The sequence below is a fragment of the Cetorhinus maximus genome, chromosome 3, assembly GCF_964194155.1.
Source record: "Cetorhinus maximus chromosome 3, sCetMax3.hap1.1, whole genome shotgun sequence".
NCBI lineage: Eukaryota > Metazoa > Chordata > Chondrichthyes > Lamniformes > Cetorhinidae > Cetorhinus > Cetorhinus maximus.
Window position 1 is genome coordinate 74,661,596 of NC_135881.1, and position 122,016 is coordinate 74,783,611.

At 42.6% G+C, this 122,016-nt stretch overlaps 1 protein-coding gene across 1 annotated transcript; it reads left to right on the top strand.

Moving 5' to 3' along the window:
* The first annotated feature begins 461 nt into the window (after positions 1-461).
* Positions 462-91,566, top strand: vopp1b (VOPP1 WW domain binding protein b). The gene is made up of 5 exons (XM_078538570.1): positions 462-620; positions 61,354-61,412; positions 71,792-71,869; positions 72,745-72,896; positions 90,980-91,566. The coding sequence occupies exons 1-5, from the start codon at positions 561-563 to the stop codon at positions 91,171-91,173; spliced, it is 543 nt and encodes a 180-aa protein (XP_078394696.1). The 5' UTR covers positions 462-560; the 3' UTR covers positions 91,174-91,566.
* Positions 91,567-122,016: the final 30,450 nt, after the last annotated feature.

Sequence of the window (122,016 nt, forward strand, 5' to 3'; positions counted from 1 at the left end):
ATTGGAAGTTTGCAAGTTCCCTTCCAAGTTACTCACCATCCTGACTTGGAACTATATTGCCCTTCCCTCACTGTCGCTGGGTCAAAAGCCTGGAACACCCTAACAGCTCTATGGATGTACCTGCACCACATGGACCGCACCGGTTCAAGGTGGCTCACCACCACCTTCTAATGGGCGATAAAACGCTGGCTTTGGCAGCAACACTTTCACATCCCATGAAATAATTTTTAAAAATGTAATTTGGTATCCATTTGTTCCCTCTCATTGCCCCTTTCCCTTTAGAGTAAAATGCTGCCAACCCAGTTCAGAATGGCTGGGATCAGCCTGTGCTGAGCTGGCGTCGATAACACCACTCATGGAGACCGTTGGTCGGACGCGCGCAGTCGGGCACGGAACAGGGAACGCGGCCCCAAGTGGGCGGCGCGCGCTCCCGCGCCTGCGGTCTCTGATTGGACGATAACAACAGGCTCGCCGCCGCCGCTCGCTCCCGCAGCACCCCGGGGCCCCGCTCACCGGCAATGGCAGCCCAGTGAGCCGCTACCGTCTCGAAGCCAGCCGCCATGGTCCGGAGCCCCAGGCCCAGCTCGGCGGTCAGCTGTCTGATCCTGCTGCTGTTCGAGGTGAGGCATAGCGCCGAGGCCTGCCCGGGATGGGGGGGGAGGTGCGGGGGAGGTAAACACCGGCCGGGGCTCGAGCATCCCGAAAGGGGAACTTTGAAATGGAGCGGCCGTTAGCTCAGGGAAGCCGAGCAGGGCGGACAGGCTCGATGCCCGGAAGCTCCGGGAGGTCGGGGTCGGGCTCGATGCCCGGAGGCTCCGGGAGGTCGGGCTCGATGCCCGGGGCCTCCGGGAGGTTGGGCTCGGTGCCCGGGGCTCCGGGAGGTTGGGCTCGGTGCCCTGGGGCTTCGGGAGGTCGGGCTCGTTGCCCGGGTCTCCGGGAAGTCGGGGTCGGGCTCGGTGCCCGGGGGCTCCGGGAGGTCGGGGTCGGGCTCGGTGCCCGGGGGCTCCGGGAGGTCGGGCTCGGTGCCCGGGGGCTCCGGGAAGTCGGGGTCGGGCTCGGTGCCCGGGGGCTCCGGGAGGTCGGGCTCGGTGCCCGGGGGCTCCGGGAGGTCGGGCTCGGTGCCCGGGGGCTCCGGGAGGTCGGGCTCGGTGCCTAGGCTGTTCTGGGCGGATTGAGCCGTTTAAAATTGTTTCTGAGCACTGGCGGAACGGACGGAGCATTCCCCACTTGTATTTGAACCAAAACGCCCAGGGCTGTGCAGACCCTTGTACCAGATGAGAAACTCCGCTAGGTACCTTTTCTCAGCACCCAACTCCTTCACCTTTATTTCCCACTGTAAAAAGATTGTTTATGTGAAGTCAGGAGGTTTGGAGAGACGGTTATAGACAGTGATAAAATGACCGAGTGATGAGAAACTGCCTATTGAGAGTCAAAATTACTCCTTTTTGAAATGTACAAGTTGCAACACTTCTGCCTGTTCTGATCAATATGTACATGTAGAGCGGAGTTTGTGGTACAGGTGGTTCCAGAAATGCAGTCTATCTGGAAACTCTCCAATACAGCCATGAACCACAGAACCCACTTGAGTTTCCTTTCCTATGGGATCGTCTTAGCAGTTTAGTTATTTAGTTAAACAGCTGCTTTGTTATGTAAACTATAAATTATGCAAACTGATTATAGGGCAACTAATTACATTGGGCTTATCCTGGAATTTACTGTTCAAACCCATAACTCTACATCCTCTTAAAAAAATCACAGCAAAAAAAAATGTATTAATACACCTAACTGCGGTTGGCCTGAGGTTGTAGACAAACTTTTGGATTTTATTCGTTACTTGTAAATGCTAGCCTCTTTTCTATATCACGGGAGATATGTTTCTGTAGGGGTCCCTGGGGCACGAATGCTTGGGAAGTTTTAAATTATTTTGTTTCAAACAAATTATATTTTAATCACTCCATGATTGGTGGCCATGCCATCAGATACATAGCCCAACTGCTGAATACCCTCCCTAAATCTCTGCTTTCTACCTAATTTTTCTTCTTTAAGACACTCCTTAAAACCTACCTTTTTTGATCAAGTTTTTGGTCACCTGACTTAGTATCACCCTAGGCTGTACGCTGTCATAATTTGTTTTATAATGATCCTGTGAAATGCCTTTGTAAATTACATTAGGTTAAAGTTTGATTCTCTTTTTATCACCACTGCACTTATTAGAGCATAGACTGTGAATTGATTCTGAGGTTTTCCTAGTTGGTATGTGTCAGATACTTGCTTTAATCATTTGAACCATTAGGCAGCATTAAAACTATATTTTCATAAATGGATAGCTATTTTAAAGTTTAAAAAAATCTTCATCTTGAGAATATCTCGTAAGAGGAAATATGCTGATAGTTTGCTGCAGAGTTCCATGGTTAACAAAGGGAAAATCAGCATGGTTCTTGCTTCTCTCACTGTTCCGTAACACCTGCTGAAAGTGTGTAGGATCAGACTGCCAGCAATGGACATCGTGGTTGGCTTCTGGGAATCGCACCTTTATAATGGCTACTTCATCGAGATACCAGATGGTGACTCATGTCCATAGAATAATAACTTAGAAAGGGTGTTAATATCTCTGGCAATGGAAGAAAGTAGAAGTTTAGAGAGAGAGGAAAAATTCTCTTAAAACTGATAGTGATCTTTTGACATAAAGGCCAACAATAACAAGCTGTAGACTGAAATCTTGTTTTAGGTCAATGGTTAATTTTTTAAAGAAAAACTATTAGTTTTTATAATGTTGATTCTGGCAAGGCTGCACTTATTGTTCTCTATAGCTGCATTGGTAAAGTGATGGTGGAACACTGCCTTGAGTTGATATGGTCCTTGTAGCAACAGTGTTTCCACAATGGTGTTACCCAGGAAATTATAGAAGTTTGATGAAAGAACTGAGATATATAAATGACTGTCAGGATTGTGTGAGAGAGGGAGGTGATAGAGTTTTTACAACATTGCTGCTCTTCACCTTTTCTATGGTAGAGGATGAAACTGTTACCATGGCGAGCTTCGAGAGAGCATCCTGTAGACAATAAAAAATTAGCAGTACACCAGTGATTGAGGAGGAGAGACATTGAGTAGATTGCAAGACCTATGATTTAATGAACTACATTGTCTTGAATGGTATTGAGTTTGAGTTTACTGCAAATGCACCTATCCAAATTTGTGGTAATTCTGATGTCAGCCTTGTGAATGGTAGTTAAAGCTTTTAGAAGTCAAGTGTTGAGCCGCTTGACACACAGTATTTGGCCTTAACTACCTGCCCTTCATGCTGCAGTGCTGCTACAGCTTATGGTCAAAACTTAGTTCCTGGGAGGTGGGTGGGAGAGACAGTGGCATAGATGTCCAGTATAATTCCACCACAGTACCTGGTGGAATCTTAAAAATTCTGGAATTGAAAATTAGTCTGTGGTGGTGACCATGACAACTATCATTGATTGTCATAAAAACCGTTTTGGTTTGCTAAAGTCCTTTCAAGAAGGAAACCTGCCATCCGTGCCTGGCCTGGCCTACATGTAACTCCAGACCCATAGTGATGTGGTTGACTCTTAACTGCCCTCAGAAATGGCCAAGCAAGCCACTCAGTTTAAATGCAGTTGGGGATAGGCAACAAATGCTGGCCTTGCCGGCAACACCGAAACCCCATGAAAGAATAAATTAAAAAAATGTTGATTGAAATTTGCAATATTGGTGCCATTTGCAATATTGGGCAAATGAATGGGTTTTCTCCTGTTCGAGATGGTTATTACTTGGCATTTGTGTGGTGTGACTTATACTTATCATTTTGTCAGCCCAAGCTAGAGGTTGTCCCAGAATGATACCGGGGCTTAGAGGATTAAATTATGAAGACACATTTCATAACTCTGGCTGTGCTCCTGGGAGTATGGAAGATTGAGAGATGATCTGATTGAGGTGTTTAAATGTTAAGATTTGACAAGATAGATACAGAGAAACTATTTGCTCTGTGGAGAGAAGGGGAAATCAAGGTCAAGGGGACATAATCTTAAAATTAGAGCTTCAGTTAAGGGCCATTCAGGAATGAAGTCAGGAAGCATTTTTCACACAGCATTGTAGAAATCTGCAACTCTCCCCAAAAAGGCTGATGATACCAGGGCAATGGCACTGTCATGATTGAGAAATTTTTGAGAGGCAAGGGTCTGGAGGGATATAGAGCAAAGGCAGGAAAATAGAATTGAGATGCAAATCAGCCATGATTTGAATGGCAGAACATGTACGAGGAGCTGAATGTTTACTCTTGTGCCGTATGTTCCCAGTACTACTATATGCTGGTGTGGGCTGGTTCATTATAGGAACAGTTGCATATGGAGTTGAACATGAATCATCAGTCCCAATTCCAGTCTTGTGATGGAGGGAAGGCCGTTGAAGCACGTGAAGGTAGTGGGCCAGAAAGAAACTCCTGAACAATGGTCAGGCTGCAATTATTGACCGACAATAATCTTAATCTTTCTTTATGTGGGTTATAATTCCAACTGTTAAATTTCACTATTGATTTCCAGTGATTGCTATTTTCCTGGGGTTCCTTGCTGCCTTACTTGGTCAAATGTTGTCTTGATAACACATTTCCTCTGGTATTTGACTCTTGTATTCATATCTAAATCAATGCTGTGATGAGATCTGTAGCTAAGTGCTTCTAGTGCTGGAGAGCTAGTTTTCCATAAGTAGGTGTTGCTAAAGACACTGTTGATGAATCCTTTGATCATTTTGCGGATTGGGAAGAGGGGATGTTTGATCTTGTTGGGTTTGTCCTTTTTTTGTGTGGATATGACAGCAGTCTTCCACATTTAGTTAGATCTCATTGCCATAGCAGTATTATAACAGCTTCGTGGCTAGGTCTTCAACACTGTAGCCTGGAGGTTGTCAGAGCTCATACTCTTTACTGTGCACTGCAATCAGTCAATTAATGGCACAAAGTGTACCCAGTTAGCTTACTGCTGGTATCTATGATGGAAATCTTGGAAAATACTATGTTGGATCGTCTTTTGATGGTGCTTTCGGCTGAAGATGATTGAACAGATGAACTAAGAGCAGAGGTAGGTCACTTGGCCACATAAGCCTGCTCCGCCATTCAATAAGATCATGGCTGACCTGATTGTAACCTCAACCCCACATTCCTGCCTATCCCCCTGTTAACCTTTCACCTCCTTATTTATCAAGAATCTATCTAGCTCTGCCTTAAAAATATTCAAAGACTCTGCTTCCACTGCCTTTTGAGGAAGAGAGTTCCAAAGACTCACGACCCCCTGAGATAAAAAAAATTCTCCTCATCTCTGCCTTAAATGAGCAAGCCCTTATTTTTAAACTCTCCACATCCACTCTGTCAGGACCCCTTGGGATCCTAAAGGTTTCAATCAAGTCATCTTTTACTCTTCAGTGGACTCAAACTCCATTGGATACAAGCGTAACCTGTCCATCCTTTCCTCATAAGATAGCCCGCTCATTCTTTGTATTAGTCTAGTAAACCTTCTCTGAATTGCTTGCAACGCGTTTACATCCTTTCTTAAATAAGACCAATACTGTATACAGTATCCAGATGTGGTCTCACCAGTGCCCTGTACAACTGAAGCATAACCTCCCTAATTTCGTATTCAATTCCCCTCGTAGTAAACAGTATTCTATTAGCTTTCCTAATTACTTGCTGCACCTACATATTAGCCTTTTGTGATGCATGCACTAGGACACCCAGATCCCTTTGAATCTCAGAGCTCTGCAACCTCTCACCATTTAGACAATATGCTTTTTGTATTCTTCCTGCCAAAATGGACACTTTCACATTTGCCCACATTATACTCCATTTGCCAGATCTTTTCCCACTCACTTAACCTTTCTATGTCACTTTGTAGCCCTCTTATATCCTTTCACAACTTGCTTTCCTACCATGACGGGAGGCAGTGGCGTAGTGGTATTGTGGTAGTATGGTATAACTAGTGGACTAGTAACCCCAGAGACCCAGGGTAATGCTCTGGGGACCCGGGTTCAAATTTGAATTCGATAAAAATCTGGAATTAAAAGCCTAATGATGACCGTGAAATTATTTTCGATTGTCTTTTAGGGAAGGGCCTACATGTGACTCTTAAATGCCCTCTGAAATGGCCTAGCAAGCCACAAACCACTACAAAGCCTCAAAAAAGAAATGAAATCGGACGGACCACCCGGCATCAACTTAGGCACCAGAAATGACAACGGCAATCTCAGCCCTGTCGACACTGCAAAGTCCTCCTTACTAACATTGGCGGGAGGGGGAGGGGGGTGGGTGGGGCGGTGGGTGGGTGGGGTGCTGCTGCTGCCACCAAAATTGGGAGAGCTGTCTCACAGACTGATCAAGCAACAGCCTGACATAGTCATCCTCACGGAGTCATATCTTACAGATAATGTCCCAGACACCACCATCACCATCCCAGAGGTGGTGGCACAGTGCTATACAGCCTGGAGGGAGTTGCCCTGAGAGGCCTCAACATCAACTCCGAATCCCACGAAGGTCAAACGCGGGCAAGGAAACCTGCTGATTATCACGTACTGCCCTCTCTCAGCTGATGAATCAGTGCTCCTGCTTGTTGAACACCACTTGGAGGAAGCACTGAGGGTGGCAAGGACGCAGGATGTACTCTGGGTGGGGGAACTTAAATGTCCATCACCAAGAGTGGCTTGGTAGCACCACTACTAATCGAGCTGGCTGAGTCTTAAATGACTGGGTCAGCGGCAGGTGGTGAAGGAACCAACAAGAGGGAAAACCATACTTGATCTCATCCTCACCAGTCTGCCTGCTGCAAATACATCTGTCCATGACAGTATTGGTAGGAGTGAGCAATGCACAGACATTGTGGAGACTAAGTCCCGCCTTCACATTGAGGATACCCTCCATTGCATTGTGTGGCACTACCATTTCAAACAGATCTAGCAGTTCAAGACTGGGCATCCATGAGGCGCTGTGGGCCATCAGCAGCAGCAGAATTGTACTTGAACACGATCTGAAACCTCATGGCCTGGCATATCCTCCACTCTACCATTACTATCAAGCCAGGGGTTCAACCCTGGTTCAATAAAGAATGCAGGAGGGCATGCCAGGAGCAGCACCAAGGACACCTAAAAATGAGTTGTCAACCTGATGAAGCTGTAACACAGGACTACTTGCGCGCCAAACAGCATAAGCAGCAAGTGATAGACAGAGCTAAGCGATCCCACAACCACGGATCAGATCTAAGCTCTGCAGTCCTGCTAGATCCAGTAGTGAATGGTGGTGGACAATTAGACAACCCACTGGAGGAGGAGGTTCCACAAATATCCCCATCCTCAATTATGGAGGAGCTCAGCACATCAGTGCAAAAGATAAGGCTGAAGCATTCACGACAACCTTCATCCAGAAGTGCCAAGTGGAGGTCCCCAGCATCACAGATGCCAGTCTTCAGCAAATTCAAATCGCTCCACGTGATGTCAAGAAATGGCTGAAGGCATTGGATAGTGCAAAGGCTATGGGCACTGACAATGTTCCGGCAATAATACTGAAGACTTGTGCTCCAGAACTTGCCGCACCCCCTAGCCAAGCTGTTCCAGTACAGCTACAGCACTGGCATCTACCTGGCTATGCGGAAAATTGCCCAGGAATGTCCTGTACACACAAAGCAGGACATATCTAACCCGGCCAATTACTGTCCCATCAGTCTACTCTCGATCATCGGTAAGTAATGGAAGAGGTCATCAACAGTGCTATCAAGCGGCACTTGCTTAGCAGTAACCTCCTCACTGACGCCTAATTTGTGTTCTGCCAGGGTCACTCAGCTCCTGGCCTCATTACAGCCTTGGTTCAAACATGGACAAAAGAGCTGAACTCTCGAGGTGAGGTGAGAGTGACTGCCCTTGACATCAAGGCAGTATTTGACAGAATGTGGCATCAAGGAGCCCTAGCAAAACTGGAGTCAGTGAGAACCGGGGAAAATTCCCCACTGGTTGGAGTCATATCTAGCACAAAGGAAGATGATTGTGGTTGTTGGAGGTTAGTCATCTCATTTCTAGGACATTAATGCAGGAGTTCCTCAGGGTAGTGCCCTCAGTCCAACCATCTTCAGCTGTTGCATCAATGACCTTCCATCATAAGGTCAGAAATGGGGATGTTTACTGATGATTGCACAATGTTCAGCACCATTCGCAACTTCTCAGATACTGAAGCAGTCCATGTCCAAATGCAGCAAGACCTGGACAATATCCAGGCTTGGGCTGACAAGTGGCAAGTAACATTCCCCCCCACACAGACAATGACCGTCTCCAACAAGAGAGGGTCCAACAATCGGTCCTTGATGTTCAATGGCATTATCGTCACTGAACGCCCTACTATCAACATCTTAGGGGTTATCATTTATCAGAAACTGAACTGGACTAGCCATAGTGGCTACAAGAGCAGGTCAGAGGCTAGGAATCGTGCGTTGAGTAACTTACCTCCTTACTCCCCAAAGCCTGTCCACCATCTACACGACACAAGCCAGGAATGTGATGAAATACTCCCCACTTGCCTGGATGAGTGCAGCTCCCACAACACACTAGAAACTTGACACCGTCCAGGACAAAGCAGCCTGCTTGATTGGCACCACATCCACAAACATTTACTCCCTCCATTTCCGATGCACTGTAGCAGCAGGATGTACCATCTAAAAGATGCACTGCAGGAATTTACCAAGGTTCCTTTGACAGCACCTTCCAAACCTTTGACCATTACCATCTAGAAGGTCAAGGGCAACAGATAGATGGGAACACCACCACTGGATGTACCCCTCCAAGTCACTCACCATCCTGATTTGGAATCCTGGAACTCCCTTCCTAACAGCACTGTGGGTGTACCTAGACATCATAGCCTGCAGCGGTTCAAGAAGGCACTCACCGCCACTTTCTCAAGGACAACTAGGAATGGGCAATAAATGCTGGCCTAGCCAGTGAAACCCACATCCTGTGAATGAATAAAAAAAAACATACCGTTAGTTCCTTCATCCAAGTCATTTATATAAATTGTAAAAGTTGAGGCTCCTGTACTGATCCCTGTGGCATACCACTTGTTACATCCCGCCAACCAGAAAAAGACCCATTTACGGCTACCCTCTACTTCCTATTAGTTAGCTAATCTACTATCTATGCCAATATATTGCCCCCTACATTGAGCTTTTATTTTCCGCAATAACCTTTGATGTGGCACCATATCAAATGCTTTCTGGAAATCTAAGTACAGTACATCTACTGGTTCCCTTTTATCCACAGCACAAGTAACATTTTCAAAGAACTCCAAAACACCTTCCTTTCACGAAACCATGTTGACTCTGCCTGATTACCTTGAATTTTTCCAAGTGTCTTGCTATAACATCTTTAATAATATCTTGTAACATTTTCCCTGTGACATCTATCAAGCTAACTGGGTGGTAGTTTCCTGCTTTCTTTCTGCCCCCCCCCCCCCCTCCTATTTTTTTTTAATACATTTATTATTTTCCAATCTAATGGAATCTTCCCTGAATCTAGGGAGTTTTGGAATATTGAAACCATAGTATCAACTATCTTACTAGCCACTTCTTTTAAGACCCTAGAATGAAGTCCATTAGGACCTGGGAATTGTCAGCTGCTGCTCCAACAATTTGTTCAATATCACTTTTCTGGTGATTGTAATTTTCCTGAGTTCCTTCCTCCCATTTCCTGACTTGCAGCTATTTCTGGGATGTTACTTGTATCCTCTATAGTGAAGACCAATGCAAGATACCGGTTCAAAATGATCTGCCATCTCCTTATTTTCCATTATTAATTCCCCAGACTCACTTTCATCGGACCAATACTCACTTTTTTTTAACTGTTTTCTTATTTAAATATCTATAGAAACTCTTACTATCTGTCTTTCTATTTCTAGCTAGCTTCCGCTAGTATTCTAATTTTTTCCTCCTTATTAATCTTTTCGTCATCCTTTCCTGTTGTTTATATTCTTTCCAATCATCTGACTTGCCACCTGCCTTTGCGCAACTATGTGCTTTTTCTTTAAGTTTGATACTGTCTTTAACTTTTTAAATTAACCATGGATGGGTAGGTCCTCCCCTTGGAATTTTTCTTTCTCGTTGGAATGTATCTATTCTGTGAATTCTGAAATATCCCTTTAAAAGTCTGCCACTGCATCTCTATTGACTTATCCCTTGACCTCATTTGCCAGTTCACTTTTAACTAGCTCTGCTTTCATGCCCTCATAATTTCCCTTATTTAAGTTTATAATACTAGCCTTTACTTTACTCCCTCAAACTGAACATAAAATTCAATCATATTATGATCACTGCCACCTAGGGATGCCTTCACTAGGAGGTTATCAATTAATCCTATTTCGTTGCACCACACTGGGTCTAACAGATCCTGCTCTCTTGTTGGCTCCAGAACATGACGTTCTAAGAAACTATCCGGAAAACGTTCCATGAATTCCTCATCTACGCTACCTTTACCGATCTGATTTTTCCATTCTATATATAGATTAAAATTCCCCCATCATTATCGCCGTACCTTTCTGACCAGCCCCCATTATCTCTTCCTTTATACTCTGTCCTACCATGTACTAACAATTAGGAGGCCTGTACATCACTCCCACAAGTGACTTCTTGCCTTTATCATTTGTCATCTCAACCCAAACCACTTCTACATCCTGGTTTCCTGATTTTAGGTCATTCCTCCCTATTGTGCTAAACCATCACTAATTAACAGAGCCACCCCTCTACCTTTTCCTAATTTCCTGTCGTTCCTAAATGCCATGTTCCCTTCAACATTCAGGTCCTAATATTTGTCATCCTGTAGTCATGCCTCTTTAATGGCTATCAGATTGTATTTATTTATTTCTACTCGCTATCAGTTCATCTGTTTTGTTTTGAATGTTATGTCGGTTTAGTTAGAGAAGCTTTGGTTTTGTCCTTCTATTATTTTTGTAATGTCTAGCCTTATCTGTTAATTTACCCTTAGATTTGTATTCTCTGCCCCTTCCTGTCATGTTTTGTTTGTCATTTCCCGCATATGTACCTTTCTCTCTTGCCTTGTCTCTTGCTCTTTGATTTACCACATCTTCCCAAATTTGATCCCTTGCCCCCACTACTCAGTTTAAAGTCCTCTCTACTTGCCTAGTTTTGTGGCTTGCTAGAACACTGGTCCCAGCACAGTTCAGGTGTAGGCCGTCCCAACGGTACAGCCCCTGCTATCCCCAGTACTGATATCAGTGCCTTACATCTGGAACCCACTTCTTCCACGTCAGTCTTTGAGCCTTGCATTCATTTCTTTAATCTTATTTGCCCTATACCAATTTGCACAGATAAGAATCCGAGATTAGAAACATAGAAAATAGGAGTAGGAGTAGGTCATTCAGCGTCACTGAGCTGGAGGCTGAGCTGTGACACAACAGGGAGGGGCAAAGTTACCTGGACGCTTTGTACCAGGAGGCTGTCACACTCTTTAGGGTAGAGTCTTCTGATTTGGAAGATAGTCAGGGATAGGAGGACGTGACTGCAGATGAGGCAGGTAAGGGGACCCAGAGTACAGGAATGCATGAGTGTCAGCCTCTGCAATTGTCCAACAGGTTTGAGGTTCTTTCAGCTTGTTTCGATAGGGGTGGGGACTGCAGGGTGGCTGAGCTGACTGACCATGGCACTGTGGTACAGAAAGCCATTCAAGTGGAGTGAGCAAAAAGGAATATAATGGTTGTAGGGTACAGTATAGTAGGGGGGATTGACACTGTTCTCTGCAACAATGAGCGAGAGCCCAGAAGGCTATGTTGCCTGCCTGGTGCCATTTGCTAAGGCTTGGAGGGGAATTTACAGTGGGAGGGGAAGGATCCAGTTGTTGTGGTCCATACAGGTACCAACGACATAGGCAGAATGAGGACGAGGTTCTGCATAGTCAGTGTGTGGAGGTCGGCACTAAATTAAGAAGCAGAACCTCTGGCTGAGGCATGGTGGCCTTGCCTGAAGATCCAAGAAGTTAGCTGAACATTGATGACTCTGTGCTGCGAGCTGTTAGGGTGAAGGTTCCACTTTGGAGCAGTAGTGTTCTGCTCGGCGAGGCTAAAGTTGTGCTTGTGAGTTGGTATTTGGATGTACACTCAGGAATGCAGGCAAGCAGAATCTTGGGAGACGAGATTGAAACCCTGCGAGGTGGGCTATTGTTGAGGTTGTCTGAGTTGGAGCGACCTTTGGAGAGAATTCCAAGGTAAGATCTTCAAAAGTGAAGATTGGAATCCCTCGTGAGAGAGACAGTTTCAGTGATATTGGTTGACTCAGTGTTACTGATGTCTGGGTTGGTTGCTGAGAATCTGCCCTGGTTGCATCTGGCATTTATTGTGTAGTGTGGTGTGCTTGGTCATAGGTGACCTGTTAATTCACATGTACCTCATACTTACCTTGAATGTTAGTGTAAGACAGATATTGTAAATTGTTTTATCTTTCTGAACTTGTATTGTAAAGTTTATTTTTTTTTGTTTGTTCGAAACCCGTGGAATCTTGTGGCTTTGTTCACTTAGTGATTGCCTTGAGTATCAAACTTGGCCTACTTTAAACAAAACATTATTGGCCTCTAACTGGATCTTGCCAAAAACTTGGTTGTGACCAAGAATCATAACATAACCAACAACTATTTAAAGAGTTGCTTTTTCTCTCAATTTGCAACTTATTGGAAATGCATTAAGCAAACAACATATGAGCAGCACTGGTCCGACTACAGTGAGCTGCTCTGTTTTCTACTGCAGTTGGAAAATTTTGCCCAAGAAATAAGTTCATGGTATGTTTTCTGCTTCTATGCTTGTGGCAGAAGCTGTACCTGTTGGGAGTGTGTGGTGAAAATAATGTAGGCTCAGCTTGGATCAAAACTAATGGCTGCTATGACTTTCTACTATTCGATCCAGGTGAGCAAGGCTCTACATGCTGGCTGGCCTAGTGTTTTTGGAGCATTCATTTGGCTATGAGAAATGTTAAATTTTTGATATCCCAGTACTTTTTCTTCTTGCATTTCATACCGCCGTTATGTTGCACCCCTCTTACAGCAGTATGGTTGTTCCATTGTTCTAGTGGATTGGTGCTGTGGTGGAGATTTCCTCTGTGCATTGTTGCAGAACAGTAAACATGCTATAAGTAGACATATGATTTTATTACGTGTCGTGCAACAGAGAAATCTTCCACCGTTTAATTCAGCAATTTTTCTCATGATTTGATTTCACAAATGCAAAGCCAAAGTTTGGAATATAATAAGCAGTGCTATGATCCCAGCTGTTGTTAATACTGAACAAGCCAAATCCTAGGGAGGACCCCAGTTTGGTAGATCTTAACTTTTATTTTTTTGTTGAGATACGTGGAGAGTGGCTACTGAACAGAGTCACAGGAGTCAGCTGATAAACTTTTAACAAAAGAATAAAACATTTATTAAACAAGAAAAGATGAGTTATATTACAATACTCCTTCACCCACAACTACACCTTTACAGATACATACAAATTTGTATGGATAACACAAGTTACAAAAGCTATCTCACTCTAATGTTCACAGAACACAGACCATGTAAATCAATAGGCGACCTATAATCAGGCACACCACACTCTAAAACTAACTGACAAATGCCAGCCCAAGCAGATGCTATGGATCTCTCAACTCCCCCCAGATGCTTGTGACACCATGAGCCAGCCATTCTCTCCGAACTCAGTTTTTCACACGAGGGTTTCCAATCTCCACTCTCCAAGAACTCGCTTTGGAATCTTTTCCCAAATGATGCTTTCTTTCATATGCCTTCCGCAAAGGTCCAGCTCCAGGGTTTTGAACTCTCCTTCCGATGTTTCTCTCCTCTGGATCGCCACATGCATTCAAACTTCCATGCACTCTCTCTCACTGGCTCAGCTGTGCCAACAGAACACCATTGCTTTACCTGTCCATAGTAAAGAGTTATGGACCTTCACATGTCTCCTTGGACCTTCCGGCCTCTCCTTTTAATTCCACAGAACAGGGCCTTTTCCAGATTCCTGTCCTTTGATAAGACTGTCCTCTTGGGACCTTTCCTGTTCTAGTCCCCTGGATTTGGGGACTTTCTTCTTTAGTTTCTTTGGGGAAACCTGCTTCCTCTGCGAACTGCCAGCTTCCCCTGACACCTGGCTTCAGCTTCAGTTTGGGACTTGCTATCTGCCCCTCTGCTAGGCTGCTTTTGCTGGCACCTGCTTCCAACTGAACTCAACCTGCTTTTTGTTTTGTGTATGTATGCGCACGCGTGCAAGGGGTCCCCCTATGTGGGCACCTGTTGCTAGGCAACAGCAGAGTCTTTTCTCTATTTTGTTTGCTTTAACTCTCTCTCAAGAGTTGTAAAAATCTCATTAGAAATGCAGGTATACAAACAGAGCTTTAGACCTGCTGTCTCCACTCAAAAATGAAACTAGATCCCAGGTTTCACCTTTTAATCCAGAAATAGAAAAAATATATACCTTATTCCTAACATACCTAACACATTTAATTTAGTTAAACTATCTCTTTCCTAACAGCAGTCCAGTGAAATTTTTTTTTAAATTCTAAAGTTTGCATTTGCAATATGGTAGTTAACAAAAAAAAATTCCTGGCGGTTAAGGCAACACCACTGAGCTCTGTCCGTATGTGTAAATACATAGACACAGGGTTTCACGTTCTCCAATTTAGAAAGTGGTATTGGTGGACATATAACTGCAAATGGAGTGTGAGACAAAACAAATATGCAATACATTTGTGCTCCAATCTCTTATGCTGTCTGATATCAAAAGATAAATCCAGGTGAATTGTCCCTGCCATCTCCTGCCATTAATGTTTAGATGCGCCTGCCCTTTCCCACCTATGTTGCTTTTAGCTTCTGCTTCCTGGCTTACAAAAGGGTAGGTAGGCATCAGATTTCCTGGTAACCTACAATACTAATATTGTTTGTTGATCAGCCATCATGAGACAAGAGTGAGCACTCTTAATTTACCCGTCTCCCAATTTCAACTCCCATCTGCAGTAGTGTACTATGAACCTAATGAAAATTATATGTTGGTATCAAGTAGATTGTTGTTAGCTTCAGAGTCTGAAACTTGAACTGTGCAGATTTGAAGCCAGTAACTTTGCTGTAATACAGCTGAAGAGTTGAGCAAGGTGCTGAGTGTGCAAGAAGGTGGAAAATAACTGATATCTGGATTTGATATGCACAATTGTAATTTGAGGCATTTAGATGTTGCCTTTGTGAGATGAGATTGACCTTTTTGCCAACTTTACTCTAGTTTAAATTATAAACTATAGCATTTCAATTGAACACAGTTGACAACATTTTTTGTTATTTTTCATTTTAAGTGGCCGTCATTAAATAGGGTCCAATGGGCCTTGTTGCTTAATGACATTCAGAAAAAAACTGAATATCTCATAACATGTCTGCTGCAAGTTTATCAAGAAGTAATCAGCTTGAACCAGAAAATTCTGTTCACGTACGTTATAACCCAGCTCCATATGGCAGCTGTTAACGAACTTAGTTGAAAAGTTCTTATTAAGTCTTGTAATTTTTACTACCAATTTCAGTTGCGTTATGGCATAATGGCAGGCTTTATCCACACCGTAAGAATCTGAGTTTGTAATGTTTGTGATGGCAGTAGGGATTGTTTAAGTAATTAATATTTAGTTTACAGTTCTGCTATTTCAAAAGAACTATAAAAGACAATCACTAACTTCTGCTAGAATAACAGTGAAATGCGGCAGTTAGAGGTGGATGGTTTGTTGCAGCCAGCCTCCTTGAACATGAATATATGAAGCAGTACTGCATGCAAAGTGAAGATCATAGGCTAATGTAGCAGTACTTTAACTTCCTGCAACTATTCCCCACTAGGAAACATGTCCCATCCTCCCGGTGAGTAAAAACCTGCCAAAAGTATATGCATAGAGAAAAGAAATGGGGCCCGTTTCTGCCACTGGAGTGGATGGGGGTGTTGGGCATTTGGGGGGGTGGGGGGTGGGGTGGGGGGGGGGGGGGGTGGAGGTGAGGTGGTTGGGGGTGTTGGCAGTTGGGAAGGGGTGGTTGGCAGTTTGGGCGGTGGGTGGTTTGGGTTTAGGAGGAGTGGGGGTGAGCAGTTTAGGGGGGGCAGTGGCGGGGGTGTAGGCGGTTGGGAGGGAGGGGGTGGGAGGGGTATGGGGGTGGGTGTTTGGGAGGGGGGTGGGCCTTTGGGGGAGTGGTGGGGGGGTGGGTGTTTGTGGAGATGGGTGTGGGTGGGTGGTTGGTTGTGAGGGGGTGGGGCGGGTGGTTGGGAGGGGTGGGGTGGTGGTGGGGGGGTAGGCGGTTGGGAAGGGTGGGGTTGGGAGGGGTGGGTTTGGGTGGGGTGTGGGGGTGGGTGTTTGGGAGGGGGGTGGGCATTTGGGGGAGTGGTGGGGGGGTGTTTGTGGAGGGGTGTTTGTGGAGGGGATGGGCAGTTGGCGGGGGGGAGTGGAGCTGGTGGGGGGTGGGCTGTTGGGAGGGGGAGGGGTGGTGGTGGTGGGGTAGTGGGCGGTTGGGGGGTGGGTGGTTGGTAGGTGGGTTGGTGGGGACAGGGTTGGTGTGGGGAGTTCAAAACATTTTTCAACAATCAAAATGCAGTGAAGAATAAGATTTATATTAACTTTAATCCTGAGGGATGTTAAATGTTTTAAAATCTTTTTAACGTAAATATTACATCTTCCTCAGGAGGATAGTGTTCTTAAATATGTATATTTTTAAAAAAACTTCAATATAAAAATAATTAAGGAATATATTCCCTAATCCAACAAGCCTTGGCTAAATTAGAATGATAGATATGATAGTGAGATTATTAGGTCGGTTATGGACAGGAATATGCATTTGTAATCTATTCAGATGGAAAAATGCCCTTATTAGAACTTCAAGACTAATTCTCTCTTAGTTAATTTGTTTTGAAAAATGCATGCTTTTTATTGGACAGCCTGTTAGCGTAATATAATTGTACATTACAGTGTTTTGTGCTAGATGCAATCAGAGAAAGTGGTTAGAGAGACTTCCAGCCAACTGGTTTAGAAAGGGTGTCCCAATTTGTAGCCTGTACAGTATATTCAAGCTCTTTCAAAAGCAAAAGCATGTTCTTTATCTTTTTTCAGTACTGATAGAATTCTAACATTGGTGATTAACAATGTAAAGCTAGCACATGCAGCTCCTTTTAAACAGATTAAATTGAAAAATAAACTATGGAAAGCTTTTTTTTTGTAAAACCTGCTTTAATTCAGATCTGCCATTTTGAAATTTTCAAAACAAACTGCAATAAAAGTAATTACACAGTTAAAGTGAGTATTTACAGCTGGATATTCAAATTTAACTAAATAGGACATGTAGGAATAGAATAATTCTGCTTTTGGTGCAGATGGCATATGTGTTTGATGCTCTCACTGGACTTATCACAATTTGTTCCTAAAAGTCATTGGATGGTTTGTTAGAGCTTTTGCAGCTCTATCCAATCAGAGACATGCTAGCCAGCTGCCATTTCAGGAAAGGGTGATTTTAGAGTACTCACTTTAGAAGTTATTTTGATACCACATGATTTGTAAAACGATATTTAAGGATCCAAGAAATGACCCTGGGCTTTGGCAGACTCTTTTTCTCACTGCTGTGTCCTGTTTAGTTTAATCTAGCCTGGAGTAGTAGATCCTTAATCAAAATTAGTCCTCTTGATACTTGCTATTTTGGAATTCAGGTTTACAAAATGTCTCTGAATCAGAACTCCTACATTAAATCTGCTGCATTTTTGTTTTAAAGTACAAAAAACCATTGCATTTTAAGTATTTTGAATTATGAATTCAACAGTGTTACACTTGAGTTTCATAAGATTGTTTTAAACTGTATTTTTAAATTTTGAGTAAATGAAGGGGGTCATATGATCTGTTCTGAAGTCTACCTGATGGTAAGCCTGGATGGTTTGATTGTTAGAGAGCAAAGGAAGGCTTGGATTGTTTTACTGGGAAGAAGGTGCAAGATAATTATGTTTTGAAACAATAGCAGCAGTCTCTTGAGTTTGTCTTGCATAGTCTCTTGAGTCTCCCAAAGTCCCAGAAAGGTGCTGAAGGTATTGGGTTGTAAGGAGCTGTGCTGTAAATTGTCCACTTACTTCTGAGATGAAGACAGTTGGGGTCAAGAATAGTTAATTAACATTTCTACCAAGATGCAAGGCTAATATGTTTCACATTGTCATGGCATATAGGGCAGAGAAAGCCATTTTTGAGATCGGGTTACAGGCTTCCCTACAAATCAGTGAATGTCACAAGCAGACAGCAGTTCTATGTGGTCAGCAGAGAAAAGAGTCAGTTTGGCTTTGCGAAATACCACAGCCAGATGTGGTATGGAGCCGTTCTCTAGTCGAAGAGACACATCCTGCAACCATCTTAGGATCCTGAGAGGTTTGTCTTTGCATGGCTAGAAGGAAAATGAATCATTGGAACAGGCTTTACTGCTGGTGGTGGATTTAAGGAACTCTTCAAAAATTGAAGAAAGCGCCTAGAGGCGGTCACTTGAAGTTACTACTCGATGAAATGAGGATATGGGAACCATTGGATGCTGAAAGCAAATGTGGACTGTTTGCGAAAAGGACTATAACTCCATGGAGTGTGTGCTATATGATGAGTATAAAAGAAGAATATTCCTTTCTATGGTTGAAAGGATAAGTTGCCTGCAAAAAAGAAAATAGTGTGTAGTCAATAGTGATTTTAGTCATTTGTTACAGTAGAAGTTTTAAAACGTTAAATCTTGTTATCCTTTTCATCTATTAACTGGAAGTTTGAATTTTTTTTCAAATGTTATAAGTTTCTATGAAGATCATAACAACAGGCCTATTTAAAATATTTACCATGCCTGTGAAGTGGTAAGGGTGGGAGCTTAAATCATTTTAATTGCAGGCAAAGACAAATTTTGCACCAGTTTTTCCAAATGCTCGTTGTCTATAATACAAGACCAAATATGAGTTGACATCTTTGTAATTAACTCTGTTCATTCACCTTTTTAATTCAGGATTACTGTCTGTAACTGACATTCCCTTAGCAGAAGAAATGCTTCAGTAACAGTGTCGGTTATGATACACAGCTGTACTGATACACAGAACACATACTGTTCATTTTTCTTAAACAATTTTTTTTCTAGTGCTAAGCACATTTTGCTGAAGTGCTTTACAGCCATTGAATGTAGTAAATGTTATGTAAGCAAATGTGGCAGTCAATTTGCTTACCGTAAGGTCATGCAACAGCCATAAGGTAAATGACCAGTTAATCTGGTTTGATGTATTGGTTGAGGGATAAATGTGGCCAGGACAATGGGAAGACTCCTCTTTAAGTAGTGCCATGGAGTCTTCTATGTCCACTTGAACAGGCAAATGTCTCATCATAAAAATGGCACTTCTGACAATACAGTATTCCCTCAATACTGCACTATGATGGCAGCCTAGATTATGTGCTCAATTGTTGGTGCATACCTTAAACACATCACCTGAATCAGGTGAGAGTACAACCATTGGAACCAGCGCTGAAATATATTTCTCAGCAATGAACTGTATCAATCAACACCTTGTAGAATAATTGACTGAAGGTTTAACTAGTGTCCCTTTGATGTATTTTATATAATATATATTTAATATGAAATATGCGTACCTTAAATCATAGCTACCGGCAAGGAGGTTTAGGGTTTTAGGCTGAGAAGTGGTTCCCTCCTGTCATAAAGTAACTTTTTCACTGAGCCTCTAACTCATTCATACATACATACATCCGAACATGAATGAGGACCAAGAGTAGGCCAGTTGGCCCTTCAAGCCTACTGCACCATTCGATAAGATTATGGCTGATCTGATTGTAACCTCCTGCCTATTTCCCATAATCTTTCACCCCTTTATCAATCAAGACTCTTTCTAGCTCTGCCTTAAAAAAGCATTCAAAACTCTACTTCCACTGCCTTTTGAGGCAGAGAGTTCCAAAGACTCACGATAAACTCCAGTTGATGCAAGCCTAACCTGTCCAACCTTTCCTCATAAGACAAACCCGTCTGTTCTTGATATCAGTCTAGTAAACCTCTGAACTGCTTCCAACGTACTTATATCCTTCCTTAAATAAGAAGACCAATACTGTATACAGTACTCCAGATGTGGTCTCACCAATGCCCTATACAACTGAATCGTAACCTCCCCACTTTTATATTCAATTCCCCTCACAATAAACAATTACATTCTATTAGCTTTCCTAATTTCTTGCCGTACCTGCGTTCTAGCCGTTTGTGATTCATGCACGGGGACACCCAGATCCATTTGAGTCTTAGAGCTCTGTAATCTCTCACCATTTAGATAATATACTTCTTAATTCTTCCTGCCGAAATGGACAATTTCACATTTGCCCACATTATACTCCATTTGCCAGGTCTTTTCCCATTTACTTAACCTATCTATTTCACTTAGTAGCCTTCTTATGTCCTCTTCACAGCTTACTTTCCTATCTATCATTGTGTTGTCAGCAAATTTAACAACCATACCATCTATCCCTTCATCCAAGTCATTTATATGAATTGTAAAAAGTTGAGGCCCCAGCACACCACCCGTTGCATTCCGCCAACCAGAATAAAACCCATTTATGGCTACTCTCTGTTTCCTGTCATGCAGCAGATTACAGAAAATTGAATATTTAAATTACATTAATGGTAAACAAGATATGATTTCCTTCAACTAATTTAACAAATTTACCAAGTGATCAAAATTGCAGTTTTAATCCCTGGTCTTTGTTAAATTGTTTGACCATAGCCAGTGATAGGGATATGATATATTTGACCTCTGGCTAACTGTTACTTTCCTAATCTGGTGAACAGTGTTCCTGTTTCTGACTCTGTCCGACAATTTCTGGAGTACGTGGATGCCTGATGATTGGTAAAGGGATTAGGCTTTTCTGTGGTGCTCCGTGTAATCAAAAAAACCTACTTCACTCGCTATCAAGGTTCATAATGCGAATGGTGACAACCATTAAACCACAGTCAAGAAGGAGTCATCAACTTCAAGCAGTTACTAGAGCATTGCCTGTTAGTATCTCTGCATGGTTTCTCCCAGTCTTACTCCTTTTCTAGTAATTTCCAAAAACAATTGTTTGAAGCCACTATTGTTTTTAAATTTATCACCAACTGTAGTCTCATTATTGAGATAGAGATTTAAAAAGGGCCTGAATCTCAACCAGTTTGAGTATGACAACTTGTGAAATTCTTCATTTCAGTACAGGACCAATGGATGGAGCCTCTGACAAACATGCAACTTTTCTCTTCTAGCAAATGCAGCTTCCCCTGGTTGATTTGGGGCGGGGGAAGAAAGTGAATATCGATACTGATCATTAAGATGTTTATGACAGAAATGTTATCAACATGGTGGAGGAAGCTGTTCTGGAGCTAATCACTCAAGACATAAGAGGAAAATTTGGGATCATTTTAAGGCCTTGGGAATTAAGGCCAATGTATAAATGTAGACTTTTGATTTCTCCTGACATCGTTAAACTTTAATATACTCTCATTCCAAAGCATTTAAATACCAATATTTAATTACCACTCTCTTAATGCATTACTGATTTCTGTGAAGCATTTCACGAGGCAAATCACCCCAATAGTAATGTTGTGTGTGCCTGAGGTGATCTTTATAGTATTTCTATATCACGTGAGCGCGCAGTATTTTAACCCATCTGACTGGTTACTGAATATTGTGAGTTGTTAAAGGTATTTGATTCACTTTCATACAGTATAGCCAATGGGATGTGATAATGGCAGTGTTGGCTGTGCATTAAATTTTCTTTCCCTCCATACAAGTTGCTTTGTTCCTCTTTGTTTGGCCCAGAGAGCTTTCAATTGGATAATGGATTTCACTTTGTGAAATCGTATGTCAAATAATATGTCACCAAGGTCAACTACCTACATTGTTGCCAACCTAGATTGCCATAAGTTGTACGTGTGATTACAGCATGATTACTGCTCTGTGTGGAGATTTTGAGATACTGCATTTATATGATGGTTGTGAGGAAAATTCTGGTAGAGCCATCTTGTTCTCTGTTATGATTTGGTTAGGGACTTTTTGTATAAAGTGGACAAAGTTTGAAATCCCAGTTACCCACAAGGGGAATAAAGCCACAAGATTTCACAGTTTTAAACAAAAAAAAGCTTTAAAGCCAGAAAAGTAAAGCAATCTACAATATCTATTTTGTACTCTAACATTCAGAATTAACATGAGATAAATATGAATTAACAAGCAAACTGAACCCCGAATTGCACATCAAATAGCAGATGCGACCAGGACAGATCCCACAGATTTCTTAGCAGCCCACCCAGGCGTAAGTGACCACTGTTGAGTCACATAATCTTAAAGCTTTGTCTCCGTCATGAGGCATTTCAATGTTTAACTTTCGAAGATGTAGCTTCTGAATTCTCTCAAAAGTACTCTGACTTGGACTGCCTCAACGACTGCTCACAACCCAATGGTTCAATCTCTTCTCCTGGGACTGTATCCCATGGGATTCACAAAGCTGCACTCCGGCCTGGGTTTCTCTGAGCTCCAGTCTCCCAGCTGCACTGAGCTGTAAATGGGTTCCAGGGTTTATCTGAACTCCAGTCTCCCAGCTGCACCGAGATATAAATGGGTTCCATGGCTTCTCTGAGCCCTAACTGCCTGAAACGGAACCAGTGACCTTCCGCCACCTTCTCGGCTCCCTAGGACCTTCTCTGTGAGCTGCAAACCACACAAGGTCCAAAATGAAATCTCTCCCAGCAAACAGATTAATTGAAACCAGAGAACCTTCTTAAGCTCCAACCCCCTTCATGATGGCATAGTCTTTCAGGGTTCACTGAATGCTTTTAAACTAATTTAACTCTAACTCCCAAAAAAAAATTCCTTTGGACTACATTTCTTTGCAAGCAGTGTAGACATCACATCTCCAGTTCTCCAGCTAAGTAAGCCCACCTGCTGCTTTATGGCTCCATCTCTTCTATTCTGATTCTGTGAAACAAACATGGGTAACCTTCTGAATTGCCATTTTCTTTTAGGTGTTCTGACAATCTCTAAAGCCACGCATTTTAGTTACCTTACATTCACAACAGCAATCTTCCAAGAACTAAACATTATCTGTAAAATATTGACATGAGCCACAAACTAAATATTTGTCACGTCTTTCAGTTGAAAATTATCAAATCCATTGCACAATGTAAGTAAGTTATCAATATTACAACAGAATTGGATTATCAGGTCTCAAAAGCAAATATTTTAGACAGTCACACCTACAGTTGTCAATAATATAGCATATGAAATCTCTAATGGATTTCAAAGGTGAATGGATTCCAAATAACTATGAACATTTCCTCTGAGAATTTTAATGTTATGACGTAAACACTTGTCTGTTTCATTTACTTTTTATCTTATGCCATTAATTGCGATTCTACTAAGTTACTGTCAAAACTAACTTGAGTTAGTTCCACTGTTACTGTCATAACTAACCTAAGTGGTACGTTATCACATTAGTAGAGCTTTCAGATCAACAACAGCTTGCACAAACCTGAAGATTTGTAGTTTCTAGACATATCAGTGCAAGGGAGAATGACTTCCCTTGACATCAAGGCCACGTTGACCGAGTATGGCATCAAGGAGACCTAGCAAAACCGGAGTCAATGGAAATCGGGGGGAAAATTCTCCAAAGGTTGGAGTCATATCTAGCATGAAGGAAGATGGTTGTGGTTGTTGGAGGTCAGTCATCTCAACTCCAGGACATTACTGCAGAAATTCCTCAGGGTAGTGTCCTCGCCCAAATATCTTCAGCTGCTTCATAAATGACGACCTTTCCATCATAAGGTCAGAAGTGGGGATATTCACTAATGACTGCACAATGTTCAGCACCATTCACGACTCCTCAGATACTGAAGCATTCCATGTCCAAATGCTGCAAGTCTTGGACAATATCCAGGCTTGGGCTGACAAGTGGCAAGTAACATTTGCGCCACACAAGTGTCGGGCAATGACCATCTCCGGCAAGAGAGAATCTAAGCATCGCTCCCTTGACATTCAATATCATTACCATCACTGAACTCCCCATATCAAAATCCTGGAAATTACCATTGATCAGAAACTGAACTGGAGTAGCCATATGAATACTGTGGCTACAAGAGCAGGTCAGAGGCTAGGAATCCTGAAGCTAGTAACTCACCTCCTGACTCTTCAAAGCCTGTCCATCATCTACAAGGCACAAGTCAGGAGTTGTGATGGAATACTCTACACTAGCCTGAATGAGTGATGGAATACTCTACACTAGCCTGAATGAGTGCAGCTCCAACTCGACAAGCTTGACACAATCCAGGACAAAGCAGCCTGCATGATTTGTGGATGCCAACGCTCACTCCCTCCACCACCAATGCAGTGGCAGCAGTGTGTACCATCTACAAGATGCAAGGTTCCTTAGCAGCTTCCAAACCCACAATCATTACCATCTGGAAGGACAAGGACAGCAGATGCATAGAACACTACCTGGAAATTCCCCTCCAAGCCACACACCATCCTGACTTTGAAATGTATTGCCATTTCTTCACTGTCACTCGGTTGACATCCTGAAACTCCCTCCCAAACAGCACTATGGGTGTACCTACACCACGTGGACTGCAGCAGCTCCTTCTCAAGGGCAATTAGGAATGGGCTATAAATGCTGGCCTAGCCAGTGATGCCCACATTCCATGAATGAATTTCAAAAAAAGTGGACTTTTTGTTTTGAATTGTTAGAATTTATCTTCAAGAAAAAAATATTATTGATAAATTGGTGGCAGATCATTTTCATCTATCAGAGGTGGTGTTGTATAGTAGCAGAAATGGGAGCAAACCCTATTGGACAGCAAACTGCTATTTTGGGGTAATTCCATTCATTGGATTCTATTCAACCTGGTTTGTACTTCCTCCAAATAAAAGGTGTGGCTATGAGTACCCGCATGGGCCCTAGTTATCGTGGTCTCTTTATGGGGTATGTGGAACATTCCTTGTTCCAGTCCTACTCAGGCCTCCTCCCACAACTCTTTTCTCGGTACATTGATGACTGTTTCGGTGCCACTTCATGCTCTTGTCTGGACCTGGAAAACTTTAATCAATTTTGCTTCCAATTTCCACCCTCCGTTACTTTCACATAGTCCATCCCTGACCTTTCCCTTCCCTTCCCTTCCTTGACCTCTCTATTTCCATTTTAGTGATAGACTGTCCACCAATATTCATTACAAGCCCACTGACTCCCACAGCTACCTCGACTACAGCTCTGCATACCCTGCCTCATGTAAGGACTCCATCCCATTCCCTCAGTTCCTTCGCCTCTATCACATCTGTTCCGATTATGCCATTTTGCAAAACGGCGCTTTTGACACGTCTTCCTTCTTCCTTAACCGAGGTTTCCCACCCATGGTGGTTGACAGGGCCCTCAACCGTGTCCGACCTGCCTCCTGCACCTCTACCTCACACCTTCCTCTTCCCGCAGAACAATTTCCTCACTTTTCACCCCACCAGCCTCCGCATTCAAAGGATCATCCCCCGCCATTTCTGCCAGCTCCAGCATGATGCCATCACCAAACACATCTTCCCTTCACCCCTCCCTGTCAGCATTCTGTAGGGACCGTTCCCCCCTGGACACCCTGGTCCACTCCTCCAACACCCCCTACAGCTCGACCCTCTCCCACGGCATTTCCCATGCAATCGCAGAAGGTGCAACACCTGCCTCTTTACCAACCCCCCCCCCCCCCCCCCCCACCATCCAAGGGTCCAAACACTCCTTTCAAGTGAAGCAATGCTTCACTTGCACTTCCCTCAATTTGGTCTACTGCACTTGCTGCTCCCAATGTGGTGGTCTCTACATTGGAGAGACCAAACGCAGACTGGGTGACCGCTCTGCCGAACACCTTTGGTCTGTCTGCAAGCATGACCCAGATCTTCCGGTTGCTTGCCATTTCAACACACCATCCTGCTGTCATGTCCACATATCCATCCTTGACCTGCTGCAATGTTCCAGTGAAGCCCAACACAAACTGGAGGAACAGCACCTTGTCTTCCGATTAGGCACTTTACAGCCTTCCGGACTTAACATTGAGTTCAACAACTTCAGACCATGAACCCTTTCCTCCATCCTCACCCCTTTTTTATCCCCTTTTCTCAATACTCATTTTTATTAATTTTTTTTTTTACATTTATTTTCATTTTTACTTATTGTTTTATCCCCACCTTTTAGCCTATTTTTGATCTTTTTTTCCCACCACTGTCCCTTCCCCCCACCCCACCCCCAAAAGGTCCATCTGTCACTTGCTTATGTTGTTCTTTCCAGAGTGCTTACCCTTGTCCGGCTATTATCACATTCTGCCTTCTATCCTTAATGTCACCATTAGCGCCACATTTAGCCAGTACCACCGCCATGAACACCCCTTTGACCTTTTGTTTATGACATCTTTGGCAATCTCCCTTTGCCTCCACCTATTGCTGGCCTTCTATCCAGCTTCACCTGTTTGACCGACTTATACAGTATTAATTTCACCATATTGTTACTTCTCTTAGCTCTGAAGAAGAGTCATATGGACTCGAAATGTTAACTCTGTCTTTCTCTCCACAGATGCTGTCAGACCTGCTGAGTTTCTCCAGCATTTTTTGTTTTTGTTTCAGATTTCCAGCATCCACAGTATTTTGCCTTTATCTTGTGCTAAAGTGGGCTTGGTGACTTGGCCAGGCTCTCTCCAGAGTTAGGTTTGGGTGAATTCACTAGGTCAGGATATGTGGCTGCCCCTTGGTATCTCTCATCAATTCACAATGTTAACAGATGGCCTAGGTGAATAGTATCTGTTCTGAGGCTGTGATTCCCTTGATGATAATAATAGTTATTAATAGCCACATAACCTAAAGAAGTAAGTCCAAATCTCTGGGACTAATTTCAAAAAGAAATTCCTGATCCCCAGTCATATTCTTCAGCTTCAGATGCATAATTTAGCGAGAGATTCTGGCTGCCTGGCCACCAGGATGACATGAAAACAATGGGCAGGCTGAAGCTGTCAGAATGTGGCATGCCCTGACCCAATTGCATATAGTGAAAAGGCAGGGAGTACAGAGGAGCCAGGATGAGCTGACAGAGACTTCTTTCTTGAACACCTTTTGCTGGCATACGAACCAGGACCAGGCTGTGTCAAACCATTTAAGCACACTAATGTTACATAAATTGAAATAGCTTTGAAGAGTAAATGCCTTTCACTTGGCTGATGATGGCTGTAGATTGAACTGTTCTCAGTTATCTGAATGCACCAGAGTATGTCTGTTTTACTTTACTTTGATTACCATAATTGTAAAGAATGATCAGTTGATGTTTTAACTCTAAACATCATGCTGTAGCTTTTACTTCAATCCTGACCCATGTTCAAATTGCTTTTACTCTTAAGACCAAAACCAAGAGTTCTTGAAACATTTTAAGTAATGCTGAATTGTGATATTGCAAAATAGTTTGATAGTTACATGAGGAATTTGTTCATATTTATGAAATTTTAAAAAAATCCTTAGGAGAGCTAACTGTTACAGGACGTTGGTCTGTGTTGAAATATCTGTATCTCCACTGAATTTTCAGAATCATTCTATTTCGCCCACACTTTGTTCATATTAGGACTGTTTGATACGAGGGTGCAGGTGCTGAAAGAATCAGAACATTGTCGGAAATAGAATAGTTAGAAATTTGCAGTGCAAGAGTGATATGTGGAAGATGTGAAAAGGTCAGAAAGATCTTTATAAAATGAAGCCTAAGAATGTTATCTTTGCTGTGAATTCAGACTTTTCTTAGCAAAGTTGAATTATTTGTCAAAATGACAGGTAAGAGTAAGGTAAAATGTTAATTTTTTCTCTTCTAATTGTACCTTTATTTTTTCCCTTTTAATGTCAATAATTCAGGAGAATATGGTTGCATGACTATAACAGCCTATGGTGCTTTGCCTATTGTTCAAATGTCTTTATTTTCGGGATGTGGCTGAGGTCATCCTGTAGTAAATATCAACAGACTATTTTACGGTGTAGTTATCACAGTTGGACATGATTCTGTCTTCACCTAAATGTCCATGCAAACACAGCCATTATGTCCCTCTCTAACTTATTTTGGGCTAGCTTTGTTACATATACATGGGCCTAACCTTGGGAATTTTGTGATCTGTATGAATCACATCATTCATTGAGTTTAACCACTGAAGATTTTTTGCTCTCAAGTTGAGGGATATTGCTGGAGAATACAGCTCTTCTAATTTCATGCACACATCAAGCACTTCCAGGTCAGTTGTAACACAGCTAGGTGCAGGGTAAAGCTTTTTCAACTTTGCCCCTTGAATGCACCTTTTTAAAAAATTTGTTCATGAGATGTGGGTTTCGCTGGCTGGGCTATCATTTATTACCCATCCCTAATTTCCCTTGAGAAGGTGGTGGTGCACCACAGCCTTGAACTGCTGCAGTCAATGTGTTGTAGGAACACTCACTGTGCTGTTAGGAAGAGAGTTCCAGGATTTTGACCCAGTGACAGTGAAAGAATGGCAATATATTTCCTAGTCAGGGTGGTTTGTGACTTGGAGGAGAACTTTAAGGTGGTGGTGTCCCATGCGTCTGCTGCCCTGCGCCCCCACCTCAACAACAATCCCCACTGCATTAATGACTTATTTTTTCCATATCCCACACCAGCCAGCCCGAGGTTTCTGAGGTTGTCAATTAATGCTGACTAATGGATAGTTTTGTGATGTATGCATTGCCCCGCAAAGAACTGGATTGAGATTTCTCAATGTTATTTCCAGTAGCTCGCAGACAGAGAAGACTTTCTTTTGACCCATTTGGGGTAGTTTTAAACCCAGGTGCCAGAGATAAAAAAAAATAATGTTTGATCCATTACTTCCTCCAATGTTTTATTTTACCCAGTGTTAAGGAATTGGTTTCGCAACCTAGCTTGTTATTATTCCCCTTTGTAAGTAGACAGGGCTATAAAACTGGAGCCTGTTTATCCTTGGCATGATACCAGAAATGGTACTTGAAAATCTTTTTATTTGGCAGATTGTCAGTAGCCGAATTACAGCATTAAACACCAAGAATACAAAACTAAAGACTACATTTGCCTTGCGATTCAGGTCCAGAAAACAGAACCATACTGTATAATTAAGCTTTAACAGGCAGATCTATATACCTGCTGTAGAATTGCTGGTTCCATCAGAGCAAACTATACTTGATGCAGTAAAAGAACTATTCCAAAAGCAAGTTCCAAAAGGTAGAAGACCCTGGGATATCACTGGGAGGAAAAAATCCCGAATAATTTAAACCAGGCAACTTGACCCTGATTGGTCAGATTTTTCAAATAGTGCCTGACAGTTAACTGTTAATCACCATCACTGGTGCATTCTCCATGGCAATGCCTCTACCATTTCGCACTCTCTTCACATACAGTATAAATTGTTGTTTTCCCCTTATGTTGGTATTCTTGCGAAATGTCCTGATGAGTGCAAGACAAAAAGCTTGAACATGTCTCCTTTTTCAGCAATACTCAAGTTTTGTACTACCAAACGACTATTTGATTAAATTACTTTAATCGGAAGACTGGGAATTTTTCTGCTGGCATTTGTATACTAGGAGGTATTGACTTCCTAGATATGAGGTGATTCTTACCTGACACTCCCTGCAGTGAGGTGTTTACAAAGAGCAAGTAAGCTATGATTTTTATGTCCATTAATTCACACCAATATCTGAAATGTGCTCCCTGCAAGCTCCATTCCTGTTTGGGAGTACCAGACTGTGGAATCACTTGTATAGGTATCAATATGCCCTATGGTACTTTGTCATTGCAGTCGATGGAAATTATTGGGGGAGATGTAAAATGGGCTGCAGATTGCTATTGCCCATTTTACACTATCTTGCAAAATCAAAATTATCCCAAAGAAGTGAAAACCTGGATGGTTTTGTTTATTTCTATAACCAAGGTCACTGACAGTTTCAAACCTGGAATTGTCCTTGCCTGTATAACGATTCCACATTAGGTGCTGGTCTTACTCTTGAGGCCATCAGGACAGCCTAATAGAAATAAACAACTGAAGGATAGCATCACTTTTTTTTTAAACTGCTATTTGATTCAGTCAATGACAAGCCTAGGACCTGAAGTTTTTCCAGGAAGCAAAACACATTGAAGCGCATAAACTCTTTCATGGCACATGATTGATCACTTAATTCATATTTACTCATAAATTAAACAGGGCATATTATAAAGACATTACTAATCGCTGGAGTAATTTTTATAACCTTGGATGTATGTGATGGGTAATTTGTCAAGTGTTTGTTGCAGGTAACCTTGGCTACTCAGAAAATTAATCTTTAATGCCTTTAGCAGTGAGGTGTTACTCTGTCTTTCAGACATGTTTTGGCCACATTTGGAGTCCTGTGTACCGTTTTGAGCACACTATTATAGGAAGGTTATAAAAGCAATGGAAAAAGTTCAGTATAGATTCAGTAGGACATTACCAGGGACAAGGTGGGGGTTAGAGTTATTGCTAGGAAGGAGGGAAGAGAAGTTGTATGTTCTTGTATTAGAGTTGATAAGGTTGGCGGTTGACATAAGAGGTATTCAGAATTATAAAAGTTTGCAATATGGTAAGTTATTGAATTGGATATTAGAAAAGTACTTTATATAGGGGGTGGTGGGGATATGAAATTATCTGTCATAAACCATTGTTGAAATTAAGCTTTATATATTTTGTCAAACCAGAGGAAAATTAAAAGATGTAAAGAGTGAGCAAATAGAGAATTGGGCTTGGCTAGAGAAAAATTACAGGTGCACATTCAATTTTGTTTTCCTGCTGTAAAATTCTATGATGTCTCTTGAACAGTATAAATACTGGAGATCAGTGACCAGTATGAAATTAAATGTCTTTTTAAAACTCCTGTTTGTATTTTTAAACCCATTGAGATCATAATCTGATCAGGCTGTGATGATCTAACTCAAATAAATCTGTGTAGATCACATACTCGAGCTTGCGCTGAGTGAGTTCATGCATCAGGAGATACAAACAGTGAATTAAATCTGCTGGAGAGTGGAGAGCTGTATCAGTTGCTCATAGCAGCCTTCTTATGCCCTCTTTTTACTGTTGACTTTCGCTGTTGGAGAGCCATGGAATAGAAAGAGGTGGGAACCTTTTCTCCAGAATTCAGGCAAATGTGTTCCATCCTTAATCTGGACATCTGAAGGTAGAGGTACAGTCATCCCCAGTTATAAGTGAAAGATTTGTTTCCATCCTGCCAGGAGCAATATGAAGGTACTTGGTGTGGGAAGACAGGTGTTTAATTCAGGGATCACTAGTACTTGTCACGCTTGCACAAACATACACAAATGCCCTTCCATATATATATATATGTGTGTGTCTCCACACGTAGTTAGAAGTTAAACAGACGACCTCCTATTTTCAGGGAGAGGTGGTGGCGTAGTGATATTGTCACTGGGCTAGTAATCCAGAGACCCAGGGTAATGCTTTGGTGATCTGGATTCAAATCCCCCCTTGGCAGATGGTGAAATTTGAATTTGATAAAAATCTAAAATTAATAGTCTAATGATGACCATTGTCGATTGCCCCTTAGGAAAGGAACAATTAGGGCTTCCCTATAGGGAAGGAAATCTGCCATCCTTAGCTGGTCTGGCCTACATATCACTCCAGACAAGCAGTAGACTCTTAACTGGCCTCTGAAACGTAATCACTCAGTTGTATCAAAACTGCAACAGAAAATGAATGAAACTGGACCGACCACCCAGCATTGATCTAGGCACCTGAAACAACAATGGCAAACTCAGCCCTGTCAACCCTGTAAAGTCCTCCTTACTAACATCTGGAGGCTTGTGCCAAAAATGAGAGAGCTGTCTCAGGCTAATCAAGTAGCCGCCTGTTGAATCATACCTTACAGGTAATGCCCCAGACGCCCATCGCCCACCACCCATCCCATCACCAGTGGAGGTGGCAGCACACTGGTATACAGTGGGGAGGGAGTTGCCCTGGAAGTCCTCAACATTGACTCCGGACCCTATGAAGTCTCATGGCATTGGGTCAAATGTGGGCAAGGAAGCCTCCTGCTGATTACCATATTCTATACCCCCCCACCCCCCCCTCCCAGAATCACCCTTGGCCGAGCTGGCTGAGTTCTAAAGGGCATAGCTGCTAGGTCTGCAGCAGCTGGTGAAAGAAAAACATACTTCACCTCATCTTCACCAACTTGCCTGCCTCAGATATCTGTCCATGAGAGTATCGGTAGGAGTGACCACCGCACAGTCCTTGTGAAGATGAAGTCTTCACATTGAGGGTACTTTCCATCGTATTGTGTGGCCCTGCAACCATGCTAAATGGGATAGATTTCGAACAGATCTAGTGACTCAAGATTGGGCAACCACGAGGCGCTTTGGGCCATCACAGCAGCAGAATTGTACTCAACAACAATCTGTAACCTCATGGTCCGGCATATCCCCTACTCTACCATTACCATCAAGCCAGGGGATTAACCCGAGTTCAATGGAGAGTGCAGGAGGGCATGCCAGGAGCACCACCAGGCATACCTAAAAATGAGGTGTCAACCTGGTGAAACTACAACACAGGACTACTTGCATGCCAAGCAGCAAGTGATAGACAGAGCTAAGCAATTCCACAACCAACTGATCGGATCTAAGCTCTGTAGTCCTGCCGCATGCAGCCGTAATTGGTGGTGGGCACTTAACTCACTGGAGGAGGAGGCTCCACAAATATCCCCAAGCCTCAATGATGGGGGAGCCCAGCACATCAGTGCAAAAGATAAGGCTGAAGCATTTGCAACAATCTTCAGCCAGAAGTGCTGAGTGCATGATCCATCTTGGCCTCTGACTAAGGGCCACAGCATCACAGATGCCCGTCTTCGAGGTGTCAGCTGTGGCTCAGTTCATAGCACCCTCGCCTTTGAATCAGAGGGTTGTGGGTTCATGTCCCACTCCCGGAAACCAAGAACTGTGATTGTACTCGAAAAGAGTTGCAATCTGTGACTGTTGATAACTCGAAAGAGTTTCAGCCAATTCAATTCATTCCATGTGATATCAAGAAATGGTTGAAGGCACTGGATACTGCTACAAAGGCTATTGGCCCTTACAATGTTACAGTGATGGTACTGAAGACTGGTACTCCACAACTTGCTGCGCCCCTAGATAAGCTGCTCCGGCACAACAACATTGGCATTTACTCATTATATCCTGTACCCAAAAAACAGGACAAATCCAGCCCAGCCAATTACTGCCCCATCAAGCTACTCTTGATCATCAGTAAAATGATGGAAAGGGTCACCAACAGTGCTATCAAGCAGCACTTGCTTAGCGATAACCTGTTCACTGACGTTAAATTTGGGTTCCGCCCAGGTTACTCATTTCCTCATTACAGCCTTGGTTCAAACATGGACAAAAGAGCTGAACCCCTCTTCTGTGGTGAGAAAGACTGCCCTTGACATCAAGGCAGCATTTGACTGAGCGTGGCATCAAGGAGCCCTAGCCAAACTGGAATCAGGGAGAATACTCCCTGGTGGGAACCATACCTAGCACGAAGAAGGATGGTTGTGGTTGTTGGAGGTCAATCATCTCAGTTCCAGGACATCGCTGCAGGAGTTCTTCATGGTAGTGCCCTTGGCCCAACTATCTTCAGCTGCATCATCAATGTCCTTCCTTGCATCATAAGGCCAGAAGTGGGGATGTTCACTGATGATGTTCAGTGGTGGTGGTACTGAAACAACCCATGCCTGAATGCAGCAAGACCTGGACAATATCCAGGCCTAGGCTGATAATTGGCAAGTAACATCCGCGCCACAAATGCCAGGCAATTACCATCTCCAACAAGGGTGAATCTAACCAGCGTCCCTTTGACATTCCATGGCACTACCATCACTGAATCCACCACTGTCAACATCCTGGGGGTTACCATTGGCCAAAAATGGAACTGGACTAGCCATATAAATACTGTGGCTACAAGAGCAGGTCAAAGGCTCAGAATTCTGCAGCAGGTAACTCACCTGCCGACTGCCCAAAGCGCGATAAACTACTCATCACTTGCCTGGATCAGTGCAGTTCCAATGACACTCAAGAAGCTTGATACCATCGAGGACAAAGCAGCCCGATTGATTGGCACCCCACCCACAAACATTCACCCCCGTCTCCATTAATGCATAGTGGTAGCAGTGTGTACAATCTACCAGGTGCACTGCAGGAACTCACCAAGGCTCCTTATACAGCACCTTCCAAACCCACGACTGCTGCCATTTAGGACAAGGGCAGCAGATACATGGAAACACCACCACCTGGAAGTTCCCCTCCAAGTCACTCAACATCCTGACTTGGAAATATATCACAGTTCCTTCACTGTCGCTGGGTCAAAATCCTGGAACTCCCTCCCTAACAGCACTGTGGGTGTACTTGCACCACATGGACTGCAGCAGTTCAAGAAGGTGGCTCACCACCATCTTCTCAAGGGGCAATTAGGGTTGGCCTAGCCAATGATGACCACATCCCATGAATGACTAAAAAAAATTATAATCTCACGGCAATTATCAAAGCCAATGTTGCTCAAAGAGAAAGTGAACTGAAACCATTTTCTTTTGTCATGAAACTATAATATTTTTCATAATATTATTGTAGGTTTATGGGTGTGAGTGCAGATGGTTCTATCTGTGTGATAGATTTAATTGAATTCGAGTCAGATAGACTGCAAGGTTGAAATTATCAGAAGAAATAGGTGTAAAGCTTTTGGAATTCCAATGCAAGTGAGTGTGGGTGGTAACCTTGCTGGATTGCTTATTTAAATTTAAAATCTATTTTAGATTGTTGCCTTAAAAGGGGTGTGTGGTTGGGAGTCTGGTTAATTAAAAAGTTCGGGATTTGTTATAATATCAAGTAACTAATCTTATATATGTATTTAAATTCTTTTCTTTTGTTAATAAATATTTTAATTTAAATTTTAAAATCACTATAGGTGTTAATGAACTCACTACTTCTGAATTCAGTGCCCAAACCATCTCATAAGAAATACAAATTGCAAAACCGTTGTGATAGCGTGGCCAAGCTTCCCTTGTGGATTTGATCCGCCTGGCACATCACCTGCCACATTTTAATACTTTAGGTTTTTGCTTTTCTTTTTGGCCTTGTCTGTTTATAATGGACTAAGGATTGTGCGTTAAATGTATATCATTTTAGAGTTGGTTTCATGCTTTGCAGCTCTCCTTTGTCGTTAACAGTCATCTGCTGCAGTGACATGGGGAAATGTGCAATTTTTACAATTTTACAATTAAGCCAATAGATCTCTATTATCAAATGCATAATCCCTAATGGTACTAACTCTCAGAATTAATGTGCAATTCTGCATTTCAATTAAGATAAGTTTGTTTCTAAATGTTTAGCCTCACAAAAGTTAACCATATTTGTTTGGATTAAACAAAGCATAGAAATAACTGCTTTACGTTTGCAGTTTATTGCTTATGTACATTGGTATTTTGATATTAGCTATACTAAAAGAAGTTTCTGAAATTGTATGGTATAGGCATGGAAGTGGCAGTATTTTTTAACTTTTTATAAGATAAGTGTATCTTTGTAATACACTATAATATCAGAAACAAAGTTAAAAGACTTAAAACAAAAGCTGTCTGACTTTATCCAGTGAGTAGCTTCCTCTTATGGCTCAGTGTGCAAATGCATTGCCCAGTAGAGATAAAAACAAAAAAACTACTGCGGATGCTGGAAATCCAAAACAAAAACAGAATTACCTGGAAAAACTCAGCAGGTCTGGCAGCATCGGCGGAGAAGAAAAGAGTTGACGTTTCGAGTCCTCATGACCCTTCAGCAGAACTGAGCCCCTCCAACTTCTCTTCCCCCACCCCACCCCCCACCTTAAACCAGCTTATATTTCACCCCCCTCCTAACTTTACTCAGTTCTGCTGAAGGGTCATGAGGACTCGAAACGTCAACTCTTTTCTTCTCCGCCGATGCTGCCAGACCTGCTGAGTTTTTCCAGGTAATTCTGTTTTTACCCAGTAGAGTACTGTTTCTCCCAGACTAGAAAGGTCTGTGCCAAATGAGCTTATTCCATTTGAAGGTAGTTGAGGCATTACAGTTTGCATGGTAGTTATGGCCTATTAAAGGGGAGAATCAGCTACAATTCCAGCTAGAGATTGCAATTCTGTTTACGCCTGCTGGATAATGCTGACACGTGCAAGTTTGGAGAGGACACCTTTGGCCTTGGCTATGATGCTCAATATTGTTGAAATAGCTAACCCTCTCTCTCCGAACCCATACATGAATATTAACCACTTGGACAGGCACTGGAATGCTCCAGCACTTGTAAGATCATAAGAAAAAGTTACAGGACATGGCTATATGCTCCCTTTGTGCCTGCTGCAATTCAGAAGATAACAGCTGATCTAATTACCTTAGTTCTACCTCCCTGCATTATCTCCCTATCCCTTGATTTCCTAAGAAGATCTTTGTCTCGAATATATTCACTGTCTGCCCACCCACAGCACTCTGGGATAAAGAACTCCAAAGATCTGCAACCCTCTGAGTGAAGAAATTTCTCCCCATCTCAGTCCTAAATGGCTGACTGCTTTTTTGGAGACTCTGATCCCTAGTTCTGGACTTCTCATCCAAGGGAAACGTCCTCCTAGAATATCCCTGTCAAGCCCTCTTAAGAATTTGATATTTCAATGAGATTACCTCCCATTCTTCTAAATTCCAAGAAATACAAGCCACAGTCTATTCCATCTCTTCTCTTAGGATAATCCCTTCATCTCAGGAATCATTCTAGTAAACCTTTGTTGCACTCTCTCTAAGGTAGGTATATCCATGCATGGGTAAGGAGACCAAAATGGCATGCATTACTATAACAAAGTAAGTGTATATTTAAGAGTGTGTGTGTATATACATACGTACAGACATATATATCTTTAATGTAATATAATGTCCCAAGGCACTTCATAACTGCAATGTTATAAGCAACGTTTGGCACTGGGCTGCGTAAGGTGACTTGCAGGGTTGAGTGTTGGAGGAGATAAAAGTGATGAGGGTCAAGGAAAGAAGGGATTTGAAAATAAGGACGAGAATTTTAAAATCAAGGTGTTGCTTAACTGGGAGTCAATCTAGGTCAGTAAGCACAGGGGTGATCGGTGAATGGGGCTTGGCATGTGTAAGGATACAGCAGCAGAGCTTTGGATGCTCAAGTTTATGGAGCAAAGAATGTAGGAGGCTAGTCAGGAGTACATTTGAATAGTCAAGCCTCAAGGTTCCAAAGGCACGGATGAGGCTTACAGCAGGAGATGAGCTGAAGCAGAGGCAAGTTTGGGTGATGCTACAGAGGTGGAAATAGGCAGCTTTCGTAATGTGGTCGGAAGCTCATCTCGGGATCAGATATGACACCAAAGTTGCAAACAGTCTGGTTGAGCCTCAGACGGTTGCCAGGGAGAGGGGTGGAGTCAGTAGTTAGGGAACAGAGTTTGTAGCAGGGACTGAAGATAATGGCTTTCGTCTTCCAATATTTAATTGAAGGAAATTTCTATTCACCCAGCACTGCATGTTGAACAAACAGTCCACTATTATAGCAGTAGTGAAGGAGTTGAGAGAGGCGTTGGTGAGGTAGAGCTGGGTGCTGTCAGTATACATGTGAAAACTAATGTGTTTTCAGATAATGCATGTCGATGAAAAATAGGAAGGGAGCAAGGATAGATCCTTGGGGAATACTAGCGGTAACATTGTGGTAGTGGGAAGAAAAACTTGACAGGTTATTCTCTGGTTACGATTAGATAAAAATGGAACCAGGCAAGCCCTATCCAGCTGGATAATGGTGAAGAGATGTTGGAGCTGGATGGTGTGGCCAACTGTGTCAAAGGCTGCAGAGGGGTTGAGAAGGACAAGGAGAGATGGCTTTCCTTTGTCACAGGCACATTGGATATCATTTGTGACTTTGATAGGAGCCATCTCTACTGTAGCAGGGACGGAAACCTGTTTGGGGAGATTCAATATGGAGCTCCAGGAAAGAAGGGAATGGATTTGGGAGGTGACAACGTGTTCAAGGACTTTGGAGAGGAAAGGAAAGTAGGAGATGGTGTGGTAGCTTGCAAGGACTGTGGGTGAAGAGTTTTTTTTTTAAGGAATGGGGTGATGACAGCAGTTCTTAAGGACAGAGGAACAGTACCTGAAAAGCGAACATCGTTAATAATATCAGCGAACATGTGGACCAAGAAGGGAAGTTGAGTGGACAGCAACCTCGTGGGAATAGTGTGGAGAGAGAAGGAGATGGGTCTTATGGATGAGATGAGCTTGGGGAGGGCATGAGGTGAGATAGGAGAGAGACTAGAGAAAGGGGCAGGTTCAGGGCTGGAGCAAGGGGTAATTTTAGATGAAGTTTGACCTGCTGAGCTAGTGGCAGCAAGGTAAGTGGCAGAAGCAGCTGATGGCACATGATTTCAATCCTTGTGACATAAAGCCCATGAACTTGCACGTACTGTTGGAGGTTGGTGGAGGAGACAAGGGCTTAAGTGGAAATACAGAAGCTGGGGCTATCTTTGCATTCCAGAATGATCCTGGAGTAATGAGCAGTTTTAGCAGGCCAGAGCAGAACTCAATAGTACTTTATGTTGCCTAACCAAATCTGGTGGTAAATAGATAAACCAGTTGTCCACCATATCCGTTCAATTCTGCATCCGTTGAACATGGCACTCGCAGATGTGGTCTCACCCAAGGTCCTATATAATTGTCGCAAGACTTTACTCTTGTACTCCCATCCCTTTGTAATAAAGTCCTGAGATATCATTTGCTTTCTGAATTACTTGTTAATTTTGACCTGAGTGCATCAAACTCTTCCTGCAGAACCTCATTCCTAGCTCTACTTATTTTGTTCATTCCTGCATGGATAACAACAACTGGGTTCATCCCTCCCAATCTAAGTTCTTCTCCAGCTATGAGGAAATATTCTTAACCCTGGCACCAGGCAGGTATCACAATCTTTGGAACACCTGGTCATGGTTTCAGAGAACAGTATCTCTCCTCCAGATGATACTGCCCCCTATCACTATCACGTTTGTTTCCACCCCTCCACTTGAATAGTGTCCTCCACTATGGTGTAATGGTCACCTTGCTTGTCCACCCTTATCCACACAAGCAGCAAATGCACAAACCTGTTGGATAAGGGTAAAGATAATGGCTCCTCCAATGTTTCACCTGGGGTCCAATTACCTACCTGACTCTGTCATATACCCCCTTGTCTTTAATGATTAACTAAACCTTTACCACTACCTAACCTAGGGGTGTGATTGCCCCCTGGATCAAAGTATCCAGGTAACTCTCCCCTTCCTTGATGCCCCAGAATGTCTGTATATCGGACTCTAGCTCAGCAACTCTTAGTTGAAGTAACTTGTGATGCACGCACTTGTGGCAGATGTGGTTGCCTGGGATCATAGTGCTCACTAGAAGCTCCCTCGTGCTGCAGTTTGGAAGCATATAAGCTCAGCATGAATTGGTGTCTGTCAGGGAAGGGGAAAAATGGGAAAATATAAGAAGCAGAGTGCTCTATGATCTTGATGGTGTAGTGGTATTGTCTCTGGACTGGTAATCCAGAGACCAAGAGTAATGTTCTGGGGACCCCTGTTCCAATCCAGCCACAGCAGATGGTGGAATTCGTATTCAATAAAAATCTGGAAGACCAAGAAACCATTGTCGATTGTTGTAAAAACCCACCTGGTTCACTAATGTCCTTCAGGGCAGGCAGTCTGCCACCCTTACCTGGTCTGGCCTACATGCAACTCCAGACCCAGAAATGTGGTTGACTCGTATCTGCCCTCTGAAATGGCCTAGCAAGCCACTCAGTTGCTACAAAGTCTCAAAAAAGGAATGAAACCAGACGGTCCACACGGGATCGACCTAGACACCGAAAACGACAATAGCAAACTCAGCCCTGTTGACTCTGCAAAGTCTTCCTTATTAAAATCTGGGGGCTAGTGCCAAAATTGAAACTGCTGTCTCAAGTAAGACTATGTGGGAGACATAGCCATCTTCACGGAATGATACCTTACAGATAATGCCACAGACCCAGCAGAGGTGGCGGCACAGTGGTGTTTAGTTGGGAGGGAATTGCTCTGGGAGTTCTCAACATTGACTCCGGACCACATGAAGTCTCATGGCATCAGGTCAAACATGGGCAAGGAAACCTCCTGCTGATTACCACGTACTGCCCTTCCTCAGCTGATGAATCAGTGCTCCTCCATGTTGAACACCACTTGGAGGAAGCACTGAGGATGGCAAGGGCGCAGAATGTATCTGGGTGGGAGAACTTCAATGTCCATCACCAAGAGTGGCTAGGTAGCACCACTACTGACCGAGCTGGCCGAGTCCTAAATGACATAGCTGCTAGACTGGGTCTGTGGCAGGTGGTGAGGGAACCGAGGGAAAAACATAATTGACCTCATCCTTACCAACCTCCTGCTGCAGATGGATCTGTCCATGACAGTATTGGTAGGAGTGGCAGTTGCACAGTCATCATGGAGACAAAGTCCCATCTTCACATTGAGGATACCCTCCATTGTGTTGTGTGGCACTAGCATCATGCTAAATGGGATAGATTTTGAACAGACCTAGCAACTCAAGACTGGGCATCCATGAGGTGCTGTGGGCCACCAGCAGCAATTGAATTATACTCAAACTCGATCTGTAACTTCATCCTGGCATATCCCCTACTCTACCATTACCATCAAGCCAGGGGTTCAACCCTGGTTCAATGAAGAGTGCAGGAAGGCATGCCAGGAGCAGCACCAGGTGTACCTAAAAATGAGGTGTCAACCTGGTGAAGCTATAACACAGGACTACTTGCGTGCCAGATAGCATAAGCAGCAAGTGATAGAGCTAAGCAATCCCATAAACAATGGATCAGATCTAAGCTCTGCAGCCCTGCCATATCCAGCCGTGAATGGTGGTGGACAATCAAACACTCACTGGAGGAGGAGGCTTCACAAATATCCCCATCCTCAATGATGGGGGACCCCAGCGCATCAGTGCAAAAGATAAGGCTGAAGCATTTGCTATAATCTTTAGCCAGAAGTGCCAAGTGAATGACCCATCTTGGCCTCCGGAGGTCCTGAGCATCACAGATGCCAGTCTTCAGCCAATTCGATTCACTCCACGTGATATCAAGAAACGACTGAAGGCACTGGATATTGCAAAGGCTATGGGACCTGACAATATTCTGGCAATAGTTCTAGTTCCAGAACTTGCCGCGCCCCTAGCCAAGCTGTTCCAGTACAGCTACAGCACTGGCATCTACCCGGCTATGTGGAAAATTGCCCAGGTATGCCCTGTACACAAAAAGCAGGACAAATCCAACCCGGCCAATTACCGCCCCATCAGTCTACAAGAGATCAATAAACTAATCGAAAGGGTCATCAATAGTGCTATCAAGTGGCACTTGCTTAACAATAACCTGCTCACTGACGCCCAGTTTGGGTTCTGCCAGAGCCACTCAGCTCCTGACCTCATTACAGCCTTGGTTCAAACATGGACAAAAGAGCTGAACTCCCAAGGTGAGGTGAGAATGACTGCCCTTGGCAGCAAGGCTGCATTTGGCCGAGTGCGGCATTGAGGAGCCCTAGCAAAACTGGAGTCAATGGGAATCGGGGGAAACTCTCCACTGGTTGGAGTCGTACCTAGCACAAAGGAAAATGGTTGTGGTTGTTGGAGGTCAATCATCTCAGCCCCAGGACATTACTGCAGGAGTTCCTCAGGGTAGTGTCCTCGGCCCAACCATCTTCAGCTGCTTCATCAATGACCTTCCTTCCATTATAAGATCAGAAGTGGGGATGTTCGCTGATGATTGTGTAATGTTCAGCACCATTCGCCACTCCTCAGACACTGAACCAGCCCATGCCCGATTGCAGCAAGACCTGGGCAATATCCAGGCTTGGGCTGACAAGTGGCAAGTAACAATTGTGCCACACAAGTGTCAGGCAATGACCATTTTCAACAAGAGCGAATCTATTCATCGCCCCTTGATGTTCAATAGCATTACCATCACTGAATCCACCATGATCAACATCAACATATGGAGTAGCCATATAAATACTGTGGCTACAAAGCAGATCAGAGGCTAGGTAACTCACCACCTGACTCCCCAAAGCCTGTCCACAAGACACAAGTCAGGAGTGTGATGGAATACTCCCCACTTTCCTGGGTGAGTGCAGCTCCAACAACATTCAAGAAGCTTGACAGCATCCAGGACAAAGCAAACCTGCCTGATTGGCACCACACCACAAACATTCACTCCCTCCACCACCAACGTGCAGTAGCAGCAATGTGTACCATCTACAAGTTGTATTGCAGGAATTCACCAGCGCTCCTTAGCATCTTCCAAATCCACGACCACTGCCATCTAGAAGGACAAGGGGGGCAAATAGATGGGAACACCATCACCTGGAGGGTCCCCTCCAAGTCACTCACCATCCTGACTTGGAAATATATAGTCGTTCCTTCACTATCGCTGGGTGAAAATCCTGGGACTCCCTTCCTAACAGCAGCTCACCACCATCTTCTCAGGGGCAACTAGGGATGGGCAATAAATGCTGGCTTAGCCAGCATAGCTCACATCCCGTGAATGAATAAAACATTTTTGTCATTATGTAAAAGGTTTTGTTCATTCTCAGCCTATCAAAAGGACCTCATTCCCCTCTCCCTTTTTAAAGAAATGCCTTTTGTGAGGTGAACCATTACTACCTGGCTGTTAGCACTGTAGCTGTGTAGTCATTTGTTTCATCAACTCCGTCTTGAACCAAATCAAGCTGCCTTGTGTCAGGCATGAGCTTCTGTTGCAAGGGGGATAAAGCACAAGAAATTGCAATGCATTTTCTGAAGAATGAGTACAGTAAATGATCACACAGCAATTGCCATCTATTGTGAAACCAGATGGTGCATATGCAACAAAAGATTAGAGGAGTGTGGTTTTCTGACTACAACAAAAAAGTAGAATTAATAGCACAATGTAAGCAAATGTGCATTCGACTAGTCTGAACAGCTGTCCTTGCTCATCACAACTGATATTGATCTTATTGGTTTCACAGCCATCAGCCATTAATGTTGCTGAAGTTAGAAAAGTGGCAAAAATGATTTGATGAGTGTAGAATTGTCTATACTGTGCGTAGGAGTCAAAGTCCAAGATATAAACTGGACCTTTGGATAAATGCCAGTTATAACTTAATGTATCATCCAATATCTGCCATTTCTGATTCCAGTTCTTTGAGAACTAGAACATGCAGGAAGGCTGTATTGATTGCTTAGAATGAATGGTGGTGCATTCTGTGTTTGAAAACTTGTATTTAAAAAGTAACAAAGGAAACTTGTTTTTGTAATTGTTTTGTATAATCCTTCTAATCCCTCATGCTGTGCCACCCACCATATCCTCGCTGAGTGGTTGTTGGGCTGAAAATGTGTTCTGAATTCATTGCCAAAGGCACTCTATAATTGATTCTCCTTATGTTTTCACTTCCTCCCCAATTTAAGAGTTCTATTTACTTGGTGCCAAGACTGCCTAGATTCCAACACACCATCTAGGGGTTAACAATCATTTTGCAAACTATCTAAACCTGTAAATGGGGTGTGCATTTTAATATGTGGCAGCGATGTGCTATAATGTTACTGACAGATACAAATGTAAAGGACCTAATTCAGCTCGGGACTGATTTGTCACTTCCTTGGGGTCTCTTCCCCCCCACCCCCCTCCAACCCCTGCCAGCGACTTACGCACGCATGTTCTTGCACTCCCGTGGGCCTTTATATTCTCGCCCATGGGCTCTCACGCTCTCCAGGCTATGCTGCCAAGGTCCCAACATCTTACCTATTTGATACTGGTGAGGATGTTGGATCATAAGTTGAAAATGAAAGGAGCGGAAGTTTCACCTACACAATAAAACAGAGGACAATACTCACCTTCAGGAAGAGCATTCGGAGAAGCAGACCTGCAAGAGATACATGGTGAGGGGAGAGAATAAATTTAGCCCAGGGAGCACGGCCTACATCACTCACCTTCGGGAAGAGCAGTCGGAGAGGTTGCCCTATGGGAGATACATGGAACGAGGAGAGAATAAATACAGCCCGGGGAGCGCAGCCTACATCACTCGCATTGGGGAAGAGCAGTCGGAGAGGTGGACCTGTCAGCTGTTCGGAACTGGCCTGCGCTGAGTTCGAAAGGAGAGTGGAAAAAAAAACATTGTGACATCACAGGAAAGAAGCAGTTAGATTGGTTGGAGAAGTTAGCTAGCTGTCTGGTGAGTATTTAGTAAGTGTTTAAGGTTTATTCTATTTCTAAGGTTTAAAATAAAATAGAAACTGTGGTAAGGTCTATTAAGTAAGGCCAACTAAAATAATTTTCTACTTGGATAAAACAGCGAGATTTGGGATCAAACGGTGTGAGGTTGGAGGATCAAATGGCTGAGTGGAGAGACAGTCGGGCGATTGAAAACAGCGTGAATGTAGAAATTAAATTTCTAAACAAACACAGGGAAAGTAAGAATTTATAGACACAGGAGAGGGAACTGATTTGTGAGTAAGGTCGAAGAATTTCTCCTTCCTACTAATCTCCAGTTTATAGTTAATAGTTACAAGAGTATGGTTAAAGTAAGTAAAAGTAACTAAATTTTAAGTAAAAAAGGTGATTTAAAAGTTTGAGGTTAAGGCACGGCAGGACAGCTCAGCCTGTTCTATGGCATGTGGGGAGTCATGGACACTTCTCATGACCTAGACGAGCCCATGTGCAGGAAGTGCCACCGGCTGCACAAGTTTGAGCTCCACCTTTCGGAGATTGAGCAGTGGCTGGAGTCACTGAGGTGCATCCATGAGGCAGAGAACCACGTGGCTAGTGCGTTCAGAGAGGTGATCGCACTGCAAGTTAGGGGCGAGCAGGCAGATAGGGAATGGGTGACCGCCGGGCAATCCAAAAGAAGCAGGAAGGTCGCGCACGAGCCCCTAGAAGTCCTGCCCATTAAGCGGTTTTCCATTCTGGATATCGGTGAGAATGATGGGCCCTTGGAGGGGTGCAGCAAGAGCCAAGCCCATGGCATCACTGGTGGCCCAGCAGTACAGGAGGGGAGGAAGAAGGGCAGTACTGACAGGGGATTCTTCAGTTAGGGGAGCAGACAGGCATTTCTACGGCCGTCAACATGACTCCAGGATGGTTTGTTGCCTCCCTGGTGCTAGGGTCAAGGATATCACAGTATGGCTGCAGGGCGTTCTTCTGGGGGAGGGCAAACAGCCAGAGGTCGTGGTACACATTGGTACTAATGATATAGGTAGGATGTGGTCCTGCAATCGGAACTTGGGGAGCTTGGTAGAAAACTAGCAAGCGGGACCTCTAAAGTAGTAATAATCTCTGAATTGCTCCCAATGTCATGTGCAAGTGAATACAGAAATAGGAAGATAAGGCAGATGAATGTGTGGCTGGAAAGCTGGTGCAGGAGGGAGGGCTTTAGATTCCTGGGACACTAGGACCGGCTCTGGGGTCGATGGCACCTGTACAAGTTGGACGGGTTGCATCTGAACAGAGCCGAGACTGAGCTCCTTGCGGGTCGTTTTGCTAATGCTGTTGGGGAGGGTTTAAACTAACTCAGCAGGGTTGTGGGAACCAGGAAAGAATATTAGAAAGTAATACCAGGGTGCATGGAATGCTGGGAGAGGCAAATAGCACTAAAATAGGGAATAGTAAGTTAATAGATGGAGTTGGAGCAAGTAATGAAGTCTAAATCAGGGTTACACTGCATGTTTATGAATGCACAGAGTATAATTAATAAAATTAGTTAATAAAATTGGGGAGTTACAGGCACAGATTGCCTTGTGGGATTATGATGTTGTGGCAATAATGAATTCTTGGCTTAAAGAAGGGCAAATACTCCTGGTTACAAAGTGCTCAGAAAAGATAGGAAAGGAAAAAGAGGAGATGAGGCCTTGTTTTTGTTTCAGGAGAGTATTGCAGTACTGGAGAAAGAGGATGTGTCAGAGGATTCAAGGACAGAATCGATTTGGCTAGGGCTAAGAAATAAGAAGCGTGCAGTTACATTGCTCGGTGTAATATACAGACCACCAGCTAGTGGGAAGGATATAGAGGAAGAAATCTGCAAGGAAATTACAGAGAGGTGTAAACATTGTGGAGTAGTTATAATTGGGGACTTTAATTACTTGTATATAGACTGGGATAATTACTTGTATATAGACTGGGATGATAGTGTAAGGGACAGTGAGGGACAAGTGATCCTAGATTGTGTTCAGGAGAATTTCCTACAGCAGCATGTGTCCAGTCCAACAAGAAAGGAGGCACTGCCAGACCTGGTTCTGGGAATGAGGTGGGTCAAGTAGATAAAGTGACAATGGGGAAACATTTAGGGGACAGTGATCATTGTGTCATAAGGTTTAGGATGACAGTGGAATATGACATTGGTCAATCCAGAGTAAGAATAATCAACTGGCAGAGAGCAGACTTCAGTGGGGCAAAAATGGAGCTGGGCCAGATAGACTGGAACCAAAGTTTGGCGGGAGAAACAGTAGCTGAGCAATGAGCTATCTTCAAAGAGGAGATGGTTCGAGCACAGTCAAGGTATGTTCCCTCAAAAAGGAAGGGTAGAACAACCAAATCAGAGCTCCCTGGATTAAAAGGAGATAGTAATTAAGTTAAAGAAGAAAACGTGTATTTACGACAGGTGTCAGGTAACAAATACAATTGAGAACCAAGCTGAATACAGAAGATTCAGAAGGAATGTGAAAAAGCAAATACGAGGAGTGAAGAGGGATTATGAAAAAAGACTGGTAGCTAACATAAAAGGAAATCTCAAAGTATTCTATAAGCACATCAATAGTAAACGTGTAGTGAAAGGAGTAGGGCCGATTAGGGACCAAAAAGGGGATTTACACATAGTGGCAAGAGGCATGGCTGAGGTGTTAAATGAATACTTTGCTCATGTCTTTACCTATGAGGCAGATGCTGCCCAAGTCATGGTGACAGGAGGAAACTCAGTCACTAGGAGGGTTGAAAATTGATAAGGAGGAGGTATTGAATAAGCTGTTGGCACTTAAAGTTGATAAGGCACCGGAACCAGATGAGATGCATACAAGAATATTGAAGGAAGTGAGAGTGAAAGATTATTGCCAGTGCCTCTGCAATTTCCAGTGTTCCCTGGATTCGGGGGAGGTGCCAGAGGACTGGAGAATTGCAAACATTGTGCCCTTGTTCAAAAAAGGTTGTAATTGCAGGGCAGTTCTTTACAGACCAGTCAGTTTAACTTCGGCGGTTGGGAAACTTCTAGAAACAATTATTCTTGATAGAATTAATAGTCACATGGAAAAATGTGGATTGATTTGGAAGAGTCAGTATGGATTTGTTGAAGGAAAATCGTGTCTCACTAACTTGCTGGACTTTTTTGAAGAGGTAACAGAGATGGTTGATGAGGGCAAGGCTGTTGATATGGTGTATATGGACCTCCAAAAGGTGTTCAATAGAATGCCACACAACAGATTTTGTGAGGAAAGTTATAAGTCATGGAGTAAAAGGGACAGTAGCAATGTGGATACAAAATTGGCTGAGAGATAGGAAATGGAGAGTAATGGTTAATGGGTATTTTTTGGGCTAGAAGAAGGTTTGTAGTGGAGTTCCCCAGGGGTCGGTATAGAGGCCCTTGCTTTTCTTCATATATATATAAATGATCTAGGTCTTTGTGCAGGGGCCAATTTCAAAGTTTGTGGACGACACCGAGGAGGACATTGTAGAACTTCAAAAGGACATTGATGCATTGGTGGAGTTGGCAGATGAAGTTCAAAACGGCGAAGTGTGAGGTGATACACTTTGGTACAAAGAACATGGAGAGAAAGTATTAAATAAAGGACACTATTCTAAAGGGTGTGCAGGAGCAAAGAGACCTGAGTGTATATAAAGGTGGCAGGACAGGTAGAGAGAGCTGTTTCTAAAGCATACAGTATTCTAGGCTTCATTAATAGGGGCATAGAGTACAAGAGCAGGGAGCTTATGTTGAACTTATATAAGACACTGGTTAGACCTCAGCTGGAGTATTGTGTACAGTTCTGAGCGCCACACTATAGGAAGAATGTGGACACATTGGAGAGTGCAGAAGAGGTTATGAGGAAAGATTGGAGTGTTTTTCTTGGAGAGGAGAAAGCTAAGAGGAGACTTGATAGAAGTTTTCAAAGTCATGAGGGGTCTGGACAGAGTAGATAGGGAGAAACTATTCCCGCTCGTAAATGGATCAAGAGCCAGAGGGCACAGTTTTAAAGTGTTTTTGCAAAAGAAGCAAATGTGAGGTGACAAAAAGCTTTTTCACACAGCAAGTAGCTAGGGTTTGGAATGCACTGTCTAGAATGTGGTGGAGGCAGGTTCAATTGAGGCATTCAAGAGAGCATTGGATGATTATTTAAACAGAAACAATGTGCAGGATTACAGGGAAAAGGCTGGAGATTGACATTAAGTTAAAATGTTCATAGAGCCGGTGCAGACATGATGGACCAAATGGCCGCCTCCTACACCGTAACAATTTTGTGGCTCTGTGAATATCTAGGCTTGGCTGACAAATGGCAAGTAACTTTCGCGCCAGAGAAGTGCCAGGCAATGACCATCTCCCGCAAGAGAGAATCTAACCATCGCTCCTTCCCTTCACATTCACTTGCATTACCATCACTGAACCCCCCACTATCTAACATCCTAGGGGTTACCATTGACCATCATCTGAAGTGGATGACCCACATAAATACTGTGCCTACAAAGGCAGGTCAGAGGTTAGGAATCGTGCGACAAGTAACTCACCACCTGACTACCCAAAGCCTCTCCACTACTTACAAGGTACAAGTCAGGACTGTGATGGAATACTCCCCACTTGCCTGGATGCGTGCAGCTCCAATAACACTCAAGAAGCTTGACACCATCCAGGACAAAGCAGCCAGCTTGATTGGCACCCCTTCCACAACATTCACTCCCTCCACCACCGACGAACAGTGGCAGCAGTGTGCACCATCTACAAGATGCACTGCAGAACCTCACCAAGGCTCCCTAGGCAGCACCTTCCAAACCCGAGACTGAGCATCTAGAAGGAGAAGAGCTGCAGGTACATGGGAACACCACCATCTGGAAATTCTCCTCCAAGCCACTCACCATCCTGACTTGGAAATATATCACCTTCACTGTCGCTGGGTCAAAATCCTGGGACTCCCTTCCTAACAGCACTTTGGGTGCACCTATTCCACATGAACTGCAGCGGTTCAAGAAGGCAGCTCACCACCACCTTCTCAAGGGCAGTTAGGGATGGGCAGTAAATGCTGGCCTCGCCAGGGACACCCCAATCTAGTAAATTAATTTTAAAAAGTTGCTTCCTTTTCACCACAATAAAGTAAAACTTGACGACGTGTTCCATTTTGATACTTTTCAAATCTGGCCAATTGTGTCAAAGCCTTGGAGGGGAGGTCTGTAGGGTGGGGTTGTAGTTATTTGGGTGAAAAGGTAAAAACTGATGCTAAATGAGTGTTGTGCTAATAAGACATGCCCGTTTGAAAGCCTCGTTTTAGTATGCAATTTTGATCCTAATTACTGTGTACCTTGTGGCTCAGTTCATAGCACCCTCGCCTTTGAATCAGAAGGTTGTGGGTTCATGTTCCACTCCCGGAAACCAAGAACTGTGAATGTACTCGAAAGAGTTACAATCTGTGACTGTTGATAACTCGAAAGAGTTACAGGTAAAAGGCTGAGTGCCTGGGAGAATCTGTGACTTTGCTTGGAGGTGTCAGCTGTGGCTCAGTCCATAGCACCCTCGCCTTTGAATCAGAGGGTTGTGGGTTCATGTCCCACTCCCGGAAACCAAGAACTGTGATTGTACTCGAAAGGGTTGCAATCTGTGACTGTTGATGACTCGAAAGAGTTTCTAAAGCAGACACCTGTTGGCTTAGCACTCAAACACTGATTAGGCATAATATTTGTGGACCTGCTGCTGAGCTCTGCCGAGGTGTCAGCTGTGGCTCAGTTCATAGCACCCTCGCCTTTGAATCAGAGGGTTGTGGGTTCATGTCCCACTCCCGGAAACCAAGAACTGTGATTGTACTCGAAAGAGTTGCAATCTGTGACTGTTGATAATTCAAAAGAATTTTTGGAGGTGTCAGCTGTGGCTCAGTTCATAGCACCCTCGCCTTTGAATCAGAGGGTTGTGGGTTCATGTCCCACTCCTGGAAAACCAAGAACTGTGATTGTACTCGAAAAGAGTTGCAATCTGTGACTGTTGGTAACTCAAAAGAGTTTCCACTGAATATGTGTAATGTGCTGGCTGACGCACAGGTACATTTTAAGGCTGGCTCAAGCACTGAGTGAGAGGGCGCATTTATTTTTGGACAAGGCACTGCTGGTCCTTGTGGAGGAGGCCCAGAGGAAAAGGAATGTCCTGTACCCGCAGGAGGAAGGCGTCCACCTCGCTGCCCTGTATTCCTTTCCTCCAGTGGCTGGTATTGCTCTGCCTGGCTTCATGTTCTCCGTCCAGTCTTCCTGCAGATCAAGGGAGAAGATGCTGATGACCAAACACTGTTTCTCCTGGTGACCCTTTTAAGTTAGAATAGTACAACACTCCTCTTTTTAGATGAAACCCTCAGATAATTTCCAGAATAAATGTTGATAAAATCTTGAAACAGTGTCCTAGAAAGTGTCCCGACGTGTTTCAAAAGTCCTCTTCAACCCCCTAACAGCAAATGAACGGTCAAGTGTTGTAGCTTTAAGTAGTGCTCAATCCTCTGCAGTGACTTGTTTATTTCAGCTGGTCACTATTAGGAGAGAGCTCAAGTACAGGTGCTATCCACCAAAATGTTGTGCAACACTCTTTAATAATCCTCTGAAGGATACAAAAAACGTTCCAGTAATAACTAAATCAGGAGATGAAAGGGAGAGAGGAACTTGGTGAAATTGCAATCACTAGGGAAAGGGTACTGAGCAAACTGATGGAGCTGCGGTCTGACAAGTCTCCGGGCCTTGATGGACTTCATCCTAGGGTATTAAAAGAGATGGCTAATGACGTAGCAGATGTGTTGGTATTAATTTTCCAAAATTCAGTAGATTCTGGAAAGTAGCAAATAGCTCAGGGAATGAGGGAGAAAGCAGAGAACTATTAGGCCAGTTAGCTTGACATCTATCATGGGGAAGTTGTTAGAATCAATCATTAAGGAGGTTATAGCTGGGCAAAAGCTCAAGGTAATCGGGAAGAACCAGCATGCATTTGTGAAAGGAAAATCATGTTTAACCAATTTATTGGAGTTTTTTGAAGGGGTAACATGCACTGTAGGTAAAGGGGATCCTGTAGACTTGGATTTCCAAAAGGCATTTGATAAAGTGCCACAACAATTACAGAAAATAAAAGCTCATGGCGTAGGGGATAACATATTAGCGTGGATAGAAGACTGGCTGGCAGAAAACAAGAGTATACATAAATGGGTCTTTTTCTGATTGACAGGATGTTACTAGTGGAGTCTGCAGGGGTGTGTGCTGGGACCTTAGCTTTTTACAATTTATCTCAATGACTTGGATGAGGGGAGCGAAGGCAGGGCAGCTAAATTTACAGATGAGGCAAAGATAAGTAGGAAAATATGTTGTGACAAGGGCATAAGGAGGTTGCAGATAGATATAGATAGGTTATGAGAGTGGGCAAAAAATCTGGCAGATAGGGTATAATGTAGCAATATGTGAAGTCACTTTGGCAGGAAGAATAAAGAGTATTACTGAAATGGAGTACGGCTGCAGAATTCTGAGGTGCAGAGGGATCTAGGTGTTCTAGTGCGTGAGTCACAAAACATTAGTATGCAGGTACAGCAAGTAATTAAGAAGGCTAATGGAATGCTATTCTTCATTAAGAGAGGAATTGAACATAAAAGTAAGAATGTTATGTTTCAGTCGTACAGGTCATTGGTGAGACCACATCTTGAATATTGTGTGCAGTTTACTAGATTGATACCTGGAATGATTGGGTTGTCTATGAGGAAAGGTTAGACAAACTGGGCTTGTTTCAGCTGGAGTTTAGAAGAGTGAGGGGTGACTTGATTGAAGTATATAAGATCTTGAACGGTATTAACAAGGTGGACATGGAAAGGATGTTTCCCCTTGTGGATCAGTCCAGAAGTAAGGGTATCGACAGTTATTGGGGGTAGATGGGAATGTGGAGTTCAAAACACAAACAGATCAGCCATGATCTTATTGAATGGCGGAGCAGGCTTGAGTGTTCGAATGGCCTACTTCTCCTATTTCGTGTGTTTGTATTTTCCATCTACTTCGGAGGGAGGGGAATACCCCAAAGAGCTTTAACTTTTGAGAGTGATGTTTCCCAACATGAGTTATGATCTTCAACTGTTCATTGAGAAAGGATGTAATTGGAAAAGTACAAGCTTAATGCACACACTGTTGTTCATGTATAAATTGTCCAGCAACTTATGGTGAGGAAGGGATAACTTTGAATCACCACAAGTTGCTGGATGTTTTCAGCTTCGCTTCACTTGCCTTGCAAAAATGGCAGTTTTCACTTGACCTCCCCTCGTGTTCAAGAAAGTGTCTGTATTTGTGCTTTAATTGCCAACTAAACATGCTGCCGGAAGACCATAAGACATAGGAGCAGAAATTAGGCCAATCGGCCCATCGAGTCTGCTCCGCCATTCAATCATGGCTGATAAGTTTCTCAACCCCATTCTCCCGCCTTCTCCTCGTATCCTTTGATCCCCTTACCAATCAAGAACCTATCTATCTCGGTCTTAAATACACTCAATGACCTGGCCTCCACAGCCTTCTGTGGCAATGAATTCCATAGATTCACCATTCTCTGGCTAAAGAAGTTTCTCCTCATCTCTGTTCTAAAAGATCTCCCCTTTACTCTGAGGCTGTGCCCTCGGATCCTAGTCTCTCCTACTAATGGAAACATCTTCCCCATTTCCACTCTATCCAGGCCTTTCAGTATTCTGTAAGTTTCAATCAGATCCCCCCTCATCCTTCTAAACTCCATCGAGTATAGACCCAGAGTCCGCAAACATTCCTCAAATGTTAAGCCTTTCATTTCTGGGATCATTCTCGTGAACCTGCTCTGGACCCTGTCCAGGGCCAGCACATCCTTCCTGAGATACGGGGCCCAAAATTGCTCACAATATTCTAAATGTGGTCTGACCAGAGCCTTAAAGCCTCAGCAGCACATCCCTGCTTTTATATTCTAGTCCTCTTGAAATAAATGCCGACATTGCATTTGCCTTCTTAACTACCGACTCAACCTGCAAGTTAACCTTAAGAGAATCCTGGACTAGGACTCCCAAGTCCCTTTGCACTCCAGATTTCTGAATTCTCTCCCCATTTAGAAAATAGTCTATGCCTCTATTCTTCCTACCAAAGTGCATGACCTCACACTTCCCCACGTTGTATTCCATCTGCCACTTCTTTGCCCATTCTCCTAACCTGTCCAAATCCTCTGCAGCTTCGCCGCCTCCTCAATACTACCTGTCCCTCTACCTATCTTTGTATCATCTGCAAATATGCCAGGATACCCTCAATTCCTTCATCTAGATCATTAATGTATAAAGTGAAAAGTTGTGGTCCCAACACTTCGGAACTCCTCTATTAACCGGCCGCCATCCTGAGAAGGACCCCCTTATCCCCACTCTCTGCCTCCTGCCAGACAGCCAATCTTCTATCCATGCTAGTACCTTGCCTCTAACACCATGGGCTCTTATCTTACTGAACAGCCTCCTGTGCGGCACCTTGTCAAAGACCTTCTGGAAGTCCAGGTAGATAACATCCATTGGCTCTCCTTTGTCTAACCTACTCGTTACCTCCTCAAAGAATTCTAACAGATTTGTCAGGCATGACCTCCCCTTGATGAAATCATGGTGACTTTGCCCTATTTTACCATGCACTTCCAAGTATTCTGAAATCTCATCCTTAATAATGGACTCTAAAATCTTACCAACGACCGAGGTCAGGCTAATCAGCCTATAATTTCCTGTCTTTTGCCTCACTCCCTTCTTAAACAAGAGGGGTTATATTAGCGATTTTCCAGTTCCCTGGGACCCTCCCTGACTCCAGTGATTCCTGAAAGATCACCACTAACGCCTCCACTATCTCTTCAGCTATCTCCTTCAGAACTCTGGGGTGTAATCCATCTGGTCCAGGTGATTTATCCACCTTCAGACCTTTCAGTTTTCCTAGCACCTTCTCCTTGGTAATGGCCACCATACTCACCTCTGCCCCCCAACTCTCTTGAACTTTGGGGATGTCACTCGTGTCTTCCACTGTGAAGACTGACGCAAAGTACCTATTCAGTTCCTCCGCCATTTCTTTGTTCCCCACTACTACATCTCCAGCGTCATTTTCCAGCGGCCCAATGTCCACTTTTGCCTCTCTCTTACCCTTTATATATCTAAAAAAACTCTTGCAACTTCTTTTATATTACTGGCTAGTTTACCCTCATATTTAATCTTCTCCCTCCTTATTTCTTTTTTAGTTGTCCTCTGTTTGTCTTTGTAGGCTTCCCAATCCCCTGGTTTCCCACTGCTCTTCGCCACACTGTATGCTTTCTCTTTAGCTTTTATGCTGTCCCTGACTTCCCTTGTCAGCTATGGTTGCCTTTAGTATGCTTCTTCTTCCTAGGGATGAATTTTTGCTGTGTCTCCCAAATTACTCCCAGAAACTCCTGCCATTACTGTTCCACTGTCTTTCCTGCTAGGCTCATCTCCCAGTCAATTCTGGCCAGCAACTCCCTCATGCCTCTGTAGTTGCCTTTATTGAACTGTAATACCGTTACATCTGATTCCAGCTTTTTCTTCTCAAATTGCAGGGTAAATTCTATCATATTATGGTCACTTCCTCCTAAGGGTTCCTTCACCTTCAGCTCCCTTATCAAATATGTCTCATTACACATCACTAAATCTAGAATTGCCTGTTCCCTAGTGGGCTCCACCACAAGCTGCTCCAAAAAGCCATCTTGTAGACATTCCACAAATTCCTTTTCTTGGGATCCACTACCAACCTGATTTTCCCAGTCTACCTGCATATTGAAATCCTCCATGATCACTGTAACCTTGCCTTTCTTACACACCTTTTCTATCTCCTGGCGTATCTTGTGCCCCACATCCTGACTACTGTTCGGAGGCCTGTACATAACTCCCATTATGGTTTTTTTACCTTTGCGGTTCCTCAACTCTACCCATGGAAGTTAGCATTGCTATTTGTACCTTTTTAACAACAAGATTTATGTTTCTGCTGCTCAATTGCTCAAACCTGGAGAGCAAGCTATACTAGATCTGGTAATGTGCAATGAGACAGGATTAATTAATGATCTCATAGTGAAGGTGTGCCTAGGTAGCAGTGATCATATGATCGAATTTCACATTGTTTGAAGGAGAGTAAAGTGGATCTAAAACTAATATTTAAGTTTAAAATAAGGGCAATTATAAGGGGAGAGCTGACTAAAGTGAACTAGAAAATTAGGTTAAGCAATAGGTCACTAGAGATGCAGTGGCAGACATTTTAATGAAATATTTCAGAATACTCAAAAGATGCATTATAGTGAGAAAGCAGGAATCTAAGGGAAGGACACACCGTCCATGCTTAACTAAAGTTAAAGGTAGTATCAGTTTGAAAGAAAAAGTGTATAATTCTGCAAAGATGGGTAGCAGGTCAAAAGAACAGAATATAAAGAAAATAAAGAATGTCTAAAAGATTAATAAGGAGGGAGAAATTAGAGTATGAGAGAAAGCTAGCTAGAAATCTAAAATAGTAAGAGTTTCTATAGGCATTTAAAAAGGAAAAGTAAGTAAATTGATAATTGGTCTTCTAGAGTGTGAAGATGGGGAATTAATAATAGAAAATAAGCAAATGGCAGATGATGCTGGAGAAGTAGTAGTGGGAAACAAAGAAATGGCGGAGGAACTGAATAGGTACTTTGCGTCATTCTTCACAGTGGAAGACACAAGTGACATCCCCAAAGTTCAAGAGAGTTGGGGGGGCAGAGGTGAGTATGGTGGCCATTACCAAGGAAAAGATGCTAGGAAAACTGAAAGGTCTGAAGGTGGATAAATCACCTGGACCAGATGGATTACACTCCAGAGTTCTGAAGGAGATAGCTGAAGAGATAGTGGAGGTGTTAGTGGTGATCTTTCAGGAAGTCCTGGAGTCAAGGAGGGCCCAGAAGACTGGAAAATCGCTAATCTTACCCCCCCTGTTTAAGAAGGGAGTGAGGCAAAAGACGGGAAATTACAAGCCGATTAGTCTGACCTCGGTTGTTGGTAAGATTTTAAAGTCCAATATTAAGGATGAGATTTCAGAATACTTGGAAGTGCATGGTAAAATCGGGCAAAGTCAGCATGGTTTCATCAATGGGAGGTCATGCCTGACAAATCTGTTAGAATTCTTTGAGGAGGCAAAGAGTAGGTTAGACAAAGGAGAGCCAATGGATGTTATCTACCTGGACTTTCAGAAGGTCTTTGACAAGGTGCCGCACAGGAGGCTGTTCAGTAAGATAAGAGCCCATGGTGTTAGAGGCAAGGTACTAGCATGGATAGAAGATTGGCTGTCTGGCAGGAGGCAGAGAGTGGGAATAAGGGCGTCCTTCTCAGGATGGCAGCCAGTGACTAGTGGAGTTCCGCAGGGGTCAGTGTTGGAACCACAACTTTTCACTTTATACATTAATGATCTAGATGAAGGAACTGAGGGCATCCTGGCTAAGTTTGCAGATGATACAAAGATAGGTGGAGGGACAGGTAGTATTGAGGAGGCGGCGAGGCTGCAGAAGGATTTGGACAGGTTAGGAGAATGGGCAAAGAAGTGGCAGATGGAATACAACATGGGGAAGTGTGAGGTCATGCACTTTGGTAGGAAGAATAGAGGCATAGACTATTTTCTAAATGGGGAGTGAATTCAGAAATCTGGAGTGCAAAGGGACTTGGGAGTCCTAGTCCAGGATTCTCTTAAGGTTAACTTGCAGGTTGAGTCGGTAGTTAAGAAGGCAAATGCAATGTTGGCATTTATTTCAAGAGGACTAGAATATAAAAGCAGGAATGTGCTGCTGAGGCTCTATAAGGCTCTAGTCAGACCACATTTAGAATATTGTGAGCAATTTTGGGCCCCGTATCTCAGGAAGGATGTGCTGGCCCTGGAGAGGGTCCAGAGCAGGTTCACGAGAATGATCCCAGGAATAAAAGGCTTAACATATGAGGAACGTTTGCGGACTCTGGGTCTATACTCGATGGCGTTTAGAGGGATGAGGGGGGATCTGATTGAAACTTACAGAATACTGAAAGGCCTGGATAGAGTGGACGTGGGGAAGATGTTTCCATTAGTAGGAGAGACTAGGACCCGAGGGCACAGCCTCAGAGTAAAGGGAAGACCTTTTAGAACAGAGATGAGGAGAAATTTCTTTAGCCAGAGAATGGTGAATCTATGGAATTCATTGCCACAGAAGGCTGTGGAGGCCAGGTCATTGAGTGTATTTAAGCCCGAGATAGATAGGTTCTTGATTGGTAAGGGGATCAAAGGTTACAGGGAGAACGCGGGTGAATCTGGTTTAGAAACTTATCAGCCATGATTGAATGGCGGAGCAGACTCGATGGGACGAATGGCCTAATTTCTGCTCCTATGTCTTATGGTCTAATTGAACAGATATTTTGCATCTGTCTTTACTGTAGAGGACACAGATAACATCCCAGAAATAGTTGTGAATCAGGAGGTGAAAGAGAGCGAGAAACATAACAATTGTAATCCTAGGGAAAGGGTACTGGGAAAACTTTTAGAACTAGACAAGTCCCCATGTCCTGATGCACTTCATCCTAGGGTTTTAAAATAAGTGGCTGCTGAGATAGTAAATGCATTGGTTTTGATTTTCCAAAATTCCCTAGATTCTGGAAAGTTCCCAGCAGCTTGAAAAATAGCGAATGTGACTCCTCTATTCAAGAAAGGAGGGAGGCAGAAAGGAAGCTACAGGCCAGTTAGCTTAATATCTGTCGGAGGGAAATTGCTGGAATCTATTATTAAGGAAGTTATAGCACTTAGAAAATCTCAATGCAATCAGGCAGAGTCAGCATGGTTTTGTGAAAGGGAAAATCATGTTTAACTAATTTATTGGAGTTCTTTGAGGAAGTAACATGCAATATGGATAAAGGGGGATCTGTGGATGTGCTGTACTTAGATGTCCAGAAGGCATTTGACAAGGTGCACATCAAAGGCTACTACACAAAATAAAAGCTCATGATGTAGGGGGTAACATATCAGCATGGATAGAGGATTGGTTAGCTCACAGGAAACAGAGTAAGCATTAGTGGGTAATTTTTCGGGTTGGCAAGATGTGATGGAGTGCCATAGGGATCAGTGCTGGAGCCCCAACTAATTACAATTTACATTTGGCCCTGTCATCCAAGTCGTTGATGTATGGCTGCTGAATTAGCTGATCACACAAAGATAAGTAGGAAAGTAAGTTGTGAAGAGGACATAAGGAACCTGCAAAGGGATGTAAGTGGGTTAAGCGAGCGGGCAAAAATTTGGCAGATGGAGTATAATGTGGGAAAATGTGGACTTGTCCACTTTGGCAGGAAGAAGAGAAAAGCAGCATATTATTTAAATGGAGAGAGATTGCAGAACTGAGGTACAGAGACACCTGGGTGTTCTGGTCCATGAATTAGGAAAAGTTAGTATGCAGGTCCAGCAAGTGATTAGGAAGGCAGATGTAATGTTGTCATTTATTGCACGGCAATGGAATATAAAAGTAGGGATGTTTTTCTGTAGTTGTACAGGACGTTGGTGAGACTATATCTGGAGTACTGTCTACAGTTTTGGTCTCCTTATTTAAGAAAGGATATAAATGAGTTAGAAGCAGTTCAGAGAAGGTTCACTCAATTGATACCTAGGGTGGGGGTGTTATTTTGTGAGGAAGGGTTAGACATGCTGGACCTTGTATCCATTGAAGTTTAGAAGCTTGAGAGGTGATCTTATTGAAACATATAATCCTGAGGAGACTTGACAGTGTGGATGCGGAAAGGATGTTCGCCCTTGTGGGAGAGACTAGAACTAGGGGATACAGTTTAAAAATAAGGGGTCTCCCATTTAAGACGAAGATGAGGAGAAATTTTTTCTGAGGGTTGTGAATCTTTGGAACACACTTTCCCAGAGAGTGTTGGAGGCGGAGGTAGATTCTTGACTAACAAGGGAGTTGAAGGTAATTGGGGGGTTAGCAGAATGTGGAGTTGAGGCCACAATCCGATCAGCCATGATCTTATTGAATGGTGGAGCAGGCTCAAGGGGCCAAATGGCCTACTCTGATTTTGTATGTTTGTACATTTGTATGGAAAAGGAATGATTCCTAAAGGTAGTGAATTTATGTCAGGATTTCATACTTTCAACTTATGTTTTTCTTATCTGCCTTTCTTTTTTCTCTATCCCTCTTAATCCACTCTTTCACCAACAGCACCAATTTGCATTTATTTAGCGACTTTAATCCATAGCATCATCAAAGAAAATTTGGCACCAAACCACATAAGGAAATAATTGGATGTGATCAAAAGCTTGGTCAAAGTAGTAGGTTTTATGAAGCGTCTTTAAGATAGTGAGTTGGGGCTGGAATTTCAAAGCTTGGGGTTTAGACAGATGCAATTGGAGTGATTTAAATTGGTGTCCTATCACCCTTTGGCATCATCATCAGTTCACACTTCACACACACACAATTTTAAAACTAAAAGATCAGAGAAAAAGCCTTAATTAATGCTACAAGATTCACTGCTCCAGCAATTCTGGGCTATATTTTGAAACCCATCATTCATACAGGTACACACATGAGACAATAATTATTACTTATTGGGAGTGACATTTACTTTGGTTTCGAAATTCCACATTTTAATCGAGATCAAAGCTATTGCTTACAAGTTTTGCAAGTTCAACCCCCTATTTATGATTAATGCTATTAATGTTTTAACCAGTGTTGTCAACTCTGCCATTGAAAAAAAATCTTAGCAACTCTGTCATTGCAAAGGATACTGATTGAGTTTCAATGGACAGACTGCAGTATTAGACCCTGAAAATACTTGCAATACTCTTGGGAGAATAAAAATGCAATTTGATTTATTCAGTCACAACAAACCCATTGATTGTGAAATGTGACCCTCTGTCTAACCATGATAGAATTCTGAAATGTCATCCTCAAACTGCTGCTAAAAGTCTTGAAGTCCCAGCTAATAAAAACAGAATTTGACTTATTCACTGTAAGGTAGTAGTGTTGGTCACTGGCAAAAATAAGACTGCTCTGATGACATCACAGTGTCAGTGTATAGTGTGCAGAAAAAAGGCAGTGATCTTAACAGAAAGATGTGATCTGTGTGTAAGCGTTTTTTTTTAACTGGTAAACATTTGTCCTCCATTCAGGAGCAGGTGGGAGAGAAAAGGCAAACCAAGGTGAAAAGCTAGATGTGGGATTGGGACGAAGAGAGAGAAGAGTTAGGTCACTCCTCTAAACATATTTGAGAGAGAAAAAAGCACAAATATGTCATCACTAACATAAAAGCATTTGAAAACATTCCAGTGATGGCGGCTATGTTTTATGTTGGATAATCCTTCGATAACGACTACTGATGGGAGAGAAGCCATTAAATGATCTTTAAAATTAAATAAACCCTTTTATTAGTTTTAAAATAAAAAGGATGGTGGCCAGAGTGCTGAGATTGCAGATAAACAAGGGTGGGCAGGGAAAGGAGTTGCTGTCATGGCGTCAGACATTTTTACTTTTGATGCATTGCAGTGGGTGCTGCTGCAATTGGTGTGGAGAGTCACTTCCTGTATACAGAACCAAACATCTTCATTGTTAATATATCCTGGACACTTGATTAGACTGTTTGAAATGATATACATATGAAATAAATTTCTTAAACATCAGCCTTAACTGGAGGAGAAAGTGTAAATAATTTAACAAGTAGTAATGTATCTTTTCTTTTCTGGCAAGCTTTGAAATGCTGTTAGCATCTGATGAGTGAAGTACTTGATGTGGTTCCCACAGATCCATCAGATATCCTAATTGAGAGTGCATGAACAAACTTTATAATATGATGGGAGCTAAGGTTAATTGAAGTAATCTGTACTGGTAAATAAAAAATGTGAACTCTCTTAAAGGGCTCAGTAGAAAGAAGTATTTGTTGTGTTAAATCATAGGTTTTGGTGATTTAAGTGAATATACTTCTATGATTAATGACTGTCAAATGCTAACTTGCATAGTCCAACTTAACAGTGATGTTTTTGTTATTTCTTCAGAGTGTAGCAGCCAAAAAGTACTGCTGGTATGTGGATGCAGGATATCCCACTTACTTTATGTAAGTACACTTTAAGGAGTGGCTTAATAATGCATGTTCTGGAGCACACAACATATGTTGCTCTGTTAATGCTGCAAAGTGCAAAACTCACAAATGTACAATGTGAAGAGATCAACATCAGATTGGCCTGCTGCAATTAATTTGTTTCTCATCAATTCTGAACATTTTCACATGTCAATAACTTTACTTGCTTAAAACCTAATACATTTCTAAATTTTCCCAGATTTGATGAAAGGTCATCAACCTGAAACAGTAGCTCTGTTTCTTTCTCCGGAAACTGCCTGAAAGGCTGAGTATTTTCAGTATTTATTTCAGATTTCTAGCATCCGCAATATTTTGCTGTTGTATTAGAGCATATTGAGAGTTATTTTATGTTCAAGACAGGAAGATAAGTACATGAGAACAGGAGTTCGGCCATTTAGCCCCATATCCGTGTACTGTATTCAATGAGATCATGGTTGATCTGTGACTTTTTTTTATTCATTCATGAGATATGGGCTTTGCTGGCTGGGCCTGCATTCATTGCCCAGCCCTAGTTGCCCCTGAGAAGGTGGTGGTGAGCTGCCACCTTGAACTGCTGCAGTCCATGTGGTGTAGGTACACCCACAGTGCTGTTAGGAATGGAGTTCCAGGATTTTGACCCAGTGACAGTGGAGGAATGGCAATATTTTTCCAGGTAAGGATGGTGAGTGGTTTGGAGGGTAACTTCCAGGTGGTGGTGTCCCATGTGTCTGCTGCACTTGTCCCTCTAGATGGTAGTTGTTGTGAGTTTGGAATGTGCTGTCTAAGGAAGCTTGGTGAGTCCCTGCAATGTGTCTTGTAGATGGTACACACTGCTACCACTATGCATCGGTGTTGGAGGAAGTGAATGTTTGTGGATGGGGTGCCAATTAATCAGGATAAAAGAGCGCGAGGAGAGCGGCGGAGACACAGGATAAAAGAGCGTGAGTAGAGCGGCGGAGACTCAGGATAAAAGAGCGTGAGGAGAGCGGCGGAGACACAGGATAAAAGAGCATGAGGAGAGTGGCGGAGACACAGGATAAAAGAGCACGAGGAGAGCAGCGGAGACACAGGATAAAAGTGAAAAAGTGACATCACAGGAAAGCTGTGACCTGATTGGTTGGTAGGAAATCTGCACCAAATTTGAAAAAAAACACTGCAAAGCAATAAATTAATTAACTAAGTCGAGATGGCTGGGCAGGTGATGTGCTGTAGCTGTATGATGTGGCAGCTGGCAGATCCCATTGCGAGCCGCAGTGACCATATCTGCAGCAAGTGTTGGTTGCTGGAGGAACTCCCGCTCAGAATTGATGAACTGGAGTCCAAACTCCGGATGCTGCGGCACATCCGGGAGGGGGAGAGTTACCTGGATGCTTTGTTTCAGGAGGCGTCACACCCGGCAGATTAAGTACCTCAAATTCGGCCAGTGGTCAGGGTCAGCACGGTGTGACTGTAAGTGAGGCAGGTAGAGGGATCCTGTGTTCAGGAACAGAGGAGCCTCAGCTCTTGACCTTGTCCAACAGGTACGAGGTACTTGCGCCCTGTGTGGATGAGGAACAGGGCTGTAGGGAGGATGAGCTAGCTGACCAGGGCACCGTGGCACAGGAGGCCATTCAAGAGGGGGGAGCAAAAAAACAAGTGGTAGTTGTAGGGGATTCTTTAATTAGGGGAATTGATAGCATCCTTTGTAAGCAGGATCGAGAGTCCCGCATGGTATGTTGCCTGCCCGGTGCCAGGGTGAGGGACATCTCTGACCAGCTTGAAAGGATATTGGAGAGAGAGGGGGAGGATCCAGTTATTGTGGACCACACCGGGACAAATAACATAGGTAAGACTAGGAAAGAGGACCTGTTTAAGGATTATCAGGAACTAGGAAGTAAATTAAAGAACAGGTCCTCAAGGGTTATAATCTCTGGATTACTACTCGAGCCATGTGCAAATTGGCATAGGGAAGCGAGAATAAGGGAAGTAAACATGTGGTTAAAGGAGTGGTGTGGGAAAGAGGAGTTCCATTTTGTGGGGCACTGGCATCAGTATTGGAACAGGAGGGATCTGTACTGTTGGGACGGTCTGGACCTGAACTGATCTGGGACCAATGTTCTGGCGAAAGGGTAAATAGGGTGGTCAGCAGGACTTTAAACGAGAAAGTGGGGGAGAAGGGAAGAGTAAAACTCCAAGAAGTATGACTAATGGGAAACAAAGCAGCAGGTTAGCATGTGGGGGGGGGGTGGATTCAACTTCATGGAAAATTATGAAAAAACTGAAAAGAATGGAGAGCCCAGGAGAGGCTATTAATGTCTCCAGAACACACAATAGGACAGAGTGTTTGGAAAGGGCTAGGAATCTAACTTCAAGCACATCAGATAAAGGGACGACAATGAGAAGGGGGACAGGAAATACAGGACTGAAGGTGTTGTATCTGAATGCACGCAGTATACAAAATGAGGTAAATGAGCTTGTGGGACAGATTGAAATTGGCAGGTATGATATGGTGGGCATTACAGAGACATGGCTGCAGGCGGATCAGGACTGGGAGCGAAATATCCAAAGATATACATTCTATGGAAAAGATAGGCAGGTCGGCAGAGGGGGTGGGGTTGCTTTGTTAGTAAGAAATGAAATTAAATCGATAGCAAGAAATGACGTAGGGTCAGATGATATAGAATCTGTGTGGGTAGAGTTGAGGAACCGCAAAGGTAAAAAAACCATAATGGGAGTTATGTACAGGCCTCCGAACAGTAGTCAGGATGTGGAGCACAAGATACACCAGGAGATAGAAAAGGCGTGTAAGAAAAGCAAGGTTACAGTGATCATGGGGGATTTAAATATGTGCAGGTAGACTGGGAAAATCAGGTTGATAGTTGATCCCAAGAAAAGGAATTTGTGGAATGTCTACGAGATGGCTTTTTGGAGCAGCTTGTGGTGGAGCCCACTAGGGAACAGGCAATTCTAGATTTAGTGATGTGTAATGAGACATATTTGATAAGGGAGCTGAAGGTGAAGGAACCCTTAGGAGGAAGTGACCATAATATGATAGAATTTACCCTGCAATTTGAGAGAAAAAAGCTGGAATCAGATGTAATGGTATTACAGTTGAATAAAGGCAACTACAGAGGCATGAGGGAGGAGCTGGCCAGAATTGACTGGGAGATGAGCCTAGCAGGAAAGACAGTGGAACAGTAATGGCAGGAGTTTCTGGGAGTAATTTGGGAGACACAGCAAAAATTCATCCCCAAGAAGAAGGAGCATACTAAAAGGAGGACGAGGCAACCATGGCTGACAAGGGAAGTCAGGAACAGCATAAAAGCTAAAGAGAAAGCATACAATGCGGCGAAGAGCAGTGGGAAGCCTACAAAGACCAACAGAGGACAACTAAAAAAGAAATAAGGAGGGAGAAGATTAAATATGAGGGTAAACTAGCCAGTAATATAAAAGAAGATTGCAAGAATTATTTTAGATATATAAAGGGTAAGAGAGAGGCAAAAGTTGACATTGGGCCGCCGGAAGATGACGCTGGAGAAGTAGTAGTTGGGAACAAAGAAATGGCGGAGGAACTGAATAGGTACTTTGCATCAGTCTTCACGGTGGAAGACACGAGTAACATCCCCAAAGTTCAAGAGAGTTGGGGGCAGAAGTGAGTATGGTGGCCACTACCAAGGAGAAGGTGCTAGGAAAACTGAAAGGTCTAAAGGTGGATAAATCACCTGGACCAGATAGATTACACCCCAGAGTTCTGAAGGAGATAGCTGAAGAGATGATGGAGGCGTTAGTGGTGATCTTTCAGGAATCACTGGAGTCAGGGAGGGTTCCAGAGGACTGGAAAATCGCTAATGTAACTCCCCTGTTTAAGAAGGGAGTGAAGCAAAAGATGGGAAATTACAGGCCGATTGGCCTGACCTCGGTCATTGGTAAGATTTTAGAGTCCGTTATTAAGGATGAGATTTCAGAATACTTGGAAGTGCATGGTAAATAGGGCAAAGTCAGCACGGTTTCATCAAGGGGAGGTCATGCCTGACAAATCTGTTAGAATTCTTTGAGTAGACAAAGGAGAGCCAATGGATGTTATCTACTTGGACTTCCAGAAGGCCTTTGACAAGGTGCCGCACAGGAGGCTGCTCAGTAAGATAAGAGCCCATGGTGTTAGAGGCAAGGTATGGATAGAAGATTGGCTGTCTGGCAGGAGGCAGAGAGTGGGGATAAGGGGGTCCTTCTCATGATGGCAGTCGGTGACTAGTGGTATTCCGCAGGGACCACAACTTTTCACTTTATATATTAATGATCTAGATGAAGGAACTGAGGGCATTCTGTCTAAGTTTGCAGATGATACCAAGATAGGTGGAGGGACAGGTAGTATTGAGGAGGCGGGGAGACTGAAGAAGGATTTAGACAGGTTAGGAGAATGGGCAAAGTAGTGGCAGATGGAATACAACGTGGGGAAGTGTGATGTCATGCACTTTGGTAGGAAAAATAGAGGCATAGACTATTTTCTAAATGGGGAGAGAATTCAGAAATCTGGAGTGCAAAGGGACTTGGGAGTCCTAGTCCAGGATTCTCTTAAGGTTAACTTGCAGGTTGAGTCGGTAGATAGGAAGACAAATGCAATGTTGGCATTTATTTCGAGAGGACTAGACTATAAAAGCAGGGATGTGCTTCTGAGGCTACATAAGGCTCTGGTCAGACCACATTTAGAATATTGTGAGCAATTTTGGGCCCCATATCTCAGAAAGGATGTGCTGCCCCTGGAGAGGGTCCAGAGGAGGTTCACAAGAGCGATCCCAGGAATGAAATGCTTAACATATGAGGAACTTTTGAGGACTCTGGGTCTATACTCGATGGAGTTTAGAAGGATGAGGGGGGATCTGATTGAAACTTACAGAATACTGAAAGGCCTGGATAGAGTGGACGTGGGGAAGATGTTTCCATTAGTAGGAGAGACTAGGACCCGAGGGCACAGCCTCAGAGTAAAGGGAAAACCATTTAGAACAGAGATGAGGAGAAACTTCTTTAGCCAGAGAATGGTGAATCTATGGAATTAATTGCCACAGAAGGCTGTGGAGGCCAGGTCATTGAGTGTATTTAAGACCGAGATAGATAGGTTCTTGATTGGTATGGGGAACAAAGGTTACAGGGAGAAGGCGGGAGAATGGGGTTGAGAAACTTATCAGCCATGATTGAATGGCGGAGCAGACTCAATGGGCCGAATGGCCTAATTTCTGCTCCTCTATCTTATGGTCTTATTGGCTGCTTTGTCCTGGATGGTGTCAAGGTTCCTGAGGGTTGTGGGAGCTGCACTCATCCAGGTAAGTGGGGAATATTCCATTGCACAGCTGACTTGTATCTTGTAGATGGTGGGCAGGCTTTGGGGAGTCAGGAGGAGAGTTACTCGCTGCAGAATTCCTAACCTCTTACCTGCTCTTGAAGCCACAGTATTTGTCTGGCTAGTACATTTCAGTTTCTGGTAAATGATAACCCATGGGATGTTGATAGTGGGGCATTCAGTGATGGTAATGCCATTGAATGTCAAGGGGTGGTGGTCTTTGCCTGGCACTTGTGTGGCACAAATGCTACTTGCCCTTGTCAACCCAAGCCTGGATATTGTCCAGATCTTGCTGCATTTAGACATGGGTTTCTTCAGTATCTGAGGAGCTGCGAATGGTGCTGAATATTGTGCAGTCATCAGCAAATATCACTACTTCTGACCTTATGATGGAAGGGATACCATTGATAAAGCAGCTGAAGATGGTTGGCCTAGGACACTACCCTGAGGAACTCCTGCAGTGATGCTCTGGAACTGAGATGATTGACCTACAACAACCACAGTCATCTTCCTTTGTGCTAGGTATGACTCCACCCAGCGGAGAGTTTCCCCCCCCACCCTCGTTTCCCATTGACTCCAGTTTTGTTAGGGCTACTTGATGCTACACTCTGTCAAATGCTGCCTTGATGTCAAAGGCAGTCGCACTCACTTCACCTCTGTAGTTGAGCTTTTTTAACAATGTTTGAACTAAGGCTGTAATGAGGTCAGGAGCTGAGTGGCCCTGGCGGAACCCAAACTGAGTCTCGGTGAGTAGGTTATTGCTAAGCAAATGCTGCTGGGTAGCACTATTGATGACCCGTGACATCATTTTACTAATGATCAAGAGTAGATTGATGGCGTGGTAATTGGCTGGGTTGGATTTGTCCTGTTCTTTGTGTACAGGACATGAATGGGCAATTTTCCTCATTGTTGGGTAGATATCAGTGTTGTAGCTGTACTTGAGCAGCTTGGCTAGGGGTGCGGCAAGTTCTGGAGCACAAGCCTTAAGCGCTATTACCGGAATATTTTCAGGTCCCATAGCCTTTGCACTATCCAGTGCCTTCAGCCGTTTCTTGATATCATGTGGAGTGAATCGAATTGACTGAAGACTGGCATCTATGATGCTGGGGACTTCCGGAGGTGGCCGAGGTGGATCATCCACTTGGCACTTCTGGCTGAAGATTGTTGCAAATGCTTCAGCCTTATCTTTCTCCCTGATGTGCGGGCACCCCCACCATTGAGGATGGGGATATTTATGGAGCCGCCGCCTCCAGTGAGTTGTTTAATTGTCTACTACCATTCATGGATGTGGTAGGGCTGCAGAGTTTAGATCTGATCCGTTGGTTGTGGAATCATTTAGCTCCATCTATCATTTGCTGCTTATGCTGTTTGGCATGCAAATAGTCCTGTTTTACAGCTTCACCAGGTTGACACCTCATTTTTAGGTATGCCTGGTGCTGTTCCTGACATGCCCTCCTGCAGTCTTCGTTGAATCAGGTTTGATCCCCTGGCTTGGTGGTAATGGTAGAGTGGAGGATATCCTGGGCCATGATGTTACAGATTGTGGTTGAGTACAATTCTGCTGCTGATGTCCCACAGTGCTTAATGGCTGCCAGTCTTGAGTTGCAAGGTCTGTAGCGGCCCACAACAGGATGGAGGGTATCCTCAGCTTGAAAGCAGGACTTTGTCTCCACAAGGACTGTGCGATGGTCATTCCTACTGATTCTGTCATGGACAGATGCATCTGTGACAGGCAGGTTGGTGAGGATGAGGTCAAGCATGTTTTTCCCTCTTGTTAGTTCCCTCACCACCTGCCGCAGACCCATTCGAGCAGCTATATCCTTTACGAATCAGCCAGCTCGGTCTGTAGTGGTGCTACCAAGTCACTCTTGGTGATGGACATTGAAGCCCCCACCCAGAGTACATTCTGCGCCCTTGCTACCCTTGGTGCTTCCTCCAAGTAGTGTTTAGGAGGAGTACTGATCAGCTGAGGGAGGGCAGTATGTGGCAGGAGGCTTCCTTGCCCATGTTTGACCTGATGCCATAAAACTTTATGGGGTTCTGAGTCATTGTTGAGGACTCCCAGGGCAACTCCCTCCTGTATGTATACCAATGTGCCATCACCTCTGCTGGGTCTGTCCTGCTGGTGGGACAGGATGTCTCAGGGATGGTAATGGTGGTGTCTGTGGCATTATCTGTAAAGTATTATTCCGTGAATATAACTATCTCAGGCTTGACTAGTCTGTGAGTCAGTTCTTCCAATTTTGGCACTCGCTCCCAGATGTTATTAAGGAGGAATTTGCTGAGTCGCTGGTTGCTGAGTTTGCAGTTGTTGTTTCCGGTGCCTAGGTTGAAGTCAGGTGGTCCTTCCGGTTTTGTTCCTTATAGACATGTTAGCCATTTTAACAGTTTGATACAACTGAGCCACTTGCTAGGCCAGAGGGCATTGCTGTGGAGTTACATGTAGGCCAGACCAGACGGGAGATTTTCTTCCATAGGGGTTTTATGGCAGTTGACAATAGGTTTTAATCTGGACTTTTAATTCCAGATTTTTATTGAATTTGGGTTTCGCCATCTGCTGTGGTGGGATTCGAACCCAGATCCCTAGAGCATTACCTTGGGTGTCTGGATTACTAGTCCAGTGACAATATCATGACGCCACCACCTCCCCGGTGGTTTCTATTTCTGGTAGCTATAAGGAATTTGGACATCTTCACTATTGTTATGAGTAGATGTGGCACAAACCTGACAACAATTGAGCATGTAGTGGCACTAAAATAATATAATTCAGAGATTTTAAGGTTAATTTGTGTGGAAAACTTAAATCTTTCACCTGTATACTAAGCAGCACTTCCCTGCTTGCTGCATTAAGGCATGTTGGTGAGACAGAGTAGAAAGCGATTCACTAATGGTGAAGCTATGCTATGCTGTATCTTTGAGTTGCTGCTGGTGGAGTGAAATTTAGACATTTTCACTCCCTACCCACTGTCATGGACAAAACACTCATCTCCCTGAAAATAATGTGCTGCACTAACTGAATAGGTATCTGTTCCATATCTTCAGCCCCAACAGGACTAGGGGTCAAAATATTTTTTCTCAAGCTACTCTTGAGATTCCATCGAGGGCTACTTTTTGATTTTCAGGGGCTACTTTAGTTTTCAAGGGCTGCTTTTTTATTCTCACAAACTCTTCTATTAGGTGATGCAGTCATGTAGTAATGTTACCTTCTGGATTTGAGTTGATTTTTTTCAAAGTTTCATTCTATAGATAGATAAGGCAGCAAAAAAAGCAAAAATCTATTAAATATTTTAATTTGGAATCTATAAATAGTGTTTTTGTTAATTTGTTATAAATAAATCTCCCTTATTTAGTTTTTGCACATTTGTAATTGCACAAACTTGTCAATGAATAAAAAAACTAGGACACAGTCCAATTTTGTCTTCACTCACTGTTTTGGCATTGACCTGGAGGGAATCAACCCACAATTGTTAGACTTTATAACACAGGGAAACGATGAACAAGACCTTTTGTATATTTTTGTTTATAACGTGAGCCTTAAATTTGGTAGAAAAATGAAGAAAAACTAAGCCGGTTACGGTCAGTCAAGGGGTAGATGGATGGTGGACATCACTACCACAGATAAACTCTCCAGGAGATTATGGATATTAATTTTTTGAAAAAAACTCCCCATCCTGGAAACTCGGTGAGGTGGGAATAAATAAGACCAACTTTAAGCTAGGGTGAAGAAAAAGTCGCCAATATTCTCTAATATATGTATATAAAATGAAAGTTGGCGGGGGGAGAGAGGGGTTTAGGGAGAGGGGGAAAGAAAAGGATTGATTATGTTTAGATGGTAAACATTAGAGCGGTGGCAGAAGCCAGGGTGAGATGTCGAGGTGCTGCCAACCGACTCATGACTGCATTAGAGCCACTCCTGCCCTCAGTGATTGACAGCTTGGCGGACCACACCAACCCGCAGGTGGGAGGGGTGGCCTAACTGATAATAGACAAAAATGTGACAGAACTACCTACACCCTAATGCCCCTTAACTGTAGCCACTGCAGTTGGATAATCTGGATCTATCTGATTATTGCTATTTTTTCAATAAGGCGTTAATGGCTTTGCTTTTGATGCTGATATGGTCCTTCATTCCCAGCTTCCCTTTCTGTGCAGCATTGAGGGACTTGCTGCACTCCAGTGGGTGGAGCAAAGGGGGTGGGGCACCACAGCTGTTCTGGTGCTCAGGCTCCTGTGATGTCACTCACTTTCCCGCTGCTATTCCAGGCTCTTTCTCTCCCACATTTGCTACTGATGAGCTCACTAGTGAGATGCAATTGATTGGATCAATATGAAGTTCGGGAGAGAAACAGCATGTGATTGGAGGAGCAGCTCTCAGATTCGGTCACTTCCAAATACTTCTCTCTCATTAGTCGCCCCTATGGTTGAATTTTCCTCAGCTTCTTGAGGTTTTCAAGGGGGATTTTGCCCATTGCCCCCCACCCCCCGCCACTTTTTTGAACCCTAATCAGGACGCTTCATAGACAAGGAATTACCTTTTAAAGTGCAGTCACAGTTTTTATGTAGCTAAATGTGGTTACTGAGTTGCACACAGTAAAATCACACAAGCTGCAAATTAAATGAATGGTCAATTAATCTGGTGGTTAAGGGAAGAATATTGTTCCATAGTGCGCCCCCACTGTATGGAATAGTTTTATGGAATCTTTTCTCTACTCATCTAATAGGACACTGGTGCAGCTTTTGTTTAATGCCTTGTGTTGAAAGATTGCATTGCCAACAATGCACCACTCTTTCAGCACTGCATTTGTTGTCAGTTTATACAAGTTCTCCAATCCTGAAGTAGAATTTGAACCCAAAACCTTCGTACTCGAGTCCAAGAGAGCTAACAGCTGAACAAAGCTGATACTTAGAGGAAGTGAGATGACAAGATACTTTGGGCTGAGGTCAACTGCATTTATCCAAATTATAAGGACTCAATAGGGCCAAAGGGTAACGATGCGGATGTACAGACTGATGGTGCCATCACATTGACCAATATACCTGACACAATGTGCTTCTTTCATAGTTGTCGTGCATATGAGGACTGTTGTGGTACAAGATGTTGTATGCGGGCATTCTCTATTCAACGATTATGGTATTTTTGGTGAGTAGCTATTATGTACATTAAATAAGCTAGGAGCTTTGGGGACAGGTAGGAAACTATATATCAATGCCCTTAGATGTTGTCTGTCTTCAATTTTCTGGTACGATATGGAAATGATTACTTACACTTCTTTGCATATATGGCCATGTTTAATCTCAGGTACTTTCTATATTTAAGCTGTATGCAGTGAAGCCCATCTGGAACAACTCAGCTATAGTTCAGGTTTACTCAAACTAATGTTTACAGGCTGTTTATAAATTTTCATTGAACTTTTTAAATCTGCAAACTAGAGTTAGACTTCTGGCTGATTTATACTTTTATCTTCTGGCAAGTACACATAATGCAGATCTTTTGAGTGAAAGAAAGAAGTTAGATGTGTTTGACATTGTGGACCGGAATGGCTAAGATTGAAAGCGTGTGCTGTTTTCACTAAAAATTAATAGGTGGAAAGTCAAAGCAATATCCGCTCTTTACTCACGGAGGTCCTTGCCAAGAATGTGATTTGGTTTGGAACCAGTGGCGTACCCCAGATTTAATTTTATACCTTCATATTAAGTTTTATTTCAATGTGGCCCTACACCTGCCTCTCCTCCCCTCTTACCTTTCCCACCTACTGTCTTTAGAAGCTATTTCGAACCTTTATAAAAGCTAAAATCATAGCTGCAGTTTCTTCCCCCCAATCATAATTAAAAATACAAAGTATCAAAGCAAATACAATAGCATAGCTTAGCTTATCCCCCTTTTTTTTTACAATAGCAACTATTTCCTAAACTTACTGTTCTACTCCTGAACAAAAATAACGTTGGGTGAAATGAGCAAAGATGGTGATACTAGCTTATATGTATGATTCTTCATCTGTTTATCTCTTCCTACAGGTTTCTCTTGATGATGGGGGTCCTGTTTTGTTGTGGCGCTGGTTTCTTTATCCGGAGACGATTGCATCCTCCTCAACTGACTGATGACCCTCCATTTACAGTGGGTTTCACCAGGCAACCTGTCAACACAACTGGATGTCAGACCACAGGAAGTATGTATCACATAGCTCAAATTCCAGGTCTAGGTGGCTGAAATTACAGAGAACACTTTTATATAAGTTTTGCAATATTTTAGAGGTTTATGTCCAACATAATATTACTTGAACAGTGAAATAATTATATGATTCAAAGTCCTAACATTGTTGAGTCTCCCTTGCCCAACCAGTTCAGTAAGCTTTTAGATACGCACTACAAGGCTGAAAAAATACAATTAAAGTAATGAGTTTGCTCAAATTCTGAGGGGAATTGATTTATTACTTCAATATTAACCAGAAAATACTGAAATAAATACCAACTAATAATATCAAAAACTGTTCACTATTCTTTCTGACTTCTATCCCCCACATCTGGTCTCACCTCTGACACATGTCAGGAGCTCACCACCTTCTTGAGGGAATCCACTTGGTCATTACTGCCTCCTGCCCTCCCTAACTCAAGCTCTCACTTTGCTGTTTCTCCACTTCCTGCCCTCACAAACTCATTACCTCTACGGAGTCCACTACCTGACCCTTTGTACCTCTTCCAGTCCAACTCTGACAAGTCAAATGCCTCTTCTTGACTCCACACTCTGCAATATTTTGTTGAACTCTCGCTCTCATTGGGCATTGTGCACACCTTTTTAAGAAATGCTGTTATCAGCCCTTCCCAAACTCAACCTTTTCACTTTGTCTAACTGCTTTCTCATCTCCAATCTCGCAAAGGTCTTTAAATACATTGTTGCAACTCCACTCTCCCAGCGTTTCACTTTAAAGTCTTGAATCTAATTTGAGACCTGTCTACATTTACAGAGACTGCCCTGGTCAAAATCACTAAGACCTCGTCTACTCTACGATCTCTCTGCACCTTTGACATTGTTGACAGATTCATTTTCTTCCATTGTCTTCCTTTGTCATGGATTTTCATGACACTGAACTCTGTGTCCTACTGCTCCAACCTTGGTCCACCTCCTTCATATTGTCTACAGTAGGATCTTCATGCCTCTAACTGCCAGGCCATCAACCTGCCATGCAGGTCACTCAGGTATGCCATGTGATGGGCAACATTGGCTTTCTGCTTCATCTTGAGTTGGCTTTTTCAGCCCAAATGCAAAAATTAAATTTGAATTGAATTCCAGTTTTCCAGCCAATCAAAAGCCTAAAATGTAAAGATTGATATGGTTGCATTGTATTTGTGACCAAGTCTATCTTTAACGTGTTTTTTGATGTCTAGATGGGATGATCTGCTTGTCATAAGTATACATGCCTGCAGTAACTGGACAGTTGTTTTGTGATTCTCAGGGAAGGGTAACATTTTCTTTTGAAGCTGTTCTATTTCCGTTTTTTTTGTGCAGTAACTACTTTTATAAATCACGTGCTACTGGCTAGGTGATTTATTCAAGTTGTAATATTGGTCTCTGGACAAATCACATGCAGATTATTGAGAAATGACAGTAAATGTTCTGGGTAATACTACTGGTGTGCCATAAAATACAACTAATTTCAGCGAGCCTGAGGAATAAGTCAGGATTCTCGTGGTTTTTGTGCTTTGTGAAATGTAGTTTTGTATAAATATTTTCGTTCAAAAAATTAGTGGGTAAAATCTCCCTTAAAATGGCATTAGTACCTACACCACAGGCGCTGCAGCGGTTCAAGAAGGCAGCTCACCATCACCTTCTCAAGAGCAACTAGGGATGGGCAATAAATGTTGGTCCAGCCAGCATTTGTGAATGAATAAAAAATCTGAAATCTCAATCTTGCATTGAAAAGAAAATCAAATTTTCTTTCGCAAGCTCAGATTTTTTTGACATTTATTGATATTTGTACAGTAAAGCTAAGTTGACATGCATGTTCACTTGTCACTTTGTGGTTTGTTTATATCTTGCTGATAATGTTTGCCGATGGGCAAAAGTAGCTTGACATCGAGAGGATTCTTCAGTGGAAAAGGCATAAAATAGAAACTAGTATTTATATGAAGCTTATGGACTCTGTCCAGCAGCAGGCAGATATCGTGCAGGAACATTTCTGTAGATTTGAAAGCCAAGAGTCACAGGCTAAGGACCAGAACATAAGCTGACTATAAGGAAATTGTAAGATAGAAGAAGAGTCATCAGGACTCGAAACGTTAACTCTGTCCTTCTCTCCACAGATGCTGTCAGACCTGCTGAGTTTTTCTAGCAATTTTTGTTTTAGTTGTATAAGGAAATTGTTTTGCCTGGGGATAACAGGACTTGCAGAAAGAAGATCGTGTTGTCAGGACTTTACTGTGGCTTTGGCTAGGAAATAGATTTATCATCATCAATGCCTCAACCCTCAATTTTTAAAACTAAACATTTATTAAAAAAATAGTTGGAAAGCATTCCTGTCACATTTCCTCAGATGCTTAATTTGGAATTTCTTTCCTAGAAAATTGAATGCGTTCCATTTTACCCTTTAACTATTTTAGTGGACCCAAGAGCCACCAAAGAAATAACAACAAAAAATTCAGCCCATCATGCTTGTTGCTTTAATTTATATTTATCTCTTAACATGTTAAGAACACAATACTCACCTCACAGTGCTAAGGCCTAGGCTTTACCATCCGAATGCAAAGATGACCAATTTATTTTGATTGTCATTGATGTAATGGGAGAACCTATGTCCAAATGTATTGTTTTATTTTATTCATGGGATGTGGGCTTTGTTGGCTGGGATGACATTTATTGCCCATTCCTAGTTGCCCTTGGGAAGGTGGTGGTGAGCTGCCTTCTTGAACCACTGCAGTCCATGTGGTGTAGGTACACCCACAGTGTTGTTAGGAAGGAAATTTCACGACTTTCACTCAATGACAGTGAAGGAACGGTGATATATTTCCAAGTCAGGGTGGTGAGTGACTTGGAGGGGAGCTTCCAGGTGGTGGTGTTCCCATCTATCTGTTGCTTTTGCCCATCTAGATGGTAGTGGCCCTGGGTTTGGAAGGTGCTGTCGAAGGAGCCTAGGTAAATTCCTGCAGTGCATCTTTTAGATGACACGCACTGCTGCTACTGTGCGTCGGTGGTGGAGGCAGTGAATGTTTGTGGATGTGGTGCTAATGAAGCGGGCTGCTTTGTCCTGGACAGTGTCAAGCTTCTTGAGTGTTGTGGGAGCTGCACTCATCCAGGCAAGTGGGGAGTATTCCATTACACTCCTGACTTGTGCCTTGTAGATGGTGGACAGGCTTTGGGGAGTCAGGGGGTGAGCTACTTGTTACAAGATTCCTAGCCTCTGACCAGCTCTTGTAGCCATAGTATTTATATGGCTAGTCCAGTTCAGTTTCTAGTCAGCGGTAACCCCAGGATGCCAATAGTGGGGGATTCAGTGTTGGTACAGCCATTGAACGTCAAGGGATGATGGTTAGATTCTCTCTTGTTGGAAATGGTCATTGTCTGGCACTTGTGTGGCACAAATGTTACTTGCCACTTGTAAGCCCAAGTCGGGATATCGTCCAGTTCTTGCTGCATTTGGACATGGACTGCTTCATTATTTGAGAAGTTGTGAATGGTGCTGAACAATGTGCAGTCATCAGCGAACACCCCCACTTCTGACGTTATGATTGAAGGAAGGTCACTGATGAGGCAGCTGAAGTCACTACCCTAAGGAACTCCTGCAGCGACGTCCTGGAGCTGAGATGACTAACCTCCAACAACCACAACCATCTTCCTTTGTGCTAGGTATGGCTCCAACCAGTGGAGAGTTTTCCTCTCATTCCCATTAACCCCAGTTTTGCTCGGGCTCCTTGATGCCACACTTGGTCACATGCTACCTTGATGTCGAGGGCAGTCACTCTCACCTCACCTTGGGAGTTCAGCTCTTACGTCCATGTTTGAACCAAGGCTGTAATGAGATCAGGAGCTGAGTGGCCCTGGTGGAACTCAAACTGGGCGTCAGTGAGCAGGTTATTGTTAAGGAAGTGCTACTTGGTAGCACTGTTAATGAACCCTTCCATTACTTTACTGTTGATGGAGAGCAGATTGATGGGGCGGTAACTGACCGGGTTGGATTTGTCCTGCTTTTTGTGTACAGGACATACCTGGGCAATTTTCCACAAAGCCGGGTAGATGCCGGTGTTGTAACTGTACTGGAACAGCTTGGCTGGGGGTGCGGCAAGTTTTGGAACACAATCTTCAGTACTATTGCTGGAACATTGTCAGGTCCCATAGCCTTTGCACTATCCAGTGCCTTCAGCTGTTTCTTGATATCACGTGGAGTGAATTGAATTGGCTGAAGACCGGCATTTGTGATGCTGGGGACCTCTGGAGGAGGTCGAGATGGATCATCCACTGAACACTTCTGGCTGAAGATTGTAACAAATGCTTCAGTCTTATCTTTTGCACTGATGTACTGGGCTCCCCCCTCATTGAGGATGAGGATATTTGTGGAGCAGCCTCCTCCAGTGAGTTGTTTAATTGTCCACTACCATCCACTGCAGAGCGTTGATTGTGGGATTGCTTAGCTCTGTCTATCACTTGCTGCTTATGCTGTTTGGCACACACATAGTCCTGTGTTATAGCTTCACTAGCTTGACACCTCATTTTAGGTATGCCTGGTGCTGCTCCTGGCATGCCCTCCTGCACTCTTCATTGAACAAGGGTTGATCCCCTGGCTTGATGGTAATGGTAGAGTGGGGGATCTGTCAGGCCATGAGGTTACAGATTTGTGTTTGAGTAGAATTCTGCCGCTGCTGATGGCCCACAGCGCCTCATGGATGCCCAGTTTTGAGTTGCTAGATCTGTTTGAAATCTGTCCCACTTAGCATGGTGGTAGCCTCTACAACAACTCCTACCGATACTGTCATGGACAGATGCACCTATGGAAGGCAGGTTGATGAGCATGAGGCCAAGTATGTTTCCTCCTCTTGTTGGTTCCCTAACCACCTGCCCCAGATCTAGTCTAGCAGCTATGTCCTTTAGGAATCGGCCAGCCCGGTCAGTAGTTGAAGTCCCCCACCCAGAGTACATTCTGCGTCCTTGCCACCCTCAGTGCTTCCTCCAAGTGGTGTTCAACATGGAGGAGTACTGATTCATCAGCTGAGGGAGGGCAGCACTTGGCAGGAGGTTTCCTTGCCCATGTTTGACCTGATGCCATGAGACTTCGAAGTTGAGGACTCCCAGGGCAACTCCCTCCTTTAGGAACTGTTTACCCCTGACTGTTTACCACTATGCCTCCACCTCTGCTAGGTCTGGTGGAACACGACTTATCCAGGGATGGTGATGGTGGTGTCTGAGACATTATCTGTAAGATATGATTCTGCAGCCCTCCCAGTTTTGGCACTAGCCTCTAGATGTTAGTAAGGAGGACGTTACAGGGTCACAGGGCTGAGTTGTGGTTTTCAGTGCCTATGTCGATGCCGGGTGGTTTTTTTAAATGCCTTTTTTGATAGGACTTGCTAGACCATTTTTGATAGGACTTACTAGGCCATTTCAGAGGGCATTTAAGATGGAGTCACATGTAGGCCAGACCAGATAGGGATGGCGGATTTCCTTCCAGATGGGATCGACAATGGTTTCATGGTCATCATTAGATTTTTAATTCCAGATTTTTTACTGAATTCAAATTCCACCATCTGCCGTGGCAGGATTTGAGCCCTAGTCCTCAGAGCAGCATTACCTTGCATCTCTGGATTACTAGTCCAGCGACAATACCATTAAGTCATCACTTTCCCTGTTATCACTTAAAAAAAACCTGCACACACTTGTCCAACAGAAGGCGCTGGTGAGAAGTGACTGAAGCATTCTGGGAGAAGTCACCGCAGCCACCGCAACTCAGGAGGTAATCGAGGAGAAGGACTGTTGCACTCAATAGGAGGAAGAGCATCCAACAGAGGGCCCTGGTGAGAAGTGACTGAAGCATTCTGGGAGAAGTCACCGCAGTCACCGCGACTCAGGAGGTAATCGAGGAGAAGGACTCTTGCACTCAACAGGAGGAAGAGCATCCAACAGAGGGTGCTGGTGAGAAGTGACTGAAGCATTCTGGGAGAAGTCACCGCAGCCACCGCGACCCAGGAGGGGATCGAGGAGAAGGACTCTTGCACTCAACAGGAGGAAGAGCATCCAACAGAGGGTGCTGGTGAGAAGTGACTGAAGCATTCTGGGAGAAGTCACCGCAGACACCGTGACTCAGGAGGGAATTGAGGAGGACCCACTGTCAAAGAACGGAATAGCCCCAAACATTACATTGCTGTAGTGTTTCCATTCCCCCCCTCCTCCTCAAACCTAAAAAAAAAGAGAGAGAGGAAGAGGCAGTGCCTTCAGGAGTGCACCAGACCTGTGAGGGACACTCTTCTGAAAGTGGATTTTAAAGAAAAAGTAGCTGATTGGTGAGTAAGTCCTGGGAGCAGACTCGGAGGGAGGAGCACCGGAGCGGTGAGTATAAATCTAGCTTACCTCGGGATTTGCGGCCTTGTCTCCAGGGAGCAGACTTGGAGGGAGGAGCACCAGAGCTGTGACTTCAGGGCACAGAGTAACTGAAGCCAAAACTGAAAAAGTGACATCACAGGAAAGCTGTGACCTGATTGGTTGGTAGGAACCAAATTTGAAAATAAAAACTGCAACGCTAATTAATAAATTAATTATCTAAGTCGAGATGGCTGGGCAGGTGATGTGCCTTAGCTGTATGATGTGGGAGCTGGCAGATCCCATTGCGAGCCGCAGTGACCACATCTGCAGCAAGTGTTGGTTGCTGGAGGAACTCCGGCTCAGAATTGATGAGCTGGAGTCTGAGCTCCGGATGCTGTGGCACATCCGGGAGGGGGAGAGTTACCTGGACGCTTTGTTTCAGGAGGCGGTCACACCCGGTAGATTAAGTACCTCAAATTCGGTCAGGGTCAGCAGGGTGTGACTGCAAGTGAGGCAGGTAGAGGGATCCTGTGTTCAGGAACAGAGGAGCCTCAGCTCTTGACCTTGTCCAACAGGTGCAAGGTACTTGCTCCCTGTGTGGATGAGGAACAGGGCTGTAGGGAGGATGAGCTAGCTGACCAGGGCACCGTGGCACAGGAGGCCATTCAAGAGGGGGGAGCAAAAAAACAAGTGGTAGTTGTAGGGGATTCTTTAATTAGGGGAATTGATAGCATCCTTTGTAAGCAGGATCGAGAGTCCCGCATGGTATGTTGCCTGCCCGGTGCCAGGGTGAGGGACATCTCTGACCAGCTTGAAAGGATATTGGAGAGAGAGGGGGAGGATCCAGTTGTTGTGGACCACACCGGGACAAATAACATAGGTAAGACTAGGAAAGAGGACCTGTTTAAGGATTATCAGGAACTAGGAAGTAAATTAAAGAACAGGTCCTCAAGGGTTATAATCTCCGGATTACTACTCGAGCCACGTGCAAATTGGCATAGGGAAGCGAGAATAAGGGAAGTAAACATGTGGCTAAAGGAGTGGTGCAGGAAAGAGGGGTTCCATTTTGTGGGGCACTGGCATCAGTATTGGAACAGGAGGGATCTGTACCGCTGGGAAGGTCTGCACCTGAACCGATTTGGGACCAATGTTCTGGCGAAAAGGGTAAATAGGGTGGTCAACAGGACTTTAAACGAGAAAGTGGGGGAGAAGGGAAGAGTAAAACTCCAAGAAGTATGACTAATGGGAAACAAAGCAGCAGGTTAGCATGTGGTGGGGGGGGGTGGATTCAACTTCATGGAAAATTATGAAAAAACTGAAAAGAATGGAGAGCCCAGGAGAGGCTATTAATGTCTCCAGAACACACAATAGGACAGAGTGTTTGGAAAGGGCTAGGAATCTAACTTCAAGCACACCAGATAAAGGGACGACAATGAGAAGGGGGACAGGAAATACAGGACTGAAGGTGTTGTATCTGAATGCACGCAGTATACGAAATAAGGTAAATGAGCTTGTGGCGCAGATTGAAATTGGCAGGTATGATGTGGTGGGCATCATGGAGATATGGCTGCAGGCGGATCAGGACTGGGTGCTAAATATCCAAGGATATACATTCTATGGAAAAGATAGGCAGGTCGGCAGAGGGGGTGGGGTTGCTTTGTTAGTAAGAAATGAAATTAAATCGATAGCAAGAAATGACGTAGGGTCAGATGATATAGAATCTGTGTGGGTAGAGTTGAGGAACCGCAAAGGTGAAAAAACCATAATGGGAGTTATGTACAGGCCTCCGAACAGTAGTCAGGATGTGGGGCACAAGATACACCAGGAGATAGAAAAGGCGTGTAAGAAAAGCAAGGTTACAGTGATCATGGGGGATTTCAATGTGCAGGTAGACTGGGAAAATCAGGTTGGTAGTTGATCCCAAGAAAAGGAATTTGTGGAATGTCTACGAGATGGCTTTTTGGAGCAGCTTGTGGTGGAGCCCACTAGGGAACAGGTAATTCTAGATTTAGTGATGTGTAATGAGACAGATTTGATAAGGGAGCTGAAGGTGAAGGAACCCTTAGGAGGAAGTGACCATAATATGATAGAATTTACCCTGCAATTTGTGAGGAAAAAGCTGGAATCAGATGTAATGGTATTACAGTTGAATAAAGGCAACTACAGAGGCATGAGGGAGGAGCTGGGAGATGAGCCTAGCAGGAAAGACAGTGGAACAGCAATGGCAGGAGTTTCTGGGAGTAATTTGGAAGACAGCGAAAATTCATCCCTGGGAAGAAGAAGCATACTAAAGGGGGGACGAGGCAACCATGGCTGACAAGGGAAGCCAGGGACAGCATAAAAGCTTAAGAGAAACCATACAATGCGGTGAAGAGCAGTGGGAAGCCAGGGGATTGGGAAGCCTACAAAGACCAACAGAGGATAACTAAAAAAGAAATAAGGGAGAAGATTAAATATGAGGGTAAACTAGCCAGTAATATAAAAGAAGATTGCAAGAGTTTTTTTTATTTTATATAAAGTGTAAGAGAGAGGCAAAAGTGGACATTGGGCCGCTGGAAAATGATGCTGGAGATGTAGTAGTGGGGAACAAAGAAATGGCGGAGGAACTGAATAGGTACTTTGCGTCAGTCTTCACGGTGGAAGACACGAGTAACATCCCCAAAGTTCAAGAGAGTCGGGGGGCAGAGGTGAGTATGGTGGCCATTACCAAGGAGAAAGTGCTAGGAAAACTGAAAGGTCTGAAGGTGGATAAATCACCTGGACCAGATGGATTACACCCCAGAGTTCTGAAGGAGATAGCTGAAGAGGTAGTGGAGGCGATAGTGGTGATCTTTCAGGAATCACTAGAGTCAGGGAGGGTCCCAGAGGACTGGAAAATCACTAATGTAACCCCCCCTGTTTAAGAAGGGAATGAGGCAAAAGACAGGAAATTACAGGCCGATTAGCCTGACCTCAGTTGTTCATAAGATTTTAGAGTCCATTATTAAGGATGAGATTTCAGAATACTTGGAAGTGCATGATAAAATCGGGCAAAGTCAGCATGGTTTCATCAAGGGGAGGTCATGCCTGACAAATCTGTTAGAATTCTTTGAGGAGGTAACGAGTAGGTTAGACAAGAGAGCCAATGGATGTTATCTACTTGGACTTCCAGAAGGCCTTTGACAAGGTGCCGCACAGGAGGCTGCTCAGTAAGATAAGAGCCCATGGTGTTAGAGGCAAGGTACTATCATGGATAGAAGATTGACTGTCTGGCAGGAGGCAGAGAGTGGTGATAAGGGGGTCCTTCTCAGGATGGTGGCCGGTTACTAGTGGAGTTCCGCAGGGGTCAGTGTTGGGACCACAACTTTTCACTTTATACATTAATGATCTAGATGAAGGAACTGAGGGCATCCTGGCTAAGTTTGCAGATGATACAAAGATAGGTGGAGGGACAGGTAGTATTGAGGAGGCGGGGAGGCTGCAGAAGGATTTGGACAGGTTAGGAGGATGGTCAAAGAAGTGGCAGATGGAATACAACGTGGGGAAGTGTGAGGCCATGCACTTTGGTAGGAAGAATAGAGGCATAGACTATTTTCTAAATGGGGAGAGAATTCAGAAATCTGGAGTGCAAAGGGACTTGGTAGTGCTAGTCCAGGATTCTCTTAAGGTTAACTTGCAGGATGAGTCGGTAGTTAGGAAGGCAAATGCAATGTTGGCATTTATTTCGAGGACTAGAATATAAAAGCAGGGATGTGCTGCTGAGGCTTTATAAGGCTCTGGTCAGACCACATTTAGAATATTGTGAGCAATTTTGGGCCCCGTATCTCAGAAAGGATGTGCTGGCCCTGGAGAGGGTCCAGAGGAGGCTCACGAGAACGATCCCAGGAATGAAAGGCTTAACATATGAGGACCGTTTGAGGACTCTGGGTCTAAACTCGATGGAGTTTAGAAGGATGAGGAGGGATCTGATTGAAACTTGCAGAATACTGAAAGGCCTGGATAGAGTGGACGTGGGGAAGATGTTTCCATTAGTAGGAGAGACTAGGACCCGAGGGCACAGCCTCAGTAAAGGGAAGAACTTTTAGAATAGAGATGAGGAGAAACTTCTTTAGCCAGAGAGTGGTGAATCTATGGAATTAATTGCCACAGAAGGCTGTGGAGGCCAGGTCATTGAGCGTATTTAAGACCGAGATAGATAGGTTCTTGATTGGTAAGGGGATCAAAGGTTATGGGGAGAAGGCGGGAGAAGGGTTGAGAAACTTATCAGCCATGATTGAATAGCGAAGCAGACTCGATGGGCCGAATGGCCTAATTTCTGCTCCTATGTCTTATGGTCCCTCCAATCGATATGTAGCACTGCACAAAGAATAATAATGACCCTTGCCAGATGTTGCTTGTCTGAATCAGACACTGTTTTACACAGTGGGGGAAATGTGTACAAGTATACACCCCAAAAGAGCACATAAATTGATCAGCTTTGAAATGTCTCTTTTGTAGTTTCTTGACCACATTGTCCTTTTGTCAAGAAAGAGCAGCAAATCATGTCATTATGAGAAGGTGGAAATCTGCAGCTGTTCACAGTTTCTGTTAGAGTGAATTGCAGTATAGTGACTGGGTTTTGAGTTTATAAACCCAGTGCATTCCTGTTTGAAAAACTGGAGAGAGCGCAGGATCTTTTTAAACTCAAATTTGATAGTTAGGTACAACTAAGATTTTGTAGTGGGATGAAGAGAATATCTACCATCCTGGTGCTCTCTCCCCGTCTGTTGTTCTCACCCCAACCTCACTGCTTGGCCTCCTGTCAGCTAGACAATCCTCCATCCTTGCCAATATGTTACCCCTACACCTTGAGCCTTTATTTTCTGCAACAACCTTTGATGTGGCACCTTCTACTTCTGGAAATCCAAGTATAGCACTTCTACAGGCTCCCCTTTATCCACTGCACATTTTACTCCTACAAAGATCTCTAGTAAATTGGTTAAACATGATTTCCCTTTAATAAAACTATGCTGATTCTTCCCGATTACCTTGAGCTGTTCTAAATGCCCATCTATAACCTCTTTAATAATAGCACCTAACATTTTCCCAATGACAGATGTTAAGCTAACTGGGCTGTAGTTTCCTGCTTTCTGTCTCCTTCCGTTTTTGAATAAAGGAGTTACTTTCGCTATTTTGCAATCTAATTGAACCTTGCCGAATCTAGGGAATTTGGGAAAATTAAAACCAACACATCAACTATCTCATTAGCCAATTCTTTTAAGACCCTAGGATGAAGTCCATTAGGAGCTAGGGACTTGTCAGCCTACAGCTCCAGTAATTTGCTGAGTACGATATCCCTGATGATTGTAATTTTGTGTTCCTCACTTCGTTCCATTTCCTGATTTACAGCTATTTCTGGGATGTTACATTTATAGTACCGGTGCAAAATACCTGTTTAAATGATCTGCCATCTCCTTATTTTCCATCATTAATTCCCTTGACTCACTTTCTATAGGACCAGAGCTCACTTTGTTAGTTATTTTCTTTTTCAATTATCAATGGAATCTCTTACTATCTGTCTTTATATTTCTAGCTAGCTTTCACCTGTACTCTAATTTTTCCCTCCTTATTAATCTTTTAGTCATCCTTTGCTTTTTTTATATTCTGTCCAATCTTCTTACTTGGCACCCATCCTTGTGCATTTATATGCTTTTTCTTTAAGTTTGATACTAGCTTTAATTTTTTTAGCTAACCATAGATGGTGGGTCCTCCCCTTGGAATTTTTTTTTTCTTGTTGTAATGTTCTGTGTATTCTGAAATATCCCCTTAAATGTTGCCACTGAATCTCTATTGACCTATCCCTTAACCTAATTTGCCAGTTCGTTTTAGCTAGCTCTGCTTTCATGCCCTCATAATTGCCCTTATTCAAGTGTAAAATACTAGTCTTAGACCCACTCCTCTCCTTCAAACTGAATGTAAAATTCAATCATATTATGACCTCTGTTACCTAAGGGTGCCTTCACTATGAAGTTACCAATTAATCCTATTTTATTGTACTCTACCAGGTCTAGTATAGCCTGCTCTCTGGTTGGCTCTGGAACGCACTGTTACATACGAGCATATGAACAAGGAATAGGAATGGGCTATTCAGCCCCTCGAGCCTGTTGCGCCACTTAATAAGATCATGACTGATCTAATAATAACGTGAAATCTGCATCCCACTGATTAAACTATCAACTCCTTGCTTTCCAAGAATCTGTCCACCTCTGCCTTAAAAATATTCAAAGACTCTGCTTCCACCATTTTTTCAGGAAGGAAGTTCCAAAGACTGATGACCCTCTAAGCGAAAAAATTTCACCTCGACTCTGTTTTAAATGCGCGACCCCTTATTTTCAAACAGTGACTCCTAGTTCTAGATTTTTCCACAGGAGGAAACATCCTCTCCATATCGACCCTGCCGAGACCCCTCAGGATCTTATATGTTTCAATCAAGTCACCTCTTACCCTTCTAAACTCCAGTGGATGCAAGCCTAGTCTGTCCAACCTTTCCTCATAGAACATCCGACCCATTCCTGGTATTAGTCTGGTAATCCTTCTCTGAACTGCTTCCAACGCATTTACTTCCTTTCTTAAATAAGGTGACCAATACTGTACACAATACTCCAAATGTGGCCTCACTGGTGCCCTGTACAACTGAAGCATAACCTCCCTACTTTTATATTCAATTCCCCTTGCAATAAATGATAACATTCTATTAGCTTTCCTAATTAATTGCTGTACCTGCATACTAGCCTTTTGTGATTTATGCACTAGGACACGCAGATCTCACTGCACCTCAGAGCTCTGCAATCTCTCACCATTTGGATAATATGCTTCTCTTTTTTCTTCCTGCCAAAACGGACAACTTCACTGTTGCCCACATTATACTCCATTTGCCAGATCTTTGCCCACTCACTTAACCTATCTATATCTTTTTGTAGCTTCCTTATGTCCTCTTCACAACTTACTTTCTGTGGAGCAGACTCGTTGAGCCGAATGGCCTACTCCTGCTCTTACCTATCTTTCCTACCTATCTTTGTATCATCAGCAGATTTGGCAACCATCCCTTCAATCCCTTCATCCAAGCCATTTATATGAATTGTGAACAGTTGAGGTCCCAGCATTGATCCCTGTGGCACACCACTCGTTACATTCTGCCACCCTGAAGAAGGCCCGTTTATGCCCACTCTCTGCTTCCTGTTAGCCAGCCAATCTTCTATCCATGCCAGTATGTTACCCCTTATACCATGAGCTTTATTTTCTGCAAACACCTTTGATGTGGCACTTAATCAAATGCCTTCTGGAAATCTAAGTACAGTACATCCATTATCCACAGCACAGGTTCTAAGAAACTATGCTGAAAACTTTCTATGAACTCCTTATCTAGGCTTCCTTTGCCCACCTGATTTTTCCAGTCTATATGTAGATTAAAATCCTCCACGATAATCGCCATATCTTTATGATAAGCTCTCATTATTTCTTTCTTTATACTTTGTCCTAACGTGTGGGTATTGTTAGGGAGCCTGTACTCCACTCCAAGTGACTACTTGCCTTTATCATTTCTCATCTCTACCGAACCCGCTTTTACACCCTGGTTTCCTGAACTTGGGTCATCCCTCTCTATTTTGAGAATAGCATCGTTAATTAACAGAGCCATCCCTCTACCTTTTCCTAGCTTCCTGTCCTTCCTAAATGTCATGTACCCTTCAATATTCAGGTCTCAATCTATCCCATCCTGCAGCCATGTCTCTGTAATGGCTATCAGATTGTACTTACTTATTTGCATTTGAACTATCAGTTCATCTGTCTTGTTTTGAATGCTAGGTGCATTCAGACACAGAACCTTTAGTTTTGTCCTTTTATTATCTATCCCTTCCTGTCACAGTCTGTTTATCATTTCAAGTATTAGTACCTTTCTCTCTTGCCTTGCCTCTACTCTTGGTTTACCACATCTTCCCGGATTTGATCCCTTACCCGCACTATTTAGTTTAAAATCCTCTCTACTTCCCGAGTTCTGCGGCTCGCTAGAATGCTGGTCCCAGTTCAGGTGTAGACAGTCCCAGCAGTACAGTCCCCACTTTTCCCAGTGCTGGTGCCAATGCCCCACAAAGCGGAACCTACTTCTCCCACTACAGTCTTTGAGCAATGCATTCATTTCTCTAATCCTATTTTCTCTATGCCAATTAGACCATAAGACATAGGAGCAGAAGTAGGCCATTTGACCCATCGAGTCTGCTCCGCCATTCAATGAGATCATGGCTGATCTGATAATCCTCAATTCCACTTTCCTGCCTTTGCCCCATAACCCTTGATTCCCTTACTGATTAAAAATCTGTCTATCTCCACCTTGAATATAATTAAGGACCCAGCTTCTACAGCTCTCTGCGGTAAAGAGTTCCACATATTAACTATCCTCTGAGAGAAGAAATTCCTCCTCATCTCTGCTTTAAATGGGCGACCTCTTACTCTGAGTTTATACGCTTTGGTCCTCGACTCTCCCACAAGGGTAAGTAACCTCTCAGCACCTACCCTATCAAGCCCCTTAAGAATCTTATATGTTTCAAAAAGGTCGCCTCTTCTAAACTCCAATGAGTACAGGCCCAACCTACTAAACTTCTCCTCATAAGAAAATCCCTCCATACTCAGAATCAACCTAGTGAACCTTCTCTGGACTGCCTCCAATGCCAGTATATCTTTCCTTGGATAAGGGCACCAAAACTGTTCACAGTGTGATCCAACTAGTGCCTTGTATAGTTTTGGCAAGACATCTCTATTTTTATACTCCATTCCCATTGAAATAAAGGCCAGCATTCCACTTGCCTTCCCTATTACCTGTTGAACTTGTATGTTAGCTTTTTGGGATTCTTGCACAAGGACTCCCAAATCCCTCTGTGCTGCAGCCTTCTGCAGTCTTTCTCCATTTAAATAATATTCAGCTCCTCTATTCTACCTGCCAAAGTGCATAACCTCTCATTTTCCCATATTATATTCCATCTGCCAATTTTTTGCCCACTCACTTAACCCGTCTATATCCCTTTGTAGACTCCTTGTGTCATCCTCTCCACTTGCCTTCCCAGCTATTTTTGTTTCATCCGCAAATTTGGCGATAGTACATTCACTTCTCTCATCTAAGTCATTAATATATAATTGAGGCTCCAGCACTGACCCCTGTGGCACTCCACTAGTAATAGGTTGCCATCCTGAAAATGCCTCCCTTATCCCAACTCTGTCTCCTGTGAGTTAAACAATCCTCTATCCATGCTCATATACTACCCCAGCACCATGGGCTCTTATTAAGTAGCCTTACGTGCAGTACATTATCGAACGCCTTTTGGAAATCTAATTATGTTAAATGTACTGGTTCCTTCCCCTTTATCTATCCTGCTAGTTACCTCCTCAAAGAATTCTAATAAATTTGTCAGTCATGATTTCCCCTTCATGAAGTCATGCTAACTCTGCTTGATTATATTGTAATTCTAAATGCTCTGCTATTACATCCTTTATAATATTACAGTAATATTTTCCCAATGACAGATGTTAAGCTAACTGGCCCATAGTTACCTGTTTTTGTCTCCCTCCCAATTTGAATAAGGGTGTTACATTGGCAGTTTTCCAATCCTTTGGGACTTATCCAGAATCTAAGGACTCTTGGAAGATTACTACCAGTGCATCCACTATCTCTGTAGCTAATTCCTTTAATATCCTAGGATGCAACCCATCAGGTCCAGGAGACTTATCGGCCTTTCGCCCCATTAGTTTCCATAGCGCTTTTTCTCTAGTGATAGTTATTGCATTTATTTCCTCCCCATCTTTTGCCCCTTGATTATTTAGTATTGGAATGCTATTAGTATCTTCTACCGTGAAGACTGAAGCAAAGTATTTATTCAACTCCTCTGCCATTTCCTGGTTCCCCAATATTATTTCCCCAGCCTCATTCTGTAAGGGACCTATGTTCACTTTGGTCTTTCTCTTCCTTTTCATATATTTAAAGAAGCTCTTACTGCCCTTTTTTTATTACATGCTAATTTACCCTCAAAGTTTATTTTCTCCCTCTTTATTATTATTTTGGTCATCTTTTGTTGAATTTTGAAACTTTCCCAATCCTCTGGTTTACCACTACTCTTTGCCACATTGTATGTCTTTTCTGTTAATTTGATACTACCCTTGGTTAACCATGGTTGGTTTATCCCCTTCCTGGAATCCTTCTTCCTCACTGGAATATATCTTTGTTGTGAGTCATGAACTATTTTCTTAAACGTCTGCCATTGTATTTCTACACTCAGATAATAATCCAGAATTTGATTTCTAGCTCCTCATCCTGACTATGCAGAACCTCTTTCCTTGTCTTGCCTATGTCATTGGTACCTACATGGACTAACACCCCCTCACACTCCAAGTTCCACTCCAGCCCTGAGTAGATGTCCCAAACCCTGGCACTCAGCAAGCAATACAGCGTTCTGGATTCTTGCTCTTTGCTGCAGAGAACAGTGTCAATCCCCCTCATTGTACTGTCATCTACTACCACTACACTCATTTTTGCTCCCCCCACTTGAATAGCTTCATGTACCACGGTGCCATGGCCAATCAGCTCACCCACCCTGCTGCCCACTCTCATACAAGCAAGCTTATAGAACCTCAGACCTGTCAGACAATTGCAAACGCTAAGTCTCCTGCATTCCTGCTCTCTGGATCCCCTTATCTGCCTCACTTGCAGTCACCCTTCTCTTCCTGATCACTGACCAAATCAGAAGACCCTACTCTAAGGGGTGTGACCTCCTCCTGGTATAAAGTGTCCAGGTAACTTTCCTGCTCCCTGATGCACCGCAGTGTCTGCAGTTCCTTGAGCCGCAAACACTTCACAGGCATGTTTGCCCTGGATCACAGTGGTATCCAGGAGCATCCACATGCTGCAACCTTGACATATCACCTGTCCTGCCTGCCTTAATGTGTCTAATTAACTACTTAATTATATTATTCAATTAGTTAGTTTCCTTCTTTATATATTTATTAACCGTACCACCAGTTTGTATACTATTTAACCACTTACCAGATACTCACCAAACACCTAGTTGCTTCCCCTGTAGTAGAGTATGAACCAATTCCTACAGGATGGAAAAGTTAGAAAAGGCAAAGGAGTACCTCCTTCACCTCTTCCCCACCCCTGCCTCCCCCCCACCCCCCCCAACTCCCTTGTTCACCCAACTCCCAGCACTCTTTTTCGAAGTTGCACTGAGAAGCGTGTATTTATATGCTCTGAAACTAAAGACTTAGCCTAGCCTCAGGTACAGAAAAAACAGTTTAAGCTAGTTTCTTTAATTAACTAACTTTCAACTGCTCTCCAGTAGAGAGCTTGTATATTCTTGCTTAAACCTGGATGAAATTTAGAATTTAAACAGTAAATTTCAGTTACATGTTAAATAAAAATAAAATAAAAACAAAGTTAGCTTTTTAGAAAGAAATTAAGATTCCCTCTCTCACCCAACTCCCAGCACTCTTGTTCAAAGTCACGCTCAAATGACACACCTTGGGACCTTATCATTCGTTAAGTGCATCACGTACATTTAAGTTGTTGCTGAAATACTACTGAAAATAATAATTCAATCTTACTTTTCTTAGTCTGACAAAACCAGGGAAACCACTTTATATTGTCACTGTATCGAGTGACATATTTTGACTAACTTTCTAAAGTACTGTTGTTGTTCTTGAGTGCTAACTATCTTTGTAACCATTTTCTGTTTCTTCTGCTTGCAGGCAGTCAGACTGGAATGCAATATTATACAGAACCTGGAGCACCTGTTTTTAATCCCATTGCCTCAACTTTTCAAATTCAGCCAAATTTCCCTCTGCTCAACCCAGCCTACCCACCCCCACCAGCCTACTGCAATCAGCCGCCCCCTCCATACGAGCAAGTTGTAAAAACCTCAAATAAGGAAGGCGAAAGATAAATGTCAGATTTCAGTGGATATCACTCTCATAGACTGGCAACTTGTCTTCTACAGGAGATTTATGGGAGAGGTGCAAATCTCTGGGGATATACACTTGACCACAGTGCACCCCAGGAGTTGCATTTAGTTCTGATGCTTTTGGTAGATTAACGTACTGTAGACCCTCCAGCATCTGTGATCAAAGCTTTGTAAGAAATAACATGTTCTACTTCAAAACTGAGGATCTAAGATAGGGAATTGTATAATCTTTAGTAAACATAAAATGCACCTAAAACTCTGTAGAAACTTTGTAAAAAGCTATTTACTTGAAGATGGTCTATAAGTAAATTCTGTCTTGACTTTAAATCAGTATTGTGGCTATCTTTTGGTCAGATTAAAATAGAAAAAATGTTTTCTCAGTTTAACTGGACTTATTTATTGGTGGTTAATCCATTAATGTACAATTGTCAGAAGATACTGGTAATGTGGATCTCTGTTAATAAGCATACTCCATCATTAGCCAATCTCAAGACATTTGAAAGATTTATGATAAATGGAGGAAACTGATAAGGGAACAATGTGCTGCGAAGAAGTAAGTCAAGAATTTATTTTAATCTATAAACTTTTTAAAAAGTAATTCATTTAAATCTGTCTTGTTCACATACATCATATTGTTACACAAAATTCAGGTTAACTACGGCTAGCTAGAGACGCTTTATTCTAGATGTATGAGATTATCCCATCCATTTTATTGTAGTGAATGGAGAATTAGTGATTCATAAGTGAGTAGATTTCACTAATTTGTTTCCAGCGCTCAGTGTGTTTTAATTTCTAGTCATCTTGGCAGAAGGATTCACAGTGAGGTGAAATCAGTCATCTTGCTAATAGAAAATAAACCTTGAAAGTAATTTCTCAACAGTAGCACCTTGCTGCTCTGAAAGCTGCATGACTCCATTTTGGTTATACTTTTTTAAAAAAAATTAAAAAAACAAAACTCCAGAAAATTTGTAGTTACGAAAATGTTCTATTTTAAAACAATAAAATGTCATGTTTTATTTATAAAAGGTTTCATAGTGTTAGTCCTGACTAATTTTGAAAATTAATTCTGGGTACAAGAGTTTTATGTACAGAAACAGAGGCAAGCAACTTGGATTTTGTTTAAAGTTTTACAAATTACTTCAAATTTGAATTTTTCCACAATTATTCATTTAATACAATTCTTGATGTTAAAAAAGTACTAATTGCTGGAGCCATACAGCTTGAGCTATTCTGCATCAATCCTATTTAGTCGCTACAGCCTCCTTTGTTAAAGCAACAATCTGTAAAATAATTTTCTCAAGTTCTGAACTGTATCTGTTCCATGTCTGTTACTGTCAGTTAATAGAACAGAAATAACCCTGCTTCAATGCAAAGAATCAATGTTGAATAAATTAATATCTGCACTGTACTAAGAGCTGCTGCAATAATGTGTACCAGTAAGCAGGATTTTTCAAGAGCAGCAAATCTTCCAGGTTTTCATATTTTTCCTCTTTCTAAATGGACCACAAATTCATATGGCATAAAATAAATTGTTCTTAATCACATTCTTATATTATTTATTACAGGCTGCAGAATTGCTAATATTCCAATCCTATAGCTAATATGATGCTGATCTACTATAAAATGATATGGCTTAAGGAACTATACTTGTATATACATATTCACATACACAGTAACAATGCAGTGCATTTTGTACAAAAATACAGTAATGGCGATGATTCAACCACTGTGTGCAGATTTGGAGGCCTTATTATGGGAAACATCTTGGTCCATGGTAAATGTACCAATTTACTGGGCTGACATCAGGAAAAATTTGTAGGCCTGTAGGGAAAGAGCAAGCGAGACTAATTGCATCCCTCTCTCAAAGAGCTGCAGGAGCACAGTTGACTGAATGGCTCCCTTCAGTGCTGTAACATTGAGAGTTGGAACCCGAGGTTGTATTCACCAGAAGGCTAATGGTGAATGCAATGGAAATGTTCAGTTTTCCAAAGGCTTGAGGAGTTAAATGAGGAGTAAAATTTGATTTTGTGCTTCTGGTTGGGAGTTCAGTGCATGTCTTAAAACTTTGACATGTCCTATACGATCTTTTCTGACCACTGATAATTGTATGTGGGTATGCCTTAGAATTTATGCTATTTGCTACACTGTACCTGAGGTAAGCTCCATGCTGGGAGCACAAAATTAGAACATTATCCTTGTAGTGAAAGGTTATTTCCATTGGGGAGTAAAATAGTACTAATCCAAAGTAATGTCCTTTATTACTAAGCATAACGGGAACATTCTTTTCCCCAATTTGTAACAAATGATGACATTTCAAAAGTACTTAATTGGTTGTAAAAAGCTTTGGGACATATTGAGGTCTGTAAGGCACTATATAAATGCAAGTTCTTTTTTTCAGGCAAAGGTATATTAGGTTATGGAAGTCATTGAAGCTGAGTCACGTCACACCATTTTAAGAGGGAATTAGATGAACACTTGAAAAAGAAAAAGAGGGTATGGGAGGAAAAAGGGAATTTAGGTTAGAGTCAATATGAATGATCTTTTGTGTTGCAATTTTTGATTTGCAAAATCAGGAAAATGTCATGCGAGTAAATAGCTCCTGATGTGGTGCTAGCATTGCACCAGTATGATGGCCTGTATGATCTTTTATCCGTGCTGATGGTCACCATTTTAACTGTGCATGACTGGATGGTTTGGTTGCTGCACGTTAGTACTAACTTGCAGCTTGATGCATTGAACCACCGCCCCCCCAACTTTTACCCAGCACAGTACAACAACCAATAGCTCATTATTATCTGCCATTTTTCATGATCTGGAGATTTGAACTTTGTAACTTCACGCTCCTAGCCCAAACTTGTAATTTGATCGAGGAAGTTGATGGAAAATCCTGCAGGCCTCTCAGTAGCATTAGCTATTATTAGTAGTCACTTTTGCAGTGTTCTTTCCCCCCCCCGCCCCCAATAGCTTATCCAAGCAGTTCTTTCATGTTAGGTTAGATAAATTGAGTGTGAACAAGCAATTTAATTATGGAGGGAATTGTGGCTGCACCTAATACTAATCCTGCTTTTACCCAAAGTCCACACATGCACTGCCAGCAGGCATTTATTCTTTTGAGAAATTACCACATGGAATATAACTGGAGTTATGGTGGGGGTTGGAGGTGGGGAGCAATCTCACTTTCAAAGTTCTTATTTTCCTTTGCCTGTTCTACCACTAAGGTGAATGACAGCCGTAAAGAGATTGTTGTTTTGCTTATACCTCAGTGAGTGGAAGTTTTTGTAAAGTTACTGGCTTCCACTTGTGTGCTGGACAACTCCATTATTATCTGCCTTTTCATTTAAATGGATAGGAAAACAACAGACAGACCTTAAGTATGAAACCGTTTTTCCCTTGGCTTAGAAAGCCCAAACTGGGCCCCAGACTTAACTTTAAGTTGTATCTGATAGCATTTGAAATTATAAATGGCTTTGAAAAGCAAAGTTGCAGTTTTTTTTACACTTCAAATTAATCGTAGACATGGACAGCTCCTGCAGTTTGAATTCCAGACCCCTCTCTTTGAGTTTATTAAATTGTGGGTGCAAACTTAGTACCTTTTGTAAGGTTGTGTTGAAAATGAATCTAAATAATCTGCTTCTATTGCAAGTGAACAGATGCTTTTTTGGCTTGAGTCTTTTCCCTAATTCCGTGTAACTATTTCAAAGTGATTTACACCACTGAGCAGAGGTGCTTTAGTAAAATATCTAATCTATAACAGCTTGCTTCCTATTTCTTGCTTCAAAAAACATTCTACTTCTTCAAAAACAGTGCTTTCAAATGGAATAAAATTAATTAAAAATAGTAAAATATATTGAATTATGCTAAAGTGAATGTGTATAGTTTATTGTTCAATTTCACATTGCTCGCATGGGCCAGCAAAAATTACACTTCTGTATAACATTTTTCTATCCTTGATTTGTTTATTCTGTAATATAAAAATTCATAATGGTTACAATCCAAGTTATTGCTGCTAATATGTAAAGCTCAGGGTACCCATCAACTCTTTGAAATTGCTAACCTCACATGTAAAAACTAATTTAAGATGTAATATATTTGAAGACGTAAGTTTAGTAACACTACCTTTAGGGGTAGACATTAATATTTCCATATTACTATAGGCTTGAATTCCAGACCTCAGTATTTTTAGAAAGAACGGGAAGCCTGTAGTTTAAATATTTGTTAGAGATGTCGACATTGGACTTAAATGGGGATTTCAGGATCAGAGGGTTTGAAGGGTGGAGAGATGAAAGAATAACTGGGATATTAGTTTCCTACAAGCCAGATTTGAGTGGAGGGTGATGAGTGCAGACATAAAAATATGAATCAAATTGCTCAAGATTTCTTCATGTGTAAATTTTAAAAGTTACATAATATACCAATTTCCAGTTAAATAGAGGAATTCAACAAGGAAATTAGGAAAAACTCCTCTTCAGTAACCATTATTGTTGTCAGTGCCCTGTTCATGTTTCTGCAGGTCATGCCTGCGAGTGTGTAGATCACTGATCTAATTATGAACCCATTAGTATAATTTAGCGTTGATGCAACTGGAAATATAGTATTAATTAGAACTTGAATTTAAAAATTCAGCAAAGCTATTTTTGTTGTGCAGTCTGACTTTTCAACAACTTGGCATTTATATCACACTTTTAGCCTAGAAAAAGCATCCTAAGGCACCTCACACAAGCATAAGGGAAAAAATGGATGCTGAGCCAAATGGAGATTTTAGGAGGGACGATGACAAGTTGGTCAAAAGTAGGTTTTAAAGAAGGTCTTAAAGGAAGTGGGGAGATTTGGGAAATCTTTTCAGACCATGTCTCTTACTCAGATGTTTGAAGACATGGCTGCCACTGGTTGAGTGAAGAGAGGGGCAGATGCACAAAAGGCCAGAGTCTGAGGAACAGTGTTTGGGGTTGGTGGGATGTTGGTGAGCTAAATGATATCACGAGATAGGGAAGGACATGGCCATAAAAGGATTTAAACATAAGCTTCAACTTTAAAATCCTCAGCTTTATCTTTTGAAATTGGTACAGATGTTGGTTAGTTTTAGTTACAGGAAACTGCTTCAGCATTGTATTAACATTGTGGGCAATGTAACCTGCTAAATCTTAATGCAAATTTTACCTTAATAAAAAAATATTTGTGTGCATTGTTTCAGTTTCTTCTATTCTGTAATGAACTGCAGCATGGTAAGCAAAATTAGACAATGACCCATAACTTCTGAGCACTGGGATGTCACTTCTGGGTGGTATCTCAGAGATGCACTGGGGGACACCACCCACCATCCCCATCACCAATGCAACCCCCCCTCCCCCAAACACCCGTGATAGTCTCCACGTAGGGATTGCATGGTAAGTTCAAACTTTCAATGGGCAATTGCCCTGCAATGGGAACCATCCAAAAGTACAATATAAATTGCGAACTTCGGATGGTTCCAAATATATTACAGTAATAGTAACCCAGAAAAAACAACCCCCCACCCCGCGATCCACCACGGGACCACACCCCACTGCCAACCTCCCCAATTACACCGACCACCCTCCCATCCCCGACTAGCCTCTCTCTCTCTCTGCCCCCCCCCCCCCCCCCGCCCATTAACCCCAGCTGGCCTAACAACTGCGCTCTCCCTGACTACCCTCCCCACTGACCACACCCTGACCACATTACTCCAGCTACCCCTAGCTGCCCCAACTACCCCCCTCTCTCCTGACTACCCCCCGAACTGACTACCTCCCCCCTGCACAGACTTACCCTCCCCTCAAGCAGGGACCACTTCCCACCCCCTACACTAGACAGTTGTCGCCTTGCCTGAGTCAGTAGGTCAGACATGAAAAAAGCAGATTCATTTCCAGTTAAGTAACTAGGAGCAGAGAGCAATCTGAATCTGCTTGCCACTCTCCGGAAGATTTGGGCCAATAAATTTGACAGTCAGCCATATTTCTAGTTATAAGGTCATTTTAATATTGTTTATTATTTGGAATAGAAATTCAAGGAGCCATAGTCTTGAAGCACCAGTCTTGAATTTTGTATCAACATTGCTCTCAGAACTGTAGAACCTATTGACCTTCAGTCAAATTGGAAAAATTTCTATTAATAAATGAAATGTTTTTAGTTGTGCTAATTGGGAAAACCTGCATATTGGAAACTAAAACCTGAATTTTCGCAAAGATGGAAGGGCTCCACATCTTAGCCAAAGTTAAGAAGTCCCGAATCTCAAAGTCCTGCCCATGAACACAGGACCCACTTTTTTTGGGGGGGGGGGGGGGGTTGGTGGGGTGTTGTGGGGGGGGCGCATGGAGCGGGGAAGAACTGGGGGTGGTGACATATATCTCACATCCATGGTGCAAAGTGGTAGCGACATATTTAAAAATGCAGCTTCCTTCACTCAAACAATTTTTGTCACCTAAGTTTCTGAAACATGACTCATGGGATTTATGAATTTGAGGAAAAGAAATCTGCTGGAGTTCTTTGGAGGTCAAGTACCCTTTTGGGATTGTTAAGAGTAGATATGAATGCATAAAATTGGATATCGCCTGCCCTTCAAAGTTTGAAAAAAATACAAGTCTCCCCCTGCAGTTGAAAAAAATCAGTGCTTGCAATGTCAATAGATGTTTAATGACATAAGTCTGAATGTTTTCATTATAGGATAATGCTGCTTGACTGCTACTGCAACCTATCATCATTGCTTGGGGAGGTGGGGGGACTGTAGGTTCAGCTTGATTGACAGCTCCAAGTGATGATAAAGGGTCTAGCTGTCTTTGATGTGGGCCTATGAATACAAATGTTTGTTTTTAAAAAGGGATTAATTTCTAGATGGGATTTAAATATATTGAGTGTTTTTTTTTAGTATCTCCTGTCAATTCAAGATGGCTGTCAATACTTGTCTGTGCATGCCACAAAAGCACACAAAACCAATGATGGATTTTGTCCTTCACCCATCCCCCCCAGAATGAAAATCTGCCTGTTCAGGGAAGTTTCTCCCTAATCGGGTTTAGGGAGTCAGGAATTTTCCCAATTCTGTACACCTGACTCGGGAGTGAAAATTTCGCCCGAAGGGCTGGGATTTTTTGATTCAGGTTTGAATGACTGCCACTAGAAAGGATAGTGACATGAGATTTTTAATGATCCTTATACTGAAATCAATGTTGGCTTTGACCTTTTTTCTCTCTGTATCAATGTAACTAAATGGAAGCAAGCTTTAAGTCAGGAGGATGTTATCTGTTGCTGTTCTTAACTACATTTTCATGTCCCTACTGCTCCATTTGTGCTTAAATGCAGCACAGTGCAGCAAACAGAAAAAAAAAATGACTGCCATGGTCCTGCCCATTCCCATTCTTGGGCAGAATTTGCAGACAACCAGATCTTGATACAAAAAGCCGAAAGCCAGAGCCTCAGGAATATATGCTAAAATTACTAATAAGAGGGAGACACTTAAAACATTATGCTTGATAGAGAAAAGGCTGCTGTTACCAATGTTGCCAGATTTTATTGCCAGCACCAATTACCCCATTTATATTGCAGCCCTGTTAAGAATTAAGAATTGTATAAGATTAAAAGAAAAGGCCTATAACATTGCCAGAAATTGTAGTAAGCCTGAGAATTGGGAAGATTTTAGAATACAGCACAGGAGGACCAAGAAACTGATAAAGACAGGGAGAATAGAATATGAATGTAAACTAGCAAAATAACAAAAATGGACTGTAAAAGCTTCTATAGATAAGTTAAAAAGGAAAAGTTTGGCTAAGACAAATGTGGGTCATTCACAGACAGAGTCAGGAGAATTCATAATGGGGAATAGTGTGTCAGGAAGATGTAATCATTTTCATAATGTTATTGGAATTTATTAGAGTAATAGTGGGGTATGTGTCTATGTGCGTAACTTAACTGAATTAAAGGCAGCTGGTCTGAAGGTTTTCATGTAATAGAAGATAAGTTAGATTTGAAGTGTTAAGTAAGTAAACTTAAGTGTCAAAGGAACATTTGCATTTTTAAATAAACCAGACTAGATTTATTTCAAAAGAGGGGGTGAAATATTACACCTAGCCAGGGGAAGTTAAGAAACAGTGTGTTTATTTTTCCCAAAGATTATACAATTGGTACTATGAGAGATTATTATTAGAAAGGTAAAGTCCAAAGACATAGTGAAACAATGGGAATGTGCATTCAAAGGGGAAAATATGTATAAAAGAGCAAAGGCTGTGTGTAAAGGTAGGCATTCTAAGACCTAAGACATGTGAAAAGCCTCCAGTGTCAACGCCTCAAGCTGCTGTCTACAAAAAAACTGCAGTTAAGAAAACTCACTTTGAATTGGATTGTTCAGGGTAGGTATTGTGTCTTACTGTTGCCTTAACGAAAGTGTTACTAGGAGATTAGGGGATTTAGAAGTTCTCATAATTTGTAGATCAATGTGTGTACTTAGTCATTTCTTCTATAAATAAAGGTTTAATGTAGTTCTGTAAGAAACCTGTAAGACTCGGTTGTCTTACTACTGAATTCAAGGCACGCATCTCAATGTATACGAATTGCAAAACAGTTGTGGCAGTTGTTTCAAGTTTCCCTTAGAGATTTGAGCAGCTCAGCATTTGCCATCAGCTGTGCCATAACAGGAGAAATGACAGAGAAGCTGAATGATTACTTTGTGTCTCTCCTCACTAAGGATGATACAAGAAATCTCCCAGAATTAGAGATCCAAAGGATTAGGGAGAGTGAGGAGTTGAAGGAAATGAGTGTGTTGGAGAAATTAATGGAACTGAAGGTTAATAAGTCCCCAGGACCTGATATTCTACATCTTAGAGTGTTGAAAGGGGTAGCTATTGGATGCATTGGTGATCATTTTCCAAAATCCTGTAGATTCTGGAATGGTTCCTGCAGAATGGAAGGTAGCAAATGTCACCCCACTATTTAAGAAAGAAGGGAGAGGGGAAACAGGGAACTAGCCTTATATCAGTAGTAGGGAAAATACTAGAACCTATTATAAAGGATGTGATAAATAGATACTTGGATAATAATGATCTGATTGGGCATAGTCAACATGGATTTATGAATGGGAAATCGTATTGACGAACCTGTTGGGAGTTTTTTTTAGGATGCTACTAACAGAATTGATAAAGGAGAGTCGGTGGACGTAGTGTACTTAGATTTTCAGAAGGCTTTTAATAAAGTCCCCCACAGGAGACTAGTTAGCAAAATTAAAGCACATGGGATGGGAAGTAATATACTGGCATGGATTAAGGATTAAGAAAACAGTAGGAATAAACAGATCATTCTTAAGATGGCCAGGCTGTGACTAGTGGGGTAATGCAAGGATCAGTACTTGGGTCCAGATGTTCATAATATATATCAATGATTTGGATGTGGGGACAAAATGTAATATTTCCAAGTTCACAGATGACACAAAGCTGGGTGAGAATGTGTGTTATGAGGAAGATGCAAAGAGGCTTAAAGAGGATTTGGGCAGATTTATTGAATGGGCAGCTGAGGAAGCTGGGTGCAAACTTGGGAGTTTGGTGAGGGAATTTAAAATGTTAATTTTGTTCTTAAATTTTGCTCTTAAAATCTAATCTAGTCTGTAATTATCAGTAACTGGAAAGTACTGTGTAAGCAGGCTAAGTTATTTTTTTCTTGCAGCTTAGACAGGATGAACACACACTCTGCTGTGAGAGCTGAGTAATTAATTAGCTAACAAGTTGAATCTGGTTACTCTAGCCCCAGTTCAGTTGGCTATAAATACAGGTCTCTTTAGGGCAGCCTTGGTAAACAGTGCAGCTGAGGAAATTGTGTGCAGACATGGAGCTTGGTGAGGCGGGAGTTGGGGGAAGGAGGTGTTTTTTTCCTTTTTCTATCTTTCTCACCCTGTAGGAATTGTTTTTTGCTCTACTGCAGTGAAAAGAGCTGTTTGGTGAGTGGCTAAGGTCTATCCTATTCCTAAGGTTTAAAATAGTAGTGCTAAAGTTAACAAAATATATTTTAAAAGCAGCATAACTTAGTGAATAATATAATTAAGTAATTATTTAAAACATTAAGGATGGCAGGACATGTGATGTGTCAAGGATGCAGCATGTGGGAGATCCTGGATAACATTGTGATCCAGGGAAACACTTCTGCAGGAAGTGTTTGCGGCTTGAGGAACTTCGGCTCAGAGTGATTGAGCTGGAGCTTGAGCTGCAGACTTTGCAACACATCAGGGAGGAGGAAAATTACCTGGATGCTTTATACCAGGAGAGAGTCACACCACTTAGGATAGGGACTTCTGATTTGGCCAATGATCAGGGACAGGAGAGTGTGACTGTGCGTGAGGCAGGTAAGGTGACCCAGAGTGCAGGAGAGTGAGTCTCTGCAATTGTCTAATAGGTTTGAGTTACCTCAGCTTGCTTGGATGAGATCAAAGGTTGCAGGGTGGATGAGCAAATTGCCCATGGCACCTTGGTACAGGAAGCCATTCAAGTTGGGGGAGAAAAAAGGAATGTAGTGGTAGTAGAGGACAGTATAGTGAGGGGGCTTGACACTGTTCTGTGCGGCAAAGAACGAGAGTCCAGATGGCTGTGTTGCCTGTCCAATGCTAGGATACGGGATATCTTCTCAGTGCTAGAGAGGGAGTGGGAGGATCTGGTTGTCGTAGTCCGTAAAGGTACCAACAACATAGGAAGAACTAGGAAAGAGGTTCTGCATATAAAGTATGAGGAGCTAGGCACTAAATTGAAAAACAGAACCTCAAAGGTTATATCTCTGGGTTATCATCTTAGCCATGTGCAAATTGGCATAGGGTACATAAAATTAGAGAGATGAACACGTGGCTCAAAGACTGGTGTGGGAGAAGTGGGTTCTGGTTTATGGGGCACTGACACCAGTACTGGGGAAAGTGGGGGCTGTACCATTGGGACGGTCTACACCTGAACCATGATGGGACCAATGTTCTTGTGAACTGCATAACTAGGGAAGTAGAGAGGGTTTTAAATTAAATAGTGGGGGCAAGGGATCAAATGTCGAAAGATGTAGTATATCAAAGAGTAGATCAAGGTAAGAGACGAAAATAGTGATATGGGAAATGAGAGTCGGAGAATGGCAGGAAGGGACAGAGAAAAAACCTAAGGATGCACCAAGAATCAAGACGGTGTTTTTTTAAAAAATTCATTCACAGGGTATGGGCTTCGCTGGCTGCGCCAGCATTTATTGCCCATCCCAAGTTGCCCTTGAGAAGGTGGTGGTGAGCTGCCTTCTTGAACCACTGAAGTCCATGTGGTGTAGGTACACCCACAGTGCTGTTAGAAGGGAGTTCCAGGATTTTGACCCAGCGACAATGAAGGAATGGTGATATATTTCCAAGTTAGGATGGTGAGTGGCTTGGAGGGGAATCTCCAGGTGGTGGTGTTCCCATCTATCTGCTGCCCTTGTCCTTCTAGGTGATAGTGGTTGTGGGTTTGGAAGGTGCTGTCTAAAGAGCCTTGGTGAATTCCTGCAGTGCATCATGTAAATGGTACACAAGGATAACAAAAAGACAAAATTAAAGGCTCTGTGTCTGAATGTGTGTTGCATTCATAACAGTAAATGAATTGATAGTACACACTGAAGTAAATAAATATGACCTGTGTTATGAAGGTATCATAATTTTCATTATATTTTTCTGGTTTATTGTAAAGTAAGTTTATGGGGAGTTGTTCAGAAGATATAACTGATTGGGTTGCAGAAAGTATCTAGGGGCAGGATATTCATCTTGGCATGTGGGAGCACACCCAACACGCACGAGCGTGAATTAGTGCATGATGATGTCAGGTGAGCATCCTGACGTCATTGCGCAGTCACACGATACTTCATGTCAGCGGGCGTTCGTGGGAGTTGGCAGTGCACCTGCTGACAAGAGGCCTGTTAAGCCCATTAATCGATTAATTAAAGTTAAATTTTCCCTGCCCTTCTAACCTTACGGTTGGCGGGTGGGCGAACAGGCCAAACAGCCCTTGCATTTTCTGCAAAACCTCATCCACAGGTAGGATGAGGTTTCGAACAGTAATTTTAAAAAAATTTAAAACTCATTTTTAACATGTCCCTGCTCATGACAGAGTTACACGAGGGGACATGTTTTCCTTATTTTTGAAACCATTATTTTTAATGTTAGAAATCTTCAGCTCCCTGAGGCAGCTTTGTACCTTCAGGGGGCTTTCACTGATCGCAGCCGTGCACATACAAACACTTCAGCGCTCGAGCTCCTCCCGCCCCCAGAGCTGAGGTTAACAGCGCTCGTATCACGGTGGCTAGCCGTTAATTGGCTAGGTAGCGTGAAATCGCAGTCGGGACCCGATTGCGGGCAGTGGACTGTTGCATGGCCGCTCCTGGGCCCGCCTGCTGCACTCGCCCAATGAGGGGAAAATCCTGCCCTAAGGGTAAGTTAACAGAGTTTGTGGATAAGTTGCAGCTGAGGTTACCTGTAGTGACAAAGAAAGCAGATATAGTTGAAGTGATAGCACAGCATTTGAAGTTGGAAGTGATACCTGATACTAGTGAGTCACAGCTGGGGGTAGTGAGACTTCAGTTACAAATGAAGCAGCTTGAATTTGAGCAAGCAATGGAAATGAAAAAAAATTGAACTAGAGGCAGTAGAAATAGAAAGGGCAAAAGAGTATTTCAAAAGGAAATAGAAATGTGAAAACTTGGTCTCCAGAGGGAACAATTAGCAACGGAAGAAAGGGTGAAGGAAAGAGAGTACCAACTTAAAAAGCTGGACTTTAAGAAAGAGATCTCAGATGCCGAGGAAGTTTCTGACAATGAAAAAACCTTCAACTTAAATCCAGTGGGGAGATGCTTAAATTTGTGCAAGGTCTTCCGAAGTTCGAGGAAACAGAGTTTTTTTACTCCGTTTGAGAAGCGAGCTAAACAGATGAAATGGCTGCAAAAAAACTTTATTTTTACAGTCTAGGTTAATGGTTAGAGCTCATGAGGTTTATGCTTCACTATCAGAAGAAATGTCAGTAGATTATGATGTGGTAAAAAAGGCTATTTTGACTGCATATGAGTTGGCTCCTGAGGCATACAGGCAGAAATTTAGGAATATAAGAAAACAGCCTGGGCAAAGTTATATTGAGTTTGAGAGAGTAAAACAGTAATTTTGACCAGTGTATACGGGCATTAAAGATAGAGACAACATATGCAGCTCTTAGAGAAGTAATTCTTTTGGAAGAATTTAAAGATTCAATTCCTTTGATAGTGAGAACTTGTGGAGGAATAGAGGGTTCAAATGGTAAGACAAGCAGATGATTGAGTTAATTCATGGAGCTAAACCTTTCTTTCATCATCCTTTTAAATTGGAGAAGGATAGAAAGTGGGAAGGGAAAGGAAAGTAGGTGGTCAGGGAAGAGGAGTAGGTGGAAATTCCCGGGAAGTTTTTTTCTCAGACTAAAAAGGAAGGTGCTGAGGATAGAAGTAACATTCGAAAATTGAAGTGTTTTCATTGTAATAAAGTTGGCACACAAAGACGGCATGATGGAAATTACAGGAAAAATCTTTTGGAATTATTGGGATGCAGAAAAGTTCCGGAAGTAGAAGTACTGCGGGTTCTGAGGTTCAGACATAGGAAAAACAGTGGTTTGTGTACAGGTAAAACAGGAAGAATAAGTAATAGGTAAAGGAGCAGGAATGTGTTCACAATTTACCCAAGGGAGTTCTGAGGAGAGGTTTCAGGAATGTTTAAAGATTTTGTATGTGAAGGGGAAGTCTTTACCTGCCCTACTCCACACACATGGAAAGATCTTAGAATTTTAAGAGACACGGGGCTAGTCAATCCTTAATGTTGTGGAATAGTGACATTTGTTGTTCAGAGGGACTATTGCAGGAACAGGTGATAATAAGTGGGGTTCATGGAGATGCTAAAACTATTCCATTGTGGAAGGTAAATTTAAAGAGTAAGTGGAAAACAGGTGACGTGATTGTTGGAATAGTGGAAAAATGCCCATTGCAGGGGTTCAATTTGTTTTGGGTAATGATATAGCTGGGTCACAGATGTGGGTGATGCCTATGGTAGTTGAGCAGCCTGTAGAGGTGTTTTCAACAGAAGTATTGCAGGTGGAGCATCCTAAATTGTTTCAAGATTGTGGTAACAAGATCACAAGCTCACAGGCTGAAACAGGAAGAAGGGGAAGGTAAAAAGCAGGAAAAAGGTGTTGAAGTTCAATTAGATGACACTGTCTTTCATAAGGTTGTTCAGAAAGAAAGGAAGAGAATGCAGCTGAGGTGTTTAGCTCAAGGCAGTTGGTAGAGTTACAGAAAAAGGATGCATAAAACAATTATATCAAACAGCTTACTCAGAAATACAGGCAGAATGTATTCCATAATGTTATTACCTTAAGGGTAATGTGTTAATGAGAAAGTGGCAACCGTATAGGTTTCAGCAGATGAAAGGTAGTGGAATTGCATTAGATTGTTTTACCATTAGATATAGAAATGAGATACTGAGAATAGCTCATGAAATTCCAATAGGGGGACATTTAGACACAGGCGAAAATACAAAAAACATTTTTATTGGCCTGGATTGCATAGAGATGTAGTCAAATTCTGTGGAACATGCCATATATGTCAGGTGATAGGGAAATCACAAGCGGTGATTAATCTTAAACCGGCACCTTTAATTCCAATTCAAGCATTTGAGGAACCTTTCACTGTGGTCAAGATTGATTGTGCAGGACCCCTCCCTAAGACTAAATCAGTACTTACTGACAATAATGCATGTGTCTACCAGGTTTCCTGAAGCAATACCTTTAGGAATATTATAACAGAGAATTGAGGAAGAGTTGACTAGATTTTTTACAAGATATGGTTTACCAAAAGAAATACAACCAGATCAGGGTTCAAATTTCATGTCACAGCTGTTCAAGGAAGTAATGAACAGCCCGGGGATACAACAGCTTACCATCCAGAGTCACAAAGGGAAAGATGGCATCAAACTTTAAAAACCATGATGACGGCATATAGTCAAGACTGTCCAGAGGATTGGGAAGCGGAATTCCATTCTTCTTATTTGCTATTAGGGATGCTCCTAATGCATCGACTGGATTTAGTCCTTTTGAATTAGTTTATGGTCATGAGGCAAGAGGACCACTGAAATTGGTTCATGAGAAATTGATGGGTCAAAATTTACTACTCACCTGGATCATGTATCAAATGTAATAGAAAGATTGGACAAAGCATGAGAGTTAGCTAGGGAACATTTAACAGTAAGTGATGAAAGTGAAGGCAGATAGGAGAGCCACAGCTTAGAGTTTTGTTGCTGGGGAAAAAGTGTTAGTTTTGTTACCAGTACTGGGTGACTCATTAAAGGCAAGGTTTAGTTGGCCTTACAGGGCTGGAAAGAAACTGAGTGAAGTCAGTTATTTAATAAATACTCCAGATAGAAGAAAGAAGCAGAGGGTGTGTCATGTAAATATGTTTAAGAAGTACTTTGACATAGAAGAGAACCAAAAGGAGGTATTAGTGGTGGTAGATAATGAGAAAGAGGTAGAAGTAAGGAATTCTGAAATCGATTTTCCTCCAATCAAATTGGATAAGGGGGTACTAAATTTAAATGTAATATTGAGTTACCTTCCAGACAAGTGTCAGTGATTTCGAGAAGCTATCGCAGTCACACAGTTATTTGTGGGAATAAGCTGGGGAGGACAAATTTAGCTACACATGATGTGATCGTAGAAGGTTTGTCTTCAATAAGGCAACATCCTTGCAGTTTATATCAAACAAAGTTATCACAAGCACAGGAAGAAACTGAATTCATACTTCAAAATGACATAATTGAATCCAGTTGCAGTAACTGGAGTTTGCCTCTTGTGATGGCACTGAAACCAGATGGAACACACACACTGTGTGTGGACTATCAAAAGGTGAACGCAGTACAAAAATGAATTTGTATCCTATATCATGGTTGGAAGATTGCATTAGGAAAGTGTGGCAATCAAAGTTTATCACAAAGGTTGACATGTTGAGAGGATATTGGCAAGTACTATTATTGGACAGAGCAAAGGAGATATCAGCTTTTATGATGCCAGATGGACTATATAAATTTAAAGTCATGCCGTTTGGTATGAAAAATGCACCAGCAGCATTTCAAAGACTGACAAACAAAGTAATTGCAGGTCTGAGCAATTGTGCTGTTTATATTGACGACTTGCTAGTTTTCAGTCAAACGTGGGAGGAGCATTTACAACACCTGGATGAACTATTTAGTTGACTACAAGAAGCTAAGTTGGTGATGAACTTGACTAAAACTGAAATTGCAAAAGCACTAGCTACATATTTAGGCTATACCATTGGACCCGGTAAGGTGGCTCTAAGAGATGTGAAAGTCAAAACTATCGTGAATTTCCCTGTGCCTACAACAGAATGAGAAGTTTTGAGATTTCCGGGCATAAGTGGGTTTTACTGGAAATTTGTACCAAATTTTAGCAGTGTGATTGCTCCATTGACTGAACGATTTTTAAAAAACATGAAGCTTCAATGTACACAGGAGTGTCAGAATGCATTTGGCAGTTTGAAAACTGTATTTACTATGACACCAGTTTTGGCAGTACCCAATTATGTCAAGCAATTTAAATTGGCTTTTGATGCAAGTGATATAAGCATTGGGGCTGTACTGTTGCAAGAAAATGATACTGGAATTGAGAAATCGATAGCGTATTTTTCATGGAAGTTGAATGTACAACAGAAAAAATATTCAGTGATCGAAAAGGAGACTCTGGTTCTGGCATTAGCTTTGCAGCATTTTGAGGTTTATGTTGCAAACAATTAATCAGAAACAATTGTTTATGCATTCCACAATCCTTTAAAATTTATGAAGAGATTTTGAGACCAAAGTGCAAGGCTGTTCAGATGGAGTTTATTACTGCAACCATATAATCTACAGATTATACATGATGAAATGCTGGATGAAAAAAATCTAACTGCAGGTGCATTGTCAAGAGTTCAAAGCTCAAAGGGAAATTGGATATTTGAATCCTGGACACTGGACTGAAATGACTTCTGTTGGTACCAAGGATAGTTATATTAATGCATGATCTGGTAATATAATAGTGTGAGTATATAATAGGTAGTGTAAGATGGGTTAAGAAAATGAAGCTGTCTTTTTAATTTATGACAGTTCATTTTTCAATAAGGAGTCAGGTGTCATGAAGGTATAATATTCATAATATTTTTCTGGTTTATTGTAAAGTAGGTTAGTAGTGGGGGGTTGTGTTTTATGTGTGTGAGATTTAATTACATTTTGTAGCTAAGCAGACTACAAATTGAAGTTATCAAAAGAAGGAAGGTATAGAAGTGTATTTAATACGCTAATGACTAAACATGGTTGGGGGTCTTGGCATGTAAGGTATAAAGGGAATTTGCATTTTTAGCTAGACGAAGGGGAATTTGAATTTCAAAGGTTAATGAGAATAGTAGCAACATGAAAGGATTTATATTGTGAGAAAGGTAAAAGTTCCAATGACATATGGAAACAATGGAATTTACATATTAAAAAGGGAGAAACATGTATAAAGGAGAATGAGGCTGTGTATCAAGGGAAGTCATTGTAAGACCTAACAGAAGTGTGTGAAGCCTTCAGTATATATGTATAAACCTGCTGTCTACAGCAATAGAAACTGGAGAAAGCCACTTTGAATTCCGCTCTCCAGGGTATTGTGTTAATTTGCTGGATCTGTTTAAAATCTAAAATCTACTTTTGGACCGTTGCCTTAAAGAGGGTATCTTTTCTTCTGTTGATAAATATTTTAGTTTTTAAAAAAAAAAAATCTCAAGTCTTGGACTTATTACTTCTGAATTCAGGGCACACATCTCAAAATAAATACAAATTGCAAAACCATTGTGATAGCGTTATCAAGTTTCCCTCGTGGATTTGATCTGCCTGGCACACATCATCTGCTGCATCATAACATCTGATGGCCATTATGGAGATGTAGCTGCAGGATGACGAGGATAGGGTCCTGAATATTGAGAGGTATATTTTGAGAAGAATAGAAAGCTAGATAAAGGTGGAGGGGTAGCACTGTTGATCAAGGATGGCACTTGTGCAATAATTAGAGATGACCTTGGTTCAGGAGATCAAGATGTAGAATCAGTTTGGGTGGAGATGAGGAAGAGTAGGGGAAATAAGTCACTAGTGGGAGTGGTCAAAGGCCCCCTATCAGGGCAAACACAACGTAGGACAAAGTATACGAGAAGAAATATTGAGTGTTTATGATAAAGGGACAGCAATAATCATGGGTGACTCAAATTTACATATAAACTAGAAAAATCAGATTGGAAGTAGTAACCTGGATGAGAAGTTCCGAGAATGTCTTAGTCTTTTAGAGCAACACATTCTGGAACCAACCAAAGGGCATGTTATATTAGACTTGGTGTTGTGTAATGTGACAGGATTAATTAATGATCTTAGGGTAAAGGTGCCCCCAGGTAGCAGTGACCACAATATGATTGAATTTTACATCCAGTATGAAAGGGAGAAGGGTGGGTCTAAGACTAGTATTTTAAACTTAAATAAGGTCAACTATGTGGGTTTGAAAGCTGAGCTAGCTGAAGTTAACTGGGATACTACGCTAGGAGATAGATCAATAGAGAAGCAGTGGCAGACATTTAAGGGTATTTTTCAGAATAAGTATATTCCTACTATAAAGAAAAATTCTAAAGGGAGGACCCACCATCTGTGGTTAACTAGAGAAGTTAGGGAAAGCTTCAAACTTAAGGGAAAAGCATACAACTGTACAAAGATGAGTGGCCAGTTAGCTTGATGTCTTTCATGGGGAAGGTGTTAGAGTTGATTATTAAACAGGTTCTAGCTGGGCACTTAGAAAAGCTCAAGGTATTGGGAAGATTCAGCATAGTTTTATGAAAGGGAAATCATGTTTAACCAATTTATTAGAGTTATTTGAAGGAGTAACATGCTGTACTTGGATTTCCAGAAGGCATTTGATAAGGTGCCACATCAAAGTTTATTGCAGAAAATAAAAGCTCATTGTATAGAGGGTAACATATTAGCCTGGATAGAAGATTGGCTGGCAGAAAACAGAGTATGCATAAATGGGCCTTTGTCTGAGTGGCAGGATGTGACTAGTGGGGCCCCACAGGGGTCTGTGCTGGGGCCTCAACTTATTACAATTTACATCAATGACTTAGATGAGGGGAGTGAATGCATGGTAGCTAAATTTGCAGGCAGCACAAAGATAGGTATGTTGTGAAGAAGACATAAGGACTTTGCAGAATGATATAGATAAGTTGTGAGTAGGCTAAAATCTGGCAGATGAAGTATAATGTGGGAAAATATGAAACTGTTCACTTTGGCAGGAAGAATAAAAAAGCAGAGTATTACTTAAATGGAGAACGACTGCAGAATTCTGAGGTGCAGAGGGGCCTAGGTGTTCTCGTGCAAAAAAATAGCATGCAGGTACAACAAGTAATCAAGAGGCTAATGGAACGCTATCCTTTATTACGAGAAGAATTGAATATAAAAGTAAGGATGCTATGCTTCAGTTATACAGGGCATTGAGAGCCCACATCTGAATAGTGCACGCAGTTTTGGTCTCCTTATTTAAGGAAGGATGTAAATGCATTGGGGGCAGTTCAGAGGAGGTTTATTAGATTGATACCTGGAATGTGCAGGTTGTCTTAAGAGGATAGGTTAGACAGGCTGGGCTTGTTTCCACTGGAGTTTAGAAGAACGAGGGATGACGTGATTGTAGTATACAAGATCCTGAATGGGCTTGACAAGGCGAATGTGGAAAGGATGTTTCCTCTTGTGGGTGAGTCCAGAGTGAGGGGTCAACCTTATAGGACAGAGGTGAGGAGAAACATTTTTCTATCAGAGGGTTGTGCAACTTTGGAACTCTACCTCAGAAGGCAGTAGAAGTGGGGTCACTGAATATTTTTAAGGCAGAGGTAGATAGGTTCTTGTTAGACTAGAGAATTATTGCTTATCAGGGGTAGCTGGGAATGTAGAACTCGGAACACAAACAGATCAGCCATGGTCTTGTTGAATAGTGGAACAGGCTGGAAGGGCTGAATGACCTACTTCTGCTCCTATTTCATATGTTCATAACATGGCAGCTGGAATATAATGTGGAAAAATGTAAGGTTATCCACTTTGGGTTGGAGGAACAGATGTGCAGAGAATTTCTTAAATGGTAAGAGATTAGAAAATGTAGATGTATAAAGTGACCTGGGTGTCCTTATCAATAGATCATTAAAGGCTAACATGCAGGTAGCAAGCAGCTAATGGTATGTTAGCCTTTACCACAAGAGGATTTGAGTATAGGAGTAGCGAAGTCCTGCTTCAATTGTATAGAACCTTGGTTAGAACACACCTGGAGTAGTGTGTGCAGTTTTGGTCCCCTTACCTTAGGGGGTAAGGAGGGAGTGCAACGGAGGTTCACCAGAATTGTTCCCGGGATAGCAGGACTGTCCTATGAAGTGACATTAGGGAAACTGGGCCTGTATTCTCTCGAGTTTTGGAGAATGAGAGGTGATCTCTTTGAAATCTACAAAATACTTAAAGGGATAGACAGGGTAGATGCAAGTAAGATGGTTTCCCATTTTGGGGAGTCTAGAACAAGGGACACAATTTCTAAATAGGGTGGAAGCCTCTTAGACTGAGATGAGGAGATTTTTTTTTTACCCAGAGGGCTGCGGGAGCTCAGTCATTGAATATGTTTAAAGCAGAATTTGACAGATTTCTATATACCATGACATAAAGGGATAGTGTAGGTAAAATATATTGAAGCGGATGATCAGCCATGATTGTATTGAATGGCGGAGTAGGCTCGATGGGCTGAACGGCCTACTCCTGTTTCTAATTCAAATAAACACCATTTTCAACATTAAAGGTGCTTTAAATGCAAGTTTGGCTTGGCTGTAGTATTTTTTTGTAAGAGGAAACCTTTTGAAAATTTTTTTTGAAATGAAAAATTTCATTGGGGCGTTAAATGAAAAAAGACAAAAAAATCTTTGCTGCTTACAGCCTCAGGACTTCCTCAAGTGCTTCAACAGCCAATGAGTTACTTTTTGAAGTGTACTCTGTTTAATGTAGGAAAACAGCAGCCAGTTTGTATACAGTCTGTTTTTGATGGTGTTGATTGAGGGATAAATGTTGGCTGAAACAGTGGTACCCATCTTTGAATAGTGCCATAGAAACTCACCCAAAAGGGCAGATGATGCCCTGGGTTGACCTTTCCATCCAGACATTGCATCTCTGACAATACTGTATGTAATAGTGCACTGAACTGTCAACCTACAAATGCACCTTTTTTTTTAAAGGAGTGGAGAAATGCTGATTTGAGTCTATTGTTCTGCTCATTTTACTATCTGGGCTCTACTGCAAAAAAAAAATTGTTCTGTCACTCTGCTTTTATATTTCATTGGACCTATTAGTATTAAAAGTAATTAGAGATAAACAGTGCATGAGTGTACCGAGTATAAAAATAGGCCCAATTTTCCTGTTCCTAACAATCAACTGTTAATTTGCAGAGCAGTAAATAAGAACACAGAGCTATGATAGAGATTGTTTTTGCAAGTTCTTTTGGATAGTTGGCATTAGCCTAAAATCATACAAGCTATTTGCACTGCTTCAAGTCCTTAAAGTATACAGTAGAGCCTGTTTTGTGGGAGGGCCACCTCTAAGATTTGATCCCCATAGGAACCTAGGGAATATTTAAAAGCATACTGCAGAACTGTACTTGTTCTACACACTGGGTCAAGAGAGCTGGAGTGCTTTTCCAGACCCAAGAAAAATGCTGTGGGCCATTGTCAGCTCGGTCCCCTTCCCTCATCTCCCCGACTTCGTCTCACCTCACTCTGAAGTCACCTACCTGCATAAGCCTCCCAGCTGATGGAAAATCCTATGGGGCAAAACTGGCGTGCCTACCCAGCACATATGAGGCTTGGGCCACAAAATAGATCTGTTCTTCATCGTGAGTACTGGCGATGAGCTGGCTGCCCAGAAGTCAATATTGACCTCACTATGATCATCTATAACATTAAAGGTCTAGACCATTTTTCATATTTTTATGCCTGGGGCTCACACATATTTGTAACAGCTGAGTATTTTATCATTGCATGTTGAGAACCCAAGTGGAAAAAAATGTATTAAAAAAAGACCTTCCAGCTTCCTTTAGGTGGCACTGAGGGTAAGTTTATATTTTATATTTATTTTTAAACTTCTCATTCTCTGCATGTAAGTTTTTAATTTTCATACCTTAAATCAAAAAAGTAAAGGCATTTTACATATTGCTATTCCCATAGGCCTCACACCTCTCCTCTTTTCACCCCCTTTCTCCATTATTTTCCTAGTTAATACTGGAAAATGTCAACTTGTTCTTAAAATGCTGTACTCAGTTTATAGCCCATAAACTCTTAGTGCTGGGAAATTAGCTTTGTTTGGGATCATTCTGGAGTAAGGGCCAGGCAAATAGAAATTGAATAGGATATGAAATAGAGGAGTGCTTGTTGATGTAGATATGGGACATCTCACCTCTACTCCTCCCAACTGTCCTCTAGCCCCCAAAATACCCTCCGACCCCACTCCTGCCCCCCAACTACCCTCCTGACTACCCTCCCAACCCCCAACCCTAACCCACTTACATTACACACTTATCTTCTTCCTGGCTTCTCAAAGTGGTTGGGACCTTTAAACTTATCCACTTTACAGCAGCTAGTGCCATGAATAGGAACATGGCTTCACTTCCCCTGAAGCTGCTGCCCTGCATTGTAGAGTCCCAGGAGGCGGTACGCTGCACATTTCTTAGCAGGCCTGAGTTGGAAGGTCAGGTGAGAAAAATGCAGCTCCCGACTGAGCTAAGTAAAAAGGAGTGGAGTAGCAATCCAACTTGATTGTCACTCCTCAGAAGTTCTGGCCCTACATGTACTGCATTACTTGTTTAGCCTTTCAATAGGTGCAACTACGCCAGTATTTACAATTCATAGATACTGTGGGTATACCTACATCACATGGACTGCAGTGATTCAAAAAGGCAGCTCACCACCATCTTCTCAAGGGCAGTTAGGGATGGGAAATAAATGCTGGCCCAGTCAGCGATGCCACATCCCATTAACAAATAAAAAAAAATTGTTGAGTAAAAGTTCCATGATTTTTTCCCATCACTGGCTTTAAGCTATGTAGTCTATAATTCCCTTGGACTTGTTCAATCCCCCTTTCAAATATAGGATTAACTGTCCACCAGTCCTCTGGCACTGATCCCTTTTCTAATAAATTGTTTTATATATGCATGTAAAAATGCCTCTGCTATCTCCTAACTTTTAATGTGCATGGATGCATTCCATCTAGACCAGGGTTTTATCTTTAAGTTCTATCAATCAACTTTTGTTAGTTTATCAACTGCCCTCTCATTACCTGATCTGAGGGAACACTGGCAATAAGGCTTTCTTACTGATCACAAATTCATAGAAATTTAAAGCACGGAAGGATGCCATTTGGCCCATCATGTTTGCACAGGCTGACAACCTTAATCCCACTTTCCAGCTTTTGGTCTGTAGCCTTGTAGGTCAAAGCACTCTTTAAACATTGAGGATTTTTCCTCTACTGCCCTTCAAGCACATCCCAACCACACTCTGGTAATGCAGAGGAAGCAGACACCTCACAGCTTGGGTCTCCACCATTTTATTTCCTGCATGCAAAACACAGATAACGCATTTCCTGACACAAACTTCTCACCTGACAAAGCAGAACATCAAAATAGAATATGCCATTATGTCCATAGCCTATTCCACCATTCAATGGCTTCATGACTACTCTGTACCTCAACTCCATTTGTCTATCCTTGCTAAATATTCCTCAACACCCTCACGTAACAAATATCTATTATCAATAGTCCTAAATTTCAATTGACTCAGCCTTTTGGGGACAGTAGTTCCAGATATCCACTCACCCCAATGGTCCTGTACCTGAAAACCCTCATTCTCCTGCCCATTCACACGCCCAACAAACCAAGGCTGAAAGTTCTAGGATTAAAGATCCTCCTCTTTTCTAATAATATCACATTTCAAAACTTGCCTCCCATTGCTCACAGACCCTCAGGGTATCTTCCGAACACTATCAAATCACCTTACCGTTATCATCTCCCCTGTGCTTCACATCTCTTTTCTTTTTATTCCTTCATGGGACATTGGTATTGGTGACAAGGCTAATATTTATTGCCCACCCGATTGCCTTTAACTGCACATTGAAGTTGGTCAGAAATATTATCATTTCTTCAGCAGTCAAGACTTGAATAATAGTTTAAACAAAATACGGAATGCTGTTTACTGTAGGCGGTTGTCCAAACATAAGAATCTACCTGCATGTATTGCAGAGACAAAAAGCTTTTTTTAGTCATGAAGTTTTTTTCAAGACATTTCCTTCAAAAAAAACACAGGATGTCCAACTGAGGCTTACAGCTCTCCAAACACTTATACTTCACAGTCAACCTTGCCTAATTAAAACGTTTACTTCCATTTTCAATGCAAAGTTAGAACCTTTGAGTGGAGGTTTTTGCGGGTGTGGTGGTGTTGTGTGTTGCTGACCATGCCCCCACCCCGCCCCGCCCCGCCCATGAGAAAAATCAGTCGGAACCCTGCAGTGATATTACACTGCAGGCAACCTTAACAAGCAAAGTGTGAGACTTCTGTCCCTTGGTGGAAGGAATTCCTGCCCTCAAGAGCTTGCTGGCCAATCAGAACTTAGTAGTGGACGCTACTGGGACTTCAAGCACCTCCATCGATAGTGACCGGACCCAGTAAGTCCTAGGCTTTTTCAGTGGGGAGGGATCAGGCACCCTAGGAAGGGTGGTAGAGGATTGGCTTTTGGAGGCTATGTGGGGAGGCACGATCTTAAGGGGAGGACACCCCCATCTTCCTACCCTTTCACCAACTTTAATGAAAAAATGACCTTCCCACTCTCACCTGCCTTCCACTGCCCAGCTTATTATGTAAGTGGAGGTGGATTAAGTTCCTTAATTGGCCATTTAAGAACCTCAGCAAAAACATGCTGAGGTGGGGGGGCTGTGAAATCCAGTCCTATGTTTCGATAAGTCTGTTAAGAAATAAAACTGAATACAAAGAGCATGGAGGCAAGCCGTCGTTAAAATGCCAATTCAGCTAATATAAACGGTGCAAAGTTTATCTAAAGGCTGCAAGAAGATGGCACAAGCTGATGCTAATTGATGTCAGGGTTTGTCTTCACGTGAAATACAGAGCAGCTAATTCCGCAATTAAACTTTACTGACAAAAAAAGTTTAAGGAAGATGGAAAATGTCAAAGTGGGACTTAACCTCATGGTTTGAACAAAGAAACCAACCAATGGACATTATATCTTAAGGTGGATTTTGATAAGACAGTACGTCCACCTTGAAAAATATAAAGATAATTGTAAAGAATGATTTAGTGCTGCAATCCAGCAACTTAGCTGCAGAAGAGTGCAATCAATGTGGTGACTACAGAGTGTGATTGTATGTATAACTCCTTGTAATGTATGAGAGATTAACAGTGCATTGTGTTGCTAACTGGTATTCCTACCAATCTAAAAACACTTGGGTGTTCAATTTGGGCTTCACGTACTGTCTCATTATTTCTCATATCCTACCCACAGAAATAGGGTAGAAGTCTAGATGGCTTATTTGTAACAATCTGGTGGTTTCATTGTCACCAGATACTGGCTTTTTTAAATTCCAAATTTATTTAATTAATTATCTGACTGAATTTAGTTTCCCCAGCTGCCTTGGTGGAATTTATCATACCATTAGTCCAGGCCTCTGGCTTACTTGTCCAGTAACAGAACTATGATACTACCATATGCCCAATATCCACCTGGAACATCTTTCTGTGCATCCTGAGCTTTAAAACAAAACACCAAATTGTGTACAAAAGGTTTAAAAAAAAATCTCAGACTTCAGATGGAGTTGGGCATGCAGCTGACGAATAATATGGGTAGCAAGGGTGTCAGTCATGGGTCAGTGAGTATCTCTCTTACCAAGTCATAAGGTTGTGAATTCCAGTGCCACCCCAGAGACCTTGAACAAAAATCTAGACCAATACTCCCAGTACAGCACAGAGAGTACTGCACTGTCAGAGGTGGCATCTTTTGGGTGAGACATTAAGCTGAGGCCCCATCAGCCCTCTCAGGAGAAGCAAAAGATCCCATGGCACTGTTTCCCTTGTGGTGGGGGTGGGGGGAATCTAGAACTAGGGGTATAGTTTCAGAATAAAGGGTCCACCCATTTAAGATGGAGATATGGAGTAATTTCTTCTTTCAGGGTCGTGAATTCTCTGCCCAAAAAGGCTGTGGAGGCTGGGTCATTGACTATATTCAAGGCTGAAATGGACAGATTCATGAACTATAGGGGAACCCAGGGTTACATGAAACAGGCAGGAAGGTGGGAGTTGACCAAGATCAGATCAGCCTTGATCTTATTTAAAGGTGCACAGGCTTGAGGGGCTGTGTGGCCTACTTGTGCTCGTATTTCTTATGTTCATTGACTACAAACATGAATTAAAGTGAGCTAGCAGTGGCAACTTTAGGTTCACTCAGTCTGCTGCACGTACATTTTTTGGGTGTGATCACATTTCTAGACCTGTATGTTTAAAAATAAAATGTGTTCAGGATGTTGGTGATACTGGCAAGTGCTCATGTGGCAAGTGGTAAGTGCTCATCAGTATGTGACTAGAGCTGATGATGGACCTCCTTGAACCCATGACGTTGGTGCAAACTAGGGCTGCGTAGCAATTGTATTCACGCTTGGAATGGTTTGCTAAGCCTTGAAGATGACATTAAGGGCTGGATTTTTCTGTCTGCGAGCAGGACTCCTGCCGTCACCGCGCCCCATTTAAATTTTCAGGAAGGTGGGGGCACAGCAAAATCAGCTGTGCGCCTGCCGACTTGTCAATGGCCAATTGAGGCCATTCACAGATCAATTAAAGCAATTAGTGGACCTGCCTGTCGAACCTCAAGGTTGGTGGGCAGGCCGGGAGCCCCGGCGGGAAGTAGAAAAAACATGAAACCTCATCCACAGGCGGGATGAGGTTTCATGTAGGGTTTGAAAATTTTTTAAAAAGTTTTTTGGAAATTATGAACATGTCACATGAGGGGGCATAAGGGAAATTTTTTTCTCTATTTTTAATATTTTTGAAAGTAGAGGCAATCTCCCTGAGGCAGCACTTAGCCTCAGGGAGATGAGTGCACTCTTTTGTGCGCGCACTCGATTTTAGGCATCCCCCACCCCCCAGCCCGCACAGGGAGCGCATAGCGCTTCCGTGCGGACATCATGCTGGGCGGGCCTTAATTGGCCCGCCCACGTAAAATGGCGCTGCGCCTCCGATTGGGGGTGCGCCCGCCCATCAACTTCCTCCCCCCAGACAGGGGGAAAATTCAGCCCTAAGAGTCTGCCACAGAGTTGGGAATTACTGTTACTTGCAAGACAGTGATAATAGGTTCACTTCCCTCAAGGATATCACTGAACCAGTGTGGTTTTTTAAAAAAAAGAGTAATTGAGCAGTTTATCCTGTTGCCAATTCACCAGAGATTCCCAGATTTACTGAATTCAATCTTACAAATAAGTTGCCATTATGGAATTTGAACTAAAAACAGAAAATGCTGGAAATACTAAGCAGTTCAGGCAGCAATTGTGGAGAGAGAAACAGAGTTAACGTTTCTGGTCTGAACTGAAGGTAAATATTTCCAGCATTTTCTGTTTTTCATTTCAGATTTCCAGCATCTGTAGTATTTTGCTTTTGTATTAATGGCATTTGAACTGTTGTCCACTGAATTGCTAGACCAGTACCATCACCACTGCACTTAATGAAAAATACTACTTTACTCAAAGAAACTAAGATACCTTGCTTTGAATGTTCTCCATAATGTATACCGTAAGATGAGAATTTACAACAAATGTGAACAGTAGACTAAAATGCTTTTACTTTACCCATTAAATAATTGCCAAGAATTTTGGTGTTGTTACTATAAAACACAAGTGATTTATAACAAGCAAACTCACCTTGTGTTAGAACCTAAAAACAAAAAGCTAAAAGCTACTGCGGATGCTGGAAATCCAAAACAAAAACAGAATTACCTGGAAAAACTCAGCAAGTCTGGCAGCATCGGCGGAGAAGAAATCAGTTAACGTTTCGAGCCTTCATGGCCCTTCGGCAGAACTGGAGCATAGTTAGAAGAAAGGAGAAATATTTCTCCTTTCTTCTAACTATGCTCCAGTTCTGCCGAAGGGCCATGAAGGCTCGAAACGTTAACTGATTTCTTCTCCGCCGATGCTGCCAGACTTGCTGAGTTTTTCCAGGTAATTCTGTTTTTGTTTTGTGTTAGAACCTTGTGGGTTCATATCAAACTCCAAGATTTAAGTACATAATCTATGTTTCAATCTAACACTTTACTGTTAATTTAGATTACATATTTCAATTTTAAAGGATTAACGCATGCAGTCTAGTAGACATAAAAACCAAGGCCTTTACCTACCTGCTCAAAAGAATGTAAAACATCCCAAGGTATGAATCAAAGAGCACAGAGATCTCCCACTGCTCCAGCAAGCATTCATCTCTCAAGCAACAGTCATTTATCTTATTGCTACATGGATTATACGTTGTCTGCAAATTCCCTGCTGTGTTTGCCTACATAACATTATCTGCACTTCAAGTTTAATTGTTAAGAAGTGATTTGGAGATGCTTCTCAGACATAAGGCTCTAAATAAATACAAGTCTGGTGGGTCAAAGATTTCTTTTTAGTTCCATATAACCTATTTATAGTCAAATGCAGCAAAAGATCATTTTTGATATTTTAAATTCAACTACATTGAGTTCTGTGCATTACTGACACTCAAATGATAACTTGTACTTACACAGCACCTATAACATAATAAAACATCCCAAAGCACTTCACATAAATTGACACCAAACCACAAAGGTGATGTTAGGGCAGGAGGACAAAAGCCTGCTCAAACAGGTAGATTTTAAGGAGTGTCTTAAGAAGAGAAGAGTAAGATAGAGAGCTGGGGAGGTTTAGGGAGGCAATCCCAGAGTTTAGGGCCTAGATATCTGAAGGCACAGCCCCAGTGGTGGAACAATTAAAATTGAAGATGCTCAAGAGATGAGAATTAGATGAATGCAGATATCTGTGGGGGCTGGAGGAGATTACAGATGTGGGGAAGGGCGAAGCCATAGACTTGAAAACAAGGATGAGACATTTAAAAATTGAGCTGTTGCTTGACTAGGAACCAGTGTAGGTCAGTGAGCACAGGGGTGATAGGTGAACTGCATTTGGCACGGAATAAAAACATGGGCAGCAGAATTTTGGATGACCAAGTTTATTGAGGGTAGAATGTGGAAGGCTCACAAGGAATGATCTTCACGGATGAGGTTTGATAAGATGAGCTGAGGTAGGGTTGGAGTTGTGTGATTGTATGGAGGTGGAAATAGGCGGTCTTAGTGACAGCATAAAGATGTGATTAGAAGCTCATTTCAGGGTCATATTTGACCCCCAAGGTTGTAAACCTGTTCAGTGTCAGACAGTTACCATGAAGAGCTATGGAGTCGGTAGCTAGGGGATGGAATTTGTAGCGAGGACCTAAGATAATAGCTTCAGACTTCCTAATGTTTAACAGCGGGGAATTCCTGGTCATCTAGAGAGAGAGACATCAGACAAGTAGTCTGATACTTAGCAGTCAAGAAAGGCGGTGGTGCATACCTGAAAACCAACGTTGGTATTTTTGGATGATGTTGCTGAGAACCTCGAGGGAAATCAAAGCAGTGTAGAAGCAGGATGAGAGGCCATTGCAGAATTAGATAGTTAAGAATTGAACCAGGCGAATACAGTTTCACCCAAATGGTTGAAAGTGGAGAGACATTGAAAAAGGACGTGTGTTCAACAGTTAGAGAAGGATGAATAGGGAACATCCACCTCTGTCACAATCATTTAAGATGTAAATCGTGACTTTGATAAGAGCCGTTTTGGTATGGAATCCAATCACCACTGCTACAATTTGGATTCGACCTGATTAGAGGGATTCGAACATGGGATTTTATGGACCCCGGTTGGTATTAATGAAAGGCAGGTGGCCCTCAAAATGAAGCGCATGGGCTTCCCACCACCTTGCTGCCCACCCCCAAATAGAACCATAGAAAAGTTACAGCACAGAAGGAGGCCATTCGGCCCATCTTGTCCATGCCAGCCCGAGGACACCCAGGTGTCCTTTCTAATCCCATCTTCCTGCACCCAGCCTATAGCCCTGCATCTTACAGCACTTAAGGTGCAGATCCAGGTACTTTTTAAAAGAACTTAAAGTTTCTGCCTCTACTACCAACTTGGACAGTGAATTCCAGACACCCACGCCCCTCGAGTAAAAAAGTTCTTCCTCATGTCCCTCCCTACACCGTCTGCCACTTATCTTGAATCTATGTCCCCTGGTTCTAGAATTCTCCACCAAGGGAAACAATTTTATCCTGTTCACTCTATCTATTCCCCTCATAATTTTGTACACCTCAATCAAGTCACCTCTCAGCCTTCTTTGTTCTAAGGAAAATAACCCCAATCTATCCAATCTCTCCTCATAGCTACACTTTTCTAACCCTGGCAACATTCTTGTAAACCTCCTCTGCACTCTCTCCAGAGCTATTACATCCTTCTTGTACTGTGGTGACCAGAACTGCACACAATACTCCAGTTGTGGCCTCACCAGTGTTTTATACAATTCCAACATTATATCCTTACTTTTATACTCTACCAATGAAGGAGAGCATTCCATATGCCTTCTTTACAACCTTGTCTACTTGAACTGCTGCCTTCA

What these genes read in the sequence shown, in the direction of transcription:
- vopp1b (XM_078538570.1), top strand. Translation starts at nt 561, where the DNA reads ATGGTCCGGAGCCCCAGGCCCAGCTCGGCGGTCAGCTGTCTGATCCTG. An exon ending in TGATCCTGCTGCTGTTCGAG is followed by an intron (nt 621 to 61,353) that starts GTGAGGCATAGC and finishes TTATTTCTTCAG; the next exon opens with AGTGTAGCAGCCAAAAAGTA. An exon ending in CAACGATTATGGTATTTTTG is followed by an intron (nt 71,870 to 72,744) that starts GTGAGTAGCTAT and finishes CTCTTCCTACAG; the next exon opens with GTTTCTCTTGATGATGGGGG.